We start from the raw sequence: 144,179 nt of genomic DNA on the forward strand, positions 1-144,179 counted from the left end.
GAGTATTTGTCTGGCATAGGAATGCCATCTGGCCTGCCTAAGTGGCTCAAGAGCACAACTGACTTACAGTCATTATCCAGGCAGTATTTGATGCTAGGGATAGCAGCTTTGATCCTCTGGTTGTTCGTGATCTCGCCGTTCTTCATGGGCACATTGAAGTCCACCCTCATGACAACTCGCTTTCCCTTCACATCTACCTTGTCCAAGGTGAGCTTTCTGGAAAGAGATATCTTCGACGAGGGGGAACCTGGACGGGAACAAGGTGGAGACCCGGGCGGACCCGGGGAACCCGAACCAGGAAGTCTTGCGGGGCCGCTTCTGCAGCAAGCGACTTCGAAAGATAAATAAAACATAGTCAATAGTTTTTTGGGCTTGCTTTTAAGAGAAAATGGTACATATATCTTTTATAAATCAAATTAATTTGTTTTGAAACAGTTAAAGAGAATAAGATGGGGTCCTGCGGTCTTAAGGACTGTGTACAGAAGTCACGGGAGGAGTTCGGGATCTTCAGTGCGCATTTCTTGGGAGTTCAGCTGCAGAAAGTTAAGCAGGGGTCGGCCCCAGCCGATTCTCCCCGGCGCCCAACGGCAACCAGCTGCCGTTTCTTGCTTACAGCCGGTCTCGCGCAGAACGCAAGTCTGGCAGCCACCACTCCAACGCAGTAAGCCTCGGGGAGAGACCTCGTGTGATTTTTTACAACTCTCCCCAAGGTCTTCCCCTCCCCCAACAACACCGAAACAAAGACACACACTCCCCCGCAAACTATCTGGAAGCCACATTATCCCATCCCAGACCCTGGCCCAGGAAGGCGCGTCCCCGTGGCCGAAAAGAGGCCACAAAGCGGGATCTGGGCTGGAGGTGGGGCCAGGGCCTACCCGTGCGCGTCCCTGGACGGCAGCGGGGGAGGGGCTGCTACGTAATTCTGCGGAAGGGTTTCTTTTTGAGGCTGCCTCCTCCCGCGCTCCGTAGTTCTCTTTCTGGCGTAGGCGACTTCTCTCTACCTCCAGGATCGGTAAGTAGCGGAGACTTTCTGTGCTGACGGGGCTTAAAGTGACCTCTGGCACTCCCCAGCCAGCTTGCTGTCTCCGAACTCTTGTCCAGTTTCCGAAGTGCTCCGTCATTCTTAGGGCCCTTTTTTGGGCGGCTGGGGGAGCCTGGGCCGAACCCCGCAAACCCCGCTTCGGTCCACCAGCTCTGATTTTTAGCCTGATTTTTTGGACTGTCAGCTTTCCCTTTTTTCTCTCATCTTTCCCATCCTTTCCTACTTCTTTCCTTTCCTTTCTCCTTTCCTTCATTCTTGCCTCTTTTTTAGACATTTTCTCCTTTTAATTCTTCCCTCATTACTTTCTTTCCTTGTCCTACTTTTCCCCTTTTATGTCTCCTCCTTACCTTTCATTCTTTTCTTCCTTTTCCTCTTACCTCACTTTTGCCTGCCTTTCCCTCCTTTTTGACTTCTTGTCTTCTCTCCTTTCATTCCAGATTGAAAAACAGGTGATAGGCAGTCCTTTCTACTTTTGAAATTTTAGAGAACTTTTTCCTATCTTAAACTTTGAAATCTCCCTTATTTTCTCTGCCTTTTCTTCCCTTTTTTGATCTCTCCTTTCTTCGCTCCCTCTTTTCCAACCTCAGATCTTTGTCACAACCTCTCAACTCCCCAAGAGGGCATCTCTTATCCTTTCTGAAACTCAGCTTTGAGTTTTGTTGTTTTATTCCCACTCCTTAACAAGAAGGGGGGGGACCAACGTTCACAGTATTGAGAAATATTTCTGCATTATTGTAGTTGCATATGACTTTAACTAACTGGGGATATGAGATGGTCTCCCAGTAGTGTTCAGTTTTGAAAGGTGATCAACCCAGGGAATCTTGTTCCTAGTTGAGAATCCCCCAGTGAATAGAGCTTGAAAAGCCAGGTCGCACAGCCTATTTCTTGTGGCTTGCATTATCATGTTTTCCTCCCTAAAAATTTGTAGCAACAAATCCCTTTTTTAGGCCAGAATTCTCTTGGAGAAATATCTTGGTGTTTTGAGGAATCCAAGGGGTGGAAGTTTTCCTGAGATACGGATTTTGAAAATCACCTTATCACCACCTGCTAAGAGTACTAAATTGTAAGTGTACAGAAAAACAAACTACTTACTTTTATCAAGTAGCAAGGATGTGCAAGGCACTATGGTTGAAACATGATTAAGGTCTTTATCCACTAAGAGCTTATAACTAGTGAGGAAATAGGCATCTACACAATCAGAATAAGAAAAGTGCTTAGAAGGGACCAAACTAGAAGTTTCAAAGATTGAGGTAAGTGGAAATCAAGTACAGATCACAACGTTTCATTTCAGGAACAAGGGAGTTATTAAAGGGCATTAGAAAGATGAAACAGACTCCATTACGTTAATTCAACCATTTTATTTAGATTTTCTCAGTGAACCAAAAAAATGGTGATAATCATTTAGGTAAGTTATTTTAAATCCTAAAAATTAATATTTTCCCCAATATCAGACCTTGGAAATTACAGAAGATTTATAACTTGGTGACAGGACCTAAGGTCAAATATGATGAAGTGGAAAGAGTGGTAGACTTGAGGTCAGAGAAACTGGGATCTAATGTCAGCTCAGGGACTTTAACACTTGACTGATTTTTGGCAAGTCATTCGTAGGCCTCCCTCAGTTTTCTAGCTGTTAAATAAAAGGCTGAATGAAAGAATTTATGAATAACCTTCCTACTCCAAATCTGTGGTCCTATGAGCTAATTCAAATCGTTTAATTTTGAGGGAATGAGAGATTTCTTTGAATATCTGAAGATCAAAGAATCATTTGGAAAAGGTATTGGTTATATTCTATTTGGCCCCATAGTACAGAACTATGGGTAATCAGCAAAAGTTATATGGAGAGAGATTGCAATTCAAAATAAGGAAAAGTTCTCTTAACAGTTCCAAAAGTAGGGAGAACATGCTTCTGCAAATGTTTTATCACTGAAGTTTTTCAAAATGTCTGGGTGATTTGCCCCAGATCACACATGTAGTAAATGCTAATAGAACTAGAATTGAACCTTGACCATATGACTCTTAAATCCCATTCTTTTTCCATTGTACTATTTGTTCAGCCCTTCTAATTTTATCACACATTTCTTTGATGCTATTCTTTTAAAAACAGACAACTCTCTCCTGTATAATTTCTTTCTTTTTTTTTTTTTGTAATGTCTAGAGCACTCATACTTCTGACCTTCATTTCCTATTAAGTAATGTTCAGCCATATTTCTTAAGAGACAGTGTTTTATGACTGTATTAAAAAAATAAAAAAAATACTTCTACTGAAAACTGTAAACTAATGAAAACACTGATGTTTTTGAAAAGTGCCATCTTTTAGCTTTTTTTTATCCTGGTTGCTTTTAAGGTATTTTTCCCCCTTCCTACTTGTAAATAATCACCGAAGTTAGGAATATTGGAGCACAAATTCTGATAAGAATTTTTAAAAATTGTGCACTGTTTCTTTAGTTACTTTTTGGGATTATTTTAGACAAAAACATTTAATACATAGTATTTTCACTTTGAGATTATTGATCACATTATTCTATGTTAAGGCATTATATTATTTGCTATATGAGATACAAAGACCAATTTAGTATGGCCTATATTAGTAATGGTTTATGATTTTTACTAGATGGTAGTGCGAAAGAACTTTAGAGAGGCATTATGATCCTGTACTCTAGACATGAAGGAGTAGAAAGAGTGGTTTGTACTTTGTAGTTTGGAGAAACTTGAATTTCAGTGTAGACTCTGATACTATCTAGTTCTCTAACCTTAATTTAGCAAGTCTTAGAAACTTCTTTGAACCTTTGTTTCTTCAATTAGGGGAGTATTTGCAAAACATACAGGGAAAGAAAGATTTGATATGAACTTGAAAGTGATACATAACAGTGTACTATTATATTAAAGAAGATAAAAATAAAGAATAAAGGACCATTTGTATATATACAGTAGTGGATATAATCTTGGATTTGAAATTTCTTGAGTTTAAAACAATAACTATTTGTTCTATCAGGTTGTTTTCCTTTTCTATAAAATGAACATAATATTCATCATATTACTTGTCTTGCGAGGTCTCTGAGTAGAAACCCTTTTGAAAACCATAAAATGTTATATAAATGTCAACTATCATTTACATTCTTTCGTTAAAGTACTCTTCATATTTCACCATGTTGCAGAAGTGACCCTGGATTCCCAAAACTCATATGTGAACAATAAGTCCTTCCATGCTAGAAAATGTATGGAAGGGATGTCTCTTGTTAGAGGAGTAAGCCTTAACAAGACAGGAGAGTGTAATTATCAGAAGATAGACCATCAAATGTTAAAAATTTTTGGCCATGGAAAATACTGGAGTAAAAACTTCCTACACTAATAAAATGACAAATTTTGAAATTTAAGACTAATGTTTATTAATAGTAATTAAGTTGCTAATAAGAGAAAAAAACTAAGTGTTGTTAAATTATTTGGAAATAAGCTGTTTCACTCAATGGGATAAACTACAGCTAACTTATTTATATATTGAAACTTGCTAAGCAAAAATGCCCATATGTGCCCCTGAAAGACTCAGATTTGTGAAACTAACTTTATTAGTTATGTTTTTAGAAATGTAACACTTTATCCATCACAAACATGCATTTTCATATATTCAGACTGTCCTCTATTAAAAACAAACTTTGGAAGAGGTCTCATAAAATTCTTTTTAAGCTTATATTCTTTCTTTGGTTAAAATTGAGAAAGAGATTCTTGATGTCCATTCTGATAATCAGTGTTTCATTTTTAAAAATGAAAAAAATTTACAAGGTTCTTTTTAATCCATATATTTTTGCCTGTCATTTTTCATGGCCCTGAGTTTAAAATAAGATAGCCAAAATAGTTATAATAGCACTTTTTGTAGTAGAAGGAACTGTAGCAAGTAGGAAAAAATGAATTAATTTAGGGGATTGCTAAACAAACTATAGTCTTAAATATAATGGAATATGTATTACTGTGTTTTAAGAAATTATCAACAATATGAATACAGTGTCAGACTTTGGTGGATTGATGCAAAATGAATGAATTAAATGGAATCAGGAAAATAACAAGTTTGGCCCCAAAGAAAAATATGAGATTTTTACCTTGCCTCCCCTCTTCAACTTGTATCCTCCACTTTGCAAAAGTGAGATCTACAGTTGTGTGGAACACTGCATGTAATTTTAGGGTTTTTTTTTTTTCAGCATTTTAATCTGTATCATTAGTTTTCTTTTTTTAGTCTTCCACTTAAAAAAAATCTGTTATCAGCAATGACTTTCTAGGAGGAAAGAGGGAACCATTGAATACAGGGGAAAATTTAAATGATGTAAGAAATCAATTAAAATCTATTCTTTATCATTAAAGAGTCAAATGAACTTGAAGTTAGGTTTATTTTTGACAAGTTTGGCCTAGGTCTAGATTAAGCAGCTGTTTAGTTTGACAATTAAAAAAAACGTGAGCTTCATGAGGAAGAATGAAGCCTTTTCTGTGATTCATTGAGCATACTAGGCTATTCAGTTTGGACAGAATAGAAGTTAGAGTCTGGCTTAGGACTTACCAAACATGGAAAAGGGTTAGATAGGTATGAATAAAAGGATTTTAATAGGCTTTCCTATCTTTATAATCTTATTTCTTTGTGTATTATTTTTGTTTTTTTTAGTAAAGTTTTATATTTAATCCTGACCATATCTCATTTGAATTTAAGGAAGGGGGAAAGGGTTTATGGAAATTCAGATGTTCTAGATAGAGGTTCAGATTTCTTGAAATTTCTAAAGCATTTGCAGATTCAGAGATAGATGGTATATTTATTACTCATGATATTGGAAAGATAACAGTGCAAAAAGAGGGTGTGATTTTGTAAGATAATACTGTCATATCTGGGCCTAGATTCTTGGATAGATCAGAACTGGAGTTCTTGCATAGCTCTCTTAAATTTCATTTTGCCTCTCAGAAATTGTTGTTAGTTTCTATAGATATTTATTTATTTATTTATTTAAAACCCTTAACTTCTGTACATTGGCTCCTTGGTGGAAGAGTGGTAAGAGTGGGCAATGGGGGTCAAGTGACTTGCCCAGGGTCACACAGCTGGGAAGTGTCTGAGGCTGTATTTGAACCTAAGATCTCCTGTGTCTAGGCCTGACTCTCAATCCACTGAGCTACCCAGCTGCCTCCCAATTGTTGTTAGTTTCTGATGATGGAATCTTTTCTTTAAAAAGGCCTTGCACTATAGAACCTAGCAATAACAGCTGAAAGGTTTCAGTGAACAGTTATGAAGTTTAGTTCTGATAGTCTAGAAGCCATAATGACACATTACTTTTGTTTTCCTTTAATTCCTTAGTGAAGTTTTGGGACAGGGAAGGAGCAGTTGATCCTTTCAAATGTGTACTTTTTTCACTTGTTGCTGTAGTTTTTGTCCTGATTGTGGAATGTCCTTTTTAGAGATAAAAAATAACAATAAAATCAAGTTGTCTTATTTTACTCTCACTTTACTTTTAAAAGTAACATTTTTAAAAAACAGTATCAGATGATAGTTGAAAGAAGGGGCATCTTTGTAGTTATATTGTTGTTGACACTTTACTAAGTTGTCATTTATTTGCTTATTGTATTAATAATCTTGTCTTGGATAGTAAAACAACATTTATCTCTTAAAAGGAGTTTATTAGAATGACTTCTATTTTATTGATAGTTTAAGCAATATAGGTATTAATTGCTGTTTCACATTTCATAAAATTTACATTCTCATTTAATTCACATTTAATCTGTCTGGGACATGGTTTGTTTAATTTGGTATCTGTATGGTTTGTTCAATTTATATTGTGACATCGTGTCATTTATTTTCCTTATTACTTTGTTAATTTGGATATGTTATATAACCATCCATTTCTTGATATATATCAGTTTTGTTGCTTTCTAATTGTGTTTAGTAATTTGATTTTTAAAAACCTTACTATTTTCTTTGTACCTTTTTCATTAAAAAAATTAGTTACTTGTTTTCTTCACTTTTTTTGCTCAAAGTAGCTTCTAATTTATCAGATTTGTTCATCTTTAATATTAAAGTTTTGTTTTCTAGTTCTTTAGTTTTCCTATTCCATTTGTTTCTAATTTTAAAGTTTTCTAGTGTTTTAAGTTTTTCAAATTTTATACTTTAAAAAAATTACATGCTCAATTTATTTTTCTATTTTAGTAAAATATAATATCTGGCATTTACATACCTTATTTTTTTGCAAAGTATTATATTAACTTATTTAATCCTCAGAAGACTGTGAAGTAAGATGATATTATTATCCCTCTTTTAAAGATGAGGAAACTCAGAGTCACTTAGCCAGTGTCTGAGGCAGGAATTTGAACTCAGGTTTTTCAGACACTAATCTGGACTAAGTCGCCTAACTGACTATATATATTTTCAGAGAGAAAATTTTCCTCAGCATGCTGCTTTAGCTGCGTCCCATAAATTTTGGTATTATGTCTTATTGTTTTCATTATCTTTTACATTACTATTTATTATTTCCTATGATTTATTCAATGATCCACTCATTATTCAGGACACCATCAAATAATTTCCTCCCTGAAAAAAATAAAAACAAACCCAAAGTGTTTATTGAGATGGCTTAAGAAGCAATGGATCATTTCCTCTATAGACCTTGAGAGTACTCTTTCATAAACACACTTTATTGGGAGAGTGGACATTCATAGGGAACCACATGTAGAAAAGCACACAATATAGGGAACACTTGTGGCCAGGGTAAAAAGTGGAGTGACGTGCTTCTTTTACGAGGCTTTTGAGGTCTTCCAAAGATGTTATACTCTTCTTCTAAGTTCTGGACCTTGCTGTACTGGCATCGTAACCACTGACTGATGTCATTCAAGTGTATATGTGCTGTTGGACTGAACACTGCTTTTCCATGTAGTCTGACTGTAGTTCAGCATTTATGGTAATTGTTTAAAATTTTCTCTTGGTTCTGTTTATTTCCTTCTGTAACACATAATGATAAGTGAGAGATTAAGAATGGTAGAGGGTCAGTCTGCTAGAGAAGATAGAATTGGTTTTCTTGTACAGGAAGAGAGTTTGCCTTTCTGAAGAGAATGACTACCTCATATATGGGATAGTGTTGATGGAGGCAAAAGTGGCAGAATGTATCTAAGAGATGTATATAGAGGAAGAGGGGAGAAGAGGAAGTTCTTAACTAATGGCCTCAATTTTTTTCAATGAATTAAGTCACTAATTGTTGATTATCTTATACTTAAGACCTCATATGAAATGCTTGCTTTCTCCAGGGAAAAAGCTGGCCTTGCCTTATTCATTTAATATAAAGACTTTAGGCTTCCTCTACCCTGCCCCTAACAGCTCTTTCTCTAAAATTATATATATATATATATCTTTTCAGTTACCAAGCTTTTGCTTTTTGGGAGATGATGGAGTGGGAAGACCTTAGTAACAAATAAACATATTAACTCAACATAAAAGTCCTACATTTATCATTTCCAAAATTTTGTGTCCCATTCTGTACCTTGAGTCTATCACTTTTCAAAGAGGAGGAAGGTAACTGCTTTATGTTGATTCTGGAGAATGGTAGCTGATTTCTGCATTGGTTAGAGTTCAGTGTTTATGGCTATTTAAAATTTTCTCTTGGTTCTGTTTATTTCCTTCTGTAACACATAATGGTAAGTGAGAGATTAAGAATGGTAGAGGGTCAGTCTGCTAGAGAAGATAGAATTGGTTTTCTTGTACAGGAAGACAGTTTGCCTTTCTGAAGAGAATGATTACCTCATGTATGGGATAGTGTTGATGGAGGCAAAAGTGACAGAATGTATCTAAGAGATGTATATAGAGGAAGAGGGGAGAAGAGGAAGTTCTTAACTAACGGCCTCAATTTTTTTCAATGAATTAAGTCACTAATTTCTCAGGTAATATGGTGGGGGGGATATGAGCCATGGGAAGTTTGAGGAAGGATAAAAAAAATCCACTTTCATTTGAATGAGAAAGTAAGTTAATTAGAGAGGTATAAAAGTATTGCCTTGCTGCAGTGATGGCCCAATTGAGATTATATAACATAAATTTTTAACAAATTCAGTCAGCACAGTTTTATGATTTTTCTCAGTTGTGTTCAGCAGGAATGAAGATAGCAGATGGTAGGATTAATTGAAGGCTAAGGCTTGGCAGGGTAAAATTGGTATTAGTATTAAGGGAATAAAGGACTCAAGAGAAGAGGAAAGGGTAGAGTTGAATTTTCTCTCAAGAATAAAAGAGGAGCTTTGTAAGGGTTAAATTAGGAGTTTTGACAAAATAAGAGAGCAGCTTTTAATAACTATAATTTTAATGAGAATATAGTAGAGTTGTAAATTATTATCTCTTTAAGCCAGATAAAACTTAATAGCAGCTTTTAACAACTACCAATTTAGATTAATTAAAATAGAGATAGTAAAAGAATACATAGTAAAGGAGAGAAATATAGGAAAGAGATAGAGAGAGAAATTGCCTAACTACTTACTACCCTATAACTGCCATTAAAAGAAAGTCCAGCTGATCACCCTTCAACTCAGTTCACTAGGCAGAATCTATCTCCCAAACACCAATCTACACCACCAGTAACTAACCCTAATGACCAACTACCAACCACCTCCAAGCCTCAAAAAGGTCAAAAGTCCCTCTCAGTCTTCATGCTGGCCTTTTATATCCCCATCTTACCTCACTTCCTGTTTCTCTGGTTTCTACTTCCTTTCACTGTGGGCTGGTATATCCTTACACATCTCTATGGTAAAAGGACCTCCAGGTCACCAGTTAAATGAGAAAAAAGGGATTAAGAATTCCTTTTTACAGCTTGTAGCCAATGGTGGGGTGATGGCCTGGGAAAGAACTAATGAGTAAAGGGATTGAATGTCATGGTAAGGATGAAGAATGTAGTTTGAGATTGCAAGGCAAAGGTAGAAGTAACACAGATAATGACTGAACAAAGGAATTTCAGGGTTCAGAAATATGGAAATAGAACATTTGGTTATGATGGTGAGATTACTAGTATAGCCATATTTGAGGTGGGGTGGAGGAGTAGGCCATAAGAAATGTGCAGTTTGAGGAACTGTCAGGTAAAGGTGTTTGAGGGAATATCAGTCTGTATGTTGAAGTTTCCTAATATGAGGGCATGATAGAGAAGACTGAGAGCCAGGCCCTGAACTAGTGGAGGAAAGAATGGAAGTGTCCTAGAGGCTGGTAGAAACATGACCAGAATTTTGATTGGGTGATAATGTATGGATTGAATGAACTTCAGGAGAAGTTATTGAGTGATAGACATAGAGGGAGAGCTTGGAAGTGGTACTGGAGAGCAAGTAGAATTCCAACTGCCCATCTCCAACAGTGAGGTAGGAAAACAAGTGAAAGTATAGCCAGAAAGAGAGGGGGGAAATTTTCTTTTAAGGGCTTCAGTAAGGTCAAATTATTTATATTCCTATATAGAAAAATGATATTTGTAACTCTCAAAAACTGTATTAACTATCATAAAACTAAGTGGTTTAAGATGATATGTTAAAAAAGAAAAGGTCAGGGGGTGGGAAATAGAAGATTGCACCAAGAGAATCTTGAAGGAATGAGAAAAATAGAATAAATTATAACACATAAAGAGGAGCATGGGAGGTGGAGGGGAAGAATACGATTATAAGAAGGAGAGGAAAAGAGTGCTGATAGATAATACTTAAACCTTATTCTCAATGGAATCAATTATGAGAGGGAAGAGCATCTAGATCCACTAGGGTATTGAATTCTATCTTACCCTACAGGGAAGTTGACAGGGAAAAACCAAGTTGGGGGAGTGGGGTGGGGAGTACCAAAAGGGAGGGAAAGAGAGGGGATAGGGAATTTAATAGACCCTAAAGAAAAATAAGAGGGTAATAAGAAGGGAGGGGATAAGAAGGGAAGTAAAATAAGTATGGGAATCAGGGGGACTGATTAAAAGCAAAACACTGGTGTAGATGGAAATACTGAAAGAAGAAAGGGCAGGACTAGGAGAGGAAATCAAAAGGGAATACACAGGTGGTAATCATAACTCTGAATGTGAATGGGATGAATTCATCCATAAAACGGAAGCAAATAGCAGAAGGGTTCAGAAACCAAAATCCTACCAAATATTGTCTATAAGTAACACACATGAGGCAGGTAGACATACACAGCGTAAAGATAAGAGGCTGGAGCAAAATCTTTTGGGTATCACCCGAGAAAAAGAAGGCAGGAGTCACAATCATGATATCTGATAAAGCCAGCGTAAAAATAGATCTGATGAAAAGAGAAAGGGAAGGTAATTACATCTGATGAAAGGCAGTATAGACAATGAGGAAATATCAGTACTCAACATGTATGCACCAAATGGTATAACATCCAGTTTTTAAAAGGAGAAACTAGATAGAAATCACAGGATTATCTCAATAGATGCAGAAAAAGCCTGTGAAACAATACAACATTCATTCCTATTGAAAACACTAAAAAGTATAAGAATAGAAGGACCTTTCCTAAAAATAATAAAAAAGTATTTAAAACCATTAGCAAGCATCCTCTGCAATGGGGATAAATTAGAAGCCTTCCCAATAAGATCAGGAGTAAAATAGGGATGCCCATTATCACCTCTGTTATTTTACATTGTACTAGAAACACTAGCAGTAGCAATCAGAGAAGAAAAAGAAATTAAAGATATTAAAATGGGCAATGAGGAGACTAAAGTGTCACTCTTTGCAGATGATATGATGGTCTACTTAAAGAATCCTAGAGAATTAAAAAGCTAGTGGAAATAATCAACTTTAGTGAAGTTGCAGGATATAAGACATACCCACATAAATCATCAGCTTTTCTATATATTTCCAACAAAATTCAGCACTAGGAGTTAAAAAGAGAAACTCCATTTAAAATCACCATAGACAATATAAAAGGTTTGGAAATCTTTTTGCCAAGACAAACACAGGAATTATATGAACACAACTACAAAGAGCTTTCCACACAATTAAAACTAGATCTAAACAATTGGAAAAACATTAATTGCTCATGGGTAAGATGAGCTAACATAGTAAAAATGACAATCCTACCCAAATTAATTTACTTATTTAGTGCCATACTTATCAAACTACCAAGAAACTTTTTTTAAAGAATTAGAAAAAATTATGACAAAGTTCATTTGTAAGAACAAAAAATCAAGAAAATATCAAGAGAAATAATGAAAAAAAATGTTGAAGGATGGTGGCCTAGCAGTATCAGATCTCAAACTGTACTATAAAGCAGTGGTCATCAAAACAGTATGGTACTGGTTAAGAGACAAAAGGGAGGATCAGTGGAATAGACTTGGGGTAAATGACCTCAGCAAGACAGTGTAAGATAAACCCAAAGATCCCAGCTTTTGGGACAGAAACCCACTATTTGATAAAAATTGCTGGGAAAATTGGAAAACAGTATGGGAGAAATTAGCTTTAGATCAACATCTCACACCCTCCCCTGAGATAAATTCAGAATGGGTAAATGATTTAAATATAAAGAAGGAAACTATAGGTAAATTAGGTGAACATAGAATAGTATACCTGTCAGATCTATGGGGAAGGAAAGATTTTAAGACAAAGCAAGAGATAGAGAATATTACAGAATGTAAAAATGAATAATTTTGATTGCATTAAGTTAAAAAGATTTTGAACAAACAAAACCAGTGCAACCAAAATTAGAAGGGAAGTATTAAATTGGGAAAAAAATATTTATAACAAAAACCTCTGACAGAGGTCTAGTTACTCAAATTTATAAGGAGCTAAATCAACTGTACAAAAAAATCAAGCCATTTCCCAGTTGATAAATGAGCAAGGGACACGAATAGGCAATTTTTAGATAAAGAAATTAAAACTATAAGTGCATGAAAAAATGTTCTAAATCTCTTAAAATTAGAGAAATGCAAATCCAAACAAATCTGAGGTACCATCTGACACCTAGCAGATTTGCTAAAATGACAGCAAAAAAAAGTAGTAAATGTTGGAGGGGATGTGGCAAAATTGGGACATTAATGTATTGCTGGTGGTGTTGTGAATTGATCCAACCATTCTGGAAGGCAATTTGGAGCTATGCCCAAAGAGTGCTAAAAGATTGCTTGTCCTTTGATCCAGCCATACCACTGCTAGGTTTATACCCCAAAGAGATCATAGGGAAAAAGACTTGTATAAAAACATTCATAACCGCACTCTTTGGGAGGCAAAATATTGGAAAATGAGGGGATGTCCTTCAATTGGGGAATGGCTGAACAAATTGTAGTATCTGTTGGTTATGGAATATTATTGTGCTCAAAGGAATAATGAACTGGAGGAATTCCATGTGAACTGGACTGACCTTCAGGAATTGATGCAGAGTGAAAGGAGAGCCTTATACACATTATATCAGGAGAACATTATACACAGAGACGGATACACTGTGGCACAATAGAATATAATAGACTTTTCTACTAACAGCAGTGCAGTCATCCGGAACAATTCTGAGGGTCTTATGAGAAAGAAAGCTATCTACATACAGAGAAAGAGTTGTGGGAGTAGAAACACAGAAGAAAAGCAACTGCTTGGTCACATGGTTCAAAGGGAATATAATTGGGGATGTAAACTCTAAATAATCACCCTAGTACAAATATTAATAATATGGAAATAGGTCTTGATTAATAACATGTAAAACCCAGTGGAATTGCTCATTGGCTATGGGAGGAGAGTGAGAGAAGGTGAGGGAAAGAACATGAATCATGTAACCATGGAAAAATATTCTAAATTGATTAAATAAACTTTTTTAAAAAGCCGATGTCTTCTTAGATATGGTGTTAAAATTTAGGAAGGAGATAGTATGAAAAGTTTGATAGAATTTTTTATATTGTTCTTATGATATAGGTATCAAAATGTGGGCTAGGTGATAGTAAAATAGGATGGGTTTGGAATTGAACGAATGGCTATATTCAAAGAGTAATTATTGCCAGTTAGGAAAATGTCTAGTGAAATGGTGTGGGGAACTATACCTGGTTAGACTTTTTTCCCCAGTGATTTAGATAATAGCATATACTCGTATCCTTATCAAATATATAGATGCTATGAAGCTGAGGGATATTTATCTTACAGGATGACAGTCAGGATGCAAAAAATCTTAAGCTTAATTTAAATAAAATTAATAGAGGTAAACATAAGGTCATTCTTTGGTCCAAAATAACTTCAGAAGAAGATGGAAGAGGAATGCTTCAATAGCAAGTTTAACTCGAGGGGAAAAAAATGAACTTTTTTGTGGACTACAAAATTTATGAGTCATTAGAATGATAGAACAACCAAAAATGCTAATAGAATTTTGGGTTGCATTAAGAGACTGATGGCTTCCAGAAACTAAAAGGTGAGTGTTCCTTTATTGTGTCCTGAGGATATTTGTACTGTGTAACAACAATTTAGGAAGGACACTGAGAAGCCAAGCTTCAGACCTGTCTAGAGAAGGGCAACCAATGGCAGAGGACTTTGAATTTCTTGCCTTATGAGGATTAATTGAACCCACTGGGTTTGTTTTGCAATGAAGATGGATCAGTTTGGGACAAAAGTGTGAAGGGGGAAGGGAACAAAAGTTACTTCTCAAGTATTTGAAAAGCTCTACTCACTAAGAAACCTTTTAAATCTGTTCTGATTGGAGCTAAGGGCAGAACTATTATAATAGGTAAAATTTGCCAAGAAGTAAATCTAGCCCTACTGTAAAGAAAAACTTTTAAAGACCAAACACTATCTGAAAGGGAAATGGACACTCTCAACTTTTGAAGTAGGGAGTTGCTCACTTGTTAGGTATATTGTGGAAGGATTCTGTTTTGGGAATAAATAGTCGCTTACAGCTCTTAAATTCTTTATTTTCATTAAGCTGGTATAGCAAGAGGAATACTTTCTAGGAATAGCAGACAGTGCAAAAACAAAACAAAACAAAAACACTCTTGACAATATCAGAGAACTGCTTAAAGTAATCCTAATTGGCAGGACTGTAATTTGTAAAGGTGAGTATTATAAGATAAGCCAATTAAAAACATTTGAAATTAGATTATGAAAGCTTCTAAACAGTAAGGTAAGGAGTTTGAGTTTTCTTTGACATTGAATAAACTTTTTTTTGTTTTGTTTTAAGCAGGGAAATAAGGCCATCAGCCTGGACAATAAGAAAATTTTCTGGCCGTTGTACATATAATTGATTAAACTAAGTAGAAATTGTAGGCAAGTAGGCTAGTTGCAAAGTAACTCCAATAATCTTGTTAGCAGTTGTAGCTTAAGGATTTCTATATGAACTGGAAGAACCTCCAGGAACTGATGTAGAGTGAAATGAGCAGAACCAAGAGAACATTATGTGCAGAAAGTGAAACAATCCAATGTAATGGATTTTGCTAGTACAAGACAATCCCAAGGGACTTATGAGAAAGAATGTTATCCACAACAAGAGAAAGAACTGTGGGAGTAGAAACAGAAGAAAAACAAATCACTTGTCATTTGTTTATATGGGTATATGTTTGGGGTATTGCAAAAATGAATAATATGAAAATAGGTATAAGTGATAACATTTGTATAACCCTGTGGAAATGCTTCTTGGATCTGGGAGGGGATAGGAAAGAAGGGAGGGAAAGAAAATGAATCACGTAAACATTGAAAAATATTTTTAAAAAGATATATAATTTGTAAAAAATAATATATATACACATTTCAAATATAATTTGGTAATTAAAAAAAAAGTTGTAGCCTGGAGAGATGAACAAAATTTTTAGAACTTAAAATGGGCAGGCCTTGGGCACAGATATTAAGAGAATAAAAGAACTCATCAAAATTTCAAGTAGCAAATGTCAAGGGAAATGCTTTTTTTTAAAAATAAAAAGTTTCAGTGCCAACATAATTTACTGTTGGTGATATGTAGCAGGCAGTTGGAGATGGGAGTCTAGGTCTTTGGAGAAAATGGGAGTAGATTTGGGATTCTTACATATTAGAGGTCATAAAAAAAGCTACTGGACAGGATGATGGAAACGTTATAAAGGAAGAGGACCAAGGACAGAGCCTTGTCTAATTGATGCCTACATTTAAAGGCAGAAGCCGAGCTCATAAAAGATGTAAAAGAATAGTGAGAGAGGTAGGAGAAAAATGAGTGTTGTATCTTAGAAGTCAATGGAGGGGAGGTTGTCTAGAAGAAGTAGTGATTTTTTAGTGTTAGATGTTAGTATTTGATGATCCTGGCAAGTCAGGAATAATAAAGGACAGTAAATATTTGATGATTGTGATCATTTGAGATAATGTCATATTAGAATGAGAGATTTTTTCCTTGCCAAACAAGAAAAAAGTCACATTATTTGATTTAATGTGCATTCAAAATATTGTCCCAAATCAGTAAGAACACTAAAATATCAGCTGCAGGTAAATAATAAACCATGCCAGTTCCACTGACTCATCATAAAGGGTTTCATCTAATATTTATTAGAAGCTGTTAGAATAGTTATAACATTGCTTCAGTCAATTAAAAAAATTAAACCAACCTCTATACATTCAACTTATTGTGCTTCTTAAAAAAGTATTTAAATGTAAAAACTCATTATCCATTGACTTTATTATGATTTACCAAATGCGAGAAATAAGTAAGAATGGACATTAGAGAGAAAAACTTGTGTGCCATGTATATACTTTGTCTAAATAAGCATAAATGATATTTTTCTATTTGTTTATAGCACAATTGAAAGAGAGTTTTGAGTAAAATCAATTCATATTAATAAAATACTTGTTATTCATGAATACTATAACTCAGATTGGCTGCTGCAGGTAAGGTCCTATCTGTTTCTGGTAAAATGTCTCCATTGTGTGGGTAGATAAATAAATGAAATAAGCAACCATGGCAAATTTTATAGTTTGCAACACTTTTCATATTTTCTCTTCCAATGTAGAATTAAAGACTCATGTATCGTGGTTAGGCATATATAAGTAATTCTAGGTCATAGTGATCACAGTTTCAACTCTACTGAAAATGTTTTAGACTTATTCAAACATTTTTTTGAAATTTAAAGCCTTCAAAGAAGAAGCAAACAGATCAGATTTACCATGTAGTCTTTGTAGTAAAGGTTGAGGAGATAGAAAGGTCAACTGATGTCCATTCCTTCTAACTTTTGGAAATGAACCTGTGGTTTGGGATGGATGAGTGAGAAATGTATAAACAGAGAGAAGCACTTTGTCTAAAACTCAGAAATTTTCAAGGAAGCTGGTTAGGGGTAGATAAGGATTCTCTTTCTAGAGCCACGCTGCTAGAAATTTAGAAAGCATTAATAGTGGTTATGAAGGATTTTCAATCTACTGCTTGAAAATAGCAACTTGAGAAGAGATAGGCTGATTTATGAAATAAATAGCTGATTGAGAAAATACCTGAGAAAAGGATTTGGATTTCTGGGCCATACCTTTTTATATGGATTTTTTATGACCATGTAATGAAGATCAGTAAGAACAAAAAGTTGTTTAGAGAATTACAAATCTGATGAAAAGGGTTTTTCCATTAAAGGAAAAAAAGGAAAACTCCATAACATCTGTCAAATCAAATTTCACAATAGTAGTGGAAACTATTATAGGAGCCAATATATGGGAACAGGAACAGCAATAAAATACATGGCTTTGATAGCTATAAACAAAGGTGCAAAATTTAGGTAATAAGGTACACAAAAGATTAATACAAGCAGATAAATTCTATTTCACAAGTATCACTGGTGCTTAGTTGAATGTTATTTTTCACTAGAGCATGACTGAAGGATAGTATATAGGGCCAAATTGGATAAAAACAGGTGGAAAGGTAGTATTACATATTAGGAAATAGTGAAGTATACCCATGTGGAAATTCATGACCTGGTGGGGAAATATTGGTGAGGGTGGACAGGAAGAAAAAACTGAAATAATTATTGTTTTGGTAGTATAGATCACTGAGCCAGAAGGAAAAAATGGGGTAAGTAAAACACAGATTAAAAAGCCTTGTGCAAGGAGCAAGTGTTGGAGTATTTTTAACTTCCATATGCTAAGAACCCTTTCTGTGCTTTAAAGCAGAGCAACTTCTTAAATTCTTAGCTTGTCTTGAGAGTGATTTTCTTTTCTTAAAGGTAGTAGAAATAAGAATGTTCTGCTTTTCTAAACCTAATATTGAACTCGTGGCTGAGGTATATGAAACATTTCATTTTAACTTAACAGAGAAGAAATTTGGCCCTAGTCTGACATGTAGTCCTAGTCTGACATGTAATCTAAAATTTGTGAGAGCAGATTTAAAAATTTTTTAAATTTATTATATTCTGTCTGAATCATTGTTATCATCATCGTCATCATTATAATACACACTATCACCTTTAAAGTTTATTGGGTTCTTTCCTCACAACAATTTAATGGGTAAAGAATGTGGGAATTATTCAGATTTCATTGAGAAGCAAATTGTTTAATCATGAAGGTGAGACAAAGGATAAGATGGAGTCCTGGCCCTAAAAGGCCTTTCCTAAAGAATTCTGTATATTCTTTCTAATAATCTAATAGAAGGACACAATACACATGCAAATAAATATTTAAATACCATCAGTTCATAAAAATGAATACATTAAATGTTGGATCAAATAAGGAAGAGTTAGCTTCTCATGTCTGTGTTGTGCTTGATTCATGTTCTGAGCCTATACCTGTTTCATTTGCTTCATCTGATACACTAGGCTGAACACTGACCAGAACTATTATTAAAAGAGCGGACAGTATCCTATGACATGATGTTGTATAGATGCTAATCTGAGAAAAATGGTGAGTCTCAAAAATGAAATTTTGATGATGGATACATATATGATTCTTTTCCTTTTTTTCTGACCGCTTTGGGAAACAAAATGAACCGTGGTATTGCTAGATCAAAGGGTATACATAGCTTTATAATTTTGGGGACATAATTCCAGATTGTTCTCTAAAATGATTAGATCAGTTCACAGTTCAATCATCAGTATATTAGTATTGTAGTTTTTTCTCATGGTCTCCAACATTTGTCATTTTGCCTTACTATCATTCTAGCTAATTTAGTGTGAGATATTTTAGGGTTGTTTTATTTGCATTTCTCCAATCAGTAAAGATTTAGAACATTTTTATTTTGAATTCTCAACCATTTCTCAATTGGATGATGACTTATAAATTTGGCAAAGTTCTCTATATATTTGAAATATGAGACTATCTGATAAACTATACATTTTCCCCAATTTTCTGTTTTCTACTCTTGGCTATATTGTTTTTATTTGTACAAACCCTTTTAAATTTAATCAAAATTATCCATTTTATACTTTATAATGCTCTCTCTTTTATTCATAAATTCTTCTTCTATCCATATATCCATTAGTTAATATGTTCCATGTTCTAATTTACTTGATCTCTCCCTTTGTGATGTCTACGCCATGTATCCATTTTGACTTTATTTTGGTAAATGGTTTGAAATATTTGTCTATAGCTAGTTTTCACAAGACTACTTTTAGTTTTACCAACCATTTTTTCCTAATAGAGAATTTTTAGCCCCAAAACTTAAATCTTATTACATATCATATGTCTGTGCTGATCCACTTTTCTATTTTTTAGCCAGTTACAGATAGTTTTAATTACGCCTTACAGAACAGTTTAAAATCTTGTATGGCTACATCTCCTCCTTTATTTTTTCCATTAATTCCTTTAATATTGTTGACCTTTTGTTCTTCCAAATAAATTTTATTATCTTTTCTAGTGCATTAAAGTAATTTTTTGCTAGTTTAATTGGGATGACATTGAATAAGTAGATTAGTTTATGTAGAATTGTCATTTTTATTATATTGGGTCTGCCAACCTATGAAAAGTAAATATTTCTTCAGTTATTTAAATCTATTTGTATAAAAATTTTTTATAGTTATGTTTATATAGTCCCTGGGATTGTTTTAGAAGGTAGTTTATGCTATTTTTGGTCATTTTAAATGAGGTATCTTACTATCTTTTCTTGCAGTACTTTGTTGATGATAAATAGAAATGGTGATGATATATATGGGTTTATTTTATATCCTACAATTTTGTTAAAATTATTGATAATTTTAACTAACTTTCTAGTTGAATTGCTAGGATTTTTCATGTATACCATCATATTATCTGCAAAAAGACATAGTTTTATTACCTCATTGCCCATTCTCATTCCTTCCATTTCTTTTCCCTCTCATATTACTATTGCTTAAATTTCTAAAATAATATCAAATAATATTGGTGACAATGAGCATCTTTGTTTTATTCCTAATCTTATTGGGAAGGCTTCTACTTTATCCCTATTACTAGTGTCACATGCTGATGGTTTTAGATAGACACTTATCATTTTAAGTAAAAATCCATTTGTACCTATATTTTAAAGTGTTTTTAATAGGAATGAGTGTTTTACTTTGTCAAAAGCTTTTTCTGTATCTATTGATATTATTATATGATTTTTGTTACTTTTGTTATTGATGTAATCAATTTTGTTAGTTTTCCTTATATCAAACTATTCTTTCATTTCTGGTGTTAGGAAAAACACAGAACTATTAAAGTAGTCAGAAAAACCAAGTCTTTAATCAGGAAAGGGATAGGTCCAATAATTGGCCCCTACACAGAGCCCAGCACCAAGGACTACACAGGACCTACACCCTGGGGACTCTGGGAATATATCCCTGACACTGCTTTTGGTGCTTTCCCCAAAGAACAGTAGAACTTGGGGAACTTATATACCTTTTGGGGGAACTAAGGGACTGGGAAGTATGACTAATTGACATTACCGTGGTTACAAGGAAATGAGACCCAAACTACACAGACCAGAAAGAAACCATAGCCAGAGGCCAGGGCATCAGGGAATGACCTCCTTACAATATATATTAAAAGGGAAAAATCCAGCCAAGGGTTGGGCTACCTAGGAGAGGACATTGATATATAATGGGAGAAACTACTAAGACAAAAGAGTACTTAGCCTTTTGATTATGTCTGCTATCCCCATATAAGCTGTGATTATCAAGTACTTTAAGGTCAATTCTTCAATCTGAAACTGGCAGTCTGAGACTCCCCTCCAGGTGTATTCTCAGGGGAACTGGGACAAACTTGGGGTCTCCAGATTTCAAGTTGACATAGGTATGAATCCCACTTGATCATAATATGTCATCTTTGTGATTTATTCTTGTAGTCTTTTAGCTAGTATTTTATTTAGGATTTTTGCATTCATATATTTATCAACTTGGAATCTGGAGACCCCAAGTTTAGTCAGTTTGGAATTTGGAGACCCCAAGTTTAGTCAACTTGAAAGCTGGAGACCCCAAGTTTGTCCTTGTTTCCCTGAGAATTCTCTGTAAGGGAGGTTTCTGAATTAAGCCATTTTCAGATTGAATGATAGACCTTAAGATACTTAATGGCCCTAGTTAGGTGGAGCTAGCAGACCTAATTTAAATGTTAAGTACACTTTTTAGTCTTAGAAGTTTCCTCCATTGTATTAGAGATCTGTTCCCAAGAATACCCACACCTGTGAAGGGACTCTCCTTTTAGTGTACCTTGTAGAGTAAACCACTCCTCAGCCTTAGCTTAGGGTTCTGGTTCCTTTCCCAAGCCTGATTGTATCCTGTCCTTGTAGTTTGGACACTCCCATTTCTTTGTAGCCATGGTAAAGTCAATCAATCATATTTCCCTGTTCTCAGTTCCCCAAAAGGTATATATGTTCCCCAAATTCTATTGTTCCTTGGAGCCATCATTTAGCATAGTGATTACTCCCAGGAATACTGTGCCCAGAGTGCCAGGGCCTTTTGACTCTGTGTGGTTTTGGGTGCTTGACTCTTTGTGGAGGCCTAAATATTGAACACTATCCTTCTCTTAATTAAAAGATTTAGTGTTTCTGACTAATAGTTTTGTTTTTTCTACATTAACATATTCATTAGTGAAATTGATCTATAATTTTCTTTCTGTTTTTTTTTCTTGTTTTAGGGATCATCAAAATATTTGTTTTGTAAAAAGCATTTAGTAGGACTCCTTTTCCTATTATTTAATATTGGAATAAGTTAATCTTTATATGTTACTTGTAAATTCATCTGTTCCTGATGCTTTTTTTCTTAAGGAAGGTTATTTATAGTCTATTCAATTTCTTTATCTAAAATATGTTTATTTTGATATTCCATTTCTTTTAATCTAGACAGCCTGTTTTTGTAATTATTTTTCCATTTCACTTGAATTATTAAATTTATTGGCTAATTGCTTTAATTTCATCTGTGTTACTAATATATTCACACTTTTCATTTTGGGTAACATTGATTTAGTTTTCTTCTCTCTTTTTAAAAAGTCATACTATTTTGTTGTTGTTTTTTTCTGTAAAACCAACTCTTAGTTTTATTTATTGATTCTGTGGTTTTCTTACATTCACTTTTATTAATCTCACTTTTAATTTTCAGAATTTCCAACTTAGTGTTTGGGAATTTGAAATTTGTTCTTTTTCTTGTTTTTTAAATTGCATAATCAGTTTGTTGATCTAGTCTTTATTTTATAAATATAAACATTTAGAGATAAATGTTCCTCTAATTACTACTTTTGCTGTATCCTATAGGTTTTGGAATGTTGTCTCATTTTTATTCTCTTTAATAAAATTACTATTTCTGTGATTTGTTCTGTAATCTTCTTATTCTTTAATTTTCATATTATTTAGTCTCCAATTATTTTTTATCTGTTTCCATGGTCCCTTATTAAATATATTTTTATTACGATATAAAAAGCATACATTTACTATTTCTGCTTTTCTGCATTTACTTATAAAATTTTTATGCCTGTAATAATTAAAATGGGTTTGACAAATATAAGAATTGGAAAAAGGTTATGGTTGCCATTTATAATAATTAAATATTAAGTCATGAGACTATTAGTAGCTTCAGTAGCTTTATTACAGCAAGGTAGAGATAATAAAGGGGGAAATGTAGGAAAGAGGTAGAAAATATTGCCTAACTAAATTCCCTAAGTCCATATCTGAGTGCCTCACCAAAGAGATCGTTCCACTAAAGACAGAAGAGTTGAAAAGATAGTGTCTTTAACCAGGGCTTCCTCAACCCAAGTGAGTCACCAAAACCAAACTCCTCAATCCACCAACACAGAATCTCAATGCAGAAGAATCCCTCTTTCAGCAAGAGCCACCAAGGCAGCAGAATTCCAATGCAAAGACACCAATGCAGAAGTCCTCCCTCAGCAAGAGCCACCAAAGCTACCAAATGACTCAGAATGCCCTTGGCTGGCTTTTATAAGCAGTTTTCTCCACCTCACTTTCTGTCTCTGGTTTCTAGTTCCTTTCTCTGTGGGCTGGTCTATCACATCTCAGGAACCAATCATAGGCTCCTAATTTGCTTAGCACTGCCCAGGGGTGAACAGTGCTTGTGGTTTTTTAGGACTAAGTGTTAATGACTAAGCATGTGTGAAAGGCTGGAGACTTCAGGTTCTTGATTAAGTTAAAATAACCAAAAAAGAGTTTAAATTCTCTTTCACAACCCTAAAGTATGGTTAATTTTTGTAAAGATAGTGTATCTGGCTTTAGAAGAAGGTATATTACTTTCTGTTCCTATTCAGTTCTCGCCAGATATCGATATCTAGTTATGTAAGATTCTATTCAGCTCCTTGATTTCTTTCTTATTTTTTGTTTAGGTTTATCTGGTTCTGAGAGGAGAATTTTGAAGTCCCCCACTACTATAGTTTTGCTGTCTATTTCCACCTTTAATTCTTTTAGTTCTTCCTTTTAAAATATGGATGCTATAGCATTTGATAAATGTAGTTTTAATATTAATATTACTTCATTATCTATAGTACCTTTTAACATGTTTCCTAATGTCTCTCTCTTAGTTTAACTTTAATTTTGTCTCAGATCATGATTGCCACCTCTTCCTTTTTTTTGCATCACCTGAAGCATAATAAATTCTACTCTAGCCCTTTATTTTTACTGTATGTCTAGCTCTCATTTTTAAATACATTTCTTGTAAACAACATATTGTTGTATTCCAAAGAAAGTGGTACCTGAAGGGACTCATTTGCATTCATGGTGATCTCAATGATGCATTTTAAAAGTATGTGTAGAAAAAATGGGGGGGGGGGGAATCCCCCCAATTGGTAGTTGAATTTGAACAAAAAAAATGGCCAAAATCTCACCAGAATATTGTCAGAAGTGCTAAAACTCAGACTTAGGCAGGTAATAAGTTCATAGTACAATAAAAATAAATCTGTGTTGAAAATCAGAGAAGGAGTGGGACTACAATTTGGGGTGAATAAGTTGAGAAAAATGGGTACCAGAAGACTGAACTGTTTCATTTCCTTTTTTCAATTTATTTTTTTCCATAAAGGGGAATCATTTTTGGAGTAGAACAAAAATGTTTTAACAGGATTTTAAGAACAAAGATAAATTAAATGATTATAAGCTTCCTTCAATCAACATAGATTCCCTCAATCAGCTAAAGGAATTAGATATAGACAGACTATCATTAGGATGCCATAATTTTGGTAGAGGTAATTTCTGAGCCATTCTTAAGCAATCTTTGAAAAATGAAGGGCTGTAAAAAGAGGTCTTGCTGCAGGATTTGAGATGTACAAATGTTCCAATTACAAAAAAAAAAAAAAAAAACATAAAATACTACTACACCAAAAGGTAGAACCAGCAAATCATAGATTGAAGAACATGAACTTAGATGCCTAGAAAAATTCTAAAATGTATGAATGGTGTTGAATTATTTAGGACAGAAGTGTAAATATTTAAGAGGTAACATAATAGGGTAACTAGACTGTTAAATTAAAGATCTGATAAGCAAAGTATCTTATCCTGTATTTATAGATAATATAAAAATATAATTCACTAGTTATGGCAAGGGAATGGGACTATTTTTTTCCTCATTGCCACTTTCAGATTCTCCCTCCACCACTACCACTAACGAACTTCTAGAGTTCATACCATCCAATTTTATGATCCAGTGTAGATCTTGATAGCTCTTCTCTGTTAACTCCAAGGACAATTTCTTTCCTTCTTTAGTATATTCAGTGCCTGCCTTCTAGTTCTTTTATCTTCTCCATTTCTTGTCTTTATTTTAGGGGACTTCAACATACATTTTGATACTCCTTAAAATATCCTAAATTTCCAGGTGCTCCTTCTACTCAGTTCTCAGGACCTATTCCTACAATCCATCTCAGTTACATGTAATATGTGGTCATCTTACTTGTTCACAAACTATCTGATCATAATATTTTATGATTCTATTGTTCCCTGTTCCATACATACCCCAAGCATGTTCTTCATCCCCACCTTAACCTCCATTCCTTTTACTTTTAAGTTCTTTCCTAGGTCCTCAACCCTATTCTTTTGACTAAACATTGGATTCTCTAAGATTTATTATTATGGAACAGAATGTACTTAACATGTGCCCTGATATATACTAGGAAGTGATATTATAGATCTAGCTGGTATTAAAACTGTGCCCCGAGCCTTAATACAGTGGCAGAGATGGGGGAACAATGTCCTGTCTGCATATCTCTCTAAGTCTGCAGAGCCTTCCAACTAGTGGATAGACCAAGGTCAGCTGGCTACTGAGCTTCTGCAAAAGACAAAGCTATAGCTGTGTGTCTCAAATCCAACCTATGTTTTAAATTCTTCAAAGTTCTGCCCAGGAAGCTGCTAATCTTCATCCTAAATCAGCATGTGCTAAGATTTTGAAGATTTATGACCTGACACCTCTGAAATTCTTAAAAAACTCAGCATTTAATCCCTGAAGGGAATTGCAGTGGGACCCTAGATAATACAGATCAATACCAAACAAGGCTCCAATATTCTCTCCAGAAATGACTAGATTTTGGCCCTAACAAAAATTCCATTTCAGGAAATAAGATTATAAGAATGAGTAAACAAAAAAAGACACAGTTTTGATAAAGGACTACTTTAGACTGAGTGACACTCACAACACAAATGCAGAAAAGAATAACTTTGATATCTGCAAGTAAAATCTCCAAGAGTATCATCTTAGCCATAAGGTTGATTACAATTCCTAAGAGAAATGAAGTAAATGATTTTTAAAAAAAATCAATATTATAAATGAAATAAGAACTTTTGAGAAAAAGAATTTTAAAATGAGAGCCCCAGAGGAATGACTTAGAAGAACTAAATATTTTTTTAATAAGGTGCAGAATCTACCAAAGTAATAAACTCCCTGAATATGAGGATGGAATGAACAAGTTTTAGACTCTACAAGACAAGGAAGATTTTAATCTTTAACAAATTTAAAAGAATGAAGAAAATTTAAGGCATTTCATATTAAAAAAATCTTCAAAAAATTCAAGAAAAAAAATGATTCATTAGACTATTTGCAAGTCCTGATCAAAAGAAGGCTTGGATATTACATTTCATGAAATCACAAAAGACAATTTCCTGTAACTAATACAACCCAGGAGGACAAAAGGAAAATAGAAATATCCATTCATAACCCTTTTCAAGAAATCGCAGATTATAAATTCCGGGAACATAATAGCCAAAATCCAGAGCTTCCAGGTCAAATAAAAAATATAGTAAGCAGCCTGAAATAAAGAATTTCTACAGGTGTGTGCCAAAGTAGTGTACACAGTATCTGACAGCTCCACTCTACAGCAAAGGGCTTCAGTATAATCCAAAAGGCAAAAGATAACTTCCAACTAAGAATAACTTCCCAACAAAACAGAACATTTGGTGAGGAGGATGGGGTATGGTCTTTAAGGAAATAGAGGTTTTCCATGCATTCTTGATAACATTAGACCTAAGCAGAAACTTTGCAATGCAAACACAGGAGTCACAAGAAAAAAATATAGAAGTAAATGAACAAACAAAAGGAATCATACAAGGATGAAGGAGTTACATTCTAACAGAGATGATACAAGTATAACCTTCATACTATGTTTAGAAGGTTAACGGGTAAGGACTAAGCAATGAGGGTTAAGTGACTTGCCCAGGGTTACATGTCTAGGTACTGAGTCAAATTTTTTTGAACTCAGGACCTCCTGTCTCTGGGCCTGGTTCTCAATCCAATGAGCCATCTAACTGCTGCACTGGGAGTGGTTTTGTTATGTTTTGCTAAAAGCAGAAAGAAAACAGGAAAGTATTCAAAGGAAAATGGGAGAATGGGGGCTTCCTATTTCATATAATCAGTATATAAATAGGATCAAGGAGGAGAAGTTAATGGAAAGTGACCTCTAATATCAAAACACATATACTCAAAATTTCGTGTATTATATTGACTTCTATAGGGACCTGATTGAAGAGAGGAAAGGAGAAGGAATCAGAAGGAGGGTGGATTCTGGAGGAAAGTGGTCATAAGGAAAACAAACAACCTTCAGAGAATGGATCATAAAATTTTAAAGAAAGGGTAAAAGCTTGTAATTGGTAAAAAGAGTCTTTCAAAGGATAATTGTTGGGGAAAATTGTATTTTATATTATTAGTCTTGTTCTGTATTTATTAGCAGTGTTATAAATTATTAGTACTGTTCTTCCCAGTGCTTTGCACATAGTACGTTTTTAATAATTCTTTTTCATTCATTCATATTCAGTATTTTATGTACAAGCATGACAGGAACAATTTTTATTAATTTAACATTATTCTACATTCAGGCCATGTTCTGCTTGGGGAGAAATGTCCAAAGCAGCAGACTACTCTAACCCTTGGACATCTTTGTCATACAATCAATAAATCAGTGAACATTTATTAAGTACCTACTACATGTCTGGAATTTTGCTAGGCACTGGGGACTCAAACGGAGGCAAAAGACAAATCTTGCCCTCAAGAATCTCACAGATCTAAGTGGGGAGACCACAAATAAATAAACAGAATAGGAAATAAGTTAGAAAGGAAAAGTGCTAGGGTTAAAAGGGGTTAAGAAAGGCTTCTGGTAGAAGATAAACTTTTCATTTGGAATTAAAAGAAGCCAGAGAATCCACCAGGCAAATAAGAGGAGGGGAGATTATTCTAGGTTTGAAGATAGCTGGAGAAAAGCACTCAGAGCTAAGAGGGGGAGTATCTTTGTGGAGCATCCAAGAGTCTAGTGTCATTGAATCAAGAGTAGTAGAGTATATAAGGTGTAAGAAGACTGGAAAGATAGGAAGGGACTAAGTTATGGAGGATACTTCAGTGGCACACTGGACAGAACAGTCAGGAAGACAATTTCAAATAGAACTTTAGACACTTCCTAGCTGTGTGACGCAAGGCAAGCAAATAGACCTCTATTTGCTTAAGAGGCAGCTAGATGGCTCAGTGGATAGAAGAGTGCAGGAAGACTGGAATTCAAATTTGGCCTCAGACACTCACTAGCTATGTTAACCTGGGTTAGTCACTTAACCTCTTTTTGCCTTGATCTACTGAAGGAAATATCAATATATTTGCCAAGAAAACTCAGTATGGACCACCAGGTCCTAAGGCAGGGGTCGGCAACATATGGCTTTTTCTACAGGAGGGATAAAGTCCATTTTTTTTCAGGCTCTGTTACAGGAACGCTCACTGTGAGCACTGTACGGCTTTCATGAAATTACATTTTAAAAAATGTGGCGTTTATGGCTCTCACAGCCAAAAAGGTTACTGACCCCTGTCCTAAGGAGTTAGATACAAGTGAGTTGTGAAGGACTTTGAACATCAACCAGATAGGATTTTGTGTTTGAGGTGACAAACCACTAGGGTTTATTGAGTAAGAGGTGTGATGTGGTTGGGACTGCACTTCCGGAAAATCAGTTTAGTGACTGAATGGTAACTTTGGAGATATCAATTTCTATAGAATGGTAAAGTCGGAAGCAGGATTGTAAAAGTTTCAAGAGTGAGAGGAGAGAAAGTGTATGTATATATCTAAGTATTGGTTCCAAGGCAGAAGAGTGGTAAGGGCTAGACAATTAGACTTTAGTGATTTACCCAGGGTCACACAGCTAGGAAGTATCTGAGGCCATATTTTAGACAACCTTTTCAAGGAGTGTAGCCACAAAGAGCAGAAGAAATATAGGACATTAATGAATATGGAAGGATTAGCTAAAAGTTTTTTGAGGACGAGTGATATGTGATCAGTAGGAAATGAGCCAGTTGACCCAGAGAGGTTGAAAATAAGAAATAGATGGGGATGATAAAGGATATAGTCTGTTGTAGGAGGGGATAGAATGAAATCCCCTGTGCATATAGAAGGGTTACCCTTCATAAGGAGTAAGGCCACCTCAGCAGTGAGGGCCCATTTGAGGTTCTATAACAGAATTGTAGTAGACCTAGTCAAAATGGTGGTGTGATTTTCTCCGCTTTCATTCAGTAATGTGGATGGGAGCAAAGGTGGTAAATGGTGGGAGTTATCCAAGGCTGAGGCTTAGTGAAATGTTAAGGGGATTGAGATTCAAGATGATATGATAGTATAGAATGTGATTGATTCACCAAGAGTTCCAGATAGGGAAAAGGAGGAAAGAGAGGTTAGTATGGGAGAGATGTTCTGGGAGAGAACTGAGAAGTCAAACTTTTGGAGGTCATGATAGGGACAAAAAATAGGAGAGAGAAGTGAAAAGTCTATCTTAAACCAGGAAAAGGTCACAGTGTGAGACAATATGGTTTGGGATTAACATTCTACTCTAATAGAAAATAGTCATTTAACCTCCTAAAAGTAATTAATGTCTTTTTTGTTTATTCTTTTCAAGTGCTCACTCCCAGCCAATCACAAGAGACCTGGAATAATAAAAAAGACTTTTTTCCCTCTGATCATACCATAATCCCTTCAGAATGAAAGATTATAGTACTAACCTTGCATGGTTTAGAACCTTCCTCTTGGAGATGGAGAAGACAATAGTTTTAACTAGGTCATAGGTATTTTCTTGTAAAGATTGATGTTGAAATATGATCCCAACCTCTTGGTTTATAGATGTTCTAGAAGGAAAAGTTTGTTTTCTGAATTAGCTGTTGTATTATTTATTTCTTGTATACTGAAAGCATGGAGGAGAGAAAAGAGGAGGGGAAGGATTAGGGCAGTGATTCCCAAAGTGGGTGCCACTGCCCCCCTGGTGGGTGCTGCAGCGATCCAGGGGGCGGTGATGGCCACAGGTGCATTTGGGGGCGGCGAATAACTGTAAGGGGGCGGTGATAGTATGTGACAGAGGGTGCTACGTAATATTTTTTCTGGAAAGGGGGTGATATGCCAAAAAAGTCTGGGAACCACTGGACTAGGGGAATATAGAAATGAAAGCTATGTGGTTATAATGGTAATATCCTGGTCCTACAGGCAGGAAGACCTGAATTCAAATGTAGCCCACACTTAGTAACTGTGTGATCCTAAGTAGTTCACTTAATCTCTGGCTCTCTATTTTTTCAACTATAAAATTAAAATAATAATAGTAGCTACCTCCTAAGGTAGCTTTAAGGATCAAATTAAATAATATTTGCAAGGTGTTTAGAAAAGCACTTAGAAAGCACATAGTAAAGGGCTTGATAATCTGCTTGTTCCTTTCCCCTCTCTCTGTTTACATGTTATCTCCTAAAATAGAACAAAAATTATTTGATGATAACAATTGTTTCATATTTTGTCTTATACCCCCATTGTCTGGTAGAATGCCTGACAGTAGATGCCTGATTTTTTTTTGTTTGTTTGTTTCATTGATTAATATTGACTTTCCATTTTCCTTTCTTCCTCCATGAACTTTTTATTTCATTAGTATAGGGCAGTGCTGGGCAAATTACTGCCTGCGGGCCAGATGCAGGCCCTTTGAAATGTTCAATCGGCTGTGCGACCTTATTCCTAATCTGACGAATACAATGAATAGGATACAATATAATGAAACTTTGAAAGAGTTGCCTTAGAAACAGACTGACAAATGAGCATTTCCTTTCCTTTGACCCCCTCTTTAAAAAGCTTACCCATCACTAATAGAGGAGATTCCTGATGAAGAAATTCTCTTTTCCAGTACACATTTATATCTTTTCTGAAACTGACAGTCTTACAGGTTGAATGACTTATAGCCAGTTTCTGACAAAGGTGAGACTTGAATGAACCTGATTTCAGAGAACTGAATAGAATAGAGTACCTATCGTTTACATAGAGTTGTAAGATTTGCAGAGTAATTTACATTTGTTAATTCATTTTTTCCTCACATCAATCTTTTGGAATAGGTGCTGTTATTATTCTCATCTTGCAGATGAGAAAATAGAGTTTAATTGATTGGCCCTGGGACACTGGAGCTAGTTAAGTATCTGAAGCTGAAGGTTGGGTTTTCCAGACTGAGTCTTCCTTTCTATTCACTGTGCCTCTACCTGTCATCAACTCAACTCCAAAGTTAGCTTTCTATCCATTTTGCCATGATGTCTTTCATTGCCTGCTATAGCCAGTCAAAATTTATCCATCTCACTTTCAGAGTTCTCCATAGTTCCACCTGTCCTCATTTTCTAACATTATTTTGTCCTCTATACCATTCTTCTATACCATTCTTCTATTTCTGTTAGCATTTTCCTCACTATGCCTCATAGACATTGTTGCTCCTTTGCCTTTGTTATTTTCTGCCTCCTGCCTGGAATGCCCTCTTGAATCCTAATGCCTGTCCATCTCTTATGCATTATTTCAACTTCAACTACATTATTTTTCATTCATCTCTAACTCCTCTCTACTTCTATATAAATTATTGTGTACTTCATTCTATAATGCTTTTAATTATCAAGTCATTTTGTGTATATATGTTTCTTTATCTGTAAAATAGGCTGGAGAAGGGAAAGGCAAATCACTATTATCTTTGCTGAGAATGACCCAGATGGGCTCATGCATTGTCAGATAGGACAGAAATGACTGAACAAGCTCTTAAAGGACAGGAACTATATCTTACATGGTTTTTGATATCCCCCTACACCTTCTATAGTATTGGGCACATAGAATTCACTCAGTAAATAGTTGATTAACTTAATTTCATAGATGTTAATGCTTTTTATACTTTTTATTTATGGGCAAAGAGGAAACCAAGGTGATTAAATAAGCATTAAATACTAATGCTCTATGTTCTGTTTTTAGAATCCTCTGGATAATAAAAAAGCACAAAAGAAGTAGAAGAAAATAACTGATTGATTCTGAGAAGTGCTTCAGCTCTCCAGCTTTACAGATAAGTATGTTCTTTCATTTCTCAAGTGATTATTGGCATGTGCTATATTGTTGATAGATCATTAGCATTTTACCTGCCCTGAATAGGATAACCTTTAAGTTATATTTATAGTTTGTTTACTTCTATAATAATTACAAGGTTAGCGCAAACATAGTGATGTATTTTGGAGACTTTGAAAATATACCTGTTAGGAGGGAAGGGAAAAAAATAAGCATTTCTTTAGCACCTACTGTATGCAGGCATAGTTCTAAACACTATAAATATTATCTCATTTGATCCTTACAACAGCCCTGTGAAATAAGTTCTGTTGTTTTCCTCATTTTATAGTGGAGGAAACTGGGGCAAGCAGGTTATAAGTGATTTGCCCAAAGTCACAAAACTAATGTCTGAGGTTGAATTTGATAGGTCTTCATGACTGTAAGCCCAGCACTCAGTCTTCTGTTCCACCTGTCTACTTCATATATAGAGAGTGCTTTGAAAGTTTTTGTGAAATTTTAAATTATTAAAACTTAAAATCTAAAAAAAATTTTACAACCTCTAAGTACAGACATTGGAAGGAAAAAGAAAAGATATGGGTATGGACCAAGGTAAAAACTTGTCTGTAGTCTGGAATAGCTGTAGAACTAAAAGCTAATAGCTGGACATGTGGCCCCTCCTGCTGGCTACATAGAAGGAGGAGCAAACCCAGGCCCTTTTTAACACATTTTGTGCTGTGAGAGAGCTTTGAGGTGAAACCCCAGGATCAGGACAGGTTGCCCTTTACAAGAATGCAAGACTAAAACTTAGCTTAAAAATAAAAAAGAGAAATGTATTAAATCCAAGCCAGGAGACAGTGTACAGGTAGAATACTGTCTCCCCCTAGGAGATGGGTTCTGGGGTTTTTATATCTTCTATTTTTTTTTTTTTTTGACAGGGGTTATTAGATAAGAAAGGGGCAATGGGGTGAATCACGAATGCAGTAGTTAATTGGATTGGGGGGGGTATAAGGGATGATCTGTAGAATTCAAATGATGATTAGATTAGGTACCACTCAATGCTTCTCGGGGTAGGACTGGGAGGTGCATATCTTTGTTAATTGAAGATCAAGAGGAAAGGTCAAGGAGGATGTTCCTCTCAGGGATCAAAAAGGAATGTCCAGAGTCCCTTTTGATCTGGAACTTCTGGAGTTTAGAGTATCTAGGGGGGTGCCTGTATCCCCATATCACTTGGAGACTATGAGTTTCCCTCTTCATCTGCTACCTACTATTACAGCTATGGTTTTCTCTGCTCCTCTTCCCATTCTTCTACTAAACTCATTGCTAGTCATTTAGGAGAAAACTATCCCTAGTCTCTTCTCATTTCTATCTTGCTTAACCCTAACCCTACCTACATCCTACTTCAACTCTGACCACCCCTTCTAATAGTTGTAAGCTGATAAAGCTAAAAACTACATTGAGACTGTGGGGATACAAATAAGATCCTCAGAATTTAGGCAAAATAAGTAAACTTTACTAATAATATTAATAAACTTTTTCTTCAAACAAGTGTGGACTGCTATAGTGATATAACAAAATCCCCAAACTTACTTACAAATTATATAATTACATTTAGGATAAACTTAAGAAAATGAGACCAAGAATTAGGTAGTAGTGAAAAATCTGGGAGAGAACATAAGATAGGTTAGATGAGGAATAAGGTCTGCCAAGGACTTTATTTTTTATTCTCTATGATAATAGTTTTCGTATACATTTATTGTGATACAATTGCCCTTTCTCCCTTTCTGGTTGTGGTGGTGGTTGTGATAGTGTTGATCATTGTCCTTTTAAGTTGTTTATTGATTTCTTTTTTTTTATTTATGTATCTTTTTAATGACTCATTCCCAACAGAATTGCCTCTTGTAAAATGAATCAACATATTGTCCCTGTCTAAAAATGTAAGCCTTATTTTATGCCTTCATTATTCATTACTTGTCTTCTGATGCAGAAAAATTATCCACCTCCCTGATATAAACAATTTAGGTAAATAAAATAAAAAAGCCAAATTTCTCCAAGTCAAGGTAGAATTTTAGAGTTTATTGGAAGAGGGCCAAGTCTTCTGATAAAAGTGGTCGCTACGCGTATTACATAGTTAGAAACCAGCAAATAACAATGTCTGGCAGAAGTGACCTGGTTTATATACTAGGACAGTAACAAAGTGAATATTTCCAAACATGGTTTATGACTTATATCACAAGATATAGCATCATTTAAATCTTTTTTAGAAACCATTACCCAACTACACAGCTGATTGGTTAGTTCATTTTGGAAAACCCATATTAGTCTGAAAGGTCAAATCACAAGACAACACCCTTATTTAGATAATAGTGATGATTATTACCTCAGACTTACCTGATCTGGGTGTAAAAAGTAATTTGGGAAATGTATCAAAACTACATTTCCCGTGATCCAACATGGTCCAACTGGTTTCCGTTTCCGACGTCTTGACGCAGGGGAGCGCTTAAATCTCGTGGGTTAGGAGGGAGGGCTCTTCTTTGGCGAGTAGGGCTTGGCTAGGAGGCAGTATGGAGGCGGCAGTTTTGAATGCTTACAAGCGCGTGGTCTAATGATTTTATCTATCAACATGGCTTTAATTAAAATACTAATATATATATTTATAAAAGCCTTTATCATTTTTCATTCTTACATGGGAAAAGGATGGTTATTTCCAGAAAGGGAAGGGTGTGCATACTTACTTGCACCATATCTGGGCATGAAACTCAGATGGTCAGCATCTTATGATAAAGGGGAAGTACAAACTTAGGGAGGGGTTAGAAATCCCCAAAGAAGAAATTTTATGCTTTAGTTAGAAATCCTTATAAAAATAATGAATTCTGCTAATTGAAATGTAAGTATAATGGGATTATACTAATCGTTTTAGAATCACAATATTGATTATTTTAAACCTGTCACTATCACTAAAATCCAATCAAGTATAAGAGGGTGGGGGGGAGTGTATCTTCCCAACATTATCCCCCCTCTGATCCAAAGAAAACTGCTATCAGTTTTCTGCTGGATTATTTACAATCAAAAAATGATGCAACACTTAACATGATAATGGCGAGGTTGTAGATTAGTAAGTTTCAATAATAGTATATAATCCCACAATCAATATAGTCTTGCAGCATTCGGTTATTATAGATGTCTTCCTTCTTCCAACTTGATAAATCTGTCCCATCCACCATTTTGGTGGATCTAGCCCATCAACTTAGTCTTTGTTTAAGCCACCATCCAGTCCTTAACTAGCCGAATCTGTGAACTTGTTATAGAACCAATACAGCAGGGACCATAATAGAAAAATTCCACTGTGCATTCCCAGGTGATCCCTTGTTCAAAAATCTCATCTGCAATGCAATTGAAAGACTTCCTTGCATAGTCTCAATCAATAATCGTGTTGTTACAGAAGAATTCATAGTGATCTCCAGCAGAATGCATGGCTCTAGTGAGGGTACACCTGTAAAGAAGTTCTCTTCTGGACCCAATAGGTTATCAAAACATTTCTGTTTAAGTTCGTAGTTCACAAAATCAGCCATAAGGGCAGGGACAGCAATAGGTTATGGAGTTGCCATTGTAGGAAGATAACCTGTTAATATTCATAAGAGCAATAATAGACATTAAATTATATGTATATACAAACACACACAATGAAACAAAGGGCCACGAGGAATTGACAGACAACATAAAAAATCAAACAATATTAACATAATGACAAAAAGCACAAAAAGGTTCTTGTAAAGTTCCAAAGAAAATAACATTGCATACAGGGAAGACCACAAATCCACTTTGATGTTCTAAGGTGCTGGAATTAATGTGGATACCTGACCCAGCACATCCTAGAAAATAACAATGACAACAATCAAGGAGAGATTGAAGGCAAGGGTATCCTAGCCAGTATGGTCTCCCTCCTTACAGCAATTGATGCATCTTCTGTAGAATGTATAAAGCTGCACACCACGGTACATCCTTCCATTTCCTAAACCCATCATATATACAACACCTAGATATGTATGTGATTGTTATAACTTTAGAACCACTAGATAATTGATGTTGGAATCTTTCCAGAGAATTAGATTCAGATAAAGAATCAGTAAGTACAGAACCAGAAGATACAGTTCCCATGGTGGGTTGATTTGTCTCAGGAGTCACCCTATACCCATTCTAGGGTATCTGTAGAATGTTTCTAAATGAAAGGACAAAGACCATAGATTTCCAACAATATTAGATTAGAGTTCAAATAATACAGTAAATACTCCTTAAGGACCTACAAAATAGACCAGGATAACAACATACACCATGCTCACACTTAGGATAACCAATATCATCAGGAAGTTCTAGATGATCACTTCCCAGGACTAAAGGCAACAATAGTAAGCTCAATATAATAGTTAGATCCCAAGTGCTATAGATAGTGGTTGGTTCTTTATCTACAATGGTCTGTACTTCCTGAAAGTAGTGAACTGTGCCTGATGTATTGCACTCCTTAAATACTGGAGTAGGAGTGTCAGAAAGGACTCTAGCAGGTTTTAACCAAATCCATGGTGAATTTGACAAGAGCACTGTATGCATGTTCAGGGTGGAATTCAATTTGCTTGAATTGAACAATGTTTGTTACTGCTATTGTTGTTGAAATTTGCTTGTCTATTTTTCAGTTTTCCAGTTTTCCAACTATTTTTCAATTTTCCTACCTATTATATTTTTCTACCTATTATTCCTCCTTGTAAGACTAGCGGACTTGGAGGAGGCAGAGTCTGCATGGACATCATATAAGATGTACTGTGACAAACAGATCTATACCATTTGGTTGGGAAGTAGAATAGGCCTGAACCTTAAAAGAACAGCTAATTCCCATCTGACTGCATGTACATTCTTCAGGAGTGTCAACAGTGATCACCCATTGGGAATAGTAATTGTCTGAGATCTCAAAACAGTAAAAGAATGGTTCCTGTTTCCAACATTGTAACAAAGAATGGCAAGAAAAAAATGGGGTGGTACAAAAAGACAGATATAGTACCCATGGTATATCTGATTGCACAAGAGAGGTAGAACAGTAGCAGTAGAAACATTGGTCATAAAGAAGGATTCAGGGGGCAGCTGGGTAGCTCAGTGGAGTGAGAGTCAGGCCTAGAGAAAGGAGGTCCTAGGTTCAAATCTGGCCTCAGTCACTTCCCAGCTGTGTGACCCTGGGCAAGTCACTTGACCCCCATTGCCCACCCTTACCAATCTTCCACCTATGAGACAATACACCGAAGTACAAGGGTTTAAAAAAAAAAGAAAAGAAAAGAAAAAAAAAAGAAGGATTCAGGAACTGGATTCCCATGTACTAAAAACAAGGTCAAATTTGTGTCATTTGGAGGACATCTGATAAACCGTAGGCTACTAAAACAACAGTGGGGAGTTACTGATGAAGTGAGGTTACAGGAAAGGTTTCCTACAGCAGTGTCACATTGAGTTAGGAGGAACTAAAATAAGGGAAAAAACATGAACAAAAAGAAGAATGACACTCAAAATTTTCTATGGTGACCAGTGAGCATCCGGAGGTAGGAGTAGTAAAGGCCTTTCCCATGCAAACAGGTATCAAATATAATAGAGCGATAACCAACATTCTTCAATTTGCTCCACCATATAGGTTATAAACAAATCAAAACCACACCACCAGAAGGGCTACAATTAACAATTAGATAAAGCTTACTTGTAACACAATTCCCTAGAAATATTTGGAAAATCAAACAGAGTATCTGATATCTGGTTCAAGTTCAGATAGATCAGAGAGAATATCAGTATCATTAAATGTAGAGTTTGAAGTCGTAACTTAATGGGTAAAAGGTGTAGGCTTGATATGAGAGGAATGAATCCAGTTGTCCTTTTTCTTCACTTAGAAAGCTCTTGGTAAGAAGAACCTGGAAAAGGCCTTTCCAAGCAGGTTGAATAGGGCTAGAACGCTGAAAATTTTTTTATATAGACAAAATCACCAGGTTGAAAATGTAGTTCAAAATCAATAGGACCTGATTGAATAATATTTCCCATTTGTTGCAATTCCTTTAATCTCTGTTGGAATTCCCTAACATACGTGGCAATTGTCATGTCACCCCATGCATAGAAGTATATAGAGTAACAAAAGGCCTAGCCTTTAGAGGTGGGTGACCAAATAACATTTCATAAGGAGAGACATGGCAATCTCCTCAAAATCTGCTCCTCAAATGAAACAAAACCAAAAGTAATACCTCAGGCCATTTTTAGATGTGTTTCTTGACACATTTTGCTTATTAACCCTTTCAACTTTCCCTGAACTCTGAGGGTGATAAGGGGTATGGAATTGAATTGTGGCATTATTCCCAAATTGGTATAAACTCTGGATAGAATACCCGTGCACTATAGTGACCACCTGCATGTGCTGCCAGACAGGCCTACTGATAACGCTTTCTAGGAAGAAATGGCTTGCCTTCCTCACTACTCACCCAGATCCCTGATACCTGCTTAGCATCATGCTGCTTAATCCAGGTGTCTACTTCCTTGTCTTCATAGGTCATTTTCCTTTGGGGAGACTCAGGCCATCCTTGGCTGCTGACTTAGCAGCTAAATCAACTCTTTCATTTCCTCTGGACACAGGATCAGTTCCTTTTTTATGTGCTGAGCAATGTATGATGGCCAAGGCTTTGGGCAATTGTGTAGCTTCTAACAAGTCCTTTATCAGGTCAGAGAGTGCTATCTGTTTTCCAGTTGAGGTGAGGAAAACTCTGTAATCACAACGTAACTGTGGCATATTCCCACTGCATCTTGAGTAGATGTTAACAGTCTTTCCTTTGGATAAGAGGCAAACTTGTTAGAGGTATAAGTTCAGCAGCTTGAGCACTCAGATTGGAAGGCATAGAAGCTGCCCATAAGGTCTCTTAGTCTTTTCAGATCAAGAACAGCTTCGCGCTTATGCAAAAGTTAATGTGGAAGGATTTAAGGTGTTGCATTTCTTTATGTTGATATTCTCATTTGCTAATAGAGTTGCTTCATATCTAGCAAGTCTCTGGTCTGAAAATACTTAGTAAGCTACAGGTCATTGGGAAAAAGCAAAAGCTTGAGCCAGGACTCCAGATGCCACTCCTCCATCCCCCGTTCCTCTCGTGCACATACAGAGTGAAAGGCTTAGAATAGTTAGGAAGCCCAAGGGCAGGTGCAGTCAATAGTGCCTTTGCTAGTTCCCTCAGAGCCATACACTGTTCTGGTTTCATTTCCAAAGGCTCAGTGACCGAATTATTTGTCAGTTCAGTGAGCTTAACAATTTCCCCATAGGATGGTATCCAGGCATGATAATAACCTGCTGCACCTAGTATAGCATGTACCTGCTTCTTGGTCTTAGGAATAGATAGGTTCTTCAGAGTCTGAACTCTTTTTGATGAAATAATTCTTTTTTCCAGGTGACAAGATGAAACCCAAATATTCTACTTATGACTTACATCTCTGTACCTTGTTCTTCAAAATCTTATGTCCCTTTTTTAAAAAATTTAAATATTTATTAATATTAATTTTTAACATGGTTACATGATTCATACTCCTACTTTCACCTTCACCCCCCTCAATCCCTCAACCCATGGCCAATGCACATTTCCACTGGTTTTGTCATGTGTCCTTAATAAAGACCTATTTCCAAATTGTTGATAGTTGCATTGGTGTGGTAGTTTCGAGTCTACATCCCAAATCATGTCCACCCCAACCCATGTGTTCAAGCAGTTGTTTTTCTTATATGTTTCCTCTCCTGCAGTCCTTCCTCTGAATGTGGGTAGCGTTCATTACCATAAATCCCTCAGAATTGTCCTGTGCATTGCTGCTGGTACAGAAGTCCATTGCATTTGATTTAACCATAGTATATCAGTCTCTGTGTACAGTGTTCTTCTGGCTCTGCTTCTTTCACTTTGTGTCAGTTCCTGGAGGTCTTTCCAGTTCACCTGAAACTCCTCCAGTTTATTATTCCTTTTAGCACAATAATATTCCATCACCAGCATATACCATAATTTGTTCAGCCATTCCCCAATTGAAGGGCATACCCTCCTTTTCCAGTTTTTTGCCACCACAAAAAGTGCGGCTATAAATATTTTCGTACAAGTCTGTTTATCTATGATCTCTTTAGGGTACAAACCCAACAATGGTATGGCTGGATCAAAGGGCAGGCATTTTTTTATAGCCCTTTGAGCATGTTTCCAAATTGCCAGCCAGAATGGTTGGATCAGTTGACAACTCCACCAGCAATGCATTTATGTCCCAATTTTGCCACATCCCCTCCAACATTCATTATTCTCCCCTTCTTTCATTTTAACCAATCTGCTAGGTGTGAGGTGATACTTCAGAGTTGTTTTGATTTGCATTTCTCTAATTATTAGAGATTTAGAACACTTTCTCATGTGCTTATTGATACTTTTGATTTCTTTACCTGAAAATTGCCTATTCATGTCTCTTGCCCATTTATCAATTGGGGAATGGCTTTATTTTTTATACAATTGATTTAACTCCTTGTATATTTGAGTAATTAGACCCCTCTCAGAGTTTTTCGTTATAAAGATTTTTTCCCAATTTGTTGTTTCCCTTCTGATTTTGGCTACATTGTTTTTGTTTGTACAAAAGCTTTTTAGCTTAATGTAATCAAAACCATTTAATTTACATTTTGTAATTTTCTCTAACTCTTGCTTGGTTTTAAAGTCTTTCCTTTCCCAGAGATCTGACAAGTATACTATTCTGTGTTCACTTAGCTTATTTATAGTTTCCCTCTTTATATTCAAGTCATTCACCCATTCTGAATTTATCTTGGTGTAGGTTGTGAGATGTTGATCTAAACCTAATCTCTCCCATATTGTTTTCCAAATTTCCTAGCAGTTTTTGTCAAATAGTGGATTCATGTCCCAAAAGTTGGTCTCTTTGGGTTTATCATACACTGTCTTGCTGATGTCATTTACCCCAAGTCTATTCTACTGATCCTCTTCCCTGTCTCTTAGCCAGTACCATATTGTTTTGATGACCACTGCTTTATAGTATAGTTTAATATCTGATACTGCTAGGCCACCTTCCTTCACGTTTTTTTTTTCCATTATTTCTCTTGATGTTCTTGATCTTTTCTTCTTACAAAAGTACTTTGTTATGTTTTTTTTTCTAATTCTGTAAAAGAGTTTTTTGGTAGTTTGACAGGCATGGCGCTAAATAGGTAAATTATTTTGGGTAGAATGGTCATTTTTATTATGTTAGCTCGTCCTACCCATGAGCAATCAATGGCTTTCCAATTGGTTAGATCTAATTTTATTTGTTTGGAAAGTGTTTTGTAGTTGTTTTCATATAATTGCTGTGTTTGTTTTGGTAGATAGATTCCTAAGTATTTTATATTGTCTAGGGTGATTTTAAATGGCGTTTCTCTTTCTACTTCTTGCTGCTCTAATGTGTTGGAGATGTATAGAAATGCTGATGATTTATGTGCATTTATTTTGTATCCTGGAACTTTGCTAAAGTTGTTGATTATTTCTACAAGCTTATTAGTTGATTCTCTAGGATTTTTTAAGTAGACCATCATATCATCTGCAAAGAGTGATAGCTTAGTCTCCTCCTTGCCTATTTTGATACCTTCAATTTCTTTTTCTTCTCTAATTGCAACTGCTAGTGTTTCTAGTACTATGTTGAATAATAGAGGTGATAATGGGGATCCTTGTTTTACTCCTGATCTTATTGGGAAGGCTTCTAATTTATCCCCATTGCATATGATGTTTGTTGATGGTTTTAGGTATATACTGTTTATTATTTTTTAGGAAACATCCTTCTATTCCTATACTTTTCAGTGTTTTCAATAGGAATGGATACTGTATTTTGTCAAAGGCTTTTTCAGCATCTATTGAGATAATCATGTGATTTTTGTTTGTTAGACTGTTGATATGGTCAATTATGTGGATGGTTTTCCAAATGTTGTACCATCCTTGCATTCCTGGTATAAATCCCACCTGATCATAGTGGATGATCTTCTTAATTACTTGCTGGAGTTGATTTGCTAGTATTCTATTTAAGATTTTTGCATCTATGTTCATTAGGGAGATTGGTCTGTAGTTTTCTTTCTCTGTTTGTGATCTCCCTGGCTTTGGAATCAGTACCATATTTGTGTCATAAAAGGAATTTGGTAGTACTCCTTCTTTGCTTATATCAAATAATTTGTATAGTATTGGGATTAGTTGCTCTTTGAATGTCTGATAGAATTCACTTGTGAATCCATTAGGCCCTGGTGATTTTTTCTTAGGGAGTTCTTTGATGGCTTGTTCAATTTCTTTTTCTGATATGGGATTATTTAGATATTCTATTTCTTCTGCTGTTAATCTAAGCAGTTTATATTTTTGTAAATATTCATCCATATCTCCTAAATTGTTATATTTATTGCCATATAATTGGGCAAAATAGTTTTTAATGATTGCCTTAATTTCCCCTTCATTAGAGGTAAGGTCTCCCTTTTCATCTTTGATACTGTCAATTTGGTTTTCTTCTTTCCTTTTTTTTATTAGATTGACCAGTACTTTGTCTATTTTATCTGTTTTTTTCAAAGTACCAGCTTCTAGTCTTATTTATTAATTCAATAGTTCTTTTACTTTCGATTTTATTAATTTCTCCCTTGGTTTTTAGTATTTCTAATTTAGTTTTCATCTAGGGATTTTTAATTTGCTCGCTTTCTAATTTTTTGACTTGCATGCCCAATTCATTAATCTCTGCCCTCCTTAATTTGTTAATATATGTACCCAAGGATATAAATTTCCCCCTGAGTACTGCCTTGGCCTCATCCCACAGAGTTCGATAGGATGTCTCATCATTGTCATTCTCTTCAATGAAATTGTTGATTGTTTCTATGATTTCTTCTTTGACTAATTGGTTTTGGAGAATCATATTATTTAATTTCCAATTAGTTTTTGATTTTCCTGTCCAGGTGCCCTTACTAATTATTATTTTTATTGCATTATGATCTGAGAAGGTTACATTTATTATTTCTTCTCTTTTGCATTTGTTTGCAATGATTCTATGCCCTATAACATGGTCAATCTTTGTGAATGTACCATGTGTGCAGCTGAAAAGAAGGTGTATTCCTTTTTGTCCCTATTTATTTTTCTCCACATATCCATTAAATCTAATTTTTCTAGGACTTCATTCACCTCTCTTACCTCTTTCTTATTTATTTTTTGGTTTGATTCATCTAGATCTGAAAGAGGAATATTTAGATCTCCCTCTAGTATGGTTTTACTATCTATTTCCTTCTTGAGCTCTGCCAGTTTCTCCTTTATGAATTTGAATGCTATGCCACTTCGTGCATACATATTGAGCAGTGTTATTTCTTAATTGTTTATACTGCCTTTAATCAGGATGTAATGACCTTCCCTATCTTTTTTAATCATATCTATTTTTACTTTGGCTTTCTCAGAGATCATAATAGACACTCATGCCTTCTTTTTCTCATTTGACGCCCAAAAGATTTTGCTCAAGCCCTTAACCTTAAACTTGTGTATGTCCACCCGCCTCATATGTGTTTCTTGTAGATAACATATGGTAGGATTTTGGTTTCTAATCCACTCTGCTATTTGCTTCCGTTTTATGAGCAAGTTCATCCCATTCACATTCAGAGTTATAATTATAAGTTATGCATTCGCTGAGATTTTTGTATTCTCCCCTATTCCTACCCCTTCTTCTAAAACTATTTCATTTTAAACCAGTGGTTTGCTATTGAGGCGATATCCCTTATCCCTTCCCTTGATTAACTTCCCTTTCTACTCCCTCCCTTATTATTCCCCTATTTTTGTTTTTAAAGGCCTAATGAATTCCCTCCCCCTTTTTCTCCACACCCTTTTTTGACCTCCCCACTCCCCTGCTCCCCTTGGTTTATCCCTTCTGACTTTCTCAGTAGGGTTAGATAAGAGTTTTATATCCCAATGGATAGTATAGCTACTCTTCCCTCTCCGGGTTGATTACACTGAGAGTAAGGTTTGATTATTACCTCTTATTGCTCTCTTCCTCTCCTTCTTATAATAGTATTTGTCCCCTCTCCCTCCCATGCCCTCTTTGTGTGTAATAGAATATCCTATTTTCTTATTCACTCAAGTTTCTCTTGGTGTCCCCTGCTATTCACCCCCTCTTTCCCATCCCCCATGTCATCTTAGATTATTTAGTGTTCCACCCTCACCCTCTGAATTATTCTTCTTATTACTATAATAGTGAATATTATAATAGTGAATAGAGTTCACTACAGAGAATTATACATAACATTTCTCTATATAGGAATACAGATAATTAGATCTCACTGAGGCCCTTAAAAAGGCAAATTTAAAAATTATAACTTTTCTTTCTTTCCCCTCTGTATCTTATTTCCCCTTTTCATGTTTCTCTCGATTTTTGTGGTTAGATATCAAACTTTCCATTTAGCCTTGGTGTTTTCTGTGCAAATACCTGGAATTCTTCAATTTTGTTGAATGCCCATACTTTCCCCTGGAAATATATAGTCAATTTTGATGGGTAGTTGATCCGTGGTTGCAGGCCCAGCTCTTGCCTTTCTGAATATCGTATTCCAAGCCTTGCGATCTTTTAGCGTGGAGGCTGCCAGATCCTGTGTGATCCTGATTGGTGCTCCTTGATATTTGAATTGTTTCTTTCTGGCTTCTTGTAAGATTTTTTCTTTTGCTAGGAAACTCTTGAATTTTGCAATTATATTTCTGGGTGTTTTCTTTTCTGGATCGAATGTCGCAGGTGTTCTATGAATCCTTTCAATGTCTATATTGCCTTCTTGTTGTAGGACTTCAGGGCAATTTTGCTGGATTATTTCTGTTAGTATGGAGTCCAGGTTTCTATTAATTTCTTGTTTTTCTGGAAGACCAATGATTCTCAAATTGTCTCTTCTAGACCGGTTTTCTTGGTCTATCACTCTCTCATTGAGATATTCCTGTTTCCTTCTATTTTTTCAGTCTTTTGACTTTGATTTATTTGTTCTTGTTGTCTTGAGAGATCATTAGCTTCTAATTGCTCAATTCTAGCCTTTAGGGATTGGTTTTCGGCTATAATCTTTCGGTTTTCGGCTATGATCTCTTGGTTTTCGGCCATAATCTTCTGGTATTCCTTTTCAATCTGGACATTTCTGGTGTTCAATTTGCTTATCAGTTCATTTGGTTTCTGAGCCTCACTTTCCATTTGCAAGATTCTACCTTTTAAACAGTTTTTTTCTTGCCAGATCTCTTCCATTTTCCTCAAAATCTCAATTTTGAACTCTTCCATAGCTTGTGAGGAGTTTTTCTTATTTTAGGAGGGTCTGGATGCTTGTTTGTTCTCTTCCTCTTTTTGCCCGGTTGTCTGGATTTTCTCTGTATAAAAGTTGTCGAGTTTTAAAGACTTCTTTTTCTTGTTATTCTTTCTCTTCTGAGCTTCCTGAGACTGGGTAGCCATCGTTAGCCCAGCAGCTTCTCAGGTTTATCCTCACGCTCAGGATTTGTCCGCGGTCTATTGGCTCCTGAGGTCTGAGTTCTGGTTTTTTCCAAGGTCAAGCCCCGTGGTGGACCCCCTTACTTGATCCTCTGCCGGAGATTCCTTTACAAGCCTCAGGGAGCTGCTTCCACAGTCGTACACCCGTCCACGCTGGTTCCCCACTCAGGGCTTCAGAGCTTTAGCTTTCTGCGCCCTGGGTCCACTCTGCTCCCATGCTCAGATTTCGCATGCTTTTTTTGGCTTATTGGGGTCCTAAATCTTGCTGCTCTCAGGAACACGCCCCAGAGCTGCCAATGATTCGATGGGTGCCCCAAACTTGCTCTATTTCTTTTTAGCTGGCTTCGGCGCTATAGGTATTGTGTGTGGAGGTGTTGGGGTGGGGTGGTTGTTCAGCCTGCAATTTAGTGAGAGCTGTTTCACCCCTTTATAGCATGGAAATGCCTCAATTCCACGTACCTTCCACGCTGTTCCCTGTTGTGGGGTTCTTCCGTTCATCTGGACTTGTTTTTATGTCCCCTTGAGAAGTTTTGTGTGTTTCGGTCAGGAGAGGTTAAGAGTTGCTTCTTACTCTGCCACCATCTTAACCCGGAACCCCAACCTTGCCTGATTTCCTTTTGAGCTATTTACCATTTCTCTAACCAAATCTTTTCCAACTTTCTCGTCATCTCAGTTTTGAACTCTTCAAGAGCTTGTGACCAGTTTTCATTATTTTGGTAGGGTCTGGATGCTTTTTGTTCTTCTCCTCTGTTTGCTCGGTTGCCTGGATTTTCTCTGTGTAAAAGTTGTCCAGTGTTAAAGATTTCTTTTTCTTGTTGTTAATCTTTCTCTTCTGAGCTTCCTGATTCTGGGTAGCCATCGTTAGCCCAGCAGCTTCTCAGCTTTATCCTTGCGTCAGGGTCTGTCTGCGGTCTTTTGGCTCCTGAGGTCTGAGGTCTGGTTTTTCTCAAGGTCAAGCCCCCTGGTGGACCCTCTTGCTTGATTCTCTGCCCGAGGTTACTTTGCAAGTCTCAGGGCGCTGCTTCCACAGTCGTATACCCATCTGCACTGGTTCCCCACTCAGGGTTTCAGAGCCTTCGCTCTTGCCTGTGTCTGCCTCCACCCACGCCTCCTCCAGTGCTTGTGCTCTGTGTCCGCGCTCACAGTCCGTGTGTGTTCTTTAGCTTTTTGGTGTCCTAAATCTTGCTGCTCTCAGGAACATGCCCTGGAACTGCCAATGACTCAATGGGTGCCCTAAACTTGCTCTATTTCTTTTTAGCTGGCTTTGGCGCTATAGGTAGTGGGTGTGGAGGGGGTGGGGGTGGGGTGGTTGCTCAGCCCGCAATTTAGTTAAAGCTGTTTTACCCCTTTATAGCATGGAAATGCCTCGATTCCACGTACCTTCCACGCTGTGCCCTGTTGTGGGGTTCCTCCGTTCGTCTGGACTTGTTTTTATGTCCCCTTGAGGAGTCTTGTATGATTTGGTCAGGAGAGGTTAAGATCTGCTTTTTACTCTGCCACCATCTTAACCTGGAACTCTTTCCATGTATTCTTCTCTTATGTCCATTTTGAGCAAGTTCTCGAACCAGATGACAGTTATCTTGATAACAAGTCTCCCAGTGTGGTGAATCTAGGAGGAAGGAATCTACATATTGAAGTAAAGTGGAGCTTTTAAAGGTAATAGTAGACAAATCTCCCTGTAGAATCTGGGAGAACAGAGTTGTTAAATTGCCAAATCTCTGTATAAGCCTTATAAAGGTATATTGACAACCAAGCCAGGTAAGTGAAAACAGATATTGAGATTCTTCGCTAATAGGAATAGAATAAAAGGTTGCACACAGATCAAAAAAAAGAGAAGGGTGTGCATACTTGCACCATATCTGGACTTGAAACTCAGATGGTCAGCATCTTATTATAGAAGGGAAGTGCAGACTTAGGGGGAGGGTTAGAAATCCCCGTAGAAGCAATTTTATGCTATAGTTAGAAATCCTTATAAAAATCATGAATTCTACTAATTGTAATTACAATTATAATGGAATTATACTAATCATTTTAGAATCACAATATTGATTATTTTAAAGCTATTACTAAAATTCAATCAATTATAAGAGGGTAGGGTTCTATCTACATACACATCTGAGAGGCAAGAAGCATTCTTTATCAACTAGTCTTCTGAAGCCACAATTAATTTCTACATTGTCAGAGTCCTGAAATTTTACTAAGTTGCTTATTTTTTAATATTACTATTGTCATTTTATTAGTTGTTTTCTTGGTTCTGCTTATGTTTCCCTGAATTATTTCTATGTTATTTCCATGTTATTCTTCCCAAATTCATCTGAATTTTTTATATTTGTCATTTCTTATGATGCATTAATATTCTATTACATTCATATATTACAACTTGTTCTGTCATTCCCTAGTCAATTAATAGCCATTTATTTTTTGTTTTTTCCTTTTTCTTGGCTACCAGAATTCTATTATAAATATTTTTGTGTATCATTCTACTTCCAGCAGCCCTCTTTACTGGTAGCTAAGAAACAGAAACAAAATAGATGATCATGAATTGGGGAACAGCAAAACAAATTTGGCACTCTAGTGTAAAAGACTTCCTGTGAAAGAAGAAACAAATTCAAAATCAGAAAAGCACATGAAAAAGATATACATTGAAGCAGAGTGAAATTAGCAGAACCAGAGAAGTGATACACAAGGCTAGAAGTATAAATTGAATGTACAACCCACCTTCCCCACTAAATTTAAACACTCCTTTATGTAATTATGGGAACTAAACTTAGTCTTAAAGATGAAATAAAAAGGTGTAACTTTCTTCTTTGTAGGGATATGATAATATGAACTGTGGGACACTGTATACACTGTCAGACAGAACTGACATGTAGATTAGTTTTGCAGAACTTTTATTTTCTTTTGGTATCATAAAAATCTCAGAGAAGTACAGGCTTTTTACTATGTATGGCCTAAGGGGAAAGGTTGTTTTTATTATGGAGAATCAGAAACAGCTCCCTATAGGAAGTGGTATTTGTAAAGCTCCCTGAAAGAACTTTGCAGAAATACTTATTGTCACAAGGTCCTTGGGCCTTACCAGTGAAATAGTAACTGCCTTCACAGTGTAATACAAGGGTGACACACACAGCCAGGACACACCCATACAACCACAAGTGACAGGATACACAGGATAACTGAGAACCTACATAAGGGATGTGGGAATTGGGGAAAAACACATTGGTTTATGAATGTCAGTTAACAGTTACTACTCAAGCTGGGGAAAGACAAGGGTAGAAGGCTAACTTTCTGTGGATCCTTTCTTGGGGTTTTGAGAAAGGCACAGGAAGTAAAGTAAAAAATTTATTAAGAGTTTAAGCATTAGGTAATGAAGGAATGGACAATCTAAAATTAGTTTTTTTAAACCCATACCTTCCATCTTGGGGTCAATACTGTGTATTTACTCCTTGGTGGAAGAGTGGTAAGGGTAGGCAATGGGGGTCAAGTGACTTGCCCAGGGTCACACAGCTGGGAAGTGTCTGAGGCCAGATTTGAACCTAGGACCTCCCTTCTCTAGGCTTAGCTCTCAATCCACTGAGCTACCCAGCTGCGCCCCCCACCTCCTTTGATAAAAGAAAGTAGAAGAGATCTAATTAGTGTACAGACTTGATATCTTACATATTCATTTTATTAAATCTCTTTCCTAAATGATACCATATATCACTCCCTATAGGAAGCTATTCTAAATCTTTGCTTCCTTCCTCAGGCCTCTCACATCTTTCTTTTCCCCTGTGTCTCAGCTGATGACTTTGCCTGTCACTTTACTGAGACCATTTGATCTGACATCTTTTTTCTCTTTTTTTCTCATTCTCTTCATCTCTAAAGCCTTTAATCTCAATGCTTTCATTTTCTCTCTTCTCTTTCTCAGTCTGTGACAAATAAGTGTACCTTTTCCTTGCAAGTTCATATAGTACTTAATAAATGCTTGTTGGTTAATTATTTATTAATCTTATCAACAAGACTTCAACAATAGGGGACATTGGGAACAACATAGGGAACATTATAAACATGAAGGGAAAAGTATAGAGCATTTACGGGGAACTGATAGTCAAGATTTCCTAGACCATAGAGTCCATGGAGAATATGATACAACAGTTTTAGGCTTAAAGTTATGAGGAATAGAGATCAATTGAAGAGTTTTGAACTGAATAAGCCATATGACTAGTTATATATCTAAAGAATAGATAACTTTTTTATAATAATATTTATTTTAATTTTTTCCAGATTATATGTCAATACCATTTTTTAATATTTGTTTTCTGATACTTTGCAATCTTTGTTCTCCCCCTCATTCCCACCTTTCCCTAAGAAGGTAGGTAGTATGATATCACTTGTACATGTCATATAATACATATTTCCATGCTTGTCATGTTGTGAAAGAAGACACATAATGGTTTCATTAGAGAAAAATTCATGGAGGAAATAAAGTGAAAAATGGGATATTTCAGTTTTCATTTAGACTCCATCTGTTCCTTTTATGGCAGTGGATATCTTTTTTTTTTTGGAATGAGTCTCTTGGAATTGCCCTGGATCTGTTATGAGTAAGATTAGATTAGCTGATTATTAGGTATTGATTATATATTGATTAGGAAGTACCTAGCAGGAAGGAACTGGAGCTGGGAATTCCAGGCTGGAATGAAGGAGGAGAAAGTCTATCTGTGCTGTGTGTGAACTCCATTAATGGTAGGCAAAAAACTGTTGCCAGCCTGGGAGACCTCAGAGCAAAGGACACCTTGCATCCTGTTTTCCCCTGGGATCCTGTGTGGTGTGGCATTTAAGGAAAGAACAAGAGAAGAGGACAGTGCTTCAAGCAAACCCCCTTACTGCTTAGTTCCTGAGACAACTGTAGCTCCTGGCATCCAGACATCATCAGTGGATTGCAGTGAGAAATCCCAAAGCCACAAAAGCCCCAGCTGTACTCAAGCCTGGCAGGTTCCAGGTTTGAGGCAGAAACCCAGAGACTCCAGTATAGCTCCTTGGGCCCTGTTAGTTAAATAGCTTAGATTAGTGTAGTGAATAAGTCCTTCCCTGTCCCTCTGGGTTTTGTTATTAGGTGTTAAGATTTTAGAGTAGTCATTCCTATCCCTCCTTTTAGTTGTTTCTAATTAAAACCCAATTTCACCTTGTTACCTTGTCAGTTAATTCAAGGCCTCTGGCCAGAGTGACAGTTGGCTGTTATTTTTCCAGTTGGGAGTGGTGTAGCTGTACAAGACTTCAGTGATCAGTTTTAGTCTCTCTTTCATCCCAGAGAGTGTTCCCACAAACCCCATAGTTGATTTTAATATCCCTGGTGACCCCATTACTTATATTTCCTACAGTTCCTTGCCTTATTGATAATAATTAAATCATAATTAAATCATGCTGATAAATAAATTAATTAATTAAATGTTGCTTTAAAAAGAAATAACTAAATTAAATAATAAATAAAAAGTTAATCATCATATATTATTGTTGTTGTTGTATACAACATTCTCTTTGTTCTTCTCACTTTAATGAAACCTTTGCCAAAGAGACTTGCTATAAAATTTTTTTCCCAATCTCTTGTCTGCTTTTTTGGTTGCATTGCTTTTGTTAATGCATAAACTTTTAAATTTACTATATTTAAAATAATCTCATAATGTTGTCTAGTTCTTATTTTGGCCTAATTTCTTTCCTTATCCATAGGTCTGACAGATAAACTATTTTGTACTCTCCTAATTTGTTTATGATAACACTTTTTATTTCTAAATCATGTATCCACTTTGACTTTTCCCATTGATATTGCCTAATATTTGCTATACTGTTTTCTAGTTTTCCCAGCAGTTTTGTCATATGGTAAGTTCTTACAAAAGTTTGTTGATCTCTCAATTTGTTAAACACTGGGTAAATATATTCATTTACCATTGCAAGTTGAGTGTCTAATCTATTCCACCAGTTCACTACTTTTAACTAGTACTAGATTGTTTTGATAGTTGCTGCTTTAAAATATAGTTTGAAATCTATTACAGCTAATGCTAATAGGAAGGCATAGGCTTTCTTCCTAAACTTTTTGGGCAGACAGGGTTTATAGGCATCTGCTCAAATGGTTAATTAATTTAGAAAATACATACTAAGTCTTAACTAGTCAGTGAGTAAATATGCTTTTAGTACACTTCTTCAACAAAAACTAAATTATTTCCAAAATGGTTTGCTATTAGCTTTTCCCTTCTTGAATTAACTTGAAATTTTGAAAGTTTTGTACTGAAAAATTATTTATAAAAACCTTTAAATTCTGAACAGTTAATTATTACCCATTTCTTAGGAATGTTTTTCATTGAGACTTCAAAACTGGATAGTAAGAAATCAGGAACCTGATAACTTTCTTTGACCTTTTTTCCCCCCTCTTTTATTAAAAACTACATTTTTTCCTGGTCATAGTCTATAACAGCACATCATTTATAGAGTGTGAACACTCTTCTTTTTCAGAAGAAAAATATGGAGTAATCTCTTTTGATGTGGGTTTTGAATACAAGCTTAATTAACCTGTAGGTAGTTTCTGTTAATTAATTTTTAGATCTTCCTGTTAAAATTAATACTTGAGAAATTTTAGCACACATAGATAATGGGATTTCTTCTTAGTAGTAGTTTATATTTGTAAATTTAAATAGATTTGACTTTATCCTGACTAAATTTGATTAGCATTTAAATGAAACTGACAACTCCAGACTTTTTTTACAATTCACATTGTGGTAAAATATGAATCTCAGACCTTCATCAGAATTGGTACTTAAAATTAGTAATTGCATATTTTTTCCTGAGTTTCTAAGTGCCAGGAATATTAAAGAATACATTTTTTAAATTTGGATTTTTATGTAAGAATGTATCATTAATAGTATTTACTAAATTTTTTTTTCTTATTACATTGCAGCTAGACATTTGTCACTTTGGATTCTAAAATAATGTCATCATGGCAAGATTTCGAAGAAGAACATGCATCATTTTGTCACTTTTTATTTTGTTTATTTGCTCCCTGATGATGGCTTTGAAAACTCTGAGACCTGATAGAGCCGTTTTTGGGGATCCATTTGGACTTGATCTTCTCCCAGAACTTCGCCAACATACAGTCCACTTGGAAACTAAGCCTGACATGCCAAATGGTGCCAGGGATGATAGTGTAACAAACATCAAGAATATAAAGAGCATTGTTGCCAATAGTATAAAAGTTCCTGTGGTGAATATGGAAGAGCTACCATCACCTAATTATAATTTACATGTATTTTACTATAGTTGGTATGGAAATCCACAATTTGATGGCAAATATTTACATTGGAACCACCCCATCTTACCACACTGGGATCCCAAAATTGCTAAAAATTATCCAGAGGGCAACCACATTCCTCCAGATGACATTGGGTCCAACTTTTACCCTGAATTGGGAACTTACAGCTCCAGAGACCCTTATATCATAGAGACTCATATGAGGCAAATTCGCTCAGCTTCAATTGGTAAGTAATAATTTTTTAAATTTTAAATTTTTTTTAAACCCTTGTACTTCGGTGTATTGTCTCATAGGTGGAAGATTGGTAAGGGTGGGCAATGGGGGTCAAGTGACTTGCCCAGGGTCACACAGCTGGGAAGGGGCTGAGGCCGGATTTGAACCTAGGACCTCCCGTCTCTAGGGCTGGCTCTCACTCCACTGAGCTACCCAGCTGCCCCCAATAATTTTTTATTTATTATTTTGGTTTGGTTGTGGATATTAGTGTATCTCTAGTTAGAAGGCTGGGAATATATTAGATGTCAATAACATATTCTAGTTTCTAAGGCATTTTTGTGCCTAAAGAGAACTAAGGATAGTGGGAAGAGTTCTGTACCTATATATGGGAAACCTGGGTTTAATCCCAGTTCTAACAGAACATTGAACAAATCATTTAACGTCAATAAAGTTCCTCAGAGTACAGCAGAAAGAACATTGGATTTGCAGTTAGGAAAGACCCTGGTCAAAATCCAATACTGTTACTTGTCAGCTATATGACCTTTGGCACCTCAGATTCACTTCCTCTATACCTGTGTCTCTCTCTAATAAAATTAAGAGGTTAAACTAGGTGATTTCTAAGTACCTTCTCAACCCTAAATTTCTCATCAATGATCTCTTGTATAAAAATATTTCCATTACCTACCTCTCAGGCTTTTGTGAAGAAAGCACCTCTTATTCACCATTACCACTATGCGTTATACCCAGTCTTAGCCATTTCAATACCTTGGACGCAATACCGACTCTGTCTCATGTCTAAGAGCAACAGAAGCCCAGGAAGAAGAGAAAGATCCAGGGAAATCTGCTTTGTCCTTTTGATGGACAGAATAGCTGCTTCTTTTCCCTTTTGAGAGGAATCGATGCTGTTATAATGCTTTGATTACCCTAATTCATGTGGCTTAATATTGGAAATTGAATCTGTCTATTCACATTTTACTGTCACATAATTATTACTGTCAAAAGTACAAGATATCAGATAAGATTTCTATTTATCATGATAATCTGGAGCTTGAACTTTGAGCCCTATAATAGGGTATAAAGCAGTAAAAATTTTTTAAGTTGTCATAAACTGACAAGAAAATAATAATGTTATTTAGAAACAAATGCATCTTGTGAATTGTTCTTTACCATTTCTTCAATGAACAAGTATTATGGTTTAATAATGTAATTAGATAAAAAATCTCATTATTAGACCAAATTTTGGGGGGGGAAATGAAGGCTTGATAGCTCTATAATGGTTGTCACAAAGATTCACTCAACCAGCTCTTATTTTATTTATTCATTATTCTAAAATGTAAAATAAGAATATGATGGGTATAAAAAAACTTTAGAAAGATAATATCTAAAAAGTAATTTTCTCCCTTATATCTCTCCTTGTTCCTCTAACCAAGTAGGTAGGAACAAAGAAGGGATTTTATTTATTTCAGACCTTTAGGTACCAACAAATGATAGGAAGGGAAATGGGCCAACAGAAATCTAGATAAATCTAAACTTGCTCTTTTTTAGAGATAGTAGATTTAATATATTCCCAGCCTTCTAACTAGAGATACACTAATATCTACAAGCTACCACATATACATATATATATATATATATATTTTAAATTTGAACTCTTTATGTTCTTAAGTTAGCTATTTTCAGTGACTACATATTATAAAGAATTTTTCTCATCCAAATTTAATTCCTTTTAATGTTTTTTGGTTGCCCACTTAATAACATCTTAAGAAAATTCATACATAATAATGTTTAAATAGCCTTCCACTCTCTTTTGAAAGAACACAATAATTAATATCTGCCTTTTTTGTGTGTGTGGAAGCAGTAGGAGAAAACATGTATTTAACAGTGATAATTTATAGAAGAAAATCACTTTTTAAAAGCAAACCAACCTTTTTATAGAAGAGATTTGATTGTTTTTCCCAACACTTTGATCTTTATGTTGCACAGAAGTTCTTAATCTGAGGTTTAGCAACTTGCTGTTTTTATAAAATATTTTGGTAACTAATTCATTATATTCAAGTTCCTTTGTAATCCCGTTTACCTTATATTATGAACTATAAAACATGATTCTTAAGATGGGAACCATAGGCCTTGCCACACTGCCAAAAGTGTCCATGACAACAAAAAAAGAAGAACCTCGGGGGTAAGTATTCATTCTGAAAGAGAATAAAGAGCAAAGGACTTTATTTTGTTTAGGTTAACACTGCAATTAATTTTATTAATTTTAGATAGCACAAATACTTTGAGAAAAATTTTATTTTCTGTATCACAAAAAATGTCATGTAGAACTTTTTATTATAGGACACTTTGGGCTCTGGTTCTTTGTAGCTGTGAACATTAAATGAGATTGAGAAAATAAATGCTTAGTCTTAACTTGTTTCTTTAAGCAAAACTAAACAATGCTTTTTTTTTTTCCTAAAATGATGTTTATTTTTTAATTTTTGGATGACGAAAAATTTAGCTTTTGTATACTCAGAGTCAGTTTGCTGCTTTTATATAAATTATTTTTAAGTAACAGCTGGATGTTTTTGTTTGTTTTTCAAAGTATATGAAAGTATTTACTCAAAATACTTTGTCTACACTACAGTTATCTCTATCTTTTCTGTTTCCTGATCCATTATGATTTATCACTAATATAACTATCCTGATTAGGATATGATTTGATATGGTAAGATAGCTTATTCTCATTTATTTGCTTTGATGTGATATGCTGATTTGCTTCTCCTTCTGTAAATAATTTAGATATACTGCCAAGATATATACATACTTTTCTAATATTCATTGTTTTCATGAAAAGAAAACATTACAGATGGTTTATTAATTCGTGAGTTATGATTGGGAGGTTCCTGGGAGATCAAAGTTGAAACTATAAAGAGTCTAAATTAGTTCTTTACAGGTTTTTTTTTTTTTAATCCTGGGACTCCACTCTAAGAGCATAGGGCCACAACCAGTAGGCAATGGGTCGCTCAGGGTCACCCAGCTGGGAAGTGTCTGAGCCCGGATTTGAACCCAGGAACTTTCGTCTCTAGGCCTGGCTCTCAATCCACTGAGCTAGCCCAGCTGCCCCTACTTTAGGTTGCAGTTTCTTTAGCAGATAGTTTTTACAGGGTGGGGTTGCTAGCCCCACGCCCACGCCCAACCCTCCTCCTTTTTCATCCAGGCTAGGGACCATCCTTAGCCTAGGAGTGGTAAGGGTGGGTGATAGGGGTCAAGTGACTTGCCCAAGGTCACATAGCTGGAAGTGTCAGAGGCCGGACTTAACCTGAGACTATATCATCTTTGTAGTGGTAGTACTATTTACTTCTTTTCCTGGCCCAGAGAACCAAGGATTCTTTCTATCTTGTCTGTTTCTACTGCTCTCCATGGTTATATTATGCTAATAGAGACCCTGTTTCTTATTCACATGATTATAGACTACAGTGGCAGCAGTAGCAGTGGCAGTGCTAATGGAATCTAACCAACGAAGTTGAATTAAAAGAAAGGTGGAGAGTGAGACTGGGCACTTAGGGATGCACATTTAAAATATATGCCAATCCTTTAAAATGTTTAGTATAGCATTTTGATGATTCACTGTCAAATTTGAATCACTATTGTCCAAAATTATAAATATAAAAAATGATAAAGGCTGCTATAATAATATAAATTAGCATTTTAATTAAAGCCATGCTGATAGATATAGTCATTAGACCACGCGCTTGTAAGAATTCAAAATCGCCACCCTCGTCATTATTGTCTCCTGTCTCCTCCCCAGTCTGCTGGCCAAGAGGCCACTCCCTCCTAACCCAGGAGATTTAAACTCTTCTCTGCGTTGAGAAGTAGGCCTCCCCACGCCCAAAGAACCTGAACCGGAAACCCGTTGGACCACGGGAAATGTAGTTTGATAATTTCCCCGTGTCCAGAAAATACATAGCATCTCCCAAATTTCACTTTTACAATATTGAATCTTGGAGCTTGATCTCAGACCTTCTTACTCAGCCTCCTAGAGTTTGATTATGAAACTGACCCTATTTTCAGTCCAAACACCACTTTTCACCTCTTTCCCTTTAGCTTCCTACTCATCCTTGTTTAAGTACCCTGATTTTTTTTCTTCCAAATACTTCTAGTCTCTCCCTACATGTGAAAGAATTTTTTCCTGCTGCTATATTTTCTCACTTCCTCAAACCAGGGCACCTCATTCTAAAACCAATGTACCTGCCTTCAAAACAGCATAGTAAAATGGGGTGATATAAAGTCACTATGATTTAGATGGCACCTAATTGCAATAAACATTCTTTGACAAAATGATATCATATGAAGTACAAAAAGTCTTGAATGAAGGCTTTTTAAACAACTGTGGGAGGCTGAACCAGTTTTTGACACTCATCTTTAAAGTTCAGAGTTTGCTTTTGAAATATACTTTGAGGAATTCTTATATTGAAAGATAATATGAATGAATTATTCTGGCCTATCATAGAGTTTGAACCAGCATAAGTAAAGGTTATCTTGATACTTTGCTTTCAGACTTGGAATCTGTGCTAACTACATTTCACTATGTTATATATTCATAATCAAAGTATGGGAGATAAAATGTAACCATAAATTTCACATTGATCTATTTTAAAATAAATGATTTAAAATTATTATTTTAGATTCAATAATAATCCTACCAAAACAATGCTTTCTTATCCAATTCTACCACTCCCTGTTAACTTCAAGCCCTTTAACTTCTCTGGGCCTCAGTTTCTTCATCTTTAAAACTGGGATAATAATTTACCCCCTTGACTATAGAGAGTTAAAATAATCTCTGGAATGTTTTTCCAGCCTTATAGTCTTTGAATTATTTCTTTGTCAAAGAATTATAAGACCATATATTTACTTGGAAGTGGGGGAGGTCCAACTTTCTCTTTTTGCATATTAGAAAATGAAGCTTGGATGAAATGACTTTGTTATGGTCACACAGATAGTATTAGAGGTGGGCTTTTGACCCCAGTTTTCCTAGCTCCAAGTCCAATGTGCTGTCCACTGTGTTATATTTTTGCTATTAGAACTCCATGGCTGTTTTGAAACATCTTAACTCCCATATCAAAATAGTTAGATACATGTGTTGCAACATCCATTGTATTGTCCTGTTATTATTCTATGGTTATCAACATAATACTATTTTCTATTTGATTGGAAAAGCTATGCTATTTCTACTTAACAATTAAAACTTTTTTTTAACTATTCTTCTTAATTTCTTTTGTTCATCATAGTTACTACTTTCAAAAACTGGATCTAGAAATCAGCATTGGATTACTTGCTAAAATCATTGAATACCTTCTTTCAAAAGGTCAGAATTCTAATTTCTGGGCCTGGTGACTTTGAAAGCCATGAAATGAAGTGGGAGAAATGGAAAATATAATTAGATGAACTATATTTTCAAGTTTAAATGTCACTTATTAAATGTCACCTAATTTGATGCTGTCCTTAAAGTTCTCTTGTGGAATAATTGCATTTGTAATAAGCTTCTATTTATTTATGTATTTGTTGTGTGAGATATACTGCTACCTTTCAGGTAAGTTTAAAACCCTTTCCTCATTGTTTCTTGTACTATCAGAGCTTATAGTCTCTGTGTTTTAAATGTCTTAAAGTATACCCAAGCTGGTACACAATATAAGGCAGCAAGTGGGACTTCTGAAGGAGATGGCATTGAAAAGAGCCCCATGCTTTTTTGCCATTACTTTGGAAGCTGATATTCCTCTTAGCCACAAGAGAATGCATTTCAACATGTTTCTTCCAGGAGCTTTTCTCCCAAGATTTTGTGTGGTAGGAGTTCACAGGACTTAGCTATCTTGTTTTTCAGACTTGTTTTCTGAGAGAAACACTTAACTTGATAAATATGGGGAAATTTTCCTATTTGTGACTATAAGAATTAAAATTAGGACTCATGTCCTTAGAATTTTTATAAAGTTTATTAGAATTCCTTGGATAGGTAAAGGCAGAGATAGAGAGAAAAGCCTATTCTAGCAAGCCATGTGGGTGATCTCAGCCTGGCCACCTCAGTATATTCCCCACTGTGGTCACCCAAAATAGATAGCCTACTTCCTTGTCTTGAACCTTTTAACTTCCCTCTCCCTTCCATGTCAAATTCAATCATGTCCCGTGACCTAGCTCCAGAATTACAGGTATGCCTGATCCTGGGAGAGGATTCCCTTTACACAATCCCCTCCTTGATTCTTTGGGAGACCAGCATGTTAAATATCCTTACTTGGAATTTTTGTAAGATTAATATGCCATGTCTTCCCAATGAATCATTTTACATATCCAGTTTATACAGCTAAAGTTTCTTAGTAGAGTGCATAAAATATGGTACTTTACATAGAGGGAATTACAATAATCTGGTAAATAAGAGGGAAGGAAAAGAAAAAGGAGAAAGAAAATAAAAAAATTATTGATAGACACATTGACAAAAAGCCAATTAGGGGGCACTCCCCTTTGACATAAGAGTTTACAATCAGAATAAATGATAAGTTCACCCCCTTTCAGTTCAGTTCATTATATCCCTAAATTCACTCTGGATGTTTTCATGTATTGTATGGTTTCTGTAAGTATCCTCATGGTACCCTCTCCAAAAAGATGCACTTTCCTGATTTGAAGTGTTAGTTATTTTCTTTTCCTAAAATTACTTTAATCCTTGCTTCTTTGCAAACAACCTTTCAGATATCTGCCTATCTCCGAATCCACTGCATTTAATCAATCAATTGCTCAAGCAACAAATATTTTTTAAGTATCTACTATGTGCCAGATACTCATTTGTGTTCTAGGAATTCAAGGACAAAAGCAACACTTTTCTTCCCCTCAAGGAGTTTATAGTCTCTTAGAAGATAATTTGAAGATATAGATTGCAAATATATATATGCAAAATAGATACAAGATGATAATTAGATGAGAAGAATACTACCCTAGGCAGAGATCAGGTAACACTTGAGCTGAGCTTTGAAGGAAGAAAAATATTTCTTATTGTGGTAGGCTACAGCCAAAGCAGTAATCAGAGGGAAATTTATACCCTTGAGTGCATATAGCAACAAAATAGAGAAAAAGGAGATCAATGAATTAAGTTTTCAACTGAAAACAAAACTAGAAAAAGAACAAATTAAAAATCCTTAGATAAAGACGAAATAGGAAATAATAAAAGTCAAAGGAGAAATTAATAAAATTGAAAGTAAAAGAACTATTGAACTAATAATAAATAAGCTAGGAGCTGGTTCTTTGAAAAAACAAATAAAATATTGGTTAATTTGATTAAAAAAAAAGAAAGAGAATCACTAACCAGCATCAAACATGAAAAGGGCAAATCGACCTCCAGTGAAGAGGATATTAAGAAAATTATTAGGAGCTATTTTGCCCAATTATATGACAATAAATATGAAAATCAAGGTGAAATAGATGAATATTTACAAAAATATAAATTGCTTAGATTAACAAAAGAGGAAATTAAACACTTACATAATCCCATCTCAGAAAAAAAATATTGAACAAGCCATCAATGAACTCCTTAGGAAAAAAGCCCCAGGGCCAGATGGAGCCCCAAGTGAATTCTATCAAACTTTTAAAGAACAGCTAATCCCAATACTATACAAACTGACAAAATAAGCAAAGAAAGAGTCTTACCAAATTCTTTTTATGAAATAAATATGGAAGCCAGGAAAACCAAAAACAGAGAAAGAAAGTTCTAGAACAATCTCTTTAATAAACATTGTAAGGGTTACACAGTAGGAGTTTGACAAAAGTAAGGCAAGCAGTTGAATAAAACATTTAGTTTAATTTGAGAAGTACTGACAGAAAATAGAAAAGGAGGAAAAAGAGATGATTATTCTAATACCCTATGACAATACCTAAATTCCTAATACTATGTAAAATTTCTAAAAACCTACTTCTGTCTTCTGAGGACAGGTTCTTCTTGCCTGGCAAGACCAGGCCTATCTAACCTACACTATCTAAAATCGATTCACTAACTACCTATCTTCCTAAATAATCAGACATTGACCATCCATGAACTCCTTCAATCCGTTTCTACCACTCAGCTGTCAGTAGTCAGCTGCCAATAGCAGAGACAGACCTCCTATGCTCTCAAGATCCAGAGGCCAATGAGCCCAAACTGTCAGTGTTCTTTCCTTTTCTCTCCCTTCTTCTTCTTGTTAACAGAATCTTCAGCTCTGGCTTACTGACCGTCAATTCTTCTCTACTTAGAAATTCTGTTCTCTTGCCTCTTAAAGAGACAGGGAGAGATTAAGAAAATCCCTTTAACAAAATAGATGTAAAAATCTGTGTGGTGGGAAATTGGAGGAAAGGATAGGGAAAAAAAGGAAGGGGAGGAAGCTGGGGGTCCTGCTCCCTTTTCCACTGGTTCACAGTAGGGACATTTACCAGGGTCTTCTTGTCGTTGGTTAGGGAGTTAAATCAAGCCCAGACTCCAGGGATAGTTAGATAGGTTTATTCAGGGTTTAGGAAAAGGAAAGTTTGGGAAAGTAAGGGAAAGTTTGATCTCCTGTAGCTGTGTAGGGACCAAAGCTCTCAACCTAGGTTTTGTGGAAAAGGCCCCCAAACCTAGGCTTCTCTGGTCTTTTATTCTCTCTCTGACACCTCCCACAAAGGAAGTGGGAGGTGTCAGAGGAAGCAGTAGAGAGTTCTGAGAGATGTAGTCTCCCAGGGATTAGGTCCATTTCCAAAATGCACATTCCATTCCTTCCCCCCCTCCCCAATCCTTTTGGAGACAAGTCTCCCCAGTGGATCATAACAAACATAATGAACTAAGATATATACAGTTTTACATGGGGGAAATAACAACTTGGGGATAAGGAAACAAAAGGAAATCAAGAAAAAAACCAATTAGGGGGCAGTCCTCTTTTCTTACAACATACAAAAATAAAAGCATTTTACAAAACAAATGCATTTTACAAAACAAATGAATTCAACAAAAGCCCCCAAAGTTCAATTTTGTACATCTGGTCCACTCAGGATCTCCTGGAGCAGTGTGTGGTCTCTGTGGGCATCTCTATGGCATCTTCAACAAGGAGATCAGTCTTTGGATTCTGGGAGTCAGCAAATTTCTTACCCTAAAAAAAAAATAATAATTTCTCAAGACTTTAAACATTTCATTACAAAATAAAAACACATTCCCCCCTGAGGAGGATACAGGGATACACATAGGAATCACATAGGGATACATGGCTGAGTTATATGGCATATGGATCAATGCCAATTAAAATCATCAGAAAAAATATCACAGAAAGCCAAATAACTACTCGATGAAAATTTTAAATGTCCAATTTCAAATATGATATGGAAAAATTCTAAGAAAAAAACAAAATCACATAGGTCTTTGAATAATGCCCAATTAAAGTAATCCATGTCCCACATCATGCATTTACCCTCTCAGCAACCAGGACCTCAGTAAACCACCATAGTATGAAAGTTAGAAAAAGGGACAAGATTTTTATTCTGTGGTCTGATCTTTAATCATTTCTTCTTTCATTGTTTCTCAGGGATAGGGGAGCCAGAACAGCCAATTGTTAAGTACTTGATAGAAATTTCACAAGGAGTGTGATACAAGGAGTCCTGCATCTTAACATATGTCAAGCACCTCCACCTTGAGTCTCACACTAGTTTTTTTATTGGCATAAAGCAGTGGTTCCCAAACTTTTTTGGCCTACTGCTCCCTTTCCCGATAAAAATATTACTTAGCAACCCCGTCACATACTATCACCGCCCCCTTACAGTTATTCACTGCCCCCAAATGCATCTGTGGCCATCACCATCCCCCTGAATCGCAGCACCCACGGGGGGTGGGGGGGTGGCGCCCGCTTTGGAAATCACTGGCATAGAGTCTCAGCAATCTTAGCAGGATTAGTTTCTTTTTTTCATTTTTTTCCCTTCTTTTTTTTTGGCATGTGTGCTCTTTTGGTACCATTCAGGTTAAGTCCGTGCTTCTTTGGCACTGTGTAGATGAAATCTGTGTTCCTTTGTGATCCCATTTCCTTGAATCAGACATATTTACAAAGCAAAGTCCCAAAATCATTAAATACCAATGGCAGTTTCAATAGTCTAAGACTTTTGGGCACGCAGTTACATTTAGGATGAATGGACATTCTAATATACTATACTCGTGTGAAATCAAAAAGTCTTTCATTATCAATGATGTGCTTAGGAAAACTCAATAGCACATGCAGTTATAAAAAATGTTTAAAAAATCAAAAATATATCTCTTGCAATTAGTGCCACTTATGGAGGGGTAAAATATAAAGATTTCTTACCCAAGAATTGAGGTCTATTCCTTCTTAACGTAGCCATGATCTACAGTGTGAGTGCAAATGATTTTCACATAAGAAAGTTCCACAAAACAATAGGCTTTGGGTAAGACACATCGAAAGAAAATTCCAAATATTTCAAATACACAAAATACAAGTACATCACAAGTTTTCCAAAGGTTACAAGTTTTGTTCCTTTAGTTCAGTGGTTCCCAAACTTTTTTGGCCTACTGTTCCCTTTCCAGAAAATATATTACTTAGCCCCCTGTTAATTTTTTAAAAATTTTAATAGCAGTTAATAAGATAAATGCATCTGTGGCCATCACTGCACCCCTTGATTGCTGCAGCACCCACCAGGGGGTGGTAGCGCCCACTTTGGGAATCACTGCTTTAGTTCATGGACTTCTACAAAGGTATATGTTCAAGATAGTACAGATAAAGGTAGTAGAAAGGTAGACAGGCACTGTATTCAAAATCTGTTTTTTCTTCTTTGCTATTTTGAGGGGAGACAAAACTGAAAAGGATTAATAGCAACAAAAACAATAGAGTCTTAAGGGGCACCACCTTCTACCCCACGTGGAGGGACAGTAGCACCCTGAATAGTTTGAGAACAGGCTCCACTTAGGATATATTGTTGTGAGGTCATTTCGTTTGAGTTATCATTTTCCCAATTTATATTCCTAGAATTGTTATCAGTCCTAAAATTGCAATTCCTGAAATTATTATTGTAGTTTCTATTGTTATTTCTGACAATATTATTCTAGTAGGTATTATTGCCTGGAGCAAATTCCTACAGTTCATCATTATGTGGCCCTTCTTCTCCCAGAAGTGACAGGTAAGGGATCAGTAATTAGATTCTCATGGAGGGGCAAGTGCTGTTGGTTGAGTATCATGCCCTCTTTCTTGTTTATCCATTCTATCACTTAAAGATTTAATTCCTTCTGAATCACTTCCAGTAAATCATTAGTCTTTACCTTTTTCTCTTCATGGCCTTTAGAGACATAAACAGTAGTTCTCCTCAATTGTTCAAAATTCTTCTCAGGCCAATTTGGGCAGTGTGTTTTAAAGTAGTCCTGGCCCATTCTGCAATAGTTAACAAATTTTCACCTTTATTTGCCTAATATACCTTTCAGTAGAAAGGTCAAGATTCAGGTATCCACCTTCCAGGTCAATGAGCATATCCATGAATTGCAAGGGCATCTCATTGGATTGCTTAAGGCATTCAAATTTGGTTCATGCACCCGGCCTTTCAGAACATTCTCGCATTGTTTTGAGAATGGCATCCCTAGTGCAATGTAATTGAAAATATTCCTCTGGATCACTATAAAATACTAGCAAAGAGACTACAACAATATAGCACAAGGATTATTCACCATGACCAGGTGAGATTTATTACAGGAATGCAAGGATGGTTCAATATTAGGAAAGTCATGGACATAATTGACCATATCAATAACAAACTAACAGAACTCACGATTATCTCAATAGATGCAGAAAAAGCCTTTGACAAATTACAACACCCATTCCTATTGAAAACACTTGAAAGCATAGGAGTAAAAAGGCCTTTCCTTAAAATAATAAATAGTATTTATTTAAAACCGTCACCAAGTGTCATCTTCAATGGGGATAAGTTAGAAGCCTTCCCAGTAAGATCCAGAGTGAAGCAGGCATGCCCATTATCACCACTACTATTTAATATTGTACTAGAAATGCTAGCAGCAATTCGAGTTGTCCAGGCAGAACAAATAAGTAAATAAACAAACAAACAAATAAGTAAATAAATGTATGTGTGTGTGTGTATATAATATATATATATATGTATATATATGTGTATAATATATATATACATAAATATGTTTCCCAACCACCAACTAAAATCACCAACCCATACCACCAGCAACCAACACTCGATGACTAACTACCAATGACCAGTGACCAACAACCAATGACCAACTACCAACTACCTCCCAACCCCAGAAAGGTCAAAAAGCCTCTCTCAGTCCTCATGCTGTCCTTTTTTTTTAACCCCTTCTTACCTTATTTCCTGTCTCTCTGGTTCTGGTTTCTACTTCCTTTCACTATGGGCTAGTATATCTTTATACATCTCTATGGTAAAAGGACCTCCAGGTCCCCAGTTAAATTAGAAGAAAGGTATTAGGAATTCTCTTTCACACCATCTTATTACCTAGCAGAGTGGCCAATATGACAGGAAAGGGAAATAATAAATGTTGGAGGGGATGTGGCAAAATTGGGTCATTAATGCATTGCTGATAGAGTTGTGAATTGATCCTACCATTCTGGAGGGCAATTTGGAATCATGCCCAAAAGGGCCTTAAAACAATACATGCCCTTTGATCCAGCAATACTACTACTGGGTTTATATCCCAAAGAGAAAAAAATATCTGGGCAAGGATCCGTTTGTACAAAAGTATTTAGAGCTGTATTTTTTAAATAAATTTTTTTTAATTTTCCATGGTTACATAACTCATGTTTTTACTTTCCCCTTCACCCCCTCAACCCCCTGTTCCCCTCCGCTGTAGCTAATTCACATTTCCACTTGTTTTATTATATGTGGTCAGTCAAGACTTATTTACATATTATTGATAGTTACATGGGTGTGGTCTTTTAAGGTCTACATCCCCAATCATGTCCTCATCAACCCAAGTGTCCAAGCAGTTGTTTTTCTTCTTCTGTATTTCTACTCCTATAGTTCTTCCTCTGAATGTGGGTAGTGTTCCTTTTAGTACAGACATCCATTACATTCAATTTTACCACAGTATATCAGTCTCTGTGTACAATGTTCTTCTGGCTCTGCTCCTTTCACTTTGCATCAATTCCTGGAGGTCTTTCCAGTTCACATGGAATTCCTCCAGTTTATTATTCCTTTGAGCACAATAGTATTCCATCACCAACATATACCACAATTTGTTCAGCCATTCCCCATTTGAAGGACATACTCTTTCTTTCCATTTTTTTGCCAACACAAAGAGTGCAGCTATAAATATTGCATTTTTTTGTGGTAGCAAAAAAATGGAAAATGAGGGGATGTCCCTTGACTGGGGAATGGCTAAACAAGTTGTGGTATATGATAGTGATGGAAATCTATTGTGTTAAAAGGAATGATGAATTGAATCATTTCTATATGAATTGGAAAGACCTACATGAACCCATGTGTAGTGAACTAAGTAGAATCAGGAGTTCATTATGGGTTGATCAGCAGTAATTGACTTTGCTACTAATAGCAATACAGTGATCCAGGACAGCTCTGTGGGACCATGAGAGAATTCTATCCACATCTAGAGAAAGAACTGTAGGAGTAGAAATCCAGAAAACATGTGATTTATCACTGGTTTTTAGGAGTATGTGATTTGGGGTTTGGGGTTTAAAGAATTATTCTTTTACAAAAATGAGTAATACAGAAATGGGTTCCAGTGATTATATTGTTGATGTGGAATCTAGACACCCCCAACTTTTAGCCTAGTGAGATCTGATGACCTTCCAGTTTAGCCTGAAGGTGAAAACTTCAAGCTTGACCTTGTCACATGAGAGTTTCTCCCTGTGGGAAAACCTAACTTCAGAAGTTCAGGATTTTGGGACTAAAAGTAGACCTTAAAGTAGTTTAAGTAGAGTTGGCTAATCCCATCAGGTGATAAGTATCTTTTTTTGTCTCAATGGTATTTTCCCCTTAGGCCAAAGGGCTTTTTCCCTTTTGTGTTCATTTTAAAGCATCTGCCTCTCACTGTTGTTCCTGTCTGGAACTCCTCATTTTCTTAGTTACCATTTGAAAGCCAATCAACTATCCTCTCTCATCCTCTGCATCCAATTCCCTTAAAAGACTATTTAAGCTTCCCAATTTTAATGACTCTTTGGAGTTTTCATCCAAATGGTGACACTCCCAGAGCACCAGAGTCTGGGGACTCTGTGAGAATTTGTAGAGCATGCTCTGTAAGGAGGCCTAATAATGCACTCACCCCTTTTTTCCTTAATTAAAAAGTGTTTTTTTTTCTTCTGACAATTTAATAGTTAATAGTTCTGGTTTTTTTCCAGTTTAATGTTTATATGTATAACTCAGCAGAACTCTGGGAGCGAGGAGGGATGAGGAGAGGAAGAAAACATGAACATTTAATAGGGAAAAAAAAAGTAGTGGTGGGAAGTGCATTCCAGGTATGATGGATCATAGCAGTATGAGGAACATGAGAAACAGTGAAAAAGCTAATGACTGGACTAGAGAGTAAATGAAGTATACAATAAGCCTGAAGTATATATGATTTCCAAATCTTTTTTTTTCAGCTTTCAAAGCATCTTTAGCCTCTATCTCCTCTGTACTCACACAGCTGCCACCTTTCTTCAGGCCCTTATAACTTCTTCCTAGATCATTCCAACCTCCTCTTCAGTGAACTCCCTGAGGTCTCTGTCTACTCCAGTATATCTGATATATTGCCGCCAAAGCAATTTTCTTTAAGCACAGATTTGACTATATAATTTCTCAACTCCCTCAATTCTACTGGCTCATTCCTCTGTCCTTTATTTTGTAGTTTTCATACTTATCCTGGGTCTTAATTCTCAGTAAACCATCTTTATTACCTATATTACTATCTGGGTATTTTTCTCCTTGACAAAGAAAAGCTTTCATTTCTACTGCTATGTATGTTCGTTCTTTCCTTCATTAGATTGTAAATTTTTTTAAAGTAGAGGCAGTGTCATCTATTTTTATATCCCCAGCACTATACTACTTGCCATAGTGCTTTATACAGAGTTTATTCTGGCTGTTTCTTAAAGTGAATTACAGATACAGAATAGTTGTATTCTCTCTTTATCCTTGATTAACATTTTCTCCCTTAGTTCCAAATAGTTATCTTATCCCTGTGATCTTTCTCTTGAACCTAATCTAGCTTTAAAAAAAGACTTTTTTGGTTGTTCTTTTCTTGCATTATAAGACTCAGCTTTGGTTATTCGATATTCTCACACAATGGGGTCATTCTTTTATATTCATTTTATACCTTCTTTTGCTTACCTACTTTTGTATACACATTTTAAGAACCTTGATTTCCTTGATAGGTTCTCTCCAGTCACATCATTTTCTTTATTTATGTCTGCTTTTTTCCTTTTCTGAATCTTTGGTATTCATATCACCTGGATACCATTCTAGAAGGAATCCCATTCCTCTTGAGCTGTTGTTTCTCTTGGGCCATTTGAGTCCTGTCCTTTCTGTGGCATCTGATTTCCCAAAGATAAAATATCTCTCTTAATATTCCTACCTCTCCCAACTTAATTCCTTAGGATCTCTTAAAAAGGTGACATCATTTTCTTCCAAGGTCTTTGTAATTTCTATTTTGGCAACCAGTTTCTTTTGGGTCAGAATTAGGTCCACATTAGTAGTTCCTCTCATCACTTTCTCCACCTTTTTGGAGGATAAAATGTTTCTAGATTAACTTTGATGTTTGATCTAATATGTGAATTAAATAAATGTATTCAGATATTTCACAAGGTTGCTTTCTTGCAAAGTCAGATACCCGCTTATATTCTAAATCTGTTGGTCTCTTAATATCTTTTTTGATAATTATCATCAATCTAGTTACCATACTCAGAAACTTTGCTTTGGAGTAGTAAAAGTGAGCTATCATATTCTTTGTCTCTTTACAGTTACTCATTATGAGGCTCAGAGAAATATAACTATTATGTCAATATATATCACTACTATTATTTTATTACCAAATAAATATTTATTGAACATTAGCAATACACAAAACATTGTGTAGAACATAAAGGTAGGTACATTCCCTACTCAGTGAACCAGCATGTCATAAAAATGTAAGAATGTGAATGATTTCATGGATGTTGAATACTTAGCATATGATTTCTTTAGCCTTGCATAACCTATTAGCTCTAATTCTACCATTGCTAATGAAAAATTTCCCCAGGCTTGAAGAGGATGAGGACAGTAATAAGTCTACAATATATAGGGGTGGATAGGTAAAGACCATAATATTAATAAGGAAATAAATTAGTTAAAGAAGATAAAGAGACTCTATCTTCTAGGGAAGGAAATGGGGCTAGCAGGGGAGAGAACATTTAGAAAGGAAAATAACTAAGATATCATTTCTGAAGGAATCATTGACTTTGTAGCTATGCTTTATGAGTGGCTGGTTGGTAGCTTGAGTTGAACTTCATAGGTGCTATTCCTTACTGTGATCATAACTGGTCCAGGGTCTAGTCCTCAGGTTTTCAAATTCAGAAAAGATTCACCAGGGTGAGCAAACTTAAACTCACAGGAGTCTGATTTATAAAACTAAAATGTCATTAATTTGTGTTTTATCCATTTGTTTATATTTTGCTGCCCATACTGCTGCTACTACTTCTAATTCACATTTATATAGTGCTTGAAAGTTTTGTAAAGTACTTTCATCACACAACAACCTTTTGAGAGGATAGTGTGATACAAGGTTGGAAAGGTAGTTAAGTGATGCAGCAAGTAGAGCACTGAATCTTAGGTCAGGAATACTGGAATTCAAAAGTAGCTTCAGTCATTAACTAGATGTGTGACCCATGACAATTCACTTAACTACTGTTTGTCTCCGTTTCCTCATTTGTAAAACAAGGATATTAATATCTCCCAGGGTTGTTGTGAATATTAAGTGAAATAATAATTGTAAAAAATTTTGCATAGTACCTGTCACATAGTAAGCAACATGTATTATTATTTTACTAAGAAACTAACCCAAGTATGTAATTTGGTAAAAGTCATATAACTAGTTTATTTAAGCCAAGACTTAAATTTGGATCTTCTCCAGAATCAGTGTCTCTTTAACACCTTGTTTCTTCTACTACTATATTAGAGTATAAGTATTATTCCCACATCTTTTCTTTTCCTCTTCATTATCTTAACCATTTTCAAGGCCCACCTCATCCTCCCTCTGGGAATGCCTTCCCAGCTCACAATGATGTGCCCTCTCTCAACTCTCATCCTTTATTTTCTGTATTTGACAGTCTACCTTGTGAAATATCTATCATTACTTTATTTTGTACAATATCAGAAGAAATAGGATATAGAAAAATTTCAAACCTCTTGAAATACTTGTCAGTTTTAACCTGGAGTAGAGCAGTCTTGAGGGGATGGTTGGGGAAGGTTGAATGGAGTTTGGGGCATGATAGCTTTCTTCAATTATTTGAGGAACTGCCATATTGAAAAGGAATTAGAGTTAATTCATTTTTGTGGCATAAGGTAGAACTGGACAGTGGGTTGATATTGCAGAAAGATAGATTTCAATTTGCTTTGAGGAAATACTTCCACATTATTAGAGATAAGTACAAATAGAATTCATAAGATGTAGAGAATTTACCCATTGTCATTGTAGGTTTTTAACCAGTCTGAACAATTGTCGAAGATTGGTGGGATGGGTAGCAGTCCCTATTTTACTAGATAAACTTGGAGCTTATTCTTTACTATATATTATTCTGTGACCTTTCCAGCAAAGTGAATGTGTGTGTTTGTGTGTGTGTGTGTTTGTGTGTGTGAGAAAGAGAGAGACACACACAGAGAGACAGACAGAGAGAAAAAGAAGGGAGGGAGGGACAGGGAGAGGGAGAGAAAACTGAATATTATTAATTTCTTCTTTTTGACTATTTTTTATACTCCATTTGGAGCATTAATTCTTGCTCTTTTTTAGCACTTTATGATTAACATTAAATTTTCTAAGATTGTTTTTTTCTTTATATTAAGATTTATATCTCCCCATTAGGATTTGTGAGATCATTGAATCCTTTTAGATTTGGGAAACAACCTAATCTCATGAACAGCATATTTTTTGAATCATAAATTTGTGGGTTGTTAGAACTTTGTTAGTTTCTATTACAATGCCTTTATTTTACAGGTAATAAAATTAATGTCCAGAGAACTAACATTTAAGGAGAAAGAGTTAATTATTTGCAAAGATAGGATCATTTGGTCAAAAAATATTTATTCAGCACCTACTATGTGCCAAGTACTGTCTTAAATCCTGACTCAGGCCTAGGTTTCCTCCCTTACATTATCTGAGGAAGTGATCTACTTCTTTTTAAAGATAAATTTCATTCTTTTTGTCATTGTTGCTGAATATTCTTGATTCAATTTTAGGGGTTGACATTTATTGATTTTCTTAAATTTGGGGAATGGGGTGTATCCTATCTGAAGCCTATTGATAACTCATTTCAAAGATGTAAACTCTTCTATTAATTTAATGAAATATTTCATGATAATTTTCTTCTCAAGAATATTCTAGAGACAAGTTAAAGGTTGGAGCCCCTTTCATACCTCAATACTTCGGGTTATGATTTTTGTCAGTGTGTGTTTTCCTTCCATTATACAAATCCCAACAACTCCTAAGTCATAGTAGATGGTATGGAAAGTTACTGTGTCAGACACATTTATCTCATTGCATCTGATCTGATGATGATCCTCTCCAAACTGAACTAGTCCTTAGACAACAGCCATAGAAGTTCTGTATGCAAAGCCTTTCTGGCTTGGTAGGGCCTGCTAGAGTTTTTGCCCATTATCTTAGCCTTTGAGGAACTAGGGTTAGTCACCTACTTAGCAAAATGAAGTATATCAGAATAGAAAAATTAATTTTTAATATTAACTTTAACAGTTTGATGAAAGGGTTGAAATGTTTTAATAAGAGTTAGATTTGTGGTTAATACAGAGCTTAGGTGACTTACAGGCCATGAAACATACTCTTTATTGATTATACAAAATATTTAGGTAATAGAACTTTTTGATATTGAAGTTTAGATATGTTACTGTTTTTATTTTATTTAAAAAAAATAAAAATTCTTAGAAATGAGATACAAATAATTACTGCCAATTAACAAAATTTTCCATAATTTTACAAAACATATTAGGTTTATAAGATGTGAAGTGAGAATTAGGAAGGTTTTATTCATGTGCATAAAATGCTAATTTATGAGTGGCCAGCCTTCAAATGAAAAAAATTGTGACAATTATTTCAACTCTGGGGAGAGAAGTAAGAATAATCAATGGGTAGAGAAGAAACTTTCAAAAAGAATACTTTCCCAAACCTTTTTTACTTAGGACAGGCCTATTCTTAAAGTCAACAGGAAAAGAAATGGAGATTTTGAGTAGCAAAAAAAGACATAGGTCTCAGTTGAACTGTGAGTAAGAAATCTGAATTTGATTCAGCTGTGCCATTTATTTCTCATGCAACTGTGGGCAAGTCGGACTCTCTAAGCTTAAGTTACCTCATCTGTATAATAAAGGAGTTGGACTAGATAACCTCTGTGGCCTTTTATAGCTTAAAAAAATCTATGGTTCTGTAATGTTTTCTCCTCTATAAAATGGAAATAGAAATACTTTCCCCTATCTTATAGTGTTGTTATAAGCTTCATATATGAACATGTTATACAAAGCACTATGTAGATTTTAACATGCTATATAGCTCTTAACTCTTGCCATATGCCCAATTTTTGCCATGGGGAAGAAAAATGGATAACATTTGCATTCATATATTTAAATGATTATAATGCAAAAAAAAAAAATAAAAGAGTGGAGGGCCATTAGATTTAATCTGTGTGGGACCTGACAAGAAAACTAAGACATATGAATGGAAATCACAAGAAGTCAGTTTTTCCACAAGACACATAGATATCATCTAACTTATCTGAGAAATTATTTTGTTGGAACCCAAAGTGACTTTTCTAATATCACGTAAATGTCAGAGATAGAATTGCACTTTGGATCTTCATTTAACTTGAGATTGAATGACCATTTCTCAGGACTTTGTAGAGAAAGGTTGAACTGTGAATTAATCTTGGGACAGGATTATTTGTGAGATCACTTAAAATTTTATGGTTCTCTGACTCCATTGCTGGCCAATCTATATCTGCTCATAGGTCACGTACCCACCACCTTCAGGTAGAACCTTTGCTTCTTTGTACTTTGCTTCTTTCTTTTTATATTTTACTCTAAGAACATTACTTGAAATATGGTTTATTACATCTTCAAGCATTTTTTCTAACCTAAAAAAGTGGAGGAATATAGTAAGAGGTACAGTCTTTAGGTAGTAATGACAAATTATATTAGCTTTTTATCCCCAATGTCTTTTTTTTATTCAAAGCTCAAAAACCATCAAATAAAAGGAGCATTTCCATATACATTGTAGAATAAAAAGAGGAGATAGCCTGTGGAATAGTGATCTTTATTATACAGAGCTTGCTTTTCTATTTAAATATGTAATAAATTCAAATATGTAATAAATTCAAATTAACTTTTTTTAAAACCTTACCTTTTCTTTTAGTATCATTTCTAAGACAGAAGAACAGCAAAGTCCAGGCAATCAGTGTTAAGTGACTTGTCCAGGGTCACATAACTAGGAAGTATCTGAGGCCAGATTTGAACCCATGTCCTCTGGACTCCATGTCTGTCACTTTATCAACTGTGTCACCCAGCTGCCCCAACATTTAACTTTCAGAACTTTCTACTGTAAGGACAGGTTTGCAGAAACAGAGTTTGGAATGTTTGGAAAAGAAATGAGTGACAGGAACAGCAGTTGAGCCAGGAGCAAAGGATTGTGAAAAGGAAAAGAACCTTGGTGGAAGTCTTTGGAGGAGAGAGGAAGGACTCTTGCCTACCTCAGGATCAAGCGGAGACTATCCGAAGGTTTTCCTTGGACATCTGGATACCCCAAAGATCTATGTTGTTCCTGAATTCCTCTGATACCATTGTGAAAGAGTTCTAGGCTATACCAGTGGCCAAAGGGTTCAATGGACCTGGCAGGTCACTGGGCCAACTGTGAAGACTCTTTGTCCTGCCTTACTAACGAGACCCTTGATTATATTATCAATTTGTTATTAGTTTAAGATTAAGATATAAGGGAGAGAAGGAGAATTCCTGGTCTGGCTGCTTGGCTTGACCAGTGAAGAAGGACCTTGTCACTTGGGCTAGATTAGAGACCCCTCTCACTACTACCCTTCTCCCATCTTATTCATAATAACAATAAATAACCTTTTGAGAGTGGTCAAATTGTGATATTCCTGGGAATATAGGGAATCAGAGGGAAAAAGAGGGTAAGGGAAAGTCTGTCTGTTCAGGCCTCAGCTTCATCAGTCCAAGGCCCCCTGCTATGCAGCCTTATCCTGGCAGGGTTTTATTATCTGAAGGGAATTCCTCAGGGCCAACCATTTTAGCCAAGCCCTGGGTACCTAACAACAGTATCCCCAAAAGGAAACCCTTACCAGCTTACTAACTCTTGCTCATCTCTGTCAATACACACCTTTCACAGAGGATACCCCATTATTCTCTCCAGTAAGGGTGAAGAGAGTTGGCTCAGAAAGGCTTCATCACTCGAGCCTGTCTAAATCAAATACCATCTTGAACTCTCAAAACAGTCATCCTTAGACTACTTATCATATTACCTCTGTCCTGATTTCTGATGTCTTTCTCATTTTTTGTTTTTGAGGGAGGTAGAGATCTCATTCCTAGTACCTTTCTCTCCCTTTCATGGGGAAGAAGTTAGGGGTTCAAAATCTTTGGGGGGCAACTGGGTAACTCAGTGGATTGAGAGCCAGGCCTAGAGATGGGAAATCCTAGGTTCAAATTTGGCCTTAGATACTTCCTAGCTATGTGACCCTGGACAAGTCACTTAACCCCCATTGCCTAGCTCTTACCACTCTTCTGCCTTGGAGCCATCGCACAGTATTGACTCTTAGACAGAAGGTAAGGGTTTAAAAAAAAAAATCTTTCTAACAAATATTCATAGTTGAGTAAAACATTCCCACACAGGCCAAGTCCCAAAACATATATCTCATTTGTTTATTCAGCCCATCTAGACGCTGTCAGGAGAAGTGTATGGATAGATATAGCACATGTTTTATTTTCAGTTCTCTAGAATTATGTGTGGTCATATTGATCAGATTTTAAAGTTACAAAAATTATTTTTCTTTACAGTGTTATTTCTTGTATAATTTTTTCTCCTGGTTCATGCTCACTTCACTTTGAATCAGTTCATAAAAGTTTTCCATAGCATCTCTTTAATCCATTACTTTGAATTACCAAGGATTAATGCTATTCTTTTAATTACAATTGACTAACTCATGTATTTATTGTGTATTTAGTTCCTTACCATTTTATGTCATCATTTCTACCACGTATTGAGAGATGTGGTAAAAGTTGTTTAGCTTTTATCCCCTCAAGATGTATTATTTTGGATATTTCTTCCTTTTCATTTCCAAAGCCCAAGGAAGAATGCATAAATTCAGTTATATTCTCCCCACTTCTACATCCTTTCTTCTCACTCATTTCTTATTCCCTGATATATATCATTCTAATGAAACTGTTCTCTCCAAGGTTACTTGCTACAGATTTCTTATTATTAAACCCAATGACTTTCTCTCATTTTTTATACTTCTTGGCAATGTTTTTTGTTCCATACACCCAAGTCCCCTTTCTCTTACTACTTTTATGAGCACTCATATTTACTTTTCTTTGTTATTTGATAGTTTATTGGCACCCTCTCCAAATAGTTATCTCTCAGCTTCTATTCTAGACCCTTTATACTTCTCTCTCTATATACACTCTTCCTTAGTGATTTCATCAGCACCTTATAGTTTGATTATCACCATTGTGGATGGCTCCCAAATTTTTATATCCAGTTCTGATTTGTATTACAGCTACTTAGATGCCACATTGTTGCCTGACTAGGAGTGAATGAAAATAAGAGTTTCTCAGTTTTTTCTACCCATTTTACTTTCTACGATTTAATAGCAAACACTTACCTAAATAGTGATTTTGATATCAGCTAAAGTTTATAGCAGGAAGAAAAAGGATCCATGCACAAAATTTACCTATCCAAGTAATAGAAATATTATTTACAGATTCTGACAGTCCGGAGATAGGGGATGCTTTGGCCAAGATCAATTTGTAGAAGTACAGCAACAAAGATGGCCCCTGACTTTTTCTTTTTAGACATAATGAGCCTCATCTGTAATGTGCAAAGCTTCACCAGTATTCTATGCTTCACAGAGCTTCTCAGTTAGTGATTGGTTAGAAAGGAACTAATTTATTTCTTCTCTTCCCATATCCACTTTTTGAAATCTTAGAGCATTGTAATTGATTAAGTGAGTTGGGAAGGGAAGAGAAGATGAAGGAGAAAGATGAGGAAATGGGGAGAGAGGCTAACAGCCTATGACTAACTGTAGATTTATTGTGCCTGCTTTCATTGATCATTATCAACTCCAAGAAACTTTCACAAAGCCCATAGCTTCCTTCAAAAAGAGTGAGATAGCACAGGACAAAAGTACTCTTATATTTATGCTCATAAATTCTGACTAAATCTTAATTGTTTTGAGTCATTCTTTTGATTCCAAAGTGTTCTTTTGGTTCAGTAAATAGGTAACTTTCATTGAGGGTGTTCATTTAGTGGTTAACATTTTGGAGGAATTTTCATCAATGAAATGAAGCAGTAGTAGATCATTTACTAACAGCAAGTAGCTGGCTCAGTGAAGAGAACACTGATCTTAGAATAAGGAAGACTTAATGGGTTCAAATGTGGCCTCTTATACTTAGTAGCTGTGATCATGGGCAACTCACTTAACCTTGTTTGCCTCTGTTTCCTCATCTGTAAAATGAGCTGGAGAAGGAAGTAGCAGACCACTCCAGTAACTTTGCCAAATGGCTTAATGAAGAGTTGGATATGGCTTATAGCTTAAGGAATCTCAAGTGGGGTACGTTGCCATAGAACCCCAAGAGAGGGGAATTTAAGGGCAGTTAGAATGTAGGTATATAAGGGAATACTCCAAGCTGAGAGACTCACTCTTTCTGGGTATGGGTGCTAGGAGGAATGTGGGTGGTAGATAGAATTACTTCTTACTGAGGCCTAGCATTACTCTGACTAGAAGAGCTTGGTGATATCAAACCCTTTACCCTTATAGGCAATCAAATAAGATTGTCTCACACTGATCCCAATTCAGTAAAGTGATCCTACTGGCAGTTTTCAACAACAAATCCCATCTTTATTCACAGATCTTCAAGCAACATCATCTATAAACCATCTTGCACTTATTTTTAGTTAATATAGTGAAGTAGAATAGCTTGAGAGGAAGATAGGGAAACAAGATTTCTGTGATGGGCTTCTGCTCCATTAGGGGAGTAGCCATCCTGTCATCATCCTGCAGGCAGCCAAGATTATTAGAAGGATATTACCTATCCCTTTCATATTCCCTCATTCCTATTCCCTTCTAGTTATTAAACCCTTATTTAATCTAAGTCAGTTGGTGTGAGAATCCTTTGATCTAAACTACATAGGCCTGTATATACATCATCCAGAGTGAGCCTCCATCTTCCTGCTTCTGTGGCTGCTGGGACTCTGTGAGAGATATCAGCTATGAAGGCATTTTGAACATAATATCCATCCTTGATTGGGGATTTGATTCTAACATCAAGAGCCTTCAACTTCTTGTGTGAATATACTCTTCTGATAACAAGACCAACTTTGAAGAAGTTAGTCAGATCAGCATCATTAGCCTTTGAGCCTCCATTACATTAGTTAAGATAGTCAGTCTGGGCCCAGCTCTGCCAAAGGAGAGGGGAAGGGGAATTCTATCAGCTTGTCTCCCTTCCCCAACACGAGGCTTGTGTTTTACAGCTGGTTCCCTGTGCCTTGGCCATCCTTACAGGCTGAAACCACTGAACAACAACAGGCCCCTACAATGTCACATCAAACTTTGTCTAAAATGATACTAAAGTAGCCTTGTGTAGAATTGAACTTGGAATCAAAAAAACTTGAGTTTGAAACCTAGTTGTGTTAACTACCAGTGAGGCCTTGAGCAAGTTTAGTCTCCCTTTTCCTGTCTCAATTTCCTCATCTGTAAAATGCAGGGATTAGATAGTCTTTAAGGTCCCTTAATCAAGGAATCTATAAGTATTTTACATATCCCCTACTTCTGATGAGTTTATATCACCATCTTTCTTTAAATCATCCCCTCTTATAGTCTTCCCCATTTGTGATGAGAGCATTACCTCCTCTATTCACTGAACAGTGATCTTTAATTCTTTCTTCTGTCTCAGTGCCTTTCTTTGGCCTATTTTCCTCCTTTGTAAAGCTTTGCCTGATGTCTCTAACTGTTAATATTCCTTCCTCAAATCACCATACATTTATTTATATGTTTAAATATTCCATTTCCCTAGCAAAGAAAAGGATTACTTCTTTTTAGTCTTTATATCTCCAGTGCTCAGAACAATTTCTTGCACAACCTTCAACAGCTTTATAAGCACTTTGATAGCAAGCACTAATTTATTTTTTTTCTTCTGTCATTTAGATCACCTAGACTGGTTAATTGCATTCAGTAAATATTTAACTAATTTGTTGGTTAAGAGATGATAAAAATGCAGTCAACATTTCTTCTCCTTCGTGAAGTTTAACTGCATTGAGAGTAAGGCTAAAATGACCTCTAGAAATAAAATTGATTCCTAAGTAGAATATCCTATAGTACTAAAGGGTATTGTTATATATCTCTTATTATAACAAAAATTGGAGAAACTAGAAATACTACCTTAACCCTGAGACTTCATTCTATTTTTCCCTTAGAAATTTTATGTCAGGGAATTTTTCCAACCTTTAGGATCTAAGAAAATTTAATAGGACTGAAGTATAATAAGAAATAAAATAGATTATATAAGGTCTAGAAAAAAGCTATTTCTGGATTTTCAAGAAGATGGCAGCTTAGACAGAGTGAATCTTAAAACCTCCACACCCTTACACACCAAGATAGAAAACAATGAGCTTCAAGAAGAAAGAGGACCAAATCTAATAACAGGACAGAGAAGGGGGAACCTTACTGCAGCACAACTAAAGAGGTACACTAAGAAAAAAGCTTCAATTCTTGAATTGTGGGGTCTGAGGGCTTAGAAGGGGAATCCCAAGATGGCTCCCCCACATGCCCTGCAGAATCTCCAGCGGCCCCGGAAATTGGGGGGCAGGGCAGGGGAGGAAGCACCGGTCACAAGAGAGAGCCCTGCTGGCTCCAGACTCAGGGAGTTGAACACAGGCACTAGAGAGGTGACTGGAGGAGAAAACCAGAGAAACACAGCAAAAATGTCCGGAAGATGGTGGCTTAGAGAGAGCCAAACCTCAGACCTCAGACAGCTTGGCTTCCTCATACCAAGATATAGGACAAAGGGCTTCAAGAGGAAAGAAAAACATATCAAACACAAGGACAGAGCAGGGGGACGCCACTGCTGGACAACTCAGCTCAGCAAAAACACTCCTTCTTGTCCCCCCACTTTTTTTGTTGTTGGTGGTGGTTGGTTATTTTTCCCTCCTCAGAGGTTTTAGCCTAATCCAATCAGGATTAATCCCATCAATTTGAATGGACAAGAAGTCTTCAGAGGGCAGAGAAAGTAAATACAAACCTCCCTTTCCAGCTGGGGGAAGATCTTTCATCAAAGATCATTTCATTAAATGCATCTGTTCAAACTAGTAGAACAGAAAAGGAAAAAATATGAGTAAGCAACAGAAAAAGAGAAAAGAAATGACAATTGACAGCTTCTTTCAAGGAACTAAAAAGACAGCAAATGAAATAGAAGAAGAGGAAGAAGTTCCAGCAAATTGGACACAGGCTTTGGAAGATCTCAAAACTCAATTAACTCAAGAAATTCAAGAACTCAAAAAGCAATCAGGAGAGGCTGAATTTGAAAAAGGAAATACATGAACTAAAACAAGAAAATAAAATCTTAAAAGCCAGAATTGGCCAGCTTGAAAATGAAGCAAAGAAGGCAAAAGATGATCTACAAAGAAAATCAGACCAGAAGGAGAAGGATAACTAAAAAGCCAGGTTTGAAATTCAGTTTTTAAAAAACAGAACTCAACAACTAGAAACAAATGACTTCACAAGGTAACAAGAATATATTAAACAAAATAAAAAAGATGAAAAATTTGAGGAGAATATGAAACATCTCATTGATTCAACCAAAGATCTAGAGAACAGAGATAGAAGAGACAACTTAAGAATTATTGGTTTACTGGAACATCTTGATGAAAGAAAAAGTTTAGATAGTATCTTACAAGAAATTATCAGAGAAAATTGCCCTGAAATTCTCAAACAAGAGGGAAAAGTGGAAATTGAAAGAATCCACTGATCACCTCCTACATTTAATCCACAACTGACAACTTCCAGGAATATTACAGCCAAATTCAAAAACTACCAGACCAAGGAAAAAATATTACAAGCTGCTAAAAAGAAGTCATTCAGATATCAGGGAACCACAGTTAGGATAACACAGCATCTGGCTGCATCTACATTAAAGGACTGGAAGGCATGGAACACAATATTCTGGAAAGCAAGAGAACTGGGTCTACAACCAAGAATCAACTATCTAGCAAAACGAACTATATTATTGCAGGGGAAAGTGTGGTCATTCAATAAAATCATGGACTTCCAAACATTCATCATGAAAAAACAGGCCTTAAACAGAGAGTTTGCTGCCCAAACACAGAACTCAAGAGAATCAACATAAGATAATTAAGAGAATGGGGGGGGGGAGTGGAGAAAAAAATTCTTTTCTTTAAGAGACCCAACAATTTCAATCGATTTGTATCCCAAGAAGAAAAGAAGATACTGTCAAATATTAAAAATTGTTAACTAGAAGAAGTTTACATAGAGGAAACAGGGATAAACTATATAGTCAAATGTAATGTCAAATGATATATATATATATATATGTATTTATATATATATGTATGCATGTATGCATATATGTATGTATAAATATATACAAAATTGAGGGGGGAAGAAAGTAATAAGAAAAATGGGAAAACAAACAAAAAGGAATAAATTTATATTCCATAAAGAAGCGTGTACGACCAACAGAGAAAAATAACAATACACTGTAAAGGTAAAGAGGTTAGAGAGAGGAAATATTAAATACTTAAGTGCATTGAAATCAACTTAAAGAGGGAAAACCAATCAGATCCATTGGGGCAGAGAATTGATTCATGCCCTATAGAGAAGTAGAAGACTAACAAACAAACTGGTGGGGAGGGAAGCAATAATAGGGAGGGAGAGGGCTTGAGGGGGAGTGCAGTGTAGCTTTAAAGAACAATAAGAGGGGAATAAGAAGGGAGGGGGTAGAAAGGGAAATACAACAAGGGAGGGGATTATAGGAACTTGATTAAAAACAAAACATTGGTATAGAAGGAAACAGTGAAAGGAGAAAGGACAAGGACTAGGAGACAGAATCAAAATGTCTGGGAATACACAGTTCATAATTATAACTCTGAATGTGTATGGGATGAACTCACCCATAAAACAGGAGTAAATAGCAGTGGGTTAGAAACCAAAATCCTACCATATGTTGTCTACAAGAAACACACATCAGACAGACAGACATAGAGTGAAAAATGAGAGGATGGAGCAAAATCTATTGGGCTTCAAATGAAAAAAAGAAGGCAGGGGTGGCTATCATGATCTATGACAGAGCCAAAGTAAAAATAGATAAGGTTAAAAGAGATAGAGAAGGTAACTACACCCTAATAAAAGGCAGTATAAACAATGAAGAAATATCAGTACTCGGTATGTATGCACCAAATGGTATAGCTTCCAGATTTCTAAAGGAGAAGCTAGTGGAGCTCAAGGATGAAATAGATAGCAAAACCATGCTAGTGGGGGACCTGAACCTTCCCCTATCAGATCTAGATAAATCAAACCAAAAAAATAAATAAGAAAGAGATAAAAAGAGGTGAATGAAACCCTAGCAAAATTAGAGTTAATAGATATATGGAGGAAAAATAAATAGGGACAGAAAGGAATACACCTTCTTTTTAGCAGCACATGGAGCATTCACAAAGGTAGACCATGTGATAGGGCATAGAAACATGGCAAACAAATGCAAAAAATGAGAAATAATAAATGTATTCTTCGCAGATCATACTGTAATAAAAATAGTTATTAGTAAGAATTCATGGAGAGGCAAACAAAAAACTAATAGGAAATTAAATAATTTGATTCTCCAAAACAATTTACTGAAAAAACAAATCACAGAAACTATAATTTTATTGTAGACAATGACAATGATGAGACATCTTACCCAAACGTATGGGATGCAGCCAAAGAGTTCTAAGGGGAAAATTTATATCACTGAGTGCATATATTAACAAATTATGGAGGGCAGAGGTTAATAAATTGGGCATTCAAATTAAAAAACTAAAAAATGAACAAATTTAAACTCCTCAGATGAAAACTAAATTAGAAATACTAAAAATCAAAGGAGAAATTAATAATATCAAAAGTAAAAGAACTATTGAATTAATAAATAAGACTAGAAGCTGGTATTTTGAAAAAAACAGATTAAAATAGACAAAGTACTGGTAAATCTAATAAAAAAGAAAGAAGAAAACCAAATTAACGGTATCAAACATGAAAAGGGAGACCTTACTTCTAATGAAGAGGAAATTAAGGCAATCATTAAAAACTCTTTTGCCCAATTACATGGCAATAAATATAGCAATCTAGGTGATATGGATGAATATTTACAAAAATATAAATTGCCTAGATTAACAGCAGAAAAAATAAGATAATTAAATAATCCAATATCAGAAAAAGAAATTGAACAAGCCATCAAAGAACTCCCTAAGAAAAAATCTTCAGGGCCTGATGGATTCACAAGTGAATTCTATCAAACATTCAAAGAATAATTAATCCCAATACTATGCAAATTATTTGATATAATCAAAGAAGGAGTCCTACCAAATTCCTTTTATGACACAGATATGGTACTGATTCCAAAGCCAGGTAGATCAAACAGAGAAAGAAAATTACTGATTAATCTCCTTAATGAACATAGATGCAAAAATCTTAAATAGAATACTAGCAAAAAGACTCCAACAAGTGATCAAGAGCGTTATCCATCATGATCAGGTGGGATTTATATCAGGAATGCAAGGATGGTTCAACATTAGGAAAACCATCTACATAATTGACTATATCAACAAGCAAACCAACAAAAGCTTCATAATTATCTCAATAGATACTGAAAAAGCCTTTGACAAAATACAACACTCATTCCTACTGAAAACACTAGAAAGCATAGGAAAAGAAGGCCCTTTCCTAAAAATAATAAACAGTATATATCTTAAGCAATCAACAAGCATCATATGCAATGAGGATTCCCTTTCCAATAAGATCAGGAGTGAAACAAGGATGCCCATTATCACATCTATTATTTAACACTGTACTAGAAACACTAGGAGTAGCAATTACAGAAGAAAAAGAAACTGAAGGTATTAAAAAAGGTAATGAGGAGACTAAGCTATCCCTCTTTGCAGATGATATGATGGTCTACTTAAAAAATCCTAGAGATCAACTAAAAAGTTAGTAGAAATAATCAACAATTTTAGCAACGTCGGAGGATACAAAATAAATGCACATAAGCCATCACCATTTCTATATATTTCCAACACATCACAACAGCAAGAGGTAGAAAGAGAAATACCATTTAAAATCACCCTAGACAATATAAAATACTTGGAAATCTATCTACCAAAACAAATGAAATCTATCTACCAAAACAAATACAGGAATTGTACGAACACAAATACAAAACACTTTCCAAACAATTAAAACTAGATCTAAACAATTTGCAAAACATTGACTACTCGTGGGTAGGACGAGCTAACATAATAAAAATGACCATTCTACCCAAATTAATTTACTTATTTAGTGCCATACCTATCAAACTACCAAAAAACTTTTTTGCTGAATTAGAAAAAACTGTAACAGTTTCCTGCCTTGGTTCCTTAACCGTCCCAGGAACTTCCTGCTCCGTGCCTCAGGCCTTGAGACAAGGCTAGGAAAAGATGGAGGAGCTTCACCAGACTGACTGACTGGGGCTACTTTGCTGCCTCTATAGGGAGCCTGGAGTCCCAGGGATGGCTTTTGAGAAACACAGACTCCCAGCTCAGGAGGTGGTGACTTTCAAGGATGTGGCTGTGGACTTCACACATAAGGAGTGGTGCTTCTTGTCCCCTCCACAGAAGGAGCTGTACAAGGAAGTGATGCTGGAGAATGCCCTGAACCTGCTCTCTGTGGGATCTCCTGGATCAGCATGCAGTCTCCATGGGCATCTCCATCTGGATTCCGGGAGGCAGCAAATCTCTTTCACTAAAATATCTTAGACTTTACATATGAAATAAAAACACATTCCCCCCTGAGGAGGATAGAAAGAAACATGAAAATTACATAGGTCTATATGGCTGAGATACGCAAATGAATCAGTGCTATTCAAAAATCATCAGAAAAAGTAGCAGAAAAAAGAAAACCCAAATGACTATTAGATGAAAAATTCTAAATATTCAATCCTAGATTTTATATGGAAAAATTCTAAATAAGAAAAAAAAACAAAATTTCAATAGGTCTTTGAATAATGCCTAATTAAAGTAATCAAAATCCAGCAGGCATGCACTTACCCACTCAGCAGCCAAGACCACAGTTAACCACCATAGTAAGAAATGTAGGAAAAGGGACTAGATTTTTAAAATTTATTCCTTGGTCTACTATTTTGTCATTAATTCTTTTATCGTTTCTTCTCAGGGATAGAATATGGAGCCAGAATAACTAGTTGTTAGGTACTTGATATAAATTTTACAAGGAGTGTGACACAAGGAGTCCTGTGTCTTAACATATGTTAAGTGCTGCAACCTTGAGTCTCACACTAGGTTCAAGTCCTTTTTTATTGGTGTAAAAGTCTCAGAAATCCTAGTAGGATTGGTTTCTCTTTTTTGACCTGTGTGCTCTTTTGACATCATTCAGGTTCAGGTTAAGTGAGACCTTCTTTGGCACTGTGTAAATGAGGTCTGTGCTCTTTTGTGATCCCATTTGCTTGAATCAGACATATGTACTAAGTCCCATAATAGCAAAATTCCAATGGCAGTTTCAGTGGTCTTAAGGCTTTTGGGCAGGCAGTTACAGTTAGAACAAATGGATATACTAAACCTACACTAATGTAATAAAAAAAAATCTTTCAGTTTAGATAACATGCTTAGAAAAACTCAAATTGCATATGCAATTATAAAAAATGTGCTAAAAACTCAAAAATATATATCATATAATCAGTGACAATAAAAAAATATATATTATAATTAGTGTCACTAAGGAGGGGTAGAATATAAAGGTTCTTACCCAAGAATTTAGATGAATTTCCTCAACTTAGCCATGGTCCATAATATGAATGCAAATGAGGTAAAACAATGGAGGTATAAATACATTGAAGAAAATACAAAAAGTTTTACAAAAAATCACAAAATGCAAATCAAGTCAATACAGGTCACTAATACAGATAATATATGATCAGATCTTCCAGATATACAAAATATGTTATCCAAATTATCAATTCAAGTTGTTATGGACTGCCATAAAGGTACATGTCCAGGGTCAAATACTGGATGGCACAAATAAAGGCAGTAAGGGGGTAGAGAGGCACTGTATTGCAAAACTTGTTTCTTTCCTTTTTGGCAGAGACAAAACTGAAAAGAGTTAATAACAACAAAACAACAAAAACAGTAGTTTAAAGGGTACCATCTTCTCCCCCACATGGAGAGGAAGTAGCACCCTGAGTAGTTCGTGGATGAGCTCCACTTAAAAGATACTCTTGTGGAGTCATTTGGTTTGAGTTATCTGCCTGATTTATGATCTTAGAATTATCATTCCTAAAATTGGGATTCCTGAAAGTATGGTTGTTGTTCCTGAAATTGTTTCTGTAGTTGCTGTTCCTGAATTGTTGTTGTTGTTGTTATTATTATTGTTATTGTTATTATTATTATTATTATTCCTGATTGCCTGGAATAGATTTCTACAGTTCATCATTACATGGCCCTTCTTTTCACAGAAGTGGCAGGTCAGGGATTGATAATGAGATTCTCGGAGAGGGACAAATGGTATTGGTGAATTATCATGCCCTCTTTCCTCTTTATCTACTTTATCACATAGATTTCAGGTACTTTTGTATTATTTTCAATAAATCATTGGTTTCCAAAAAAAACTATAACAAAGTTCATTTGGAAGAACAAAAGATCATGAATATCAAGAGAAATAATCATAAAAAACGTGAAGGAAGGTGGCCTGGGAGTACCAGATAGTAAGTTATACTATAAAGCAGCAGTCATCAAAACAATATTTTACTGGCTAAGAAACAGAAGGGAGGATCAGTAGAATAGTCTTGGGGTAAGTGAGGTCAGCAAAACAGCATATGATAAACCCAAAGAGCCCAACTTTTGGGACAAAAATCCAATATTTGACAATAACTGCTGGGAAAATTGGAAAACAATATGGGAGAGATCAGGTTTAGATCAACATCTCATACCCTTCACCAAGATAAATTCAGAATGAGTGAGACTTGAATATAAAGAAGGAAAGGGTAAGTAAATTAAGTGTACACAGAATAATATACTTGTCATATCTCTGGGAAAGGAAAGATTGTAAAACCAAGCAAGAGTAAGAAAAAATTACAAAATGTAAAATAAATAATTTTGATTTTATTAAATTAAAAAGGTTTTGTACAAACAAAAACAATGCAACCAAAATCAGAAGGGAAACAACAAACTGAGAAAAAATCTTTATAACAAAAAATTCTGACAGGTCTAATTACTGAAATATAGAAGGAGCTAAATCAATTGTACAAAAAATCAAGCTATTCTTCAATTGATAAATGGGCAAGGGACATGAATAGGCAATTTTCAGATAAAGAAATCAAAATTATCAATAAGCACATGAGAAAGTATTCTAAATCTAATAATTAGAGAAATGCAAATCAAAACAACTCTGAGGTATCATCTCACACCTAGCAGATTGGCTAAAATGAAAGAAGGGGAGAGTAATGAATGCTGGAGGGGATGTGGCAAAATTGGTACATTAATGCACAGCTGGTGGAGTTGTGAACTGATCCAACCATTCTGGATGGCAATTTGGAACAATGCTCAAATAGCTATAAAAGAATGCCTGCCCTTTGATCCGGCCATACCATTGCTGGGTTTGTACCCCAAAGAGATCATAGATAAACAGATTTGTATGTAAATATTTATAGCCGAGCTTTTTGTGGTGGCAAAAAACTGGAAAATGAGGGTATGCCCTTCAATTGGGGAATGCCTGAACAAATTGTGGTATATGCTGGTGATGGAATACTATTTTGCTCAAAGAAATAATAAACTGGAGGAATTCCATGTGAACTGGAAAGTCCTCCAGGAATTGATGCAGAGTGAAAGAAGCAGAGCTAGAAGAACGTTGTACACAGAGATTGATACACTGTGGTAAAGTAGAATGTGATGGACTTCTGTACTAGCAGCAGTGCAATGACCTAGGACAATTATGAGGGCTTTATGGAAAGGAACTCTAACCACATTCAGAGGAAGAACTACAGGAGAGGAAACACAAAAGTAAAACACCTGCTTGAACACTTGGATTGATGAGGATGGGGATGTAGAGCTGAAAGGACCACACCAATGCAACTATCAATAATATGTTAATAAGTTTTGATTGATGACATATGTTATAACCAGTGGAAATGGGCATTAGGTATGGGTGGGCAGAGTTTGAGGGGGTGAAGGGGAAAGTAAAATATGAATCATCTAACTATGGAAAATTTTTCTAAAAATAAAAAACAAGGAAAAAAATCAATAAACCATATTAAGATGAAATAGAAAAAAATAGCTATTTCTGTCTCAGACCAAATAAAGGTTTATAGCCAATATGTTTTCATATTTCATAGTAATTTGTTCATTTTTAGTGAAAAATTTTGAACCTTTGAAAAACATCAAACTTTTTACTATAAAGAAGGTACAGAGGAAATCTTTATTTTTTTTCCCTCTATGATTGATAAACATGAGCTTTTCCAAAGGGGGGCAGTAAGGAAGAGGAAGGAATTTGTCAACTATGCTATATTAGGATTTATAGAAGGGTTTTGGGATGTTTGACCTGGAAAAGAGAACACTTAGAAAGGACTGCTTGACTTGGCCTCAGAGTACAGAACTAAGAATAATGGGTAGAATTTGCAGAGGCAGATTTCAAATTTGGGTGTGAAAAAAAGGGTTCCTAACCAAGGTATCTAAAAGTAGAATGAGGGTGCTCTATCAAATAGTGAGTTTGTCATTGCTCAGAAATGTATAATAAATGTATATTATAAATGTATAATGTAACTCAGGGAAGGTTCATGAGCAGTGGCATATTTTATTAGGTGGCTTTTGAAGTCCCTTCCAACTGGCAAGTATTATAGCTTTATAATTCAGACTTATCATTTCTGATATGGCACTTTATATGTGATATTCTTTGATAAAGTTTGCATTCTTTTGTGACAATTTTTCATATTTTAGTTTTGTTTTTAAAGAAATGGTATCCCCTTTAGTGGCATCTTTGACCACTAATATAATGAATATTCAAGTTTGAGAACTCTAGTTGGTTTAGATTTTGTTAGCTGGCCTTCATGATTTTTTTTTTTCAGGGGAAGCCTCTTTAGTATTAGAATTCATAACTTTGGCTTTAACATCTGTCAAGTTCCTACCATGAAAATTTTAAGTCTTAGAGGAGGTCTTCCGGGAGTTGATAGTCTAGTAGGGGTACCACATGGACATCATTTTAAGTAGACCATCATATCATCTGCAAAGAGTGATAGCTTAGTCTCCTCCTTGCCTATTTTGATACCTTCAATTTATTTTTCTTCTCTAATTGCAACTGCTAGTGTTTCTAGTACAATGTTAAATAATAGAGGTGATAATGGGCATCCTTGTTTTACTCCTGATCTTATTGGGAAGGCTTCTAATTTATCCCCATTGCATATGATGTTTGTTGATGGTTTTAGGTATATACTGTTTATTACTGCCCTGGTACTTGCCCTCAAGGACCTCACACCCATGCTGTTGCAGTAATCTTATTGGTTACAATGCCTCAGCTTTCCCCCCACTCAGCTGACAAGTGATGAAATGTAGGTCTGTCACCCTACCCTACTCAGTAAAACTACAAATTTCTTGTCATCTCCAGGCAAAAATATAAAATCCACTGTTGGGCGCTAAAGACATTTACAACCTGGCTGCTTCCTACATTTCCAATCTTCTGGTGCTTTACTTACTTGCCATCCCCACCCCACCTCACCCCACTCTGGTTCTCCAGTATCTAGCAGATGCTAACCTCTTGCAATTCCTCACATACAACTTCACAACTTCTTGCTTTTGTGCAGTCTGTTTCAGATGTCCAAAATGTGCTCCTCTTCACCTTCTTTCCCTGATTTCCTTTATAACTTAGCTCAAATCCCTTTTTGGGAAATATTTTCCTAATTTCTATACCCAATCATTTCCTCAGTACTTCCCTAGGGCCTTTTCTCTGAAATTATATCTTTTTTACTCTTTATAATATTATATATAACTAATGTACATTTTGTTTTTCCCTTTAGAATGTAAGCTCCCTGAGTGCAACAACAGTGTTTTTACCTTTCTTTGTTTCTCCAGTGTTAAGCACCCTGCTGGGTACAAAGTTTTATAGGAAAAGTTAAGTTAAGGTGTTTAAGTTTGCAGATGGACAGCAGAGTTCAGGATTCTGGAATTCTGAGGAAGAGCTAGCTACTGTTGGAGAGAGATAGTTGAGCCTTAGGGCTGTTGCTTTTCTCTCTTGAGGGTTTGACCTGTGGAGACTGGCTATTTCCCTATGGCGTTTTACTGCCTTATCTTCCCATCCTACCTGCTGCTCCATTATTCATATTATTTATTTTATTCATATTTAAGTATTTCATATTTACCGTACACAGACCACTAAAATATGAAATTTTAAATAGTTGGTTTAATTAACAAAGGATAGGTTAGAAGGGATGTGGATAAACTTACTCTAATGTTAACTACCTATACCTCCCCAGATCTAAATATCTCTTCACAGATTTCTTTTGAGTGGTTTTCCTACTCTATTCCTATACTCTAACCCCAAATCCTGTACTCGACTAAGCTAACACTAACCCACTTTGATGATTTTAGGAAAGGGTCTATGTAAGTCTGACAGGGCCCAAAGATGGACCAAGATCCAAAGGCCAGGTCTCACAAACTGATGTCAGATGTCTCATATCACCACGGGAACTCAGCAGATATCAAACACAGCCACAGGAAATCAGGATAAGAGAGCAGCAGGTAGGATGGGAAGATATGGCAATAAAACACTACAGGGAAATAGCCAGTCTCCTCAGATCAAACCTTCAGAGAGAAAAGCCACAGCCCCAAGGCCCAGCTATCTCTCTCCAACAGCATCTCTTCCTCAGAATTCCAGAATCCTGCACTCTGCTGTCCATCTACAAACTTACACACCTTAACTTTTCCTATAACAAAAGTGAGGCCTTATTAAATGTCAGTTGACCCACTGACAGCTTATTCTTCATGAAAATGGATAAAAACATTTTTGTAAACATGCTACTTTAATACCAAAAGCATTTAAAATAAAGAACTGTGTAATGTTAGTTGTTGAGATCTATCTATCATCTCCACATAATCTAATAAGGACGGCTTAGTTGATAAGGAAATAACGGGACACAGGAGACGATCTTGACTGTTAACTCATAGCTGCTTCTCTGAAGTGCCATTGAGTCACAAGTTTATTATATATGAAAATTCAAACTCCCTTTCACCCACAAGCACAGAGAGTTTTACAGCTCCGTAGACATTTCAATTAGTTTAGACAATATACAGAAACTCAGAAACTTCAAGGTGAAGATAAGAACCAGGCTGGACCTTCAGCTGCATGATTATCAGCAAGCTAAGTCTGAGAATACTTTTCTCAGGGGCAAATGCCCCTGCTAAACTAAGGTTTTGGCCTTGGCTGCATTTCTGACCAAAGGGGGAGAGTGTTAACCTCTTAACTGTTGGTTTGCTTAAACTTGAAGCTTTTCAGTAAGGCCACAATACTTTTCAACAAGAAATCACAAGGATCACAAAAGGGGTCAAAAAAGGAGTCTCAGATTTTTATCTATTTGAGACTCTGTTTCTCTTATTGGCTTCCCACAGTTAGTCTGTAAAGATTTTTTGGAAAAAAATGTGTTACTTCAGAGAAGAACAGAGCTATTCCTTGTAAAAGTCTAAATCATTTCTGTAACCTGTTTTTTTGGTTTTTTTTACTCTATTCTTGAGGACAGTTTATTGCTTCTATCTTTTGGGGTTCATTCCATGTCTCTTTGTAAAGTGTTCTGCAAAGCATATTCACTTAAATGCTATTGATTGGCTATATGAATACCTATACAGGAGAACATTTTATGAAAACTCAACACAAGCTAATTTGGATGTATACATGATTGAAGGTCAAAAAAAATTAAAGCAGAAAAATACATGAAATATATGTGAGTAAATAAATAATTTATTCTATATTTTTACATATATAAAACATAAAAAATAAAAACATAAAATAAAATAAATCCATACAATTTCTCAAGAGGCATAAAGTTTTGAAGCAGTTCATTTTCACTCTTCACTCTGAGAAGCATTAGTGTGGGTTATTGCATTATTTTGCACCAAATATTAACTTCTACATCAATCTTTGTTCAAGGTTCTTGCTTGTAACAATTTATGTCCACCTTAGAGCAGTGCTTCTCTTTGTTTCATTAACACTAATTTAGTTGTTAATAATAGCCCCAAAATATAAGAATATTGATACTTATAGTTCTGATAAGCCTAAGAAGAATCATAAAGAGCCTAGGTATGTTTATATAAGACGTACTTATTAAATAATGGGGTTTACTGTTATGTGCAATTTTCAACTTATGTGGAGGGCCTTGGAACATATTGTTTATGTGAAATCAGGTTCCATACACAACATAAATAATCCCATGAAGCGTTGTCAGATGAAAATCTATTACTTTTTATAAGGAAATTGTTGTAAACAACTTTAAATAATAGTAGCTAATTCAAATTGACTTTACCACTAATAAACCTTTAATGAAAGAACTCTGATATGTAGATCTATAATGACACCTTTTATTAGTGGATGTCTTCTTTTTATATAGTCATATTCTATGTGAATACTGATCTTTTATTAATGCTTTCAAATTAACATTTTCTCTTTAGTGTTGATTATTAAACTGTAAAAAGCAATGATTGCTATCAATGTATGTAGTACCTATAGTCATTGCATTCTCTTTTTCACTCTTTTTCTTTGTTTGTTTTGTATTTGTCTTTTAGGTGTGATAGCCCTGTCCTGGTACCCACGTGGTTTAGCTGATAAAGAAGGGGAATCTACTGATGAGTTGGTGCCTGCTATTTTGGATAATGCTCATAAATATAACCTAAAGGTATTTTCTGAAAGATTGAAATAAGTAATTGTCTTGAATAAACAAAATAATAATTATAGTTCATGAAATAGATAAATTATGTAGCCATTTCAATTAGAATCTTATTTAAATAGGAAAATGTGACTTTACATCTTTTTGATGCAACTGTATTATGTTCATAGATAAATAACCTATAATTCGGAGCTGATTTTCAGATCTTGAGGGGTTTTTTACTTGTATTTGAGATTCTTAATGTTTTTTTCCAGATAACTTTTACATGTATGCCTTAATAGATAATCACAAACATTTGAGAAACAAAGTAGATGAAAATAAACGAATAGTGAAAATTTGGCTTTGCTGTGAGCATTGAAGGGCAGCTAGGAGGTACAATGGATAGAGTGCCAGGCCTGGTGTCAGAAACATTCATCTTCCTGAGTTCATATCTAGTCTCAGACACTTACTGGATATGTGACGCTTATACAATTCACTTGACCTGTTTGCCTCAGTTCTTCATCTGCAAAATGAGCTGGAGAAGAAAATGGTAAACTATATTTATACCAAGAAATCCCCAAAGGTTATCACAAAAGTCAGACACAACTGAAACAACTGATCTTAAGTGGAGGTTGAAAATAGAAATTGATTTGATTTTTGATAGTGTATTTTTCCCTTTGGACTATAAAAATTATTTGATTAGATGATGTTTTAAGATTTTTGTGATAGTTTTTTTAAATATGAAAAGAAAATTAATTCTTAAAAAATGGTGGGGGGTGGATCATACTTACTAGCATCATTTTTTTTCTCAAATGATTTATATGAAATTAGCCAGATGACTTAAACACATTCCTAATGTTCAAAAGCCCAGAAATAGCTCTAGAATAGAGATGCTTAACTTGCAGTTACACACACACATACACTCACATGTGATTATACTATAAGTATATATAAATGTATATATTTACCATTACATGTGTATATAAATATACATCTACATTTCATTAGTTTTCTTTATATTCCTTTATTTTTTATTTTATGCATTTAAAATATTCTGGGAATGTGTCTAGGCTTATCCAGATGGTCAAAGGAAAATTCTTTTTATTGTTTTTTTATCCCTCTGTTGTTCACTTTGCCCTATAAAGTAATGCATAGTTAAATATAATCAGTTCTTCAGAGTTCTGCTAGGGAGTGAAGCATCCTATTCAAGCTTGAAATCTTCATTGAAATTGCTAGCTGTATACACTTCTACATTGTAAAAGATTTATGGAGATCAAAAATTTAATGGCCCTTTCTCAATCCTCAACTTTTTTATGTCATTTGACATGTTGATCACTGACTCTTCAAGGATATTCTCCCCTCTAAATTTTCATAATATCGATTTTGTTCTTTCCTGATTCTCCTCTTTCCAACTATTATTTCTCTGTATCCTTTGCTGTCTCATCATCCATGTCACACCTACTAACCATGTGAATCCCCCTAAAAACCCTGTCCTCAGCTCTCTTCTCTTTTCACGCTAAATCAGCTCATTTCATGAGCTTATCAGCACTCAAGGGTTCATTTATCACCTCTATGAAGGTGATTTCCAGATTGACATACTCAGCCCTAATCTCACTCCTGAGCTAGAGTTCCAATCACCAGCAGGCTCTTGTGAATCTTAAACTGCATATCAAATTCAAATTTTAAAACTAAACTCATCTTTTCTCCAACACTATCACCTTATTGGAACTGTTGAGGGTATGGTCATTCTCTCAGTCACCCAAGATCTTAACCCAGGTTTCATTTTTAACTCCTCACTCTCAGGTCATCCTCTGAAAGAAATTCAAAATTTAACACTCCAGGAAATGTGATTCCAAAATTTCAGAGCTTCCAAAGCAAATTTCTAAGAATTGGAAACAGCCAGGGGAAAAAAAAGATCCCAAAGTACCTAAAAACCCAATCATTGGGACACAGGATTCTGTAGCAAGTTAAAAAAAAGGAAAGAAAAGCTTGTAATACCAAAGGCAAAAGAAAAAAACCTAAAACCAAGAATAATTTAACCAACAAAAATAAGCACAATCTTCCAGAGAGGAAAGGAGACTTCTACTCAAATCACTTACTCCCAAGTATTCAGATTGGGAAAACACAACTGAGGAAAATATTTAAAACAGAAACCTAGGATACAAGTGAAAATTAAGAACGTAAATATGTTTGAGAAACTTGAATGGGCTAAAGGATAATCAAGTGCCTCTTAGGTCAGAAGAGAATATTACCCCTTCCAAACTTTGCCCTTGAGAATATTGTCCCTTCTAAACTTTGCCCTTCTGCAACAACATAACAAAGAATAACAAACTTTTGATTTATGTATGTGTGTTTTTAAAAACAGAAAAGACAGGGAGGGGTGGAGGAAAATATTGGGGAAGATAAATGAGGAAAAAGACTCTGGAACTTAAAGATTTTCATAAGAATGATACAATAGGAAAATCATTATGGGCAAGGAGGGGAGTAGAAGGAGCAAGAATTTCATGAACATGCCAGATTACAAAATAGTTTAGCAATAAAATAAACAGCAAAGTAGATGTGGAATGAGAATGATTTCAGAGAAATTACAGAAATCTCAACAAGCAAAAGAAAAACATTTACCACCTTAGTACTAATTACAAAGATTAGGTTAAAAGGAAGGAGAAGAAAATAATCAATGATCTAATCTTGATCTAGGGGAAGAAGGGAAGGTTTTAAAATTGAAATTAGACAGTTCCATTTAGTACTGAATTATTAGAATACATTACTAGTTGAGTTACTGGTATTGCATTTATTCCTTTTCTCCCAGTTCTTTTAAGGTAAGGGAGACAAAGAAATACACATAATAGGATTTGATGGAGAGAAAAGTAAACCTAACAATGAGTGAATCTACCTGCAAAACTGAGAAATACATAATAGAATGAATGCAGAAATTAATACAGCAAATTTTGGAGTTGAAACAAAATTTAACATCCCTTAACAGAATCCAAAAAAGCAGGAATGCAATTATGATCTCAAGACAAAGCAACTGGAGATATAGGCAGTGTTAAAAAAAGATAGACAGTATCCTAAAATAGATAATAAAACTATCAGTTCTAAAATAAGTGAAATCATTATTTCCATCACTCTTCATGACCCCTAATCTTTTTACATAGCAACACCAATTTAAGCATTTTATAGTTCCCATGACATTTCTTAAGTATTTTTCCTTTTCATGATTTCCATACACATAGTTACAAAAAGCATAGTTCAAAATATAACTGAAGACCTAGACATTTGAAGACTGGATCAATCATGTACTTAGAATAATGAATTTAGAGAAAAGATTTAAACCAGTTTGCATATGATAAAATGAGACCTAGAGATTTTAATCTCTAAAGCCTAAGGTTTGTTGTTTATCCTTTGTTTCAGAGAAGACCAATGATATCATGGAGAGTAGTGCAAAGTTGTCAGCTTCATTATCCCGCCCAGTATACAGTGTATGACCTTGACCTCCAACATGCCCAGGATTTAAACACTAGGTAGCTGGTATGAGACAGGTCTTAAAAAACCAGCTAGTCTTGACTCACAGGCAGCTAGCACTCAATCAAAAATAAGTTGATTAGGAGAGCTGGAGGCAATGAGAGGAGACATAGAGCACCCCCTTTGAACTAGGCTTAATTTTAAAAAGCCTTATCCCCTCACTTAGCCAAAGTACAGGAAATAGCTTCCAAGACCCTTGTGGCCATTGGAGTAAATTCTTCTCAGCCCTACTCCTTCAGGGGAAGTCTTTACATGCTTAGGGTGGGCATTTTCCCAATAAACCAATGAATTTGAGACTTGTCTGTTACCCTCAACCTCTTTTAACCTGCCTACCCATATGGTTTTACTAGGATGTGGCTGCTGTGTGTGCTACAACTTCTTAGAACCATAGATGAGAGATAGATAAAAGGTAGACAACAAAGGGCAATGAGCAGCCCTGGAAAGGGCTTGGCAAGCCCTCACAAGGAGTGCACAATCACATAGGTAGCAAATGCCTAGTGGTTCTTGGTATTTCAAAACTGAAGACCGTCTGGGTCAGCTGATGTTCTTAAGATTTGAACAGACCTGTGGATAGAGGGTTGCTGGTCTTCAGCTAAGTATAGAATTTCATTTAAAATGAGGGAAACAGTAGACATTGATCTTTTGTAGTCAAAGTAGCATTTTGCTTATAATCACTTCTTGTGCCAATGCTTTAGGACTCAGCTAGAGCTTTCTCTCCCTCTCAGGGACTGCTTCTTTTATCTCCTCACTGACCAACTGCCGTTTTACAACCTTCCTGCCAGAAAGCAGTTCCTACTTCCTCTCCTCAGTGTCTTGATCTCCTTGGTAATGGAAACTTTAGCTCTGGCTCACTGCTCATTGAACCTGTCAGTTCTCTGATCCACTAAGAAACTCTGCTCTTTCACCTCTTAAACCAGACAGAGAGTAAGATTAAGAAAATGCCTTTAACAGCTTGGAATTTCAGAGCACTTATTCTTAATCCCTAGAATCCTAATTCTTCAACTAGTGCTACCTGGTTTTTAAAAGCAGAAATGCCAAAGAGAATTTTTCTCAGACATTTGCCACCTTAGCAACTGGAAGTAACAATAAACATCTAGTTTTTAGTATCTGAACACTAATTTTGATCTATCTAGCATGAAGAAGTTGAGGTTCCATTATCAATAAGTAGGTATGAACGTTATGTAAAACTTTTCAAGTTAAGACATGTAGATTCCAGAATAGTAATACTTCAGGAGAAGTGAAGAGACTTTTAAGATATACTTCATTTAACCAACCTCATGGAAGAAAGAATTATTTTGTATAAGTAAATTTTCTAAATAATTTTCAGATAATCCCTTTAAGAACCAGTATTATGATGACAGTCTTAGATTGAAGAGATTATATACATTTGTTGCCTCAAGTTTCTCAATGCCCATGAACTTCTTAATCTCTTGTAATATGATGATTTTTACCACTTGATTTTCTGTTGTAAAAAGGCATAGAGGATAAAGCTCTGAGCCTGGACTCAGAAAGACCTGAATTCAAATCCTGCCTCAAACATTTACCTGCTTTTTTATTCTGGGCAATTATTTAACCTCTATCTACCTCAGTTTCCTCCACTGTAAAATTGGGAATAAGAATAGCCACCAAATTTTTGGATCAAGTGAAATTATATTTGCAAAATACTTGGCCTAGTGCCTGGCACATAGCAGTGACTTAATAAATGCTTATTCCTTTCTTTCCCCATCCCTGCCAGTTCACCAATCCAGTGACTTTCTGAGTCCTAGGACCTGCTTTACCTCTTAATAGTCCTTAGTACTGTTGTCTGCCCCATCCTTCTGAATACTTTCTCCTTGAATTTTTCTATCATAATTCTCTTCCTAATGCTTGAGCTATTTTCAGCCCTTTGCAAGATCATCACACATGGATGTATGCTTTCTGTGCTGGAAGAGACCCCTTCTCTGTGTGTCTCTCCTTCCCACCCCTACTTTTCATTCTCTCTCTTGTTTTCCTTCCCCTCTCTCTTCCTCCTTACCTATCCACTCCTTCAGTTGTTCCTACACACTATACACACACAAAATCCTCTGTCATGGTTCAGGGGAACTCCTCTTGCTCAAGTGTATAAACTCTTTTGCTGTGCTAGAGCACTCCATATGGGGCCAAATTATCCCCATAGACTTCTCTAACTCTCCTTAGTTGGGAAAATGACTCATGATATTCTTGGATTTCCCCATTAACATTCACCTTGGGCATATTTTTAAAATATGTTTTGAAAAAGTTTTTTTTGTATTTTGTTTTGGTGGTGGCACTCGCTAGAATTCTTCTAGCTCCTCTGCCAGTTTTTTGTTTGTTTGTTTTTTATGGATATCAGTAAAAGCGTGATAGGTAGTCCCTCCCTGGTGGAGCTTAGTAGTCAAATGGGAGAAGAAGATCTGTAAAGGGGAACTAGAAAACAGATCATAAAACTAGCTAGTGGTATACAAAAGGTGGCATGGCTAGAGATGTCCAGAAAGTGCTGTGGAGGCCTGAAATGCAGGAAAATAAGGCCAAAACTGACTTTTCAAAGGCCAGGGAGATTTCAGGGGCAGAACCCAAATATTTGGTGGTAAAAGGAGTGGAGTTTATGGCCCAGATGAAGATGGCATGATTGAATATTCTGGGAAACACATGCAAATATTATTCCCCTTTTACTGATGGGTAAGTAATTTGCCAAAGGTCTAATAAGTTGCAAAAACCTAAATAGACTAGACAAAATGTCCTAAAGGGACCCTAGAGAGCCTAGGCTAGAACTGACTGTTCTGATATTGAAACCAAAGCCCTTTTAGACTATAACATAAGGCAAGACAAAGCAAAGCAACAAGTATAAGATTTAAATTAATATCCAACACTCCCAGAATTATATTTTATAAAGTTTAATAATTACTTGAAGTAGAAGGAATAAAAAGGAAATAGAAGTATAAAAAAATAATTATCTAACAAAATTAAGACCAGGTGAGTAAAATTCTCCTGGCTCCTACCTCATACCACCTCCACTAAACCTGATCATAGGAAGAGAGGGCTAGAGGTGGGGCTACACAAAATTTATAATCTCCCTGTTTTAGCTTGTAACATGAGAAGGAGAGTGGGGTGCTGGGAGTTGTAGTTTTAGGGAAATTAATTACACAATCCCCACTGATTCCCATGGGAAACAAGCATATAGAAATCTCCCAGATTTACATTCCTAGTTTCCCCATGGAATCAGAATATATAATCACTTATATCTCTAAGATCTTTTAACTAGAGGTACATACAATATTGCACTTTCTAAGGGGAAATTACAATAATTTGGGGATAAGAAGGAAATAAAAGAGAAGAAGAACAAAACCAATGATTTCTAGGCACATTGACAAAAACCCAGTTAGGAAGCAGTCCCCTTTGGCATAAGAGTGTATATTCAAAATAAATGTGTTCAACCCCCCACAGTTCAATTTTACTATATCCCAAAGTTCATTCTGGATCTTTTGGTACAATGTGAGGTTTCTGCAGGCATCTCCATGGCACCTTCTCCAAATTACAGTTCACTTTCTTTTTTTTTTTTTAAACCCTTGTACTTCGGTGTATTGTCTCATAGGTGGAAGATTGGTAAGGGTGGGCTATGGGGGTCAAGTGACTTGCCCAGGGTCACACAGCTGGGAAGTGGCTGAGGCCGGGTTTGAACCTAGGATCTCCTGTCTCTAGGTCTGATTCTCACTCCACTGAGCTACCCAGCTGCCCCCTACAGTTCACTTTCTTGATTCAGGGAGGTAGCAAGTTTCTTATCCTAAAATTACTCTCAAACAAGAAAAATTTTTATAAATCTAGAATTTTATGACAATTTTACAATCCCACCTGAGGAGGATGTTGACCAGCACACAGATCACCCTGAGATACATGGTTGAGTTCTGACGTATGTGAATCAGTTGTTAAAAGGAAGTCAAAAACATTTTAAAAAATAGAAAAAAAATTAAATTAAATAGTATATAAAAATTCTGAGTAAGCAAGATAAGCTCATAACAGGTCCTGGAATCAGCATCCAATAAAGAGATTTATGTCCCACAAGCCTGTAGGACCATTGCAGCAATATGAGAAAGGGACTCAGTTTTAGCAGCAAATGGAAAATATTTCCTGGTCTGATTTTACCTTAACTCTCAGGGATAGGGGAACCAGCATTGTAACCAAACTGAGGTACTTTATTTGAATCTGGCATGGGGAAATTCTGTGTCTGCCGTTGTCAAACAGCCGCTTCCTCAAACCCCAAAACAAGTTCTCTCTCTTGGTGCAGATTCTCGTCAATCCCACGGAGATTGGTTGGTCTTCTTGATCTTGTGCTTCTTGGCACTGTATAATGGCTCTTTTGTAATCCTTTCTCCTGGAATCAGACACAATCATTAATTAAAGTCCCATAATATTAAACAATCAGTGACAGGTTTCCATAGTCTAAAGCTTTTGGGTATGCATTAATATTAGGGCTAATGGATATTGTAAACTTATATTAGTGCAAAATCAACAAAACATTAATACTGGTAAAATGTGCTTTAAGTACAAAAAAATGAGAGAAAAATAACCTCAAATACTCTATTGCACATACAAGGAAAAACAATAATGCAGTTTTAAAAAAATCAAAAATATATAGTTTACAATCTTTAACATTATCTCCAGTCTAGCTATAGGACAATACAGATAAAGATAATAGGACTGTGCAAATAAAAACAGTGTAACAGAACATATAGCTATTAGCCAAAACACAGTAACTTAAGTAGCACAGTGTAACAGAATATATTAGATTAGATCAATATGTGAACTTAACAAACAAAATTTAATCTTAAAACAATTAGCAAATATAATAAGTGTGACAGCTACAGTCATTCAATATCAGTAGAAGGTACTCTCTTTACATGAGAGCAGTGAATCCAAGAGTCCTTTTCTCCAATTTTAATAGCTATTGGACTGGTTAAAAGGACTTGACGGTAGGCTGGGTCACCCCAGCATGCTGAAAGTTCTTTATTTATACTTCGTCTCCTGGGTGTAAGTCATGGAATGAGAAGTCTGTATACAGGACCTGCTTGTACAGCAACTCCGGATTCATGGAGTTCTCGCAATCTGATTTGCAAGTCTGGTATACGTGAGGCAACAGAACTGTCTTCCCCTAGCAGTGATGTATATGCAGGAGAAAAATGCTTATCCTGCATAGAGGGATGTTCAAAAAGCATCTCATGGTGAAATGTATAGATCTCCCCCTTCTAAGATAAAATAGGGCTAGAGGAAGAATATTAGGACATTTTAAATTAGTCTCTGTGCACAATTTGCCAATCATGGTTTTAAAATCTTTATTCATTCTCTCAACTTGGCCTGAGCTCTGAGGGTGATACAGTATGTGGAATTTGGGAGTTATCCCCAAACAAGAATATATCTGAGATAAAACTGAATCAGTAAAATGAGTTCCCCTGTTTGAATCAATGTGCGCAGGCAGGCCAAAGCGAGGAATAATTTCTTTTAAGAGCACCTTGGCAACAAAAGCTGCTGTGGCCCAGGTGGTAGGAAATGCTTCCGGTCATCTAGTCAATTGATCCACTATGCCTAGACAAAATTTATACTGTCCAGCCTTTGACATAGTGATAAAATTAATTTTCAGGTGTTCAAAAGGTGTGTAAGCCAGAAGATGCCCACCAAAAGCTTTGCTACAAAAAGAGTGCTGATTGAATGCTTGGCAGGTAAGGTAGACTGTACACACTTTAGAGGCTATGGTAGTTATGCCAGGGGCTATCCATACTCTTTTTAACAGAGTCCATAATGCCCTGGATACCAAAGTGACCATTTTTGTGAAAAGTTTTAAAACTTCTAGGGAGCAAGGGTTTTCCTTCAGAGGACATCTATACTCCATTTATCTATTTAGCCTCAAATTTTTGCTTCCATTTTTCCACTTTCTTTTCATTATAAGAAAGGGAAAATTTTAAGTCATCAATAGTTGCTAATGTTAAAATTAACTCATGCTCTTTTAAGGCCACTAGCTTTGTAGCGGTATCTGCCTGATCATTTGCCCTAGAGACATGGTCAATGCCATACATATAGGCAGGGCAATGAACTACATCTAGGGCTTCAGGAGGTTGAAGAGTAGAAAGAACTTCATTAACAATTTCTACATTTGCTATATACATTTTCCAGCTGATATTAAAAATCCCCTTTGAAGCCATAGCATACCTACTGCATGACATATTCCAAAGGCATATCTTGAGTCTCTGTAAATTGTTGCCTTCTTACCTTTGGCCATTATTCAGGTATGCTTCAGAGCTATCAGTTCTATACCTTGAGCACTTATATTTGAGGGCAATGGAGCTGACCACAGAGTGGCAAATTCTGTGACTACAGTAACTCCAATGTAGCATATGCCTTCCCTCATGGAAGAAGAACCGTCAGTGAATAAGACTAAATCTGGATTATTTAAAGGAGTATCCAAGAGATTGTTTTGAGGCTTTACAGCCATAGACACTAGAGATTCACAACTGTGCAATGGTTCTCCTGAGACTGTAAATCAGGAAGTAAGGTTGCAGGATTTCAAACTATACGGCATTTTAAGGTAATATTCTCATTACCTAACAAAGTTACCTTGTACCTACCAAGTCTCTGATCAGAAAATTCCTGTGGTCTATGTCTTAGCAACAGTGCTTCAACTTCATGTGGGCTCATTATGGTTAATGGGCATTCCAAGACTAAATTAGCAGATTTAGTTACCAATAAAGCTGTGACAGCTATGCCTCTAAGACATGGTATTCCAGAAGCTACTGGGTCCAGCTGGGCTGAATAATAAGCAACCGGATGCTGAACAGGTCCCAAAGATTGAGTTAAAGCACCTGAAGCTACCCCTCTCAGTTCGTGTACATACAAAGTAAATGGCTTTTTGTAATCTGGAATACCTAGAGCAGGGGCAGTCAGGATAGCCCGTTTTAATTTTGTCAGAGCAATAAGGGGCTTGGTGATTTCCCCATAGCAATGGATCCACTGCATACAAAACCCAGTTGCTCCAAGAATTTCCCTAAACTTTCTTAGTGGAGGGTGCACATAATATTTGAATATCTTTCAGTGCACTTGGGGGAAATGGAGTGGGCACCAGCAGTTAAAATGAACCCTAAATATTCCACTGTAGGGAGACACCACTGAACCTTTGCCTTATATATTTTTTGACCTCTTTTATGTAGCTTTTAAAGTAGATCTTTGCTATCTTCTTGGCATGCTGTGGCATTTGGTGAGGCCAAGAGCAAATCATCCATTAAATTTATCAAACGGCTTTCCTTAAGCTTAATACTTACCAAATCTTTGCTTAAAATCTGTAAAAACAAGGTGGAACTTTCCACAAACCCCTGTGGTAACTGACACCATGTCCACTGATAACCTTTCTAGGTGAAGGCAAGTATATGCCTTGAATTCTCATGAATAGGGATTGAGAAGAAAGCTGAACAGAGGTCTACCACAGTAAAATATTTTGCTGTGCTTGGAATAGAGGACATAATTGTGATTGGGCTGGGAACCACAGGATGTCTCTTAATGACATGATTATTTACAGCCCTTAAATCTTGTACAAATCTATATATATATTTTCCATCTTGGCCTAATTTTGGCTTTTTAACAGGTACAATAGGTGTATTTATTCAGATTTGCATGGAATTATTATTCCTTGCTCAATTAATGAATCTATCACTGGGGTAATTCCCCCAACTACCTCTTTCAATAGGGGATACTCAGGAATGGAAGGAGGTGGCCCATCTTTTGTCCTAATTTGAACAGGAACCGCTAAGTAGGCTGACATCTGAAGACGATGTGGCCCAAAGAGACTCGGGTATATCAGCTGGGATTTCAAAGGTGGAAGGCTCCTTCATCTTTTGACTGTCTGAAAGAAGTATAGGGAGTAAAGTTAAGGATTCCTTAGGCAATTCTAGAGACATAGAGCTGTCTGGAGAGGAAGTTATTATTGCCCTAAGCTTGCATAAAAGATCTCTTCCTAGCAAATTTATAGGAGAGTTAGTCATTAGGAGGAAAGAATGTTCTACTGATAGGGGTCCCACAGACACCATTTGAGGGGAAAGATTTGGTACCTTTAGGGTTGGCCCTGATACCCCACTACATTTAGAGATCCAATAGAATTGCATTCAGAATCAGGTTTACTCATTAATACTGATTTGGATGCTCCAGTGTATTAGAGGCAATCATAATATGTGTTTCCAACTTTCAGGTTTACATGAGATTCATCATTATGGGGGCTGGGGGTGGATAGGGATAATTGGCATTAATCATCAGGGTCTGGGAAATCAAAGGTTTCATTCTTTGATTCCAGGGCCCTTACACCTTCCCCTCCACCCCCACACATTGCACCTTCATAAATATCCTTGGGTATTCCTCTGGCATCTCCCACACTGAGGGGGATTTTCACCCTGAGTATAGATAGTGTGGAATGAGCTCCACTTTGGATATATTGTTGTTGGATATTTTGTTCTGTATTATTGTTTGTCACATTTGGAGTATTATTTCTGTAATTGTTATTATTTCTAAACTTGTTATTATTCCTATTTGCCTGATTCCACTTCTTGCAGAACATCAATACGTGACCACTTTTTCCACAGAAGTAATACATTAATGATTGATTTGTGGATTTCTGCAAAGGGGTTATGGCCACTCCATGATTTTCTTTTTTTTTTTAATTTCCTCCTTTAAAAGTTTTATTTCTTTCGTTAAGTCCTCCACTAAGTTACTGTTCTCTTCATGGCCCTTAAACACATATACTGCTACCCTCCTCAATTCCTCAAGATCCATAAAGTCACAATTCTGGCAGCTAGTCTTAAAGTAGTCTCTAACCACTTTACAACAATTTTTAACGAATTTGTCTAACATCCCTTTCTCTGGAGAAGTCCAAGTCTTTATATCTACCTCCCAGCTCAAAAAGTATCCATAACTGGGAGCAGTTTTTGTCTAATGTTTTCAAATTTTGCCCATGTGTCAGGCCTATCAGAGCAAGCTCTCATTCATTGCTGTAAGTAATGCGTCTCTGGCCTGGCATAGTTTTAACTCAAATTCCATTTTGAGTCTTTGCATGGCCTATGAGCTGCTCTCCTTTCTTGGGCCTCATTAGCAAGAGAGATGATTTTATCTTTCTCTCTGTCAAGAAAGCTTAGAGTAAATTGTTCAAATCTTGTCAAACGAAATCATGTTTTACAGATAGTTTCAATCTTTTTAATTATTACGGTAGGATCATCTTCAAAGGAAGGAGTATTTTGCTCGATTCTCTCTCAATATCTGGGGGGTGAAGGGTATATAGCAGTGATTCCCAAAGTGGGCGCTACGGCCCCCTGGTGGGTGCTGCTGCAATCCAGGTGGGGCGGTGATGGCCACAGGCACATTTATCTTTCCTATTAATTGCTATTAAAATTTAAAAAAATTTAATTTCCAGGGGTGCTAAGTAATATTTTTTCTGGAAAGGGGGTGGTAATCAAAGTAACCTTGTATTGATTTTTCTTGAGGTGAAAATATGCTATGAATAAGAGCCCTTCCAGGAATAGTACAAACCTGATCACAAGAAGAAAGGGCTAGAGCCAGGGCTACACAAAATTTATAACTCCCTACATTAGCACGTAACATGAGAAGAAGAGTGGGGTGCTGTGAATTGTAGTTTTAGGCTACAAAATTTTAACTACAGACAAAAAATTTATTAAGTGCTTACTATATGCCAAGAAGTATGCTAAACACTTGGGTTACAACTACAAGAAAAAAGACAGCTCTTTCAAGGAGCTTACAATCTAATTAGAGAAGACAGCTAACTAAAAGAAAGGAAGGAGGAATGAGAGGTACCTAAGGATATGATTTTGAAATCTGTAAAATCAAAAAGCATAGCCAACGGGGGAATGGAAGTTGGTGAGCCAAGGCCCCTCCTCAAATTGAAGTCCTAAGAGGTACTTGCCAATAAGAGAACAGGGCTGCTATAACTGAAAGATATTCCAGGACAAGATAGCTGATGAGGCTTGGTGTTAAGTCCAAAAAATCAGAAGTATTTTTGTAGGGGGGGCACTGTTATCTGTTTGCATGATAGCAAAAAATTAAAAAGATCTACTTCCTATAACAGATGTGCTTATTTCTTTCAACATATTATACTTAATATAGACCTTCAATAACACATTGAATTAATATAATGCTGATGTATAATCACAATTTGTGAAAATCAATAAGGAAGTTATAACATTGTATTTCTAGAATAATTCTTTTTGTTTTCAAAATTTATTTTTCCTTCTCTTGTATTAAATCTTCAAAAGACCAAAGAAATCAGCTAGTTGTTTATCCTCACTGAAGAACCTAAACCTCAGAGAAGTGAAGGACTATGCCAGAAATCACAGAATGAATCAACAGAACTAGACTTAGAGGCCATATATCCAGATTTCCAAGCTCATTACTCTTTCCACTACCTGATTTATTAATCTAAAGTTTCTTAAGGTATCTGGAATGAGAGATCTGTAGATATCTAAGAAAATATTTTCTACTTATGTGCCACTATTTAAGTTCCATTTATCTCACAAGAACCTGTGAGGTAGGTAGAGCTGATTTATCAGTCTCATGTTACTGATGAGGAGATGTAATCTCTGATTAAGCTTGGCAGTACCAAAAGGAGGAACTAGAACCCTAGATACCTCATGTCAAATCAGCTACTCTTCCCACTGTATCTGACTCCTTCCTACCTTCCTAGTTTTCTTCCACCTCCTTTACCCTTTCTCAAACACAATATTTCATGTCCTGATTCCAGATATTTTCAGTGGCTATCTTCTGTGCTTGAAATTCTCTCCCTCTTCATCTTTGCCTTCTAGCTTCCCTAATATCCTGTAAGTTGCAGATAAAATCGCTCTTTCAGGAAGCCTTACATGATTCAGTCTTTTAAAAAACAATTAAAAAAAAAAACCCTTTACCTTTCTGTCTTAGAATCAATTCTGAGGCACAAGAATGGCAATAGTGAGGCAGTTGTGGTTAAATGTCTTGCCCAGGGTCACACAGCTAAGGAGTTTCTGAGGTCATGCCCTCTGGACTCTAGACCTGGCACTCTACTTGCCTGATTCACTCTCAATAGTGTTAATGCCTTTCCTCTGTTGATTACCTCTAATTTGTCCTATATATGTCTTTCTTGTACATAGCCATTTGCATGTTGTCTCCTTAGACTCGTCTCCTTAGACTCGTCTCCTTGAGAATGGCAACTGTCCTTTTATCCTTCTTTCTATTCCTTGACACATAGTAAGAACTTAATAAATGATTTTTTTTTATCATTCATTCTACCTTAATGCTTGCTTCTCACGATATGTCGAAAATGTGGGGAATTTTGAGGTCCTCCACTTTAAAAACCACACTATTTCAATAGTTTGATTCTTTCTGGCATCTTCAGGGATGATGTAAAAGAGAATCCTGTTTATGTTGAGTTTGGACTATTACTTCTGAGGTCTCTTGCAAATCATAGATTCTCTGAAATAAAGCCACTATAAGTGAAATTGCCTTTGCTTTTTTTGACTACAATAAACATCAACATCCATAGAAAATATTGAATTACTTCTAATGAAAATTCATGTTTTTTTCAAAATGTATGGAAATATGCCCTTGTCAAATATAATCTCTTTCAATTAGATTAAAGTTAAAAAAATATATAGATACTGGAGAAGTTAATCAGACCTTGGTACAGATGGACAAAAAACAATTCTTTCCTTTATAATTTATAATGAAATTTTATTTTATAAACTATAGTATAATGTTATTTTCATTAAATGCTGTCCAACTTTAAAATTGCTTCTGTGATAACTAGTAGCACTGACAAATGTAAAATACTGTTTACTTTAATTGGGCAATTGAAAACAAAAGAGTTTTAGATCAGAATGATCTGAAGTTTATAGGATACATTTTTCATAGAGCCTGAGGCCTAAAATTCAAAACAGTGAAATACAGTGTATTAGATTATCTTAAGTGTTTTTATTGCTAGTGATGTATCTGTAAAATTTGAAATGAAAGTGAACATCTTTAAATTCTGCATTAAAAGAAATCTACTTTTATGGCTTGATTTCCCTTCAGAAAAATATCACATAAAGCACCTATCTATATCATTACTCTGCATTGTTAGACAGAAATGGAATATGAAAAGCTATCATCAGCTATAATCTGTTTTTATTTGCAGTTAAATGGGCAAGCTTTGTTTAATTAAATGATCTGGGATCCTCTATATAGAACAAGTCCTTTATTTTCAGTTTCTTTTTCCTACTATATTACTTACAATACCCTCAGGTTATTGAAAACTACCTTGCAGATTTTTTCTTTATACAATATAGGCATTTAAGATGTATGCATTATCAGTGATTATGGAACTAAGAAAATATCTCTACAGTACTCTTATACCTCACTTTTTACAACTGATAGTTTAATCATGGAATTTAAGCAGAAGTTTTAGGTACACAAACTGTTTACATAGGTCTTGTTTTGTTTTCAGTGCAGTAGAGGACCTTTCTGTGAAAAGGTATTGTGGTTTCAAAGCAGAGCAAATTTCCCCCATAAAGATCAAGGTTTTTTGTATCAGCAGATGATATAAGCAAGTTACTCTAGTGCTAATTTAATGCTGTAATTAGTTTATATGATTAATGCTATATTTGACATTCATGTTCAATAAACATCATTGAAAACTATGACTAAAATATCAGTTAATTTATTCATGGTATGGGATAGACTTTATAGAAAATTTCTATTTCCTCCCACTAATATTCTAATTCTTTTTTCAGGTCACTTTCCACATTGAACCATATAAGAATCGAGATGATCATAGTATGCACAAAAATATCAAGTATATTATAGACAAGTGAGTTTCTTAAATGATTATTGTTATTATTTGCTCTTTTACTTTCTCTCACAAGAAGATAATATTTAAAGTTGTTTCACAGTCTAGCTTTTTAACAAAGTGAGCAAAATTATGTTACTGTTTGAGTGACTTTTCATATAATTTGTGAACCATCTCACAAAAGACAAAGTGAAACATTTCAGAAGGACCTAAACATTCATTTACAGTATGCTTGCAAAAAAGTAGTATCTGTCTTTATAATTTAACTTATAATAAATTCTTTAGATTTCTTTCAGAAGAAAATGTATCACAACAATGCAGGGTACAAATTAAATGATTTATACTACACTAATTTAAAATAACTCCAAGAAGAGGGAAAAGGAAATTTTTATTTCTCCTTAAAGGGTAAGAACTATAATGGATATATTATGCTGTATTAAGGACCTAATCAGTCCTAGAAGAGTATTTAATAATACTAATTTTTTTTCTATGTTTGCTTAGGGATTACATATTTTATTTCATCATGTTTGTTTCATGATATGTCTGAGATCTAATTTTCACTCTGTGAAAAATTCAAAATAGAGTGATGTAGCACTTCTTGACTGAAAGATGTAAACATATCTATAAAATGCCCTGGTAATCATCAGGTTGATTTTTTAAAACCCTCTGTTAGAAGTTATTTGGGATTATTTATGTAAGAATTGTATCTGTTTGTTTTCTAGATATGGAAGCCATCCTGCTTTTTACAGGTATAAGACTAAAACTGGCAGAGTCTTGCCCATGTTTTATGTGTATGATTCTTATTTCACAAAGCCAGAAATCTGGGCCAATCTGTTAACTGCCTCAGGCCCCCTGAGTATCCGTAATACTCCCTATGATGGATTGTTTATTGCTCTTCTTGTAGAAGAAAGACACAAACAGGAAATCCAGAGAAGTGGTTTTGATGGCATTTATACATACTTTGCCACAAATGGCTTTTCTTATGGCTCATCACATCACAACTGGGCAGGTCTAAAAGCCTTTTGTGACAGCAACAGCTTACTGTTTATCCCAAGTGTGGGACCAGGATACATAGACATTAACATACGGCCATGGAACAACCACAACACTCGGAACCGAATCAATGGGAAGTACTTTGAAACTGCTTTCAGTGCTGCACTTCAGGTGCGACCTGATGCTATTTCTATCACTTCTTTTAATGAGTGGCATGAAGGGACTCAGATTGAAAAAGCAGTTCCCAAGAGAACTGAACGCATAGTTTACCTTGATTACCAGCCTCACAAGCCAGGTATTTATCTAGAACTTACTCGTAAATGGTCTGAAAAATACAATAAGGAAAAAGAGCAGTGGCTTGCATGAGGTGAATCCACTGACAATTTTAATATATTTAGTCCAAAGTTTAGTCACAATCACAGCAATCCAATGTATATAATTGTATTTTGTCAGATGTACAGAAGAAAGAAATCTTTATGTTCTATATGCATTATTCTTGTATTTTTATTGGACTATAAACTCTTTGTAAAATGTTAAAATAGAAGTATTATTGTTTATCTCTTGTAGGTTGTATTTTGAAAATATTGGAAAAAAGCTGTGCAAAAATCAGATTTAACTAGCCTCTTAAAGATAATTTGTAAAACACAAAATGTATAGTATTAGGATAGTTTATATCATTTAAGGCTAGAATTGAAATTCAGCATTTATGACAGTTTAAATTTTATCTGGTAACCCATTATGAAGAAAGTAATTAGCATCCAATTAGACATTACTTGCTCTTCCTGGACACAGAAACCAGTTTTGATTTGTTTGTCTGTATTAGAAATTATTGTGGTAGAAAAGCAATGCACTATAGACGAATTGCTCATATATGTGTCTCCTTCGTTTTTGAAAACTATTTCTCTCTTCCAGCTAACTTCATGCCTTTTTAAGAACTGAGGTTATTGGCTACTAGAACCAAAAGCAGGAGAAAATCTCCATAAAATACAACACACATATAATCTATGCCTTTTTTTAGGTATCTGCTATACCGTATGCTATGCAAGTCACAAATGCCTTGTCTATGTCAGAAAAGGTTTTGTTTAGGGTCTTTAATATCCTTAATTTTAGTGATGATTAGTAAAAAACCATCTACAAGTTAACGTCTAAAACATAAATATATATATATATGCAAACACACTTAAATATGTGTGTATATATGTGCATATATGAAAGATTTTTAAAACTTACTAAGTACAAAAAATTCATATTTTCCGAGAATGGGATATCTATCACATTTTATTATTCCTGTTCCTTAAGTTTGTCATTGATCAAAGTTTGTCATTGATCAAATATTAACTCTGAAGTATGAAAAAGAAGTTATTATCATTGCGTTGAATTCAGTGATGAGATTTTAAATTAGTCTGAATGTAAGATTTCTTTTTTTCACATATTTAATTCATGTAAAACTTGACTATAGCCTAAAGTCAAATATATATCTATATATACATTTTTTCAAAACTCACTAAGACACAATCTATTTTATAACCTATATACAGACTGATATGATACTGTACAAAAATACTTAAATGTACATAGGGAAAACTGAGTGGAAATTATAGGTTAATTTTATTTTGACAATTTTACTTTTGCTGAAGATTTTTTTTAATGAATGGGAACAAGAATAGTGTTAATTCTTCAATATATAGAAGTATATCTACAATTTAGTATTTCGCAATTTCACAGCACCTTTAATCTCAGAATTAAAACACTTATAGTAAATAAGAAGATCAGTGATATTAACAGTAGGTGTTTCCTATTAAGAGTAACCTATTGTCAGAAATGAAACACTCAATGTATTGAAATTCATCTGTTAACTTACCACTAAAACCAGGATGTTAAAATGCAACCTTAACTAGTACTGTAGTGATATACTTGTAACTCCAGTTGGCAAAACAGCAATTACAGTCATATATAGAATCTCATGTAGTGGAGAAGAGATGAGAATTAAATAAAACAATAAAAAGCAGATCATTCAGAGTATCAATATCTGGTCTTCGAAAAGGAGTAAGAAATACATATTCAGACATAAGAATAAACACATTATGACCCTCATTACAGCTTGACCTAGATTACTCTGGGTATGTAGAGAAAGCAGTGATGGTAGGAAGATTATTACAGATAATGGAGAATCAACTACAGTATTTTCTAGCTTAATCACTTACATGCTTCTTAGGTATATAAGGATGTATCTAGTGCCTTCAAAATACCAGAAAAATATAGACTATTGTATGAATTACATTGACCTGGTAATTGTAGCAATAATAATGATGATAGCTGACATTAATTCTAATTCTTTATAGTTTTCAAGAATCTTTACATATCTTACTCATTTTATTCTCATGATAGTCGTGTGAAGTAGTGTTATCACCATTTTATAGATCAGAAACAGATATATTTTTCTCTGTCCAGGTCTAACACTATTTTTACTATACTACTATGCCTCTCAATTAACCAGAACCTTTGATTAAATGAATTCCATCTTTAAGAGGAAGAAATAAATTATTTCTTCCCAATCCCAAATTACTCTGACTTCACATTATGTATTAATTTTTTATTTAATTACTCTTAGGGGGAAGTTAGGTAACAGAGTGGATAAAGCTCTAGACCTGGAATTTATGGAACCTGGGTTCAAATTTGGCCTCTCACATTTCCTAGCTTTTTGACCCTTTGGCAAGTCACTTAACTCCAATTGCCTAGCCCTTACCACTTTTCTGTCTTAGAATTGATACTAAGACGGAAGGCAAAGGTTTTAAAATAAATAAGTTACTTTTAGGGTAACCTTTTTTTAAAAATTTTTATTTAATTGCTTTAGAATATTTTTCCATGGTTACATGATTCATGTTTTTTCCCTCTCCTCCACCCCCTAACCCCCCCCCCCTCCACCATAGCCAATGAGTAATTCCACAAGGTTTTATATATATCATTGACCAGGTAGGGAGGGTAACCTCTTTAATTCAAACTTAAATTCCCTTCTACAACTACAAGACCATGCATGTTCATATACATATATATGTATATATATATATGTGTGTGTGTGTGTGTGTGTGTGTGTGTGTGTGTGTGTGTGTGTGTGTATTCAGAGAGATACAGAATACAGACAATCCTCAATTTTTGCAGGAGTAATATTCCTAGAAAATGATGCAAAAGTCAAAAATATGAAGTTGATACATTGAAATTATAGGAAACAGAAGGTTAGATTCCTATGACCACCAAAAACTAGTCTTTCACTAGAGATGGCTGGAAATACACTTTTCTGCATACAATTCTTTATGACAAAACATTAAAAACATAATTTTCCTAAAATAGTAACCATAAAGTAAAATGGAGTCCACAAAATAAAATTGGTAACATGCAAAACATTTTTCTAACTAGTAATTTCTTAGAAATCTGTAATTTTTTGTGCAAACATCTCAATTTTTAAAAAGAAAACATTTCAGAAATAATCACTTTTGAATACATAAAATCCATAGTACTAACAGCTTTATTTTTCTGCTAAGCTAAAGCATTGACTTTGCACATAAGCTCAAAGGACTAGAAATACACTTTGAGGATATAGTTGCAACCCAAAGCCAGTGTTTAAGGAAAACATGCAACAAAGTTGCCTTTTACTAAGATAGGGTGAATAACACCAATGAAATGCCTACTAGGATACCAGCCACTACATAAATCTAAGTACTTCACACCTTTCTTTTCTTTTTTTAATACACATAGCTGTCAGCGTGTGAAAGTTAAAATGAAGTTATTGGTAAAATCACCTGAATGCTTTAAGTTTAACATTTTAAACACACCAATGCATAAATGTTGAGGATTGTGTACAACCTTGAGACAGGGCAAATTTTTGCTTACTAAAGCTGGATTAAAGAATTAATTTTTTTTTAAATTTTTAATAATCAGGGTTGAAATAAAAAGGGGTTTCAAAAGAAGCCAATTAAGTAGAACATACCATTCCATCCAGCATTCCCATTAAGAGATTTTGTCAAACTATTATCATCCTGAAATTATTAGGTATCGACTAAATCCATGCATTTAAGATATTTATAAAAGCTATTTCAGTGATGTTTTTAAAATTCTGTGCAGCCACAAAAGCACACTTGAAAATTTTATAAAGTGAAGACAGTCAGTGACAAGGGAGTGGAGTCTAACACTTCTGCTGACTATAATATTAGACAATTCTTGCTTCATTTTCTGACCTCTTTTTGCTTATCTACAAAAAGAGGGACTTTAACTATTTGATCTGGTTTCAGTTTTAAAATTCTATTTTTTTAACCCCTCTGCTTATGTGCCCTTCCTAGAAAAATATTTGCTATTGGCCTGTGTATAACACAAATATATATTCCATATTTACCCTTAACTCTTTCCCTTCCTGTTCTGTAATCTGTTGTGCCATTTCACTAAGTTTTCTGAATTACTACAGTAGCTAGAACAGGGAATTTTCATACTTTTGAAATTATGGAACATTTCTTTTTACTCCAATATTTCCATGAATATATAATTTCATTGTTGTTGGTGTGTGCTATTCCCATACAAAGCACAACCCCATTTTAAGCCTTAGAAGTTAAGTGGTCTTAAAGAGATGTTATAATTGAAAATTCCATTACCCTTTGGCCAGTCTGGTGATGATCTTCCATACCAGAAGCCCTCTCACTTTGGAAAGACTTGCACACTTTTTACTTCACTGAAATGGCCTTTATACCATGACAAAGGCATGGGAGTAAATAGGCCTTTCATGGAAGATAGAGCCTTTAAATTCATATAAAAAGAATTTATAAAACCTTGATAAAGAGGGGGGAGTTTTAATGGTAAAATAGTACAAATAGCTTGTAGTAAGTAAGGGGTAAAAAGGGGTTTTGATTGGGTGAATATTAAAAGGTTTGGTCGCCAGGGAACTGAATAATTATCAATCCCCAATTAAAGAATAATCTCAAGTCAAAATGACTTTTATGGAAGTTTATTTACAAATGAGGAGAGGAAGAGGAAATAAGGAAATAAGAGAGAGGATAATCACTACATCTTGATATGGGGCTGTAGTGATTAGGGAATTGCTTAAGGCAGTGATGGGCAAACTACAGCCTGGAACTGGCCTGCAGGGAATAGTTTGCCCATCACTGTACTAGGTAATTTGCTCCAATCCCCTAGTTTAACTCAGGCAGATCTAATTAACCCTCAGCCGAGGGAGGTTCAGCCTTGAGCCCAAGGCTGGAAAGTCAGAGGCCCAGAGGGCCAGAGAGCCCCAGAGACGAATGAAGCAAAAGCTTTAGTAACAGAGTCTCTTTTGAAAGGGAAGTTCCTTAAAAGAAGTTTAGGAAGTTTCAGTCTTTACACTCACCACATGGAATTCCAAAGGAAATATTTAAGAACAGTCTCACCAAGGTCTCAGAGACCCAGCTCTAGAGCTCCTCCAAGTCCAAGTCACGAACAAGTCGAGAGAAGCTGAACTCACTGTACTCTTTTTTAAAGGGGCTTCTTTTGCATCATTTCCTGTGCCTTCCTCTTAGTTTACATGTCCAATCACAACAGACACTTTCCTTAGTACTGCCCAGGAGGCAGTCAGTAAATTCTGATTTGTCACTCACTCTAGCACACATGGGTCACAGACTTCCCAACTTATGAGTTAAGTGGAGATGTTTTCACCTTTGGCGATTAAATCTAAAGATGGGCAGGGTAGATTTAATCTAATTATCACAGTCTCCCCGTGATCATTTGGGAGACTGTCTCCTCAATTGATCATTTGAAGCAATCGTCTTGTACCCCTAAAAATCTTCTAACTACAATAGAGAGAAGAGATAAGTAGAAGAGATAGAGAGAGAGCAAAACTAATGTTTTGCTAGGTGCATTGACAAAAAAGCCAATTAGGGAGCAATCCCCTTTGGCATAAGAGTTTACAATTCAAAATAATTGTGTTCAATCCCCTTAAGTTCAACTAGTTGCACCCCAAAGTTCATTTTGGATCATCTTGATTCAGTGTAGGTTTCTGTAGGTATCTTTCTCCAAATAGTTCATTTTCTAGATTCAAAGCAGGTTTGTTTTCCTTAAAATTTTCTCAAACAAAATTTTAAATATTGGATTTTTATAAAAATACAAGCCGCCCTAAAGAGGGTGTTGACCAACACCCAGATTAGCTCAGGATACATCATTGAGTTATGTATGAGTCAATTATCAAAAGAAAAACAAAAAACATAAAAAGAAAAACAAATAGAAGAAAAATTAAAGTTTGGGAGAAAGAAAAAAATCCAAAATCAAGATCAAAATATCAAAATTCTATGTATGTAAAATGTTCTAATTAAACAAGAGTAAATTCATAATAGGCCCTTATGTTAGGATCCAATTAAAGTAAATTCTATCCCATAAATCTGGGCAAAATTTAGTAATATTGCACTTACCCATTGGCAACCAAGACTACAGAAAGTTGCAATACCATAAGAGAGAAAAAATAGGACTAGATTTTTATTTAAAAGGGAAGTGCCATTCCCTGGTCTGATTTCACTTCATTCTCAGGGATAGGGAAGCCAGAATGATGGCCAACCTTCAGTACTTGACTGGCAGTGTTGTACATAGTGTCCCAAGTCTTAACATATGTCAAGCTTCGCAACTTCAAGTCTCACACTAAGTTCAAGTGCTTTACTATTGGCATAGAAGTTCAACAGTCCTACCTGGATTGGTTTCTTTTTTGACCTGTGTGCTCTTTTTTGGCAATATTAATGTTAAGTCTGTGTTTCTATGGCACTGCATAGATGAAGTCTGTGCTCCTTTTTTTATCCCATTTCCTAGAATCAGACATAAACATTAATCATCCATAACATCTATCAATAAATGACAGGTCTAAAGCTTTTGGGTATGCATTAATATTATAGCAAATATATTTTAAACTTATGTTACTGCAGAATCAAAAAAAGATTAATATTGATTTGGATCATTGGTTTTGTACTCTTTTCTTTTTATTCACAAATTTCTGTAATTTAAAAGTTAGTTATGTTTATAAGAGCCTTCAGGGAGACTAGTCTCTCTTGGCTCTTCAGGAGGAAATGTGTAATTGAAATTTTGAGGTCTCTGATTTAAACTTCCTGTGTCTTTGAACTACATTTCCCATGATTTCTGGCTTACATAATGACATAGGCAGTTACGTAATGACGTGGACCAGAGGTTAAAAATGAGTGGCTGGGCTTGAACTGTCTTTTCCGGCTGAAGCAGCATGGTGGCGGAGGTAATGGTGGGTCTTTCAAACTGACTTTTTTTTTTAAACCCTTTACTTCTGTGTATTGGCTCATAGGTGAAAGAGTGGTAAGGGAGGGCAATGAGGGTCAAGTGACTTGCCCAGGGTCACACAGCTGGGAAGTGTCTGAGGCCAGCTTTGAACCTAGGACCTCCCATTTCTAGGCCTGACTCTCAATCCACTGAACTACCCAGCTGCCCCTCAAACTGACTTTTAACATGGCACGTGGCTCCATTTCTCTAATGGCTACCAATAAATCTTTTAAAACAATAATATTTTTAAATCTATCCTTTTATATCCATTTTCTTTCTTATACAATCCATAAAAGGATGTTTCTAAAATAATAAATATATTGTATATTGATAAAATAGTAATAATTTCACATACCAAAAAACCCCCCAAAACTAAAGCCTAACATCTTTTTTGCACAATAGTCCCATTTGAATTTGTGTAAAACAGAGTAGAGCAGTATTTTTCAAATTCTTTAAAGTTATAGTTCTTTTGTTTCAGAGGCATAAATCTTTGGAATTTTAGTTTGAAAAAACCCTGAGCTACAATCATACCCTGACTCTTAAAGAGTTATGCTAAGATAAATCATAAAATTTCAAAGTTGAAAGGAACCTTTGACCTACCTAGTCCATTCCTCTCATTTTTTGGTGATGAAACAGTGTAGCTTGTTCAAGGTTGTATAGTTAATTAATGGTAGAACCCAGATTTTCTTAATTCTCAATTCAGTGCTTTTTCCTCAATTCCATAGCAGCTTTTCAAATTTTTGCTGGGAATCCACACCATTCATTTTAACTAATACAGCTTCATTTGTTCCAACATATTTCTATGCACATTTCATTTCTTACTGGAGTATTGTCTTCAAAGCATGTAACACTTAGTTTAAGGTTACCTCTATTTCAATCTTAGCCTTCTCTAAGATTTTTAGTGATTAGCTAAGGAGGCACGAAGAATATTTTTTCATAAGTCATTAACCTGAAATGATTCTAAATACATTTTTTGTTTTCTACAAATAATTGGAACTGTTCATAAAATAAGCCAAAGCAATATAAAAATCAAAATAAACAAAAAAAAGTTTATTTTGAAATTACAAAGGATTTCTTCTGATAAGGATTTGGGATCAAAAGAAGGAGTCAATAAATACTAAAATATAGTAATGGAAAAATAGAGGTTGGGAGGAACAGCTAGGTTGCTCATTAGATAGAGAGCCAGCTATAAAGTACTTGAGTTCAAATGTGACCTCATATGCTTTCTAGTTGTGTGACCCTAGTCAAATTACTTAACCTCTGTTGCCTAGTCCTGCTCTTCTGCTTTGGAATCAATGCTTAGTATCAATTCTGAGACAGAATTTGAGAATTAAAAAAAAAAAAAAAAGAATAGAGGTAACCGGAATTTTAAGTTTTTCTCTAAAAAGAATTTGTTTACTTAGAGACTTCTTAGAAAATAACATCCCTTCAGGGGAAAGATTCTCTTTCATTAAGTAACAAAAGAAAAATTTATTTTTAAACAGTACTTTAAAATACAATTACATTGTAAAGTTATATAACCTTGAAAGTGCCAGATTATTTAAATTTAATTTAAACTTGCTTATAATTAGAGAATTTGCCATTTCCCCAAAGATAATCAGACCCCCACCAAATCTTCACTGTTCACAGTCCCATTATGACTAAGTTGGTGTGGCTAAATACCCTGAAGATTATCAAGTAAACAAGTATTTGGTTATTTTGTTCCCCCTCAAAAAAACAACTTCATAAATCATAAGATAATGAATATAGAGCTGGAAGAAACATTCGGAATCATCTAGGCCAGTTCCTCATTTAGATGAGGAAACTAAGGCCAGGAGAGAATAAATTATTTACCCAAGATCACAGGTAATAAGTGACAGAAATATGATTTTAATTCAGGTCCTCATATCCATTGCTTTTTTCCCATTGTATGACATACTACTTATCAAACCAGCAGATTAATTATAAGAGGCAATTTGAGAGATAACATTTGGCTATTGCTTTATTCTTTCAGTCAGCAAATATTTTTAAAGCTCCTACTGTGTGAAAGGCTTTGTACTCGGTGCTGCATGGGGCATTAAATAAATCATAACTATAGAATTTAAGAGAATTATAAATTACTATAGGAGTTGAAGAGATTACTTCCATCTGTAGCATATAATATGGTCATATCTGTTCATCTTTAATTGAATTTATTGAAATAGCTACTACCAATATTGATCATTGCTGAAATAACCGTGGGATCTCTGACACATAATTATTGTTTTATGAAGTACTCTGAGGATTAATGAAAGTTATTCTTCAAGGGAACCAATGATTGGAATCTCAATTGGTACCAGTTTAATATTGATATTTCCCTTGAAATCATTGTAAACTTTTTTCATAGAGGTTTAGAGAGTGTTTTCTCCAAGTCATGCTTCTTTGGTTCTTATAAAATAAAGTTTATAAGATATTTCTCAGGTATTCTCTACAGCATGCTTTTTAAACCACATAGTTTAAGATTTCTTGAATGACACATGAATAGGATAAAGAAATTTACTTCATTAATTTAACCTCATTAGATTAGCTTTTAATACAAAATAGTAGCCTAGCATAATAATTAATCTAACTTATGGGCTATAATAGCACCTGTGCTAACTGTTCATGTTTTTAACACTTGGGCTTTTCTACTGTACAAAATTTGTTGGTATAGCAGCCAATGTTTACTGGTCCTTTTTTATGATAACATTTGAATCTGTTGTAACCACTTATTTCTTAGCTCCTTTCAGTTGAGCATTAAAAAAGATTTGATGTATATACATAATGTGAATTTCAATGTATGGATGAGCTAGTTAATTATATAAAATAATTTTTTATCTTAGTAACAATGCAGGGCATAAGTATGCTATGAGATGTGATCTTATTTTTAATATGCAAGTTTATTTTTGATTGATAATTGACTAAGGAGTCACAACAGGTACCTTTTTATATACTCTTCTAACCTAAATATGCAAATAATGACAGACATCACAAGTTTCACTTTGCACAATTATTTTATCATGTGAATTGTTAAGAAAAATTGTTTAAATGTCTGGGACTTTTGTTTTTAATTTCTGTTGATAAAACTTTATCCATTACACCTGAAGCTTTTCAGGATTTAACATTCCGTAGCAAGCTGGCTCTTGACAAGATTGGCCCATTTTACTAAGTAATATACACTGGTCCTTGTTCCCATATATCTATATCTAAATATAGTATATACACTGGTCCTTGTTCCCCATATATCTCTATCTAAATAGGAACAAGGTCCATTGTATAAACTTAGTAAAATAGACCAATGTAGGTAGAGATAGAGAGATATTGATAAACTCTTGCACTGGTGATTCCACTGTTAAAATCTCAGTAAGACTAATTCATCAATTTGAACCAGCACATTTCTGTCATTTTTCTAAGATCTTTCTGGCATCAGTAATTCCGCATTAAAAATATATGGTAAAAAAAAAAAAGGTAATACACACCTTATTGTATATCAGTTATTTCACCTAAATGTTATGAAGTTAAAAATGAGGGCATTGTCCTTGTAATATCAGTCATGACTTTGTTTTAATTGCTTTGGAGAGTTATGCCTCCTTAAAGCAAAGGAACCTAATAGTACTGTGGATTACTTTATACTCTAGTTTGTAAGAGATGCCTTGCTAGGACACATGATTAAAAACATTTAAAGTTTCATTTTTTTTACAATGTTACTTGAAACCCGGACATTGATGAATAATTATATTTTTCAGGACTAAAAATCAAGTAATCGTTGCAGCTATATCTTACTAAAATCAGATATTTTCAACTTATGTGATTCAATTTTATTTTTTTCAGAGTATATTAGATATTTAATTCTTGTATGAATGCACTGGGAATTGAGGCTCATTAAGAAGTGGTCACATTGGAACATATACATCATTACACTGCATAGATGTATCATTGTCAAAATCAGTGGAAGAGAGTCGTTTAGAATTATGATATATGTTGAGTTTTTTTCTTTCTCTAAGGAGGAATAGTTGAGAACACTGTTGCTCTAAGTCAAAGGCCACTTCAAAATTTCCAGAAGATAGAAAACAGGAAAAATGGGGCCTTCATATTAAGTAGGAATCATAGATTTGAGAAAAAGGCCTCAACATTCAACTAGAAGGAGGAAATTCAGGAAACTGAGATAAATAGCAGTACATAGAATTGAACCCACGTTCCTCAGACTCCAGAGTCCTCAGACTCTTTACACTGTCTTTAAAATTTAGAACACAACAGTTTAAGTCAAATACTATACATCAGAATATGCAAGGTTTAAATTAATAAGCATTAGGCCATATATTGAGTGAACTATTGTATCTAATATAATTTTTCTTTGTATATTTGAGTCAGCCAGTGCAAAGAGATTCTAAAATTTAAGTGGAATAAGATTGTCATTAAAATAATTAAATTCCAGAAAGCATATTACCTTTCAGTTTTACTGTATCACTAAAATATGTGATAGCACTGATCATATGAGATATTCCTGTGTCTAAGTATTTTTATGAGGAAATGTTATATTATACATGTCTTAGAAAATGCAAAAAGAAAAAATAAACACAAACCCTGGAGTATGAAACTGCAAGATTAAGAATATTTTCCAATATATTTTATTATGTAATTACTGAGCAATGGAATTTTGTTCTTTATTCATGCCTGCCTTTGCTAAATAAAAGAGATATCTTCATTAAATTGTTGCTTGTGGCTTGGGTTTTATGAAATCAGATTTCTCTGAAAACTCTCAGTTGAAATTTCCCTTTTCCCTGGGGAAATTGTACTGTAAAGAATGTCAAGGAAAATCTTTCATTTCCTTTAGGGTTTCAAGCACAAGGAGGCACAATTGTCATCTTGGGACATAACAAGTAGCTGTATGGTGTATTTTCTTCAAGATGATTGGAATTGTTAGTTGACTGTGAGAATATAATTAATTTAGCAGGTGATTTAATCACAATCTTGGAAATTATTTATTGATTCATAACCTTGATGGCGTTGTACTTTCTATAAAATAACAAGCAAAAGAAGGAATTATTTAGAAAGGAAAGACAATTCTGGGTGTTGAATCCTGACAGCAGCAAATAGGAAAATAAAGCACTTAGGCCCCATTTGTACCAGGCAAGGTTGGTAACTCTGCATAGGTGCTGGCTTCATGGTGAAAGATCTGGAAATCCTACTAGTAGTGAACTGCTTCAGATAAGCTGTCTGCCACTTGTCTGAAATTTAAAGTCAAAACTTTGCCCATCCCTCCAGACATGCCTTTGCCAAAACCCTTAACCTGGAAAAAAAATTGTTAAAAGAATAAAGCCAAAATTTTAAAAAACATTCATTTAAAAATAAATTTAGCTTCATTTTAGTGATAATTTAAGCTTACCACAGTTGAGTGCTTTTAAAAGTATCTTCATCATTTTATGCCAACCTAAGGATGTGATGTCATGTCAAACTATAGGTTGAGGGTAATTGAACTAACAGTAGAAACCAGGTATTTTCCTTTATGAAGCTAAAAAAATGAAGAGGCATCCTTTGGTCAAGCAGTTAATCATGCAGCTTTTCCATAAATCCTTTCTCATTTTACCCCAAAAGGTATACATTAGAGCAGCAAACCATTAAAAAAGAGAGGAGACATAATATTAGACTTCAAGTCGATAGTAAAACCTGTGAGGGGGTGAAGGGAAGATAGTTGGAAGGAAGGTTTGATGGGAGAAAGGAGAGAGGAAGGTTGGAGGATGGGAAAGGAAGGTAGCCCACCACAGGCAGAGGGAAATTGACGGGAGCCCTTCGGGGACTCAAATAAAAATCTAGAGCAACTTTAGGGTTTAGAATAGCTAGATTTATTAGGAAAAATTGGGAGGTAGATAGAAAGGGGGAAAGGTGCCAAGAGAGAGTGTGAGAGATCTGAGAGCCTCTGGACTTGAGAGTAAACCCTCCAGGGTAGAGAGAGAGAGAAAAGTCACTGAAACTTTATCTTTTATACTTTCTCTGACACCTCCCACAAAGGAAGTGGGAGTTGTCGGGGGGGGGGTGTAAAAGGGAGTCCTGGGAGTCTCCCAGGGCTTACAACAATTCCAAATGACACGATATTATTATTAGCTAAATTTGTCTTTGTAAAAATGTGCTTTGAAAATTATACTTTCGAATTTTCTTTTCTTAGAAAGTAAACATCAGAAGCTCTACGACCTGAAAACTGTTTCAATATGTGAACAAGAAAGAGCTGGATTCACAACCTGCTTTGCTGACATATTATTATTGTATGCTTATAAGCAATGAGTATCTAGATGACATAGTAAAAAGAATGGCAAGTGTGGAGTCAAGAAGACTATTTGCCTCAGTTCTTCCTCTGTAAAATAAAATGGAGAAAGAAATGGCAAACTATTCCAATATCTTTTCCAAGAAAATCTCAAATGGGGTCACAAAGTGTGAGATGTGACTGAAAAGGGACTGAACAACAAAAACAAATCCTAATTTTTTCATGAAGTATCATCTCACATATTTACATGAATCCCTTTTTCCTGCCTTTTTTTCTCCTGATGTTTTTCAATCTAAAACAAGACATTAGAAATTATCCAACATCTGGAGTCAGTTCTGTAGCCAGCATCAAGGACCTTTACTAATCTGGCCTCATTGTCATATACCTATAAAACCTGAATAGTACATTAACTCCATATCAGGGAATTGAATCACTTCCATTTGATTAGTCTTAGGAAGATTCTATAAATCACCTTTTAAAGTTGAGGTACCAGACCCTGAGGTCTCTTCTTGAGTTAAACTGCCAAGCATTCAAGCCTTACTGCAGAAAGCACAGCTCTGATGGGCTGGCCATGTTGTTCCAAAGCCAAATGTATGTTTGCCTGAAATACTCAACAGAGACTTTACTCGAGGCATGTGCTCCCATGAAGGTCAGAAGAAGCAATACCAGAACACTGTAAGGGTCCAAAGTACTTTAGTTTTGATTGGGAGACTAAGGAGATGCTGGTACTATACCATCCATGTGGCATGCCTGCATCAAAGAAGGTTCTGTGTTCTAATAGCAAAGCAGAATTGCAGTAGCTCAGAGAAACCCAAGATGTACAAATTTAGAGACATCTTCATCCCAAATGTTCATCTGGGCTCTTTGTACCCAACTTGTGAGGAGCCTTCTGAGCTCACCTTGGTCTGATTAGCTGGCTGGAAACACCGAACCTTGACCTCAACATCATAATGATGCCTTTTTGGTTCTCTTTGAGTATAAAGGACAACAAACCATATTTCCTCCTGTATTATCATTATTTAGGAATCAGAATAGCCCTCTTACGTTTGTGTAGTTATTTAAAACTTTCAGAGTTATTTAGTTTATAGTAGCTCATTTTAGTCTAATAAAGAGGTGGGCAGGGCTAGTTTCCTCTTTGTTTTATAAAATGAAAAATGAAACAGTTTCAGGGAAGTCCTCTCATCACATAGATCCTAATCCACAGAACCAGTGCTTAAATTTAGATCCAAGTCTAGGCTCAATTCTCACCACACCATGCAGCCTCTCCTATTACCAAAAAAAAAAAAAAATCAGTGACAAAGTTAAATGCAATCTAAATCAAATGTCCTCTTTCTTTTTCCAGACAAATGTCAAAAAACTGTCCCATGTATACAAAAAAATCCCTAATCAACAAATTAAAATGTAGATCTAGCTTGCATCATCATCTGTTAGTCATTTTCTGTAGTGTCTGACTCTTTATGACCCTGTTTGGGGTTTTCTTGCCAAGATACGAGTGGTTTGCCATGTACTTCTCTAGCACGTTTTATAGATGAGGAAATTGAGGCAAACAGGGTTAAGTGACTTGTCCAGGGATTACTCAGTTGGTGTCTGATCCCAGATTTGAACTTGGGTCTTAATGACTACAGGCTTGGTACTCTATCCATTGCACCACCTAACTGCCAATGCTTTTGTGAAAACAAATGATAGAAGCTAAGGTAAAGATTACAAAATAGTCCAGACAACATGCAAGGTGGTGCCAAGTATGTAAAACATATGCAGCCAAATCTCCACAGTAATAAAGCAAAATATTTTTTATGGTGATATATAGATATACATATACATGCACACACGAGCACACATGAAATCCTTTATCTTAGCACTTAAAGATTCCTTCTGCCATCATCTCTTATCAATTTCTCCTTTTTGAGGTTTATGTAATCTATATTTTATCTCCTAATCAAGATTCTGGTAGTTTTTATTGACCTCTAGGACATTATCCTTCCCTCTTCAGTGAGCTCAGTCTTTCCTCCCCAAAGCCTGCCCTTAAACTAAAGTCTTCTGTATATATAATGATACTTTCTCAAATACCTAACTTCCCAATTACTCAACTTACTCATTCCACATGAACTATCCCTCTGCTTCATCTCAGCTACATGCAGAGGGCTTACCTTTGATCTTGCCATTACCCACAAATACACAAATACACCACTTCCATATTCATGAATTCTCACATTTCTGTGCCTGATCAGTCTGCTGTCATTCCCACTCTCCTTTTGCCTTGCAACTTCCAACCCTGTTTCTTGTCCTCACAGTAATCTTCAAAAACTTGGCCCCTCAGTTCTCTCCTAAGCCATCACCTTTTTGCACCGGCTACACTTCTCCCTTTCCTGTCTTTGATTTGTTGGTGTACCAAAGCAAGTCTACATTGTCCTCTGAGCCCCTTACTCCTTAATTTTATTACCAACTTTGTCCTTCTAAGACCCTGCTTTGGATTACAACATCTGCTGCCTTTGTTGTTATTCATGGACTGCTAACTGACATTGGAGAAAATCATGAAACCTTGCTGACTGGGTACATTGCCATCCCAGTGGCAAGTCAATCCTTTTTAGACCTCCCTAAATAATTGACTCACTATCCCACTCATTAATGTCTATGTCTCCCTTTTCCCTCACCCTCTTCAATGAGAATCTTGCTTGATTTTTCCCTGGAAAAAAAACAAAACAAAACAAAACAATTCCCAAGAGCTCTCTCCCCCCATCATCTCATACTACTTAGATAACTTCATCAACTACTTCCTTCTCCCATTTTACATGAAGAAATGACCCTGCTCCTTTCCAAAGAAAACTCATATAAATGCACAAGTGATTCTACAATAAAAACATCAGAAGCATGGGATTTTTTTTACCTAAAAGGCTGTAACAACAACAACAACAAAAGGTGAAAGCAAAACCAAAATGGAAGTTGTAATAGAGGAACCAGCCTGAAACACCATAGACTACATATTCACCTATAGATGAATCTTTGGTTTAGGTTTTTTTTTTGTTGTTGGTTTTTGTGGGACTAAACAGGAATAGGAGAGCTTATAAAAGGGAAAAGAATGAGAAAGAAAATAGTGGGAAAATGTGTCATTCTAATTGGTGCTAAACAAGAAAAAGAAATATTATAGTCCCTCAGCAAGAAGGGAGGGTAGAGAAGAATGGGAGAGGTGGCAAACAGTGATTGAGACAGGAAAAAAAGGGGTGATCCAATACTTAGTGGTGGGAGTGGGTCCCACTTAAGAAACACCCCTGTGGAAGAGAGAGATATTGTACAATGGGAGACATGGACTTTACAGTAGTTCTAATTCACACATTTGATCCTCAGAGATACCAATTCTTACTAAAGTATTGTGCTTCCTTCAACAACATTCTGCCTTAAGAGAAGGCAAGTCAGAAGTATTTGGGGCAACTGGCATCTAGAAGGCTGAGCAGACATGAGCCCATAGAAGAGACTTCATGGGGGGCAGCTGGGTAGCTCAGTGGATTGAGAGCCAGGCCTAGAGACAGGAGGTCCTAGGTTCAAATCCAGCCTCAGACACTTCCCAGCTGTGTGACCCTGGGCAAGTCACTTGACCCCCATTGCCTACCCTTACCAATCTTCTACCTATAAGTCAATACACAGAAGTTAAGGGTTTAAAATTAAAAAAAAAAAAAAGGAGAGACTTCATGACAAAAGGAAAAGAAAATGATCATTGAAAGGACAAATGATAGAATTATACATACAAGGACACATGGAAATTTTCTGCCAAGGGATGATACTAGCAAAGAACAATCTACAGTAGGTGCTGCATCAATTGATGTTTCTAAGAGTAAAGAACAACAGAAAAAAGGAGGCAGATAGAGCAAGATTTTTGAGGCAATAATGTAGAAATTGTTTACAAGAGAGAACTCAATTGCTATTTTAGATGCTTTGATTCCATGAAGAAGACAAAGAAACTAAAGAAGTATAAAGCTATGAATCAAAGAATGTGTTTAGGCAAAAATGAATGAGATATACAAGGGTAAGGGTTTTTTTTAAAGGTATAGAAAATGAAAAACGTATCAAATTGAAAGAGGGAAAGGATGAAGGATTCTAATTAACCAAGAAAAAAAAAGAAATTGAGGAATTAGATAACTTACTTGTTAACTTCAAACTAGTTCCAGAGGGGACAAAGGTGTAGGGAGGTGGTTGAGGGTAAGGGTGGAATAGAGTTTCCTTTAGGGCAAGTAAGAAAAAAAAATTTTTTTTTAATTTTAGGGACTTGCTATCTTAAGAAAAAAAGAGGAACAAAAGCATTTTTTTTCAGAAAAAAATTAATATGCTATCCACCTCCAGAGAAAGAGTCAGACTACAGATCGAAGGATACATTTTTTCACTTTAGTGTATTTGAGTTTTTATTTGGGAGTTTTGTTTCTATATGATTATTCTTTTACAAAAATGAACAATAGGGAAATATGTTTTGCATGGTAATACATATATAACCCAGATTAAATTACTTGCCAACTCCAGGAAGGGGGAGGAATAGGAGGGATGGAGGTAATTTAGATCATATCACTTTGGAAAACATGGTAAATTGTTATTTCATGTATATGGTGAATATTTTTACCAAAAAAAAAAGAATTCTTTAAAAAAGAAAAGAAAAATCAATACAAGCATCACTCCAGGAGGAAAATATAAGCCTTATTCATAACTTTAAAAGTGAATGGATTAAACAAACCAATAGAATGAAAGAGAATGACAGATTTGATAAGAAAATAAAATCCCACAATCTGTTTCTAACTAGAAACATCTAAGCCATACCAATAATATAAATAATAAAAAAAACATATGGCTACAGCAAAAGAAGCCAAAATAACTTTACAAAAACCACTACACATTTCTATTAAAAACTCTTTAAGAATCATGGATTTAATGTAATCACATACACACTGTATATAAAATTAAAAGTATCAAAACCCATAAGCAAACATATATAATAAGAAAAAAGTTAGAGGTTTTCCAATAAGATCAGGGGTAAACACTCTTGCCTTAGAACCAATACACAGTATTGATTCTAAGACAGACGGTAAGGGTTTAAAAAAAAAAAAAAAAAAAGCAGGGATAAAGTGCACCAGTATCATAGCAACTTAATATCATGGTAGAAATACTGGCTATAACAATAAGATTGAAGAAGAAGAAAAAAAGGAGAAAGTAAGGGAATAATGATAGACAGAAAAAAATCATTTGTCATAAATGATTCCTAGAGAGTCAATTAAAAATTAATTGAAATAATTCAGCAAAGTTATAGAATATAAAATAAATCCACATAAATCCTCAGCATTCCTATATATAACCAACAAAATCTAAAAGAGGAGCTAAAAATGGAAATTCAATTCAAAATAACTAGAAACTAGGGATAGAGATAGTATGTTTAACCGAGGGACAATATGAATCTAATTATAAAATATTTTCTAGTCTAAATAATTATAGAAATATTAACTGTTCAGGAATAAGTCAAGCCAATATAACAGAAGTACCAATGTTCCCTAAATTAGTCAATGCTATATCAAACTGCCAAAAAAAATAAAGCCTGAAAAAATTCCAAAAAATTCCCATAGAGGAACAAAAGTTCAAAATATTTAATAATAATGGAGGGAAAATGAGAATAGGAATCTATCACTACTACAAAAGCAATAATTATTTTTTGAAAAACTCTTTGTACTGATTTTTTTAAAGGAGATATTGATCAGTGGAATAGAGTAGGTAGTATAGAAAATACAGAAACAAACTAATACCATAAAATAGCATTTTATAAACACGAAGATCTCATTAACCAGGAAAGGGACTTATTACTTACTTCCCCTTAATCCTTTAAAAAAAATGAAAGAAAGAAAAACCTTGGCACACCTGGAGGGCTCAGTTTAATAGAAATTAGGTTTAGACCATAAACTTGTACCATATACCAAAATAAGCTCCAAAGTGATACATGACCAAATCATTAGAAAAAAAAAAAGAGCAAGAAAGAAATTCCCTTTTTTTATCTTTAGATGGTAAATAGTTGTTATCAAAAGTAAATAATCTGAGTGGGTCTTGAAGGCAATTTGGGTGTGAGCAAGGATAAAAGGGGATATTAGGTGATTATAAGGTGATTGGAGGAGGAAAGAAGGTAAGGGAAGGTATATAGGAGATAAAGGAAATGGGGTATGTAGGAGAGGGCAGCTCAAACAGGTTTATTCCCAGAGGCTTGAGAAAGAGGATACAGCGAGGAAATTAGGGCGAGTAAAAAATGTTTAGGTTTTTGCTGGAGGGTTTTTCTTGTTAGTTTCTAAAGTCTCTTGAGGGAGGAGTCTAGAAGGCCCCTCCCTGCCAGTCAAATTGATGGCTGGAGGAAATCTTGGGTAGGTACTTCCTACGGAGATGGATGACCCCAGTTCTCTCAAGAAATAAAAAGATTGCACAGAAAAGACCTGGACTAAATGGAAAGTTTGATATCCAACCACAAAAATCAAGAGAAAAATGAAAAGGTAAATAAGAAACAGAGGGGAAAGAAAGAAAACTCATATTTTTTCAATTTGCCTCTTTAAGGGCTTCAATATGATCTAATTATTTGTATTCCTATGTGGAGAAATGTTATGTGTAATTCTCTGTAGTGAACTCTATTCACTATTATAGTATTCACTATTATAATAATTAGAAGAATTATTCACAGGGAGAGGTTGGAATACTAAATGGTCTAAGATGATATGGGGGTGGGAAAGAAGGGGAGTGAATAGTAGAGGACACCAAGAGAAACTTGAATGACTAAGAAAAATAGAATATTCTATTACACACAAAGAGGGCATGGGAAGGGGAAGGGATGAATACGGTTATAAGAAGGAGAGGAAGAGAGCATTAAGAGGTAATATTTAAACCTTACTCTCAGTGTAATTAACCCTGAGAGGGAAGAGTAGCTATATCCATTGGGATATAAAACTCTATCTAACCCTACTGAGAAAGTCAGAAGGGATAAACCAAGGGGAGCAGGGGAGTGGGGAGGTCAAAAACTGGAGGGGGGATAAGGGAGAAGCAATTCATTTGGCCTTAAAAATAATAAGAGGGGAACAAAAAGGGATAGGGTAGAAAGGGAAGTAAATCAAGGAAGGGGACAAGGGTTACTGGCATAAAGCAAACCACTGGTTTAAAAGGAAATAGTGTAACAAGAAAGGGTAGAACTAGGAGAGGATACCAAAATGTTGGGGAATACACAACTGATAATTATAACTCTGAATGTGAATGGGATGAACTCGCCCATAAAAAGGAAGCAAATAGCAGAGTGGATTAGAAACCAAAATCCTACCATATGTTGTCTACAAGAAACAAATATGAGGCGGGTGGACATACATAGGTTTAAGGTAAAGGGCTTGAGCAAAATCCTTTGGGCCTCAAATGAGAAAAAGAAGGCAGGAGTGGCAATTTTGATTTCTGGCAAAGCCAAACTAAAAATAGATATGATTAAAAAAGACAGGGAAGGTCATTACATCCTGATAAAAGGCAGTATAGACAATGAGGAAATAACATTGCTCAATATGTATACATCAAATGGCATAGCAACCAGATCTGTAAAGGAGAAACTGGCAGATCTCAAAAGGAAATAGATAGTAAAATGATACTACTGGGAGATCTAAATATTCCTCTTACATATCTAGATAAATCAAACCAAAAAAATAAATAAGAAAGAGGTAAGAGAGATGAATGAAGCCCTAGAAAAATTAGATTTAATAGATATGAGGAGAAAAATAAATAGGAACAAAAAGAAATACACCTTCTTTTCAGCTGCACATAGTACATTCACAAAGATTGACAATGTAATAGGGCATAGAAACATTGCAAACAAATGCAAAAGAGCAGAAATAATAAATGTAACCTTCTCAGATCATAATGCAATAAAAATAATAATTACTAAGGGCACCTGGACAGGAAAATCAAAAACTAATTGGAAATTAAATAATATGATTCTCCAAAACCAGCTAGTCAAAGAAGAAATCATAGAAACAACCAACAATTTCATTGAAGAGAATGACAATGATGAGACATCCTACCAAACTCTGTGGGATGCAGCCAAGGCAGTACTAAGGGGGAAATTTATATCCTTGAGTGCATATATTAACAAATTAGGGAGGGCAGAGATTAATGAATTGGGTATGCAACTTAAAAAATTAGAAAGCGAGCAAATTAAAAATCCCCAGATGGAAACTAAATTAGAAGTACTAAAAATCAAGAGAGAAATTAATAAAATCAAAAGTAAAAGAACTATTCAATTAACAAATAAGACTAGAAGCTGGAATTTCGAAAAAACAGATAAAACAGACAAAGTACTGGTCAATCTAATAAAAAAAAGGAAAGAAGAAAACCAAATTGACAGTATCAAAGATGAAAGGGAGACCTCAATGAAGGGGTAATTTCCTTAATTTAGGCAATCATTAAAAACTATTTTGCCCCATTATATGGCAATAAATATAGCAATCTAGGTGATATGGATGAATATTTACAAAAATACAAGTTGCCTAGATTAACAGCAGAAGAAATAGAATGCCTAAATGATCCCATATCAGAAAAAGAAATTGAACAAGCCATCAAAGAACTGCCTAAGAAAAAATCACCAGGGCCTAATGGATTCACAAGTGAATTCTATCAGACATTCAAAGAGCAACTAATCCCAATACGATACAAATTATTTGATATAATAAGCAAAGAAGGAGTCCTACCAAATTCCTTTTCTGACGCAAATATGGTACTGATTCCAAAGCCAGGGAGATCAAAAACAGAGAAAGAAAACTACAGACCAATCTCCTTAATGAATATAGATGCAAAAATTTTAAAATAGAATATTAGCAAAGAGACTGCAGCAAGTGATCAAGAGGATCATCCACCATTGGATCAGGTGGGATTTACACCAGAAATGCAAGGATGGTTCAACGTTAGGAAAACCATCCACATAATTGACCATATCAACAATCTAACAAACAAAAATCACATGATTATCTCAATAGATGCTGAAAAAGCCTTTGACAAAACATAGCACCCATTCCTATTGAAAAGCCTGGAAAGTATAGGAATAGAAGGACCTTTCCTAAAAATAATAAACAGTATATACCTAAAACCATCAACAAGCATCATATGCAATGGAGATAAATTAGAAACCTTTCCAATAAGATCAGGAGTGAAACAAGGATGCCCATTATCACCTCTATTATGTAACATTGTACTAGAAACACTAGCAGTAGCAATTACAGAAGAAAAAGAAATTGAAGGTATCAAAATAGGCAAGGAGGAGACTAAGCTATCACTCTTTGCAGATGATATGATGGTTTACTTAAAAAATCCTAGAGAATCAACTAGGAAGCTTGTAGAAATAATCAACAACTTTAGCAAAGTTGCAGGATACAAAATAAATGCACATAAATCATCAGCATTTCTATATATTTCCAACACATCACAGCAGCAAGAGGAAGAAAGAGAAACACCATTTAAAATCACCCTAGACAATATAAAATACTTAGGAAACTATCTACCAAAACAAACACAGGAATTATATGAAAACAACTACAAAACACTTTCCAAACAATTAAAACTAGATCCAAACAATTGGGAAAACATTGATTGCTCATGGGTAGGACGAGCTAACATAATAAAAATGACCATTCTACCCAGATTAATTTACCTATTTAGTGCCATACCTATCAAACTACCAAAAAATTTTTTTACTGAATTAGGAAAAACTATAACAAAGTTCATCTGGAATAACGTAAGATCAAGAATATCAAGGGAAATAATGAAAAAAAAAATGTGAAGGAAGGGAGCCTAGCAGTACCAGATATTAAACTATACTATAAAGCAGCAGTCATCAAAACGGTATGGTACTGGCTAAGAGACAGAAGGGAGGATCAGTGGAATAGACTTGGGGTAAGTGACATCAGCAAGACAGTGTATGATAAACCCAAAGAGTCCAACTTTTGGAACAAAAATCCACTATTTGACAAAAACCGTTGGGAAATTTGGAAAATAACATGGGAGAGATTAGGTTTAGATCAACATCTCACAAACTACACCAGTGGTCAGCAACCTTTTTGGCTGTGAGAGCCATAAATGCCACATTTTTATAAATGTAATTTCGTGAGAGCCTGACAGTGCTCACAATGTGCACTCCTGTAACAGAGCCTAAAAAAAATTGACTTTATGGCTCCTGCAGAAAGAGTCATATCTGGCCCTCAAAAGAGCCAGATATTGCTCGAGAGCCATACGTTGCCAACCCCTGCCCTACACCAAGATAAATTCAGAATGGGTGAATGACTTGAATATAAAGAGGGAAATTATAAATAAGTTAAGTGAACATAGAATAGTTTACTTGTCAGATCTCTGGGAAAGGAAAGATTTTATAACCAAGCAAGAGTTAGAGAAAATTACAAAATGTAAAATAAATGATTTTGATTATATTAAACTAAAAAGCTTTTGTACAATCAAAAACAATGTAGCCAAAATCAGAATGGAAACAACAAATTGGGAAAAAATCTTTATAACAAAAAACTCTGACAGGGGTCTAATTACTCAAATACATAAGGAGTTAAACAAATTGTATAAAAAAAAGAAGGCATTCCCCAATTGATAAATGGGCAAGAGACATGAATAGGCAATTTTCAGATAAAGAAATCAAAAGTACCAATAAGCACATGAGAAAATGTTCTAAATCTCTAATAATTAGAGAAATGCAAATCAAAACAACTCTGAGGTATCACCTCACACCTAGCAGAATGGCTAAAATGAAAGAATGGGAGAGTAATGAATGCTTGAGGGGATGTGCCAAAACTGGGAAATTAATGCATTGCTGGTGGAGTTGTGAACTGATCCAACCATTTTGGATGGCAATTTGGAACTATTGTCAAATAGCTATATAAAAAAAAGAATGCCTGCCCTTTGATCCAGCCATATCATTGCTGGGTTTGTACCCCAAAGAGATCATAGATAAACAGACTTGTATGAAAATATTTATAGCCGCGCTTTTTGTGGTGGCAAAAAACTGGAAAATGAGGGTATGCCCTTCAATTGGGGAATGGCTGAACAAACTGTGGTATATGCTGGTGATGGAATACTATTGTGCTCAAAGGAATAATAAACTGGAGGAATTCCATATGAAGTGGAAAGACCTCCAGGAATTGATGCAGAGCAAAAGGAGCAGAGCCAGAAGAACATTGTACACAAAGACCAATACACTGTGGTAAAATAGAATGTAATGGACTTCAGTACTAGCAGCAATGCAATGTCCCAGGACAATTCTGAGGGATTTATGGAAAAGAATGCCACCCACATGCAGAGGAAGAACTGCAGGAGTGGAAACAGAAGAAAAACAACTGTTTGAACACATGGGTTGAAGCGGACATGATTGGGGATGTAGACTCGAAACTATCACACCAATGCAACTATCAACAATTTTGAAATAGGTCTTGATCAATGACACATGTTAAAACCAGTGGAAATGCGCACCAGCCATGGGTAGGGGGAGCTGTGGGGGGCGGGGGTTGAAGGGGAAAGTAAGAGCATGAATTATGTAACCATGTTAAGTTTTCTAAAAAATAAATATTAATAAGTGTTTAATAAAAGAAATAAAAAGAAAATGATTCCTTCCCTCTTTAGCCCTTGCCTCAATCTTCAATGCAATGATTCACCAGAGGCTTTGAGTAAGTAAAAAGGGAATTTATTAATTTCAGGTCAATCAGAGGGAAGAGGTTCAGGATTTCTAACTGCTGCTAGGGAGAGGGGTGATGGTGGGGGATGGGTTGCGGAGAGGTTTAGACTGAGAGAGGCTGCTCTCCCAGTTGGGAGATTTGACTGCTTTTTAAGTAAAGTCCTTATTAAATCACTAAAACTAGGGGTAACTTATTTGAGGATACTCTACTTGTCTACAGAAACTAAAACCCACAATGTTCAGTCACCAAGTCCTCCCTTCCTCCAAGGGCCCAAAGGAAATTCAGGGGAAGGAAAGGAAATGTAGATGGAGAGATCAGGGAGAGGTCCAGAGAAATGAGATAGGTTTAAATTTCCCCAAGACAAATAAGCACAGGCCAAGGCCGAAGCAATTAGGTCAAAGCCAAGCCAAAAGGCCACAGCTAACAGGCTAAGCCAAAGCAAAGCCTCCAACCACAGTGAAAGCCAGAAGGTAAAAGCCTCGTCAGTTGGAACTTCCCCTCTATTTAAAGCTTTAAGTTCTAACTGACTTTCTGAAGATTCTAAGATGTTTAATGACTTTTTGTGACCTTTAGAAATTACAGAAGCTAAAAGTTTCTGTTAGCCACCTTGCATTACACAGTTCACAAATAAATGATACACAAATAAGTGAGCATAAAAGGCAAAATCATCTATTTTTATTTGTATCAATAATCATGTAAAAATGTTCTAAAAGACTAATAATTAAGGATCACACAAGGAAACATGACAAGTAGCGAGGGCTGGTAGGAAAATAGTTACAGCAGTAAACTGTTGGCGTAGCTGTTGGGTTGTTCCAGACATTTTGAAAAGGAAATTAGAACTCTGCCTAAAAAGTCACAAAATTTGGCCCAGCTATACACCACTATTAGATCTATATCTCAAAAAAAATACTTTTTAAAGGGTTAAAAATGGAAAAATAATTAGAATATCTCTTAATAGTAGCCAAAAATAGGAAACTTTGGGGGGGGGGGTTAGGAAATACCTTTCTATTAGGGAAATCTAATCAAATTGTGGCATATTAATATAATGAAATATTAATGTGGCATAGGAAATAATTAAACAGTTTCAGAAGAAACTGGAAAGATCTTTAGGAACTGGTGCAGAGTAAACTAAATGGAACTGAGAGAAAAATTTAGAGTTTTAACAAAATTATAGAGGAAAACAATGCCAAAAGATTTTAGAAAATTTATCAACACAATGATGAATCATAAAGTTGAAAAGAATGAAGAAAATCATGCCAATCTCTTGATTTCATAAACACAAATGCAGAGACATACATTTTCAGATATGGTTAATGTGAGAATTTTTTTTTTGCCAGACTTATGTAGATATGTATTGAGCAATTTCTCTGTTTTGTTTTAGTTTTAATTTGCCCAGTGTGGAACAGGAAAGTAGAATTTACCATTTTCATTAATTAGTACTTAAGTTGTTCCACTGACCAACCTCTCCTTTAAAAAAAAAAAGGCAGAACTAAAATTAATTTTTAAAAACTGAATAATGAAAAAACATATAATAAACAAAAAAGAAAACATCTAAGAAAGAAATACGTAAAATACTAAAATTTACCAAGGTCTAGGTAATTCCTAAAAAGCAGAAGTTGGCAATCATGTCAAACAAAGCAACTACAAAAATTCATAATACAGAGATAAGAAATGAAAAGGACATTATTCTGAAAAGAATGACAGAAAACAAACTAGCATCAGCATTAATCTTAAATGCTTCACATGCCTTAACATCCAAATTAATAATGGGAAAAGTAACTGAATTACACGAAAACATAGATGGTAATATAGTAATGATAAGACACTTTGATGTCCTTGTCTCCAGAAAAATATGGAACTGAACAAATTGTTTGAGAAAGCTGATATATTTATGAGGAATTCTGAATTATATTTCTAAGGAATATACATATATTTTCAGAACCTCATGGAAATTTTTTAGCATTTCTTTAAATGATTCCCAATTTCATTTTTTTTAATTTTTAAAAATTTGTTTTTAACACTTAAAATATTAAGATATTTAGTTATCTCCCTCTCTCCCCTCCTTTAGAGAAGATTTCATTTGACAAAACAAATATATGGATATATAAAACTATGTCTTATTTATTTCTATTTATCACTTCTTTCTCTAAAGGTAAACATACACATCATTCTTCAAAAAATATTTCTGTTACTTTATATAACATTCTCTTACTTATGTTTGTAATGCTCTTTATAATTTCATGTAGGTTTTTCCATGTTTTCCCAAAATCATTTATTCATCATTTCTTATGGCATATCAACATTCCATCGCAATCCTATGCCACAATTTGTTTAGCCATTCCCCAATTGGGGGACATCCCTTCAATTTCCAGTTCCTTGCCACCATAAAGAGTACTGCTATAAATATTTTAGAACATACAATTTCTTTTTCTTTTCCTTTGATCACCTTAGGAAATAAAACTAATAATGGTACTGCTGGCTCAAAAGGTATACACAGTTTTATAACTCTTTGAGTATAATTCCAGAGCACTCTCCAAAATGGTTGGATAAGTTCAGAGTTCCACCAACAATGTATTAGTATAAATTAGTGTAGTTCCTCATGAAGTTTTAATAAATTAACCATGTTCAAGGACACAAATATTACAGTTAAATCAGTTAAATGTAAAAGATACAAATAAGTAGATTTCATTTATAGATCATAACCAAATAAAAATAGTTATGTTTAGAGAGCACAAACCAAAGAAGTAGATATAACATAACTAAATTCTAAGATAAGAAAAATGATGACAGTAATCAACTAGAAAAATATCTCATCAAATTTATCAAATTGCATTTTGTTTTACGTTATAAAGATAACAAATATATGCAAATGTGACCAAAAACTATTCCCCAATAGAAAAGTAGCCAATAGTTCTAAAAAGAATTAAACACTATTAACAATCATGTAAAAGAATTCTTCAAACCATTAGCAAGAGAAATGCATATCAAAACAATATTTAAGTTTTACTTCATACTCAGTAAATTATTTGATAAGAGATGCAAATAGTCAATGATGAAAGAGGGAGACAAAACAATAAGTGTCTACGTAGTACCTACGGTGTGCCAAGCACTATACTGTGTTTTCACAAATATTACCTCATTTAATCCTCACAACTCAGTGAGATCCCAGGAAATTGAGATAAAAAAATTTAAGTGACTTGCTGAATGTCTGAATTCGTATAAAATTTTCTAGGATGCATCTAAGACCATCCAGATATATTACTTAAGAACATACAAACACACCAAAAATAGGGAGAGGATTAATGAATAAATCATTTTAAAAATTAGAAACTCTACACATAAGCCAAACTAACTAGGACCAAAAGATGAGGAAAATGAAAATTAGAGTAAAAACAGACAAATTATAAACCAATAAGACTGTAGATATTATAAGCTATGGATACTGTAGAAGCATGTTTTTTAAAAGACTCACAAAATTGATTAAACTTTGGGCAACCTGACTAAAAGGAAGGTAGAAAATCAAGTCAACAAATAGTAAGTCAATAAGAATTTTTCACAACAAAACTAGAAGAAATAAAAACAATTATCAAGATCTACTGTACTAATAAAACTGAGAATACAAAAGAATGAGAGTGTTACCTTTAAATATAAAATTCCCAAGTTAATAGAAGATCAAATAGTGCTCTTAAGAATTTCAGTCTCAGAAAAAATTGTATGGAATTATTTATAAAGGAATTGCCAAAGATAGGTCAGGGAGAACCACTTGGTTCTAATGAATTTACAGAAGAATCCTATCAATCTTTTAAAAAATATATTAATTCTAAACGAATTGTTGAAAAAGCATTGATTCTACTAGATTCTTTTTATGAGACAGATATAGTCCTAATTCCTAAACCATGAGGTAAAGCCAAAGAGAGCTATATAGATCAATATAATGAAAATATATTCAAAACTTTGAAGCAAAATCTTATAAAAATAATGTAGGAATTTATTCAAGAAATAATTTATTATGATTAAATCAACTTTTTACAAGGGTTGCAAATATCAAGGATGGTTCAACATTAGGAAAATAACATTTTAAAAAGAAAAATATCCAAAACCACATGGTTATCTTAGTAGGGGAAAAGGTTTTGATAAGATACAACACATTAATACTAAATGACCTACAAATTATAGACATGGGAGGATTTATTTTCATAAAAAGTATCTAAAACCAAAAGAAAATATCATATGTATTAACATTTTCCCAAGAACTAGTTTCGCAGAAACTAATTGAGATAGAGAACAAATTCATCAGATATGTGATCTACAAAATAAAGTCACAAAAGTCAACAGTTTCTATATAATAATAATAAAATCTAGAAGTCAACAACACAAAAGAAAATTTCACTGATATAACTGCAAAATGTATAAAATATTTGAAAGCTGATCTACCAAAGCACACTAAATACTGTATTGATTCCATTACAATTTCCTGGACATTTCCTAGCTGTATGACCCTGGGCACATCACTTAATTCCCATTGCCTAGCCCCTACCACTCTTCTGCTTTGGAGCCAATGCACAGTACTGATTTTAAGATGGAAAATAAGGGTTTAAAAAAATAACTTTAAATGCTAGAGGAAGAAGCATTGCATATGATTGACTAGGTCATTCCAATAAAATTAAGATGACAATACTACTGAATTTAGTTTAGAGCTTTAATTTTATACCACCCATACAGTCCAAGGAAGACTTCATAGAATTCAACAAAATAATAAAATAATTTAGCCAGGCTTTTAGATTCAGTTCTAGATGCTACACAGACAAGACAGAACAGAGAGTTAGAGATGGAAGTTACTGGCTCAGAAATAATTCAATTCAATACCCTTCAGAAAATTGGAGTGAGTTGCCTGGAGTCATAAAGGCAATGAATTGTCAGAGGTGACTGGGGTGGTTTTCAGTTCATCCTCTTATTCCAAATCCATAAAGCCTTTGCGCTTGTCCGGGGAAGAGAGATCATTTGGTAACAGAATTGGAGACCATGGCATAAAAGGATAGATTGAAGGAAAGAAATGGAAATATTTATTTTGCAAGATAACACAGGAATATGAACCAAGCAGAGAACATAATTGATTTTAGGAATTTAATGTCTTTCATGTTCAATAGGAATTGGATTTGTTCTGATCAGCACAAGATGGCAAAACTGAGAGTAACAAAAGGGATTGAGAGAAGAGGAGATGTAATCTCAACTCGTCTCAACTAGAAACTATCCAAAAGTGAAATGGGCTGCTGTTGGTTCTCATTGTAGAAATGACATCCCTAAAATATGAGGAAGCTGAGTTGTTCTATATAGTCACTTCAATTGTACAGGACTCTTTGTGACCCTATGTGGAGTTTTCTTGGCAGATGATGGAAAGGTTTGCTATTTCCTTCTCCAGCTCCTTTTACAGATGAGAAAACTGAAACAAATAGGGTTAAGTGACTTGCCCAAGGTCACAGAAGTAAGTGTCTGAGGTTGGATTTGAACTCAAGAATATGAGTCTTCCTGACTCTAAGCCTGACTTTTTTCTACACCACCTATCTATTGAGAGCAATAGTGTAATTGTCTCTCATTGTATATCTTCAAGGGACATAAAAAGAACATTTGTTAGGGTTTTTGGAAAATGGATTAGGCTAGATTCTGAAGAACTTTTCAACCCTATTATTCTGTAAAACTTGTCTAGAGTGAGGAAAATCATCTGGAACTTGTCAAGGGTTCCATTATCTTTGCCAAGAAAACTGCAAATTGGGTTACAGGGAGTTGGACATGACTAAACAACAACAACAAAAATTATTATTAACCAAATGCAATTAAGGAATAAATTGATCTCTTTTTTGAAGAGGTGAGGGACTATAGAACACTTTTAGGGGGGCATGGAACATTGCGTTTACTGACATTTGTTTGATAATGTTTGCTTATTTTGATAAGCTGATTTTTATATGAAAGGATAATGATTATTTTTATTCTGTGTTATAGGTCATAATTCCTTTGAGAAGGAAAAATAAAGGTATATATTTAGAATTAAAGATGATATTAAAAATTAGTTTTTGTGCTTGTTTTAATGAAGAAATAAGGTGAAATGAAGCTGGAAATTCTGAAAAGATCATTGACCTAAAAGTTAAGAGACCTGAATTATAGTTCTGACTCTTCAATTTACCTACCTATGACTTTAAGCAAATTATTTCACCAATCCAAGCCTCATTTTCCCTGCCTTTAAAATGAGAATCTTGGACTAGATCATGGTTTTCCACTTTTTTTGTGTGTGCTAAGTGCAACTCTGGTAAAATCTATGAAAGATTTTTTTAAATGCACAAAATAAAAACCATAGAATTTCAAAGGAAACTAATTTTATTGAAATACAGTATTACATATATGTATATTAAGTATAATTATACATAACATATATATATACATATTTATTACTTTTTGAACAAAGGCTCACTCAGAAACAGACATGGGTGGAACCAATGTAGGAAATCAAAGAACAGTATATATTTATATATAAACAAGTTCATCCACCCATGGTTGAGATGATCCCTAATGTCTCTTTTTGCTATATACTAGACAAGGATTCTATTTGGTGATATAATTATATTATAAATTTTCACTGTAAGCTTTCTTGAGTTAGGAGGTACATGATATTTCGAGGTTAGATAAAAATTTACAGCTTCTAAGAATATTCAAATTCATTCATTCCCCTGAGTAGCAAAGGTTACCTCTACAATGTAGGGCTGTCAAATTCTTTCACTGCAACATCCTGAGAGGAAGGCCATTGCTCTGAGGAAGGTGCATGAACATTTCCAGCCTGCTAGGGTACTATTTGATAAATGATTAATATGGCAAGTTAGTAACCTGAAAGACTTAATCATATTTCCAAAAAAAATGCTTCCTTTACTCACTCCCACAAGTTTATACACAGGGGGAAAAGTACTTTATCTTACAATCAAATAGCCTTGCAAATTTATTTGAAGAGTAATCAGTTTCCACTATTTGTGGAAAGAAAATTGGATTTGGACACAGAATATTTGGACTTAAAATCTGGTTAGGCTGCTTACTAGTCATGAAACCTTGAGTTCAATCATTTAATCTCTTTGAGCTTCAGCTTCCCCAATTCTAAAATGAGGATAGTATTGATTTGGTCATAGTTGGAAAGGACCTTAGAGATCATTTATTCTAGCCCCTTTATTTTACAAAATAACGACCTAAGGTCTAAGGAGATTAAATAATTTCCAAAGTCACATAGTTAATGAGTAAAAGAAATAAGATTCAGAAACATACCTACTTGAATGAGTGAATGAAGAAAACATTTATTAAGCTTTGTGCCAAATTTTGGAGATTTAAATTGAAAAGTGAAGCAGTTCCTATTCTTTAAGAACTCACACTCTCTTTGGAGGCATCACATACACCTTGTTCTAGTGTTCTTGTCACTACTCAGTCAAGTAATCAAATAAGAAGCATTTACTAATTATCTTTATTTGCCATCCCCTAGGATGGTGTTGGAGAAGTGGAAACAAAAATGAAACCATCCCTGCCCCCAATAATCTCATATTCTATTAAGCATTTTTATAAATGTGTGATTTTTCAAAATCCCCTTCAAACTCCATAAGTACCATTCCTTTATTTCTTCTCTTTCTTTGCTTCTTCATTCTCCTAAATTCCAGGGTCATCCCCACCATCCCTTCTTAGTGAAGGACAAATAGGGAAGTGCCCCATGAAGTAGTGACTTTCCAGGCCCTGGATAGTCAAGAGGAGACTGGATCAATATTTGTTAAGAATTTCGCAAAAGAAATTACTATTGAGCTAATAGAAGGATTTTAAGATTCCTTCTGACTCTGGAATTCTGTAAAACAGTATTTACAAAGTTCGGGTTTTGTTTTGTAAGGTTAAGTACATAAGATCATTGTTTTTAATGCAGTAAATACCAGATTCATGGAAGTTTCAGTAAGTAAACTTTGTTACAGAATAATAAAAGTTTGATTGCTGGCTTTAATAAAATTAGAAGCAGCTTCTGAGTTATTTGCATAATCCTTGAGCTTTTTCTACTAAGTATTTTATTAAATTTAGCACAGCTATTAAAACAGAACAAAAGAGTAAATATTGACATGTTTTTTCAATCAATTCTAAGAATCCATGAGTCACATGTTAAATATTGACTTTATTTCTCCAGTCCTCAAAGTGTCTTGTGGACCAATATGTATGAAGATGAACACAGAATTAGTATCAGTTTACCTCAACAGAATCTCATATGGATCTTATTTTCCCCTTCTCTCCTCTCACAAGTCCACACCCCAGTTAAGCCCTCATTACCTCCATCCTGGGCTATTCTAATAAGCATTCAACTGATCTCTGTGTCTCAAATGTCTTACCACTCCAATCCATTCTCTATGTGTCCACCACTACAATATAACCGAGATACAAGTCTGATCACATTTCTTACCTGTTCAATAAAATATAGCAGCTCATGTATTATACTGTGTATTGCCTGTGGCTCTCCATTGTGTGATATGAAACCAACCAGGGATTTTGTGAGAAAAGAAGCTAAAGAGCAGATCTGGAGCAGTTATGAGTTAACTTTGCCACCTGGACGTTGATTTGGGACCCAGCTGTGGGCCCTTTGGGCAAGAAGAATAGAAAACAGTTCAGGACTTTGGTGGAAGAGTTCTTGAGACCCCAGGGAACTTTCTCACCAAGTACTTTTTCATTTCATTGTTAGTAGCTTTTGCCAACTTTTGCTTTCCTAGGCATAATTTTAAGAACCTTCTAGGTAGTTATCTTTTACCTGAGGGGTATTGGTTGCTTTTATTAAATGGATCATCTGTTTGAATTCTTGGGCTCTTAGTGATCCATGGCAGCAGATGTGAAACCACAAAATTGGGGACAAAGATTAAATATGGTGAAATTGCCTTTTTGTGAAAAATAGTATAGAGAGAAAAGAGGTAGTGGTGTCCTGTTCC

General features: G+C 35.2%; 2 protein-coding genes across 2 annotated transcripts in view; one reads left to right on the forward strand and one right to left on the reverse strand.

The window, feature by feature from the left end:
* Positions 1-353, reverse strand: part of LOC123245350 (phosphoglycerate kinase 1-like) — a 1,487-nt gene extending 1,134 nt beyond the window's left edge. The window contains exon 1 of the mRNA XM_044674211.1: positions 1-353. This exon is cut by the window's left edge and continues 1,134 nt beyond it. Within this exon, the coding sequence (XP_044530146.1) occupies positions 1-353 (353 nt within the window).
* Positions 354-52,547: 52,194 nt separating this feature from the next.
* Positions 52,548-110,346, forward strand: MANEA (mannosidase endo-alpha). Its single transcript, XM_044676541.1, has 4 exons — positions 52,548-53,085; positions 92,545-92,654; positions 108,920-108,996; positions 109,698-110,346. The coding sequence occupies exons 1-4, from the start codon at positions 52,548-52,550 to the stop codon at positions 110,332-110,334; spliced, it is 1,362 nt and encodes a 453-aa protein (XP_044532476.1). The 3' UTR covers positions 110,335-110,346.
* The last annotated feature ends 33,833 nt before the right edge of the window (positions 110,347-144,179 follow it).

Source organism: Gracilinanus agilis, chromosome 4 (genome assembly GCF_016433145.1).
Source record: "Gracilinanus agilis isolate LMUSP501 chromosome 4, AgileGrace, whole genome shotgun sequence".
Taxonomy (NCBI): domain Eukaryota; kingdom Metazoa; phylum Chordata; class Mammalia; order Didelphimorphia; family Didelphidae; genus Gracilinanus; species Gracilinanus agilis.

What these genes read in the sequence shown, in the direction of transcription:
- MANEA (XM_044676541.1), top strand. Translation starts at nt 52,548, where the DNA reads ATGGCAAGATTTCGAAGAAGAACATGCATCATTTTGTCACTTTTTATT. An exon ending in AATTCGCTCAGCTTCAATTG is followed by an intron (nt 53,086 to 92,544) that starts GTAAGTAATAAT and finishes TTTGTCTTTTAG; the next exon opens with GTGTGATAGCCCTGTCCTGG. An exon ending in ATCAAGTATATTATAGACAA is followed by an intron (nt 108,997 to 109,697) that starts GTGAGTTTCTTA and finishes TTTGTTTTCTAG; the next exon opens with ATATGGAAGCCATCCTGCTT.